This window comes from Schistocerca americana, chromosome 11 (genome assembly GCF_021461395.2).
Source record: "Schistocerca americana isolate TAMUIC-IGC-003095 chromosome 11, iqSchAmer2.1, whole genome shotgun sequence".
Lineage (NCBI taxonomy): Eukaryota > Metazoa > Arthropoda > Insecta > Orthoptera > Acrididae > Schistocerca > Schistocerca americana.
In genome coordinates this window covers 91,438,108-91,582,286 of record NC_060129.1, presented here as the reverse complement: position 1 = coordinate 91,582,286, position 144,179 = coordinate 91,438,108, and the positions used below count along the sequence as shown (strand labels likewise).

The window sequence follows — 144,179 nt, the reverse complement described above, 5'->3', positions numbered from 1 at the left end:
CATGGAGGGGAGTGAAACAGCGAAATCATCAATCCTTTCTTCAGCAAGCAAGACAACGACCACCAAGCAGCAGTGCCACAGTATCGGGTTGGAGATCTTGTGTATCTGAGCAATGTGGTGTTAAAGAAGAGTCAAATAAAAAAGTTAAGAAGTTTTGGAAAGGACTATATCCAATCTTGGAGGTGTTGCCGCCAGTCATTCTTAAGCCCCAACAGCGCTTTCGTTCAATTGTCGTTCATGTCAATCGTGTAAAGTAATTTCTGGGTAGATTTCCTGTAGAATTCCAAGATGACGAGGACAGACCGAGAGGCACATCTGTTCTTCTTAAACCCAGGAAACGAGAATCGCGATGTAACGGTCCAGAATTCGAGGCCAAGGCATCACCAAGTCCCGAGCGATCCTGTTCCAGAGACCTCTGCAATCTGCATAAACGTGTGTAGGTGTGCGTGTGCAATCCATATGTTTATTTCAGCCATGTGCTTACGTGAATATGTTGTGAAAATTTTGTACTGAAGCTATTACAACAGTGCACAAGTGAAACTAAACTTTTTATTCCACCGGTTACCACAAGAAACTCATTTAATTTATGTTCATTGTTAACTCTAGTATTTAGACTTAATTAACCATTGTTCATTTTTATTCTAATGTTTCCTATGATAGCGTATTCTACTTATGCTGTAGTCGTAGTACCACAGAGTGCAGGTGTTTTGTTTGAAGCACTATCAAACATGGTAGTTTCAACAAGTAATTCAAAACTTGTCCTCAAGTACAGTCTGAGTGAAATCCAGCAACAGTTCAGTTCTGTAGAGAAGCAAATTGATCTAATTCGTTCTGTTAAGGGTAATGATACCATTTTGGAAATGGGTACATCTTCGTATAATAACTGGGTCACAGCCGGAATGCAGGCAGAGTCTACATATACTAATTATGAACAAGAGTTTTACTGTTCTTTAAAGCCTTTGCCACACAAAACTTTAATTAGACATAAACGTGTCTGGTTTGATTTTGGAGGGAGTATTCTTCATACCATTATTGGGACTTTAACTAGTCGAGATCTACTGGAAGCTAAAAGCAAAGTATTAGCTCTTGCACAACAGTCCAGTACAAATTCAAGTAACATCTCTAATGAAATTACCGTATTAAAGAATATGCAAAGAACTATTACTAACTACACAGTTTTCATTGAACAGATTCTAAAGCATTTTATCTCACATTTCCACGTAGTTCCTAATGAAATGAAAGCAAAAATCCTAGAACTATTCCAAGGATTAAATTCTGTGAGTGCACACTAAAATTTAAAAGCACTTTTGTTAAGGATTACAGATAGTTTATCAAATGCTAGAACTGATGCCCTTAACTTAAGAACAGCCTTAGAAAGTAGTTGAAATGATTGTTTGAGCAGTGTACTACTGCATCCGGAACAATTTTTACACATCCTACTATCAATTGAGCGAGAGGTAGATGCAACCTATTCTATGATTTACCCTGTTAACTATTACAATTTATACAATTACTATAAGTAAACCAGCACACACTCTTTAAAGATTGAATATGAATTAACTGTTATTGCTTCTATACCCACTGCTAGATCGAAGAATAATTTTGAAATGTATAAGATTTATACTTACCCTGTGAAATGGAGACAGGCAGGGATTCAAGTAAGATATGTACTGAATAAATTATCTACTGATCAGCGTGCGTCGAAGATATTTTGTCAGTAAATGAAAATGATTTGCGTATGTGTAAACGTAGTCATAAGTTAATTTGCGCTGAATCAGAAGTATTCTTAGATAGTAGAGTGTATAGCTGTTAGAAAGATGTGTTTATGAATCATTCTCCAAGAGATGATTGCCCTAGAATTTTAACGCATCTTTATCATCCATTTCTTAAATGATGTTTGGAAGGTGTAATTGTCTCATTTAACTCCAACCTTGATGTTACATTTAAATGTAAAAATTATGATACAACTGAGCTACCGTTTACACTCAAATTGAATAATAGTGAATTAACCTTGAATGCGACACATTGTGATTTATCATGTGAACTATTTTATATGCCTAGTATATTGCCTACTACATTTCATTCAACTGGGCATTTGCCATTAATGAGAATGTTATCTGCTTATTACAATGATTCATACATATTATCATATGGAAAGCATTTCTTATCAAGGTTTTCCAATTGCAGTAATTTAGTTAAGGATATCCATGGAAATGCGATTTCTTCCAATAATGAGTTAAGCTTCATTGAAGCAGCAAACAGAATTAAGTCTTTCGATTCATTCAGTAATGTTAATGCATACTTGCTTGTCAGTATTGTGTTCTTATTGCTTCTATTAAATTGTTTTTTTGTCAACAGCATTTGTCATATATGAAATTGTCATCCTGAAGGCACGCTTGTCTGTACCGTACGTTACTGTGTCTCCAAATGAAATACATGTTGCAATACCTTGTGATGCCACAAATGGCGAAATAGATTGATAACGCCCAGGAAGTCGTTTTGAGCCACCTATGGTTGCTCTTCTGCTCTGGGGAGAGTGATGTATGGGTCAACCGGTTGCACGCAGACATACGGTACGTAACACGCGCTCGCCAGCCGACCTATCTGGAGTGCTGACAATGTGCTCGATCAGTAGACGTGCATCCGGCAGCAGTGCGACGCAGGGAGTAAGCCACTGGCCGCCATCCGCAGCGTGGCCTCAGGTGCATATATGTCTCTTTTTCTTAGCTCACCATGGAACCTTTCGATACGACCATAATTACGATGTCTGACACAGTGGTGATGGATGCACGTAGGATGCATGTTTTATGATCAGCATTTGTCAATAAAACTGTTTAAACTTACTTCTCGGCGTTCACATAGTGCCTCACCTAAAGGACCCACTGGTTACAAATCCTGACAAATATTTTGTATAATTATCACCCAGAGCAACAAGACAAACAAACCCTTATACACTGTTGATGCGTTACTAAGTGACATTTAACGATAATGATCACATTTCTGTAATAGATTTTCAGTACTTTGATGGCTTGAAACGGCATACTACTAATTATAAAACAAACGTGTTTCATGTTCAATTTCCAAATTATTGATGATAATAACTCACTGCTGAGAGAGCACTCTTATGTGAAGCCATTAACCATCGATAAATCATTATGTAACATTTTATTATTGCAGTAAATATAATATATCATTCCAAGAACGTCGTGTTTTTGTAAACATGCAGTGTGTGCGCATTAAGTCTTGTCAGGGGCCTGTATCGAAAGCTAACGATAGTCGATAGCCGATCATGCGGTCGTAGATGTTGCATGTGACGTCAAGATGACGTCACGTTTGTGGAAAGTGTGGTGAAACGAGCGTTAACCTGTTTGGAAACATAGCCATAGTAAATGAATGTTCATATCCTCAGTGCTTTGCTACTGAAAATTCGACTGGCTATTAGCAAAACTACTCTAGCAGCATTCCTAAACCTTGTCACTGGCGGAACGTTTTAGAAAATAATAGCGAATTGAGAATGGCTTGATAAAGTTAGTTGTAATGGGTTCCGTAATGTGAAAATTACCAACATAATATTACACGCAACTCAGGAAAACGGGCCATCTAAAATTTAATAAGAAAGGAGATCAGTCACAGACGAGCAGAGCTGCCTCGTGGGAGGCAATCACCTGTCGTTAAACCCTCCTGCTGTGATCGCTACGTTGCAGTTTTGCTGGCTGAGACTGCCTTTCAAATGCATCGCTTACTTCACGCTTACTTACTTCAACGTAGCCAAAGCCCGTCTTATCACTGGCGACCCAGCGTCCACGATCCGTGACCCGGAAAATCAGCGTCTTTATTTTTTCCTCAGAGTAAATCACTCACCAATGGAGTTCGGGAATGATTTTGATACAGACCCTGCGTCTGCGGGTGAAAGATTAGATTGTCGTTCTTCTTCGAAAGGAAAGAAGCTCTGAACGAGGATAAAATCGTAAAAAAAAACACATCTCCTGTATATGTATTACAATGGTATCAATTCTCGCCTCTTTCATTCTACGAAGGTCACTCCAAAAGAAATGCACACTATTTTTGTAAAAATACAGTTTTCATTCTGCATGTGTGAAAGTTCTACAGTGTGCATAAACATCCTTCCCGCTTGTGTTCAAACTTAGTTCCACCTGTTCCAGTGCGTAGCACCGTCACAGCGTGTCTTCAAGATGGCTGCTACACTTGACGTTCGTCAGAAGTGACGTGATGTCATAGAATTCCTGTGCTGTGAAAACGAGACAGTGGGAAACATCCACAAGAGGTTGAAAAAGGTGTACGGAGATGCTGCTGTCGATCGCAGTACAGTTAGTCGGTGGGCGAGCAGGTTGCGTAAAGAAAGCGGGCACGACAATATTGAGGATTGTCCTCACAGCGGAAGGCCTCGTACTGCACACACTCCAGACAATGTGCAGAGAGTTAACGAATTAGTGACTGCTGACAGACGCATCACAGTGAACCAATTGTCATGCTACGTTCGGATAGGGGAAGGAAGTGTTTGCAGAATACTGAAAGTTTTGGCGTTAAAAAAGGTATGTGTCAGGTGGCTTCCCAGGATGTTGACAGTGGCTCACAAAGAAACAAGGAAAACGGTATACAGCGAACTTTTGGAACAGTATGAGAATGGTGGAGATGAATTTTTTGGAAGAATTGTGACAGGTGATGAAACATGGCTCCATCATTTTTCACCAGAGACGAAGAGGAAATCAATGGAGTGGCATCATGCAAATTCACCCAAGGAAAAAAAAATCAAAACGACACCTTCTGCTGAAAGAGTTACAGCTACGGTGTTTATCGATTCCGAAGGACTCTTGCTTGTGCACATCATGCCAAGTGGAACCACCATACATTCTGATGTATATGTGACAACACTGAAGAAACTTCGAGCTCGACTGAGTCATGTTCGACCACATCGGCAAAAGCAGGATGTTTTGCTGTTGCACGACAATGCACGGCCACGTGTCAGTCAAAAAACCATGGAAGCGATCACAAAACTCGGATGAACAATACTGAAACACCCGCTTTACAGTCCTGACCTGGCCCCATGTGATTATCATCTCTTTGGGAAACTGAAAGACTCTCTTCGTGGAACAAGGTTTGAAGATGATGACTCCCTTGTGCACGCTGCCAAACAGTGGCTGCAACAGGTTGGTCCTGAATTTTACCGTGCGGGTATACAGGCACTGGTTCCAAGATGGCGTAAGGCAGTTGAGAGGGATGGAAATTATGTGGAGAAACGAAAATATTGTTCCTAAAGGATGTATCTACACACTGTAAAACTTTGAAACATGTAGAATAAAAGATGGATTTCAAAAAAAAAAATAGTGTGCATTTCTTTTGGAGTAACCCGCGTATTAAGTCCATTCATTTCGTAAAAATTAAATTCATATTACTTAAAAGTGGTATATAACAGTGATGTTGCATATTGTCTCTCGAACTTTCTCCATATATTGGAATGTTCAGCTTTTCATGTTACTAAATATACAATTCCTGCAAAATTATGAAAATCTTAATTTCTACAAGTATAATTTCATACAAACGAATTATGAGCGTGATCGGAAACTGATGATTACATGGATACAAGCGACAAGAGACTCAAAAATTTTAATAATGATTATATAACATATACTGAACTATTTAACAAACGTACATAAGCGAGCATACAGTGTTGAGTCCTGCCTGGTCGTCTAAGAAACCTGCTTTCTCGTATCACCAGACAACAATTACAGCAAATCGTATTACTGTGTTTTATTAAAAAAGGAAAAAATACAATACTTAACTTGATGTTACAGAGATGTGTGGCATGCAATGGGCGGCATGCAAAATAAGCAATGTTCTTTGGTAAAACAGTTCCCATGTCCGTGTTACATAGACTGCACGTGGAAAGTAACTATCGTCGATGCTGCTACAGACGCCGCTTATCTTGAAGCTACTGTCCATCTGGGCCGTGGCCAGTCGGGCGTGGCGTGCATAGTGGCCGCTGCTGTCGCGTTGTCGTCCTGGAGAGGGGTCGGCCAGCCTGCAGTTCGCTGACGTCTTTCTCACAAAGCTCTCTGCTCTGTCGTTCCCGACTGGCGTGCCGGCGCTTGACTTCAAGTCGACGAGCGATCTCGCGTCGCGCCCACCGCTGTCTGCTGCCGCTAAAGAAACCCTGAGAAACACAGGCAGCACCGTGTGGCGTGAAGCGCTGCCTGCGGCCTTGCTGCGGCGCCGGCTGCCGAGGAGGGAGGAGCAGGTGGAGGGCGTGAGACGCAGTGCCCTTAGGAGCGGTGTCCCTTACACATGATCTGCAAACAAAATCTGATGATCATAGAACAACATTAAGTGTATTTACGTAATTTGATTAGTTTAAGTAATATTTGAACAAACAGTGAGAAATCAGTTACACGTGGGGCAGAACGTGGCAAACAGGTTGTGAAAAGCAGCTACAAATGACACCATTAGCTGACAGTAAGCTATTAATCGAGCTTCTCTGACTGACACCTGCGTGGAACGGAAAGAAACTTCTTAGCATAGCAGGGGTCCACATGGCCGCTCTGAGAGGACCAATACACGGAATTTGCATTTGCGAGAAGTATTAAATCGCAAAAATAAAGTTAAGAGTGGGGCACAGACGACGGGAGAACACATATAGAAAGAAAAAACCGGAGGCCGCCGACATCTTCTCGGAAAGGAATGCTTTCAGAATGACAACGGGAGGTCTTTGACAAGCACGAAAAACATTGTCCCTGTGTTTCTTTTTTTCAGGATGGAAAACAGACCGGTGGAGAGCACCGCTATTTTTAACAAATACTCGCATATCACGTGATGAAGGAGTGGACAACACGAGATTCCATGTGAACAGCTCGTTTATGGGCGGACTCTGAGAGGACAGGAACGAAACATGAATGCTATAGGCCAGAAGGAAAGTAGTTTCCACCCTCCAATACGCTTCTCAAGCTTCATTCCTCCAAGAAACGACGCAAGTCGGCACCACAGTCAGCACTGGCCGCTACTACCTGTGATAGGGGATGAACACAGGGTACAGCGGGGGAGAACGAAGTAGGTATACAGAGCGGGAACCTGGGTAGGAGGAGGGGGCTCTTCAGACGAGGGCCACGTGTAGACGGAACACTTCCTGTTCTGTAAGCCTAAAAGAGTTTTTTACTGAACACTTCTGTTCACAGGGTTCGAAAATCTCGTAACATGTCCGGAGTCGAGATTACAGATTTCGACCCGAGTTAGTCACATTCTGCGGAACAATTAAGAGGGCAGAGCTGTACACGCCGCTAAGACAGAGCGAGTGGACATTGCCAATAGTTTAGCCTGACGAAAACTCAGGGTAGGTTTCCGACTGCTGACACAGCTGAGGCCAGAACAGCGTCGAGGTTCAGACGTCCGCACAGCGTCGACGCGCCGCCGCCATCAGACGCCACTGCCGGCCACAGCAGCCGCCGACAGAGCGCGCTGGATGTCGTGTTTCTCAGGCACTCAGTAAGGGAGTCACTAACGTGTGCGTGCACGGCAGTTCTACTGGAGATTCGAGTTGTGTTAAGTATTTTCCTTCCATTCACTTGCGTCCAAGCTATCCACGTATCGTGTGTGTCTTCATAGGGCTTAAAAGTCGAGAAAGGTATCGGTAAATATATGTTATTGCCCAGCTAAAATAGCATAGACAATAGGGCAATAATGAAGTATTGCGAGTGTAATATTTGGGAGGGTAAATTGTTTTGTGATCATTGTATTGTAAGTTACGTTAGGGGTTCTTTTCTCTGGTAGAAACGCATTTTAAAGGTTGTATGGGTTCATGTATCACGATTAAGTTCATTTGTAAATTCGTCAGGATCTTCCTAATTATGCAGGATTTTCCAATGTCACCAACTACACACTTTAACCCAATGTTTTTGCTGTTCTATAATAAAAAGATTTACTGCAGGTAACAGTTGTTTCTGTGTTCTACAGTAGAGGGTATCCTTTCCTCACTGAAATATTTTAGGGCATGTGTGATGTCTGTTATTCTGATGTTTAATCGTGAACCAGGACCTCCTTATCTTGCAGGGCCTGAGTTCACAGACACGTTAGTTCTGTCAGATACCTCCGTGTGTGGCAAGTGGCAGCGTCCGGGGAAGTACGTTACAACACAACACGTTTCCAGGCACTCTAGCACACTATATGTGAATCCGGTCAGGTAGGGCCTCAAGAGGCTGCCGTTGTATGCGGGATTACTGTGGAAGGTAACGACAGTGTACTGGTAGCTTTCCCAAAACGACAAATATGTTAAATCATCAAATCTTTTGCAGAAGTAGAGAAGCTACCGTTGATAGTATACCTCTGGATGCTTTTCAGCAGTTATTAGAAATTATTAGCAGAGTCTGACATTCTGGCGGTTTTCATCCCAAAGTACTATAACAGATAGCTACTGCAAGACGGTAGGTTGAAAATATGAATTAATACTGATTGTAAATGCTGTAACAAAAAGATTCAATGCATGTTGACATTGTTCCTATATATTATGCTTCACTTGCTGCACCTGCGATGCCGTCGAGCACCTGTGCTACAGTTCATGTCACCACACCAAGTCCACGAGGCATACCTCGTGGGAATAAATGCTTCACACGTAATAAAGATTGTTCTGACTCTATAAATGATCATTTAGCTCAGCTTTACCACAACACACAACTATGTATGCTTCTTCATTTACATACCAAGCTAGTATCGGATTTTCTTATCAATCAGATGGTTTCCTTCCCTGAAATCCTTGTCAATAATATAGTAGAAAATTTCGTACTCTTTCAGTCACTATAAGCAGGAGTTATACGAGGTTTACGCCACCCTATAAGGGGTGTTTTTGTAAGAGCGTGCAAAAATATAACAGGGCATAGAGAATGTTCCACTGAACAATTTGAGGTATTGAACCTGGGGTGGAGCAAGCCATCTTAGGGACGTATGGAAGCAAACCTGTCTACAGCTTTGTCCAGCATTACTGTTTTCCAGCTTATTTACAACTAATATTCGTACAAGTTTATACGTACTGTGCTCTTTATTGATATGTACATAGTTTATCTCTTGCAAGAAAACAAGAACGACGAAGCTGATTCAAATGGTTTAAATGGCTCTGAGCACTATGGGACTTAACATCTGAGGTCACCAGTCCCCTAGAACTTAGAACTACTTAAACCTAACTAACCTAAGGACATCACATACAGCCATGCCCGAGGCAGGATTCGAACCTGCGACCGTAGCGCTCGCGCGCTGAAGCGCCTAGAACCGCTCAGCCACACCGCCGGCACGAAGCTGATTACTAGGAAGTCATGATGCAGGTTTAGTTTACTTTACATGTCCATAAGCTGTCTCTGTTGTACCGTACTTGCATTGTCCCATGACAGAATGTGCGCCCGCAGAAGTTCCAGCTTGCCGCCGGGGTAGCCGAGCAGTTCTAGGCGCTACAGTCTGGAACCGCGCGACCGCTACAGTCGCAGGTTGGAATCCTGCCTCGTGCATGGATGTGTGTGATGTCCTTGGGTTACTTAGGTTTAAGTAGTTTTAAGTTCTAGGGGTCTGACGACCTCAGATGTTAAGTCCCATAGTGCTCAGAGCCATTTTTGAACAGAACATGCTATGAATCAACGACAGAACCATTCACTACTCAGTGCCATACAGAGACGTACTGACGTGCATTTCGTGTATGGGGAAGTAGGTTGCAATGCTCTCGCTGCTGAAACATTGTACACGGAACGATTCCCTAACAGGCATCATCCGTCACGACGACTGTTTATTTCTCTCGATCGACGAATACTGGAGACAGGTTAATTGGAAAGCAGCAGTGAGGGACCTGGAAACATGAGGATCATAGCAGAGATATTTTCCTGGTTGCGTCATAAGTTCGTTCCACAATGTTATGTTGCGTTGACGTTAATGGCCGTCAGTTTCAGCACATTTTGTAAGGTACGGTAGAAACGGTACGTTCATTCTGTGAACAACGGAATTTGCAGATAACAGTAACTAATATAAATAAAAAAGTACGCAGTAATGTGATTTTATTCGTATTATCTCCTTAAGCTGGCTATCCCGATCCCAGCTTCGCTACCTCTAATTGTTGTATGGAGCATTCTCTATGTCCTGTTAAATTTTTGCACGCTCGTACGGAAACACGCAGTATATTAGACTGAATACCTTATGGAGCTTCTGTCACTAAAGCAAAATAAATATACAAAGAATTGAAACATATTGTTCAACTGGTTTGGACTGGTCATACTAAGTCGCTATTTTAGGAGATAGGAAGAATAATGACAGTCATAATTCAGAAATAAAGAACTCCTATGATTATCTCACAAAGCGAAAGATTCAACAAAAGGGCTAAGGTAACAGCTGACACTAATCAGGAAATCTGGATTTTATTCATGTTGTGGCACAAATTTAAAGGTGTCACCAAGTTCTATGACATAACAGAGCAAGGTCAGCATACATGACAGGTTAGCACTGATATCATTTCATTTCAGTGCACCTTCAGTTTCTTCATAGTGTCTGACATACATTTCTTTTCAGAGCCTTAATGTAATTTATCTTTCAATCGCTGCTGAACCATGTTTTGGCATTAGATTCTGTTTCCTGCCAATTCACATAGGGTGATACATTACTATAACATTTTACGCCAGTAGAGAGAGAAAAATTTGAGCAACAAAGCAATGGAGATAATTGTTTCATAAATTATAAACGTGGAATATACAGGGTGGACCTAAAGTCTTCGTAAAATTATTATTACTTTTTTTTAAAAGACTATTAAACTTACAGATTTGTATTTTGTTACCAAAGAAAGAATAAATCACGAACGTTTTGTAATGAGGTCCAAAATCTTCAACTTGTGCACCGTTTTTTTGCTCGAAGAATGTCTAATCGATATTCGATTTCACGCCATACACTTGGCAACATTCCTAATGTAACACCATCAACAGCATATGTTAACCTTCTGCGATTTGACAAACTGATCTAGCATTTCGGCGTAGATGGTAGCTGTTACTTTTGTTTGGACAAAACAGATATGGCCAGTGACTTTGTTGTGGATTCAACCACGCCAACATTAATTTTAATGGAGTCCCTAACATGATCTAAGGCAATGTGTGGATTTTCAGAACCCTGTATCCTCAGACTATGGTTGTTAACTCAACTTCATATGTGGAAAGCAGCTTCATCCGAAAAAAAAGAATTTATGGAAATCATTGCTAGTGTCGATTCGGTCCAAAATCTTAGTTGCAAATGTTTCTCGACAAGTTCCATCGTCTGGTGTAAGGCGTGTCTTATATTGACCTTACATGCATAAAGGTATAATCTGTTGTATAGAATTGTTCGCACTGTGATGCTAGGAAAGTCTGATACATGGGATGTGCATCGAGTCGATCTGGAAGGGCTTCTCACTGACAGAGGGCTGCCCTGTTCACAGAAGATCCAATACACTGCTGTTCTGTTTAAACTTCATGTACTACTCAACAATACTCGTTTCCATCCGGTGCTTCTCTTCCGTATTGTTTTCGAGAATACTGCTGCTCAGTAACTGGATATTTCTTCTCGTGATAGCAATGAATACACTGTGCCTTGTCTTCATGTGGCGCCATTTCACTACAATAGCGATTGTAGTGCTCTCCACTCAGTTTCTGCTTGCAGTAAAGGTATGCAAACAATATATTATATTCTTTTACCACGAGCTACACATTTCTGTGTTCTATATTTTTCTAAAACAAATGTAGATAATTGTGGAAAGATTTCTGACCAAATATCTTTGTTAAATATAACAAATTTGTTTCTCGCTTTGACATTTCTCTGATAAAACCGTAAGTTTCATGTGTCACTTGTTGGTATACGTACATACAGTAATACAGAAACGTCAGTGCAACGTGTATTATGTGCAGGCAGGTCACTCACATCGGCACTTCGATATGCACAGTTCATGACAGGTGCGTGGAACATCGCCGTCATACGGGCCTACAACAGCCGCAAAAATCGGCCATAGCATAACATTGCTTAAACGAGGGGCAATGTATGAAATCTGACGAAACTGTGAAAGTTGCCATTCTTTTATTGGTTTTTGGCGCAGTGTCTATAAGGAGGCAATTGAAATCAGGCAAGCGGATAATTTGATTAATAGAGACAATGTGTTTCTTCATAGCAGGACGTGGAACCCTGTACTATACCATTCACATCTACGAGGTTACTTTGATAATCACAATAAAGTGCCTGGCAGAGGGTTCAATGAACCCCCTTCAAGCTGTCTCTCTACTGTTCCAGTCTCGAACGGCACGCGGTAAAAACGAGCGCTTAAATTTTTTCTGTGCGAGCCCTGATATCTCTTATTTTATCGTGTTGATCATTTCTCCCTACAGAATGTTTTCGCAATCAGAGGAGAAAACTGGTGATTGAAATTTAATGAGAAGATACTGTCGCAACGAAAAGCGTCTTTGTTTTAATCATTCCCACTCCAATTCACATCTCTCCACTATTTCACGACAGTACAAAACGAGCTGCCCTTCTTTGAATCTTTTCTATTTCATCCGTCAGTCCCACTCGATGCGGATCTCACACTGCACAGAAATACTCGAAAATAGGTCGGACAGACGTGGTGTCAGCAGTGTCTTCAGCAGGCCTGTTGCACCTTTTACGAGTTCTGCCAATGAATCAGAGTCTTTGGTTTACCCTACCCACAACATTATCTACGTGATCGTTCCAGTTTAGGTTATTTGTAATTGTAATCCCTAAATATTTAGTTGCATTTACAGCCTTTAGGATTGTGTGACTTATCGCGTAACCGAAATTTAGTGGATTTCTTTTTGTACTCATGTCAATAACTTCACACTTTTCTTGATTTAGGGTCGATTGACACTTTTCGCACTATACAGATATCTTATCTAAATCATTTTGGAATTCGTTTTGACCATCTAATGACTTTACAAGTCGGTAAATGACAGCATCATCTGCAGACAATCTAATAGGGCTAGAGGGATATACTGAGATTGACTCCTATGTCGTTAATATAGATCAGGAACTATAGGGGGCCTATAACACTTCCTTAGGGATCGCCGGATATTATTTCTGTTATACTCGAATTCCCGTCTAGTACTACGAACTGTGACTTTTCTGACAGGAAAACACGAATCCAGCGGCACAACTGAAGCGATGTTCCTTAGGCACCCAGTTTGGATAGAAGACGATTGTGAGGAAATGTGTCGAAGGCATTCTGAAAATCTAAAAATATGGAATCAATTTGATATCCCCTGTCTATAACACTCATTACTTCATGAGTATAGAGAGCTAGTTGTATTTCACAAGGCATATTTTCTTAATCCGTACTGACTGTATGTCAATAAATCGTTTTCTTCGAGGTAATTCATAATGTTCGAACACAGTACACGTTCAAATACCGTGCTGCAAATCGACGTTAGTGATATGGGCCTGTAATTCATCGGATTACTCGTAATTCCCTTTTTGGGTATTGGTGTGACGCATCAAAACAGAACATTCTTCGGTGCGGCCAGTCCGAATGCTCGAAAATCATGCGACATATAGTCGCCGCCGGTGTTCTGCTAAGGGAGGCGCCTGCTGGCCACTTTTCTAGGTCAGAAACAGTGATGGGAGGCCGTGTACGGTACGGATGCTCCCAGCACTCAGCCCTGATACGTATAATTTCCTGCCGCTTTCTACGTGCGAGATAGCTGCCATTTCAGTTCCCCCTGATTATTTCTACCCGTGAATATGTTTTAAATTACCAGTTTTTAGCAGCATTAATGATTTTCCGTCCATTTACACGCGTGTCTTTGGTGTAAAGTGGTTGGTTGGTTGGTTATGGTGGAGGAGAACAGACAGCGAGGTCATCGGTCTCATACGTATTAGGGAAGGACGGGGAAGGAAGTCGGCCGTGCCCTTCCAAAGGAACCATCCCGGCATTTGCATGGAGCGATTTAGGGAAATCACGGAAAACCTAAATCAGGATGGCCGGACGCGGGATTGGACCGTCGTCCTCCCGAATACGAGTCCAGTGTGCTAGCCACTGCGCCACCTCGCTCGGTATTGGTGTAAAGTGGTGTGGGTTCACTTTTTCGATGTTTCTTACTATCTGGTTTTTCAAGATATGTGCGAGGGTCATTCATTTATTAACGAGACACACCAAAGTCAAGAGTCGTCTTGTTGGCACTTCCCTGAATGATTTTAGAAATTCTGATGGAATGTTATCTACCCTTTCTATCTTATTTGATCGTAAGTCCTCCAAAGCTCTCTTAAATTCTGTTTCTGATACTGGATTCCGTGTCTCTTCTGAATCGATTTCTGTTTCTTCTTTTATCACATTAGAGAAATCTTCCCCATAACAGGGAGTTTCAGTGTATTGATTCCACCTATCCGCTCTCTCCTCTGTATTTAACAGTGGAATTAACGTGGCACTCTTTATGCTATCATTCTTGCTTTTAAGGTCACGGAAGGTTCTATTGAAATTCTCATTTTCTGTGTCAGTCCTTCCCACAGTCTTTTGTTTTTCAATTTCTTCGCATTTTTCAAGCATCCATTTCGTCTTAGCTTCCCTGCACTTCCTGTTTATTTCATTCCTCAGCGACTTGTATTTTTGGATTCCTGAATTTCTCTGAACATTGTTGTACTTGCTTCTTTCGTCGATCAACTGACGTATTTCATCTGTTACCCATGGTTTCTTCGCACTTACCTTCTTTGTACCTACATTTTTCTTTCGAACTCCTGTGATTGCGCTTCTTATAGACGTCCATCCCTGTTCAACCGTACTACCTACTGAGCTATTCCTTATTGCTGTATGTGGAAAGAACTTCAAGCGTGTCTCGTCATCCCTTAGTACTTCCGTATCCCTCTTCTTTGTGTGTTGGTTCTTGCTTACTAATATCTTGAACTTCAGCCTCCTCTTCGTCACTACTATACTGTGATTTAGTCTATATCTGTGCCTGGGTACGCCTTACAATCCAGTATCTAGCTGATATATTAACGTATCAACCAATCTTTTCCAAGTATACTGTCTCGTCTTGTGATTCTTAAACATAGTATTCACTATTACTAGCTGAAATTTAACACAGAACTCAGTTAGTCTCTCCACTCCCTCATTCCTTGCCCCAAATCCATATTCTCTTGTAACCTTTTCTTCTACTCCTTCCCCTACAACTGAATTCCAATCCTCCATGACTATTAGATTTTCATCGCGGTGTATGTACTGCACTACTCTTTCAGTATCTTCATATTTTTCTCTATTTCTTCATCTTAATCTTGCGATGTCGGCATGTATACAGCTCAACTATCGTTGTCAGTGTTCGTTTGCTATCGATTCCGATAATAACAACCCTATCACTGATCTGTTCACTGTAACACACTCTTTCCCATACCTTCCATAACGAATCCTACTCCTATTATAACATTCTCTGCTGTTGTTGGTATTATCCTATACTCATCTGGCCAAAAATCCTTGTCTTCTTTCCATTTCACTTCACTGAACTCTTCTTTATCTAGATTGAGTCTTTGCATTTCCCTTTTCAGATTTTCTACCTTCCTACGACATTCAAGCTTCGGACATTTCACGTCCAGCCTCGTAGAACGTTATCGTTTCTTTGTGATTATTCAGTATTTCTCTTAGTCACCTCTTCTTGGTAGTCTCCCCCCCCCCCCCCCGCCAGAGATCCAAATGGGGACTGTTCTGGAATGTTTTGCCAATGGAGAGATCATCGTGACACTTTTTCCATTACACTTCCTTGGAATTTTAGACATATTTTCACTTCCCACCTTTCAAATTTTTACAGTCATCTGTAACTATGACGCTGCTGTGAGTTGCAAATTAATGTCACACTATCTGTTATGAACTTCGTCATTATATACACACCATGGGGCGTGGGTCGATTACATTTGTTAAGAAGGTTCTTTCAAAGTGTTGTGCATCTGAATAATAAGCCGTATTCAACAGACTACTGCAGCCTACTCTTAGTGTGCTCCCTGCCGCCGTTGGATAAGCAGCTGCCAGCAGCAAGTTGTATACTCTTAGCTCACTTATTTGTTACATAGTTCAATTCTTAATTTCTTTGCGTGTTTTTGGGTACTTGCATAGTTTAACTCACAAATTTTGGGCGTATTATAGTATTTGAGAGTTGTAGCATCGCGTTTTAGTATGTGAGTAGTGTAAAATCGCGTAGTCTGCTTCTGCCGCCGAGCAGTGTGTCTGCAGTGCGCAAGTAGCAGCAAGTGGCTTATTTAGCGTTCATATAAGTGTAGTAGTTAAGTTGAAAATTTGTTTGAGTGTTCTCAGCGCACTTGTTTAGTTAAATCCGTTAAATCATTGTGTGGTTTCGTAATTAGCAGGGGCAGATCTGCATTTTAATATCTGTGAATTGTAAAGTCGCGTAGTCGTCTGTCATTTGTTTATTCCTTTCAGATAGTATTTGTACGTTACTGACAGTACAGTTAGCCTTCTGCCGCCAAGCAGTGTGTCAGTAGTGCGCATGTAGAAGCATTACTGCATTTACTAGGCAGTCTTGTATTTTAATAACCGTTTAAATTTTGTGTCGAATTGTCCGTGCTCTCAGTAGACTAGTTGAGACGTTCTTTGCACAACAGGGACTGCGACTACTGTGTTCGGATGCCAGTTGAGTTGGCATCCCTTTGCTTCCAGCTTCAGGCAGTGTTTGCTTCGATCACACAGCTTGAGGCTGTGGCCAATGGGCATTACTGTGGAGGTCCGGACGGGGATTTGTTGGGGACGGCCAGCTCGTCCCACACATCCCCCGACCGGACTACGACTGTGGCTGCCTGGGATACTGCCCACATTGAGGCTGACCCTCACCTATGGTAGATTGGGAGGTCGTATAGAGGTGTGGCAGGGGGCGAAAGACATTCCGGAGGGCTGAACGGAAGGCCTCTACAGTTCGTCTGACGAACCAGTTTCCGGCTCTGTCTCCAGCTGATACTGATCTTCGGCCGGACATACCAGCTTGTCCTGTTCCAGAGGTGCCCTCAGTCTGCAATATCGGGCCGGTCGCAGAGGGTGGGATTACTGGTAGTTGGTAGCTCCAACGTCAGGCGCGTAATGGGGCCCCTTAGGGATATGGCTGCAAGGGAGGTGAAGAAAACCAATGCGCACTCCGGGTGCATACCGGGGGGAGTCATTCCAGATGTGGAAAGGGTCCTTCCGGATGCCATGAAGGGAACAGGGTGCACCCATCTGAAGGTGGTCGCTCATGTCGGCACAATGATGTGTGTCGCTATGGATCGGAGGAAATCCTCTCTGGCTTCCAGGTGCTATCTGATTTGGTGAAGACTGCAAGTCTCGCTAGCGGGATGAGAGCTCACCATCTGCTGCATCGTCGACAGGACTGACTGCGGACCTTTGGTACAGAGCCGAGTGGAGGGTCTAAATCAGAGGCTGAGACGGTTCTGCGACCGTGTGGGCTGCTGATTCCTCGACTTACGCCATTGGGTGGTGGTGTTCCGGGTTCCGCTGGATAGGTCAGGAGTCCACTACACACAACAGGTGGCTACACAGGTAGCAGGGGTTGTGTGGCGCGGACTAGGCGGTTTTTTAGGTTAGATGGCCTCGGGCAAGTACAGAAAGGGCGACAGCCTCAAAGGGTGCAGGCAAAGTCAGGACATGTGGGGACCAAGCAGCAGTCAGTATTGTAATTGTAAACTGTCGAAGCTGTGTTGGTAAAGTACCGGAACTTCAAACGCTGATAGAAAGCACCAATGCTGATATCGTTATAGGTACGGAAAGCTGGCTGAAGCCAGAGATAAAGTCTGCCGAAATTTTTACAAAGGCACAGACGATGTTTGGAAAGGATAGATTGCATGAAACCGGTGGTGGCGTGATCTCCTTACCTTGCAGGACCTGGGTTCACTGGCACGTTAGTTCTGTCGGATATCTCCGTGTGTCGATAACTTTTCTCGAAGTATTTTACTACACTTGCACCTTCCAAAATCGAATAAAATGCAGAGTATGATGAGCTACTCTTGCCAAATAAAGAGACTCAAGCATAGCAAATTGTAATGCAAATTGAATTTTGTAAATAAAAAAATACAGCCTCGGCACTGTAACTGACACTATTGGATGACATGGCAAATCATCCTGCTGCATTACCTTTATTACTGAACGCTATTCTCCTTCTTATTCTCGTCCATTATCTGTCCTTTCCAATCGCCATGTAGGAAGATTAAAACTGTATGCCCAACCGAGACTCGAACTCTGGACCTTTGCCTTTTGCGGGCAAGTGCTCTACCAACTGAGCTACCGAAGCACGACTCAGGTGGGAGACGAGATACTGGCAGAAGTAAAGCTGTGAGTACCGGGCGTGAGTCGTGCTTCGGTAGCTCAGTTGGTAGAGCACTTGCCCGCGAAAGGCAAAGGTCCTGAGTTCGAGTCTCGGTCGGGCACACAGTTTTAATCTGCCAGGAAGTTTCATATCAGCGCACACTCCGCTGCAGAGTCAAAATCTCATTCTGTATACATCCCAATGGTGTTCTATAGGGTTCAGGTCAGGACTCTGTGCAGGCCACTCAATTACAGGGATGTTTCGTGGTGTAGTCACTCCGACACAGGTGCTCGATCGTTTTGAAAGGTGCAATCGCCATCCCGAAATTTCTCTTTAACAGTGGGAAGCAAGAAGGTACCTAAAATACCAATGTGGAAAAGTGCTATAATAGTGCCACGCAAAATAAGAAGGTGTGCAAACGCCATCCATGAAATACACGACCACACCATATCAGCACCACCTCCAAATTTTGCTGTTGGCACTACAGATGATGCAGATGTTCACCGGGGCATCCGCCCTACCCACACCCTGCCATCGGACCGCGACATTGTGTACCATGATTCGTCACTGCACACAACGTTTTTCCACTGTTCAATCATCCAATGTTTTGGCTCCTTACACCAAGCGAGGCGTCGTTTTTTATATACTGGCGTGATGTATGGCTTATGAGTAGCCACTCGACCATGAAATTCAAGTTTTCTCACCTCCCCCCTAACTGTCATAGTACTTGCAGTGGATCCTGATACAGTTTGGAATTTATGTGTGATGGTCTGGACCGATGTCTGCCTTTTACACATTACGACGCTCTTCAACTGTCGGCAGTCTCTGTCAGTCAACAGACGTGGTCGGCCTGTACGCTTTTGTGCTGAATGTGCCCCTTCACGTTTCCACGTCACTATCACATCGGAAAAGTGGACCTAGGGATAATTGGGAGTGAGGAAATCCCGCTTACAGACGTATGACATAAGTGACAGCCAATCACCCGACCACGTTCGAAGTCAATGAGTTTCGCAGAGCGCCCCATTCTGTTCTCTCACGATATCTATTGACTATTGAGGTCGCTGGTATGGAGTACCTGGCAGCAGGTGGCAGCACAATGCACCTAATATGAAAAAAGATTGGTTTTGTGGGTGTCGGGACACATATGATCACACAGTGTATGAAAGAACAGCGTATTGTCACAGCTGTCTTTTATACTCAGGTGATTCATGTGAAAAGGTTGTTGTCTTGATTGGCCCCACGGCGTTAATTAACAGACTTTGAATGCGGAATAATAGTATCAGCTAGAGTCATGGGACATTATATTTCGGATATCGTTAGGGGATTCAATATGGCGAGATCCAAATCGTCAAGACTGGGCCGAGAATACCAAATTTTAGGCATTATCTCTCACCACGGACAACGCAGTGGTCGCGGCCTTCACTTAACAACCAAGAACAACAGCGTTTGCCTAGAGTTGTCAGTATTATCAGACAAGCTAACCTGCGTGAAACGACTACAGAAATCATTGTGAGACGTACGATGGACGTATCTGTTAGGACAGTGGAGCAGAATTTAGCGTTAATGGGCTGTACCAGTAGACGACCGACGCAGGTACCTTTGCTAACAACTCCACATCGCCTGCACCGCCTCTCTTGGCGTCTTGACCTTAGACTTCTGGAAAACAGCGACCTGGTCAGATGAATCCAGATTTCAGTTGTTAAGAGCAAACCCCACGTAGCCATGGGCCCAGGTTGACAGCAAGGCGCTGTCCAAGTCGGGGACGGCTCCACAACGCTGTGGGTTGTGTTTGCATAGAGCGTATTGGCTCCTCTCGTCCAACTGAGCCGATCATTGCCTAGAAACTGCTATGTTGTGCTGCTTGGAGACCATTTGCAGCCATTCATGTTCAACTTCATGTTCCCAAACAGCAATGGAATTTTTATGGATCACGGTGTCCCATGTCACCGGGCCACAAAAGTTCACGATTGGTTTTAAGAATTTTCTGTACAGTTCGCGCGAATAGCTGCCCTCCCAGATCGGTCGACATGAATGGAAAAATATGGGACATAATCGAGACGTTACTTCGTCACAAAATCTTCCAATGGCAACATTTCCGCAGTCTGTAACGTATATCCAACTAATATATGTAACGTAGCTATAGCCAAAATTGCCTATGTTCGTCTGTGAAACTGGACTTGGTAAGCAACGTGAGCTATCAGTAAGCGGAATCTAACCTGCATATAAGACTGTGTGCGTGCTGTATGTCAGATTCACTGTCACTTCAGCCCTCTGCAGACCGTTACATGAAAACCTTAAAACTAACATTTGGATGAGCTATCTGACTGCGTATTTTAATATGAAAAACTACAGGAACAAATGAACCAGAAACAATACCCAAATTGGTTCAAAATGGTTCAAATGGCTCTGAGCACTATGGGACTCAACTGCTGAGGTCATAAGTCCCCTAGAACTTAAAACTATTTAAACCTAACTAACCTAAGGACAACACACACATCCATGCCCGAGGCAGGATTCGAACCTGCGACCGTAGCGGTCGCGCGGTTCCAGACTGTAGCGCCAGAACCGCTCGGCCACTAGCGGCCGGCAATACCCAAATTATCTGACTGCATTTTTGAACAAGAATTGAAAAGTGATGCAGAATCTGACTTGTGCAACGGAATGTACTGGATTCGAGTAAATGACATGTTGTGATGACACAGTGTCTCTGGATTGGCCCCAAGTTCTGCACTCACCTTTTTAGATGGCTGCCTTTTGCCATGTGGTTTACAGCAATGCACAGCAGTATGCAGCAGCAGCGGCTAAAGCTTATTGTTGCTAAGAGTAAATTTAATAAAAAGTAGTTTGCTCGGGCCCTGTAAACTACTAAATGACTTGTAAGAAGGGAATTAATCAATTAAGTCTATTGTAAATTTCAGAATCATCATGAACAAGTATTAATAATGACAATGACAAATGACATGTGTCAATAATGGCTGAGTGTCAGATTAAAAAATTATTTCAGTTTCAGAATTGCGTTAACATTAAGTAACCACAGCATATTATTTATATGTGGAGAATATTTACTATTATTTGGAAGATAAGGAGCCTTCTTTCACTGACAAGCGAAACATGGGATTATTGCAAACTCGGACTAACAATTACGAGTCTAACCTTGCAGTTGCTTTTGCGCTATGCTTGCGAATTTTACCTGGAATTCCGTCTCCAAGCGTAGTTAAGCCATCTAAATCGCTCCTGGCTGTATAAATGACATCAGGCCTCGAGTGTGGTGAGATCTGCCGTCACAGCCGTGAGGGCAGTGTGACACGTCTTCTGTCTCCGAGCTCTCGACCACCGCCACTGCTTCCACTCCCGCAGACACACCTCGTCTCACAACAATGCGCTCCCATCTTTCGCCCTCATATTCTTACTACCGATATCTGAGTGCTTACACAATGGAAAGAATAGCGTTGAGTTGGATATATTGTTTCATGTAGTGGAGAGTTCTGACACACTCTTTACAAGTCGGTGACGGCTGTAGAGGGAGCATGGTTCAGTATTTCGGCAGGGGCCTTCCAGCGACTTGTTGAGTCAATGCGACGTCGAGATGCTACGCGCCGGCGAGCAAATGGTGGTCTGACACGGTATTAAGAGGTATCTCAAGACTTTTGTCACCTCATTGTGTTAAATCGTGAAAAAGTGTACATTCTGTCCTAGTGACATATCACCTGTACACTGTAGATACAAAATATTGGATGTAGAACGTAAACCATTAAGAGGTTAAGCCTTAGGTCTGTTCAGTCTGGGCAACTTATACCTACAAATCAGACTGATGAGCTGTCTATGGCCCTTGTCATCGCCATACAGCCAATAATTCCACCTGCAGGTGTATCCTGATGGTATCACCAGTTCTTCATTCGAGCAGCTACTCCACTGGCCCCACAGGGCTGGGTGGAACCTTCTCCAGTCTTCCTGGCCTCATAGAAAAGATGAGGTGGTTCCAGAATTCGAACTCTCGTCCTCCCGCATTGAAGGCAATTACGATAACTATTCGGCTATGCTGGCGGAAAAAAAAAAAAAAAAAAAAAAAAAAAAAAAAAAAAAAAAAAAAATTGTAACTCGTCTACACTAAAGCAACTCATGTGCATGTTTTAAATGAAAACGCACTGAGGATTGAATATGCAGCAGGATTTTGGAACATGTATTGCATTCGAACATTATGAATTACCTCGAAGCAAAGAATCTATTGACACACAGTCAACAATGATTTACAAAACATCGTTCTTGTGAAACACAACTAGCTCTTTATTGACATGAAGAGTTGAGTGCTATACACAAGGGATTTGAGATTGATTCCCTATTTCTGGATTTCCGGAAGGCTTTTGACACTGTACCACACAAGCGACTCGTAGTGAAATTGCATGCTTATGGAGTATCGTCTCAGTTATGTGACTGGATTTGTGATTTCCTGTCAAAGAGGTCACCGTTCGTAGTAATTGACGGAAAGTCATCGAGTAAAACAGAAGTGATATCTGGCGTTCCCCAAGGTAGTGTTATAGACCCTTTGCCGTTCCTTATCTATATAGACAATTTGGGAGAGCAGGAATCCTAGGTTGTTTGCAGACGACGCTGTCGTTTATGGACTAATAAAGTCATCAGAAGATCAACACAAATCGCAAAACACTTTAGAAGAAATATCTGAATGCTTCGAAAATTGGCAGTTGGCCCTAAATAACGAAAAGTGGGATGTTATCCACATGAGTGCTAAAAGAAATCCGTTAATCTTCGGTTTCACGATAAATCAGTGAAATCTAAAGGCCGTAAATTCAGCTAAATATCTAGGAATTACAATTACGAAAAACTGAAATCGGAAGGATCACACAGAAAATATTGTAGGGAAGGCTAACCGAAGACTGCGTTTTATTGGCAGGACACTTAGAAAATGTAACAGAGCAACTAAGGAGACGGCCTACACTACGCTTGTCCGTCCCCTTTTAGAACACTGCTGCACGGCGTTGGATCCTTACCAGATAGGATTGACGGAGTACATCGAAACAATTGAAAGAAGGACAGCACGTTTTATATTGTCTCGAGATATGGGAGAGAGTGTCACTGAAATGATACAGGATTTGGGCTGGACATCATTGAAACAAGGGCATTTTTCTATGCGACCGAATATTCTAATGAAATTTCATTCACCTACTTTTCCTCCGAATGCGAAAATATTTTGTTCATACAGACCTACATAGGGAGAAACGATGATCACGACAAAATAAGGGAACTGAGAGCTCGTACAGAGAGATACAGGTGTTCGTTCGTTACACGTTATACGAGATTGGAATAATAGAGAATTGTGAAGGTGGCTCAATGAACCCTCTGCCAGGCACTTAAATGTGATTTGCAGAGAATCCATGTAGATTTATATGTTGTTGATACTCCCCAAGTGAAGGTCAATAGCTGAGCAGCTGAAGTATGAATTCCTCATTATCTATAGGTAATGATAGCTTAACTTTTACAAACGTTTGATACACACATTCACGGAGAGTCAAAGAAGCTGCTTAGCTTCCATCAATATGGATATCAGGAACTCAGCTGGCGGATCACTAACTTAATCACAATTATTTACTTGATTAATAGAAAAAGTATTAAATTATTCCCTGTACTTGTGTTATTTGAATTACCACCTCAGTTGCACCATTCTGCCTAGGGTGGGTTCCATTTCATGTCTATCTTTGTGAAATTTGTTTGACTGTCTTGTGTTCATAGGTCGCAGTTTCACTTTTGTCTGAATGGGAACGTCTACCCTTTTGACAACTTTATTTGGATGATGAAATGTGTGCATGATGAAATGAAGATGGTATCAATTTCATTTTTGATGTGTCATATATTCCATTTCCCATCCATGGACCATAGACCTTGCCATTGGCGCGGAGGTTTGCTTGCCTCAGCGATACAGATAGCTGTACCGTAGTTTCCACCACGATGGAGGGGTATCTGTTGAGAGGCCCGACAATCGTGAGGCTCCTGAAGACGGGCAGCAGCTTTTTCAGTAGTTGCACGGGCAACAGTCTGTATGATTGACTGACCTGGCCTTGTAACTGTTGTGGCGTAACAAGACAGCTACGCCACACTGAAGTAGCTGAAAGGCACGCGTAATCTCAAGTAGGCTAGATAGAGGTCTGAAACAGGATACGTAATAAGTGGTAACAAGAAAAGTACGTAGCTGTTTTAATACTTAACTTTTAATCGTCCTTGTTGTATACATCGTTCTTGATGAGACATTTCATACGATAACTATCAAACTATGTAAGGCTAATGCCGCCTTGCTAGGTCGTAGCCATGGACTTAGCTGAAGGCTATTCTAACTGTCTCTCGGCAAATGAGAGAAAGGCTTCGTCAGTGTAGTCGCTAGCAATGTCTTCCGTACAACTGGGGCGAGTGCTATTCCGTATCTCGAGATCTGCCTTGTGGTAGCGCTCGGTCTGCGATCACACAGTGGCGACACGCGGGTCCGACATGTACTAAGGGACCGTGGCCGATTTAAACTACCACCTAGCAAGTGTGGTGTCTGGCGGTGACACCACAGTAACATTAACCACAACGGCCTTGTTGCTCTGGCACTGCGAACGGCTGGAAGCAAGGGGAAACTACAGCCGTAATTTTTCCGAGGGCACCGCTTTACTGTATGGTTAAATGATTATGGCGCCCTCTTGGGTAAAGTATTCTGTAGGTAAAAAGTCCCCCGTTCGGATCTCTAGACAGGAACTACTTAGGAAGACATAATTATCAGGAGAAAGAAAACTGTCGTTCTGCAGATCGGAGCGTGGAATGTCAGATCCATTAATCGGGCTGGTAGGTTAGAAAATTTAAAAAGGGAAGTGGACAGGTTAATGCTGGATATAGTGGGAATTAGCGACGTTCTTTGGCAGGAGAAACAAAATTTCTGGTAAGGTGAATACGGGGTTATAGAGGTAATGCAGGAGTAGGATTAACAATGATTAAAAAAACAGGAGTGCGGGTAAGCAACTACGAAAAGCTTATAGAATTCATTATTGGAGCCAAGATATACACAAAGCCCTCGCAGTGGTTGAGAAGGGAGTGAGACAGGGTTATAGCCTATCCCAAATGTTATTCGATCTGCATATTGAACAAGCGGTACATTTTGTGCAGTTCATCACACAGCTGACTAGGGCACCCGTCCTGCCAGAGTTGCGGCACCTGCAGGCGCTCTGCCGATGTGACGCCTGGTGCAGGGAGATGCATAGACGACGGATCGAAGGCAAAAATTGAAAAAGGGAAAATGTGCTGCAGCACCCTGCAATGTCACCGTGAAGGTCTATTTTACCCCACACATCGTAATGTGTTGTGGAACTACAGTTTTGCAGCTCTGTTGGGACATGTGTTACTAACGGGTTTCTACAATTCGTTGTAAATAAACATAAACCTATTATATTGTTTCATATCATGCGCCAACGATATGGTGCAAATATTGTTACTAACGCCCTGCTATGAACACACTAGCTTTCAAACCATCTCTACTGCTGACACATGAGTAAATTTAGTCTGGGATCAGAACTAAGTGGTTTGAATATTGCTATTAATGTCAAATTATAACAGAGGTCGCCAATTAATGCATCGTCTGCAAACACGGAAGCAGTCTTAGATTTGAAGTGAAAATGCATTCTAACCATAGAGTTCATATGCCAGTAATATGGATGTGTATCAGTAGCTCACGCGCCCTCTTTGGTTCCAGCGAAGCTAAGAGTCCCTAGCTCCGCTGGTCAGCTGTAGGTGCCCTAGCACAGGGTATTTTGGGCACATGAAGGACAATTTTACATGGCCGATGGAAAATTTCGTGGGCAGAGTCATGGGCGCTGAGGTAGACCTATTATTGCTGTGTTTGCGGTTGTTGGACTTTGCAGAGTCTTCGATTGTAGATGACCATTGGAGCTGTGTGATTAATACATCAGGCCTTGGGCGGAAGGAAAATGATTTGGACTGCCCGATACTGCGATTCTTCTAATTAACTGTGGCACTTGATATGTGTCACCAAGTACTGGTTTCACATCGGAGTAACCCATCGCATTCTGGTTCCACCTCTATCTTTGTTCAGTTAATGTTCTCCTCTATGATTTTGCTGGCACCTTTACCTGGTCAATTTGTACAAAGTTTGGCAGTTATGTATTGCATGCAGTGGTGGAATTTCAGATACATTTCTGTGTGGTCAATTCATGGGCTGTGAGAGTAACTGATCTTCGGTGTTAACTGCAGATTTCCTTAGTTGTGATTGATGTGTGTTAGTATTCCGTGCTTCTCTTACAGACCTATGCTCTGGTTTACAATATGTTTTAGTGTGAGCCAACTGATGGACTGTTCTGAGGAAACTACTGATTTGGCTGCTTGTTATTTATTTTTGTTGTTGTGTACTAATTCCTACTATTCTTACCAGTGACTTAAGATCAAGTATAAATCTCCATTATTAAATAAAAATACGAATAGTACAGGCCTAAGCCAGGTTTTGTGACCAAGGTCATTACTTGTCTTATAGGGAAGTCTGGTTAAGTTCAAAATTGTACTAATCCACGTAACACTGTTTATCCATCGTCACTGATTCTTTGTTCTTATCGTAATTGAGGTATTTGGACATATTACGTTTCCTTTAATAGTAACCGTAGGCCAGTGTGTATTAATTGCATGGTGAGCTTATTTACTCTTCCTCGTGAGCCTCCTACAGGTATCGAGCGTAGTGTTAACTTTACTCTGTTTGTAACCTGTGGAACGCTGTTGGCTGTTGGGCACTACTCTCCCCAACAAGACTTCTGCTAAGTCGTTCCAGTTAGAGCAATTGGTTACTTAAGTTTATTTTCGTCTTCTTTTTATGTACTAGTTTCACACAATAGGTAGAAGTTTACGTGAAATTATATGTATGGTCACATTTGACCAACATATATGAAGTTCCTTTTCATACATTCATTTATTTACAGAGAGAAGTTAAGCAAGAGGGCCTTATCTGATGCCTCTTGACCAGCTAAAACGCACACATCAAGAAAAGTTTTGCATCAACTCGGTTCGGAGAGTTTCGGAATATGTACAGAATCTGGAATAGAGCTAAACATAAACATCATTTCCTCCCTTTTTATTGCTCATAAAAACCACACACTGCATGTTGAACCACCATAGAGCGAGACGTTCAGAGATGCTGATCCATATTGCTGTACACACCGGTACCTCTCATCCCAGTAGCACGTCCTCTTGCATTGATGCGTGCCTGTATTCGTCGTGGCACACTACCCACAAGTTCATCAAGGCACTGTTGCTCCAGATTGTCCCACTCCTCAATGGCGATTCGGCGTAGATGCCTCAGAGTGGTTCAAAGGTCACGTCGTCAATAAACCGCACTACCTATCCCAGGCATGAGCGATTGGGTTCATGTCTGGAGAACATGCTGGCCACTCTAGTCAAGCGATGTCGTTATGCTGAAGGAAAAAAATGGTTCAAATGGCTCTGAGCACTATGGATCATCTGAGGTCATCAGTCCCCTAGAACTTAGAACTAGTTAAACCTAACTAACCCAAGGACATCACACACATTCATGCCCAAGGGCCGGCCGCTGGTGGCCGAGCGGTTCTGGCGTTACAGTCTGGAACTGCGCGACCGCTACGGTCGCAGGTTCGAATCCTGCCTCGGGCATGGATGTGTGTGTTGTCCTTAGGTTAGTTAGGTTTAAGTAGTTCTAAGTTCTAGGGGACTTATGACCTCAGCAGTTGAGTCCCATAGTGCTCAGAGCCATTTGAACCATGCCCAAGGCAGGATTCGAACCTGCGACCGTAGCAGTCACGCGGTTCCGGACTGCGTGCCTAGAACCGCGAGACCACCGCGGCCAGCGCTGAAGGATATCGTTACAAGATGTGCACGATGGGAGCGCAAATTATGGTCCATGAAGACGAATGCCTCGCTAATATGCTGCCAATATAGTTTCACTATCGATCGGAGGATGGAATTCACGTATCATGCTGCCATTATGGCCCCTTTTATTTCTTTAAGTGGTCGTGATCTTACGGTTTCCACTTTGTGCAGCATACTACATGGAAGAACCAGTCAGTAATTGTTTTACCAAAGATGGTTTATTTTCATGTATGTGGACTCCTTCAATGAAAATTTCTGTGGGTGTATGCCTTATCATGAATTTTGGAAATTGTTGCATTGTGAACACATTTGCGTCTCCGCAAGACATGGATATAATCAGTGAGTGTGATTCTCTTGTAAATGCTTGTCCTTGGCAAGTAAGAAAATTCTTTATGTTTTTAAGAAGTGCTGTAATATCTTTATGGTATTGTAAGAGGAATGGTTTGTTTTGAGTAATCATTGTTATTTTTTCCACAGCTACTGTGATACTGTATTACAGTATTCTGAGACACAAACTAAGCCTCTGGGGTTTCCATGGGGATGACTGATGTTCCTGCTCAATACAACGTGCTCTTTTTGTGTTCAGACGACTGTCTTTGGACTTTCATCATAACTGTTTACTTAAAGTCATACTTGGCCATTATGGCGCCTTCCATGACCACCAGTGGCGTACGTCGGCCCCACATAATGCCACCCCAAAAGAGCAGGGAACTTCCATCTTGCTGCACTCGCTGGGCAGTGTATCTAATGCGTTCATCCTGACTGGGTCACCTCCAAACACATCTCTGACAGCTGTCTGACTGAAGGCATATACGACTGTTATCGGTGAAGAGAACGTGATGTCAGTCCTGAGGGATGCATTCACATATTGTTGGGCCCACCTGTACCACACTGCATGGTGTCGTGGTTGCAAAGATGGACCTCACCATCGACATCTGGAGTGAAGTTATGCATTATGCAGCCTATTCCACACAGTTTGAGTTTTAACACGACGTCCTGTGGCTGCACGAAAAGCATTATGCAACATGGTGGCGTTGCTGTCAGGGTTACTCCGAGCCATAATCCGTAGGTAGCGGTCATCCACTGCAGTAGTAGCCCTTGGGCGGCCTGAGCGAGGGATGACATCGACAGTTCCTCTCTCTCTTTATCTCCTCCATGTCTGAACAACACCACTGAGACATCTGGACACTTCCCTTCTTGAGAGCCCTTCCTGACAAACAATGCGAACGCAATCAGACCGCAGTACTGACCGTCTAGGCAGGGTTGAACTACGGACAACACTAGCCATGTACCTCCTTCTTGGTGGAATGACTGGAACTGATCAGCTGTCGGTCTCCCTCTGTCTACTAGGCGCTGCTCATACATGGCTGTTTACATCTTTGGGTGGGTATAGACAACTCTGAACAGTAAAATAGACTGTGTCTGTCATACAGTAGCCAAAGTCAACATCTATCTTCAGGAGTTCTGGGAACTGGGGTGATGCAAAACTGTTTTTCATGTATGTAATTGGCTTAGAATAACATGTAAACATAATCTTAAATTATTCTAGATGGGATACAGCTCTGAGCATTGTTTGATATATTGTTACATTGACTCTTAAGGCCAGATTAATAATATTTTACCTTTTATTTCTTTAAGTTGTCGTGATCTTATGGTTTCCACTTTGTGCAGCATGCCACATGGAAGATCCAGTTAGTGATTGTTTTACCAAAGATGATTTATTTTCATGTATGTGGACTCCTTCAATGAAAATTTCTGAGGGTGTATGCTTTATCAAGAATTTTGGAAATTGTTGCATTGTGAACACATTTGCATCTCCGAAGGCATGGATATAATTAGTGAGTGTGATTCTCTTGTAAATGGTTGTCCTTGGCAAGTAAGAAAATATGTTTTTAAGAAGTGCTGTAATATCTCTATGGTATTGTAAGAGGAATGGTTTGTTTTGAGTAATCATTGTTATTTTTTCCACAGCTACTGTGATACTGTATTACAGTATTCTGAGACACAAACAAAGCCTCTGGGGTTTCCTTGGGGATGATTGATGTTCCTGCTGTGATTTTACTAGAGCAGTGTTCTATTTACTTCAGAGGTGTGTATTGTAGTGCTAGTCTCGTGTTATCCTGTCTATCCAGTGTTGGAGGTTGAACTGCCTGGCGCGGTCCACTGGGGTTTTCCCCTTGTGATTCCTGGCCCCGCTGTCAGCACCTGCATCGAGTAGTGCAGTCGCCTCCTCCGTGCGGCCATGCTCGGCCGCGAAGTGCAGCGGCGTGTCCCCGTCCACGTTCCTGGCATTGGGGTCTGCAGAGGACGCCGCCAGCAGCCGCACCACGGCCGGCCGGCCGCCCCATGCAGCCCAGTGCAGCGGCGTGTTCTGGACCCAGTTCCCGGCACCCACCTCCGCGACAGCCCCCACCAGACAGCTCGCCGCTTCCACGTGACCCTCCCAGGCTGCCCAGTGCAGGGCAGTGTTCTTGTTCCCATCCGTCGCACCCACATCAGCCCCAGCTGCCAGCAGCATCTGCAGCTCTTGCACTGCCATCGTTAGCTGCCTTGATCAGCCTCCTGCCTTTCTCCGCTGCAGAGAGGGTCCTACATAAAACACAGAAATTCTCATAGTTTCCTTCAAACACACACTTCTAATGAAGAAGCGTATCAGAGTGGTACAACTGTAACCAATTCTAAAACTCATCTCTCTGACAACTGATAAATCTCCCTTCTGAGAAAGTTGTTTTATATTAACATACAGATGCACAGTTACGTCATCCTCTCAAATTCTTCATGCACTCTCCACAAAAAATTCCTACACTCCAACTCTCAAGATACAAAGTTATCACATTTTGTCACTTTAATTCGTGATCGTTAGTTTTTTGACCTTAGAATTCAGTCGTTATAGAAGTTGTTGCCTTCCACTTCGTTCAGCCATTACTAGGTCTCTGTGTGCAGCAGTCCTCTCTGACACTTGCAAATGTGACAAATAATGCTAATGACGTCTCCTGCTATTTAAAGAGAAGTTTCTGTTATTACAGGAACAAAAGTAAACCCAATTATCAACAAGTTTCTTGACACAAACTCGTCAAACAGAGAAAGCTACTGTTAACCAGGAAACCATTTAGTAGTTACGTTTCGGATACAGCAATGAGACCAAACTGGACTCCTCTACCCCTACACACAATCACACTCATTGACAGATGCACATGCACACAAGAACTAACACAAACAAACACACACACACACACACACACACACACACACACACACACAGAAACATACACATAGAGAGAGAGAGAGAGAGAGAGAGAGAGAGAGACAAAGAGAGAGAGAGAGAGAGAGAGAGAGAGAGAAAGAGAGAGAGAAACTTCCGTCTTATATTCCTCTGGCTGTGATGCGCCTTAAGGCGACAGCGATATCATGAGAGTAAATTAATGTACTTGTCTCGATATGACAACCGTTGGAAAGTAAATCTTGTTTCCTGGAAAGTGCTGCAGTATGTAATTTACATGCGACAATCTCGCTAGGACGGGTCTAAACGAAAATACCTACATGCTGATACAACGCACTGTGCGGAATGTGCTCAGAAGAAAAATTTAGTAACATATTTTGAAATTAAGAAGTAATTATTTCCATTATTCTGGTAAATGATGTATTAAAGTAATGAATCCAATATCCGCTGATCGATAAAATACATAATTCCTTTTTCTAGAAATATTTTGGGCAGACAGATTTGCAAATGTTGCTTATTCTATTGAAAATCATACAGTTGACATACTCAAAACTCATTTTATAGTTCTGATAACTGCATGAGATAATAATGGATCTTTTCTATATAGAGAGAAACAGACGTGAATCCTGAATGACTGTACAGGAACCAACAGCTCTGAAGCCCTTCTGACTCCCACAGTGCTTAACTTGGTGTGGTCCGGGTGAAGGCAGTGTATTTATGTTTGCCTCACACACATGTTTGAGTGTGTGTGTGTGTGTGTGTGCGTGTGTTTTGTGTGTGTGTGTGTATGTGTGTGTGTAGTCTGGTGAAGGTGTACCCACGGTGTGACACTGAATGTTTGAAGTAGTGCTACTTAGTTTTTAAATGCACAGATCACTGACAGACGTCAAAGTCACATCTCCAGATTCAAAAAACTCCTACAGATGAGATCCAGACTCTCAACTGTTTGGGCAATTTAATACGGAGCTGTTGAAGCTGCCTCACAAACAGGCGTTAATCTATCATTACTGGTACTTTAACGGTAATCATTTATAACATGACCAGAATTAGTGACGATTTAAGACACTTAATCTACTACGGTTTCTCATTACTACTGAATATTTTATGGAATCCCCACTATAATTACAGTTCGTTGCCTCATGAGTACACCCAGTGCATGATCCCCTCTCCTCCAATCCAACAGATTTTCTGGATGGACAAGATGGTGCAAGTCTATATTCTGTTAGATCAGTCGTATGTGGGCTTCTGTGCCACAAAGTTTTTCGCTGTTAAAAAATAATCCGCTACTCTGTACTCTAAATCTGTTGCTGAAGCAGCCACACACAACTTCTGCCGACTGATGAGTCTCTGCCTTTCATGTGTGTGGTTATTGGGGCTGGTAGTGGTACCACCCAGCATGGGCGTGCCTTAGCTGTGAACCGAGGACAGCCACCTCCTATGCTCGAGTGATCTCTGATGGGGTATGGGGTAGCAGGCAATTTGTTAAGTGGTGTTCCTAGCACTGATACAATGGATATGGTGGAGACCTGCAAACCATGCCCAAAATTGCATGCATGAAAATGAAAACTACACGTCATAAGCTTTCCTAGCATTTTCTCTCATATTTTTGACAAATATTACATAAACTTTGTTAGTAATAATGAGTCACTCCCAATTCTTTCAGTATTTAGCAGCAGTCCTTCCACTGCACAAAAACTTTCCTAACAGAACACAGCCAGTGGTGTGTCACTTTCTATGTAATGACAGCATCTTCAAGACTGCCTTTAGTGTCACAATGCTACAGTACATGCAGATGTAGGATCTCAAACCATGGGACTGACTGTGCTCCCATAAATCTAAAGTTTGCTCTCTGCATATGGATTACTGTACGTAGAATACTAACAGGAAATGGGGTAACTTATGATTCACTCTGAAATGTATGAATGACTTTATAAAAAATTTGTTATACTTAACGGACTTTTAGCTGAATGATTCTCAAAACAATGTTTTTCATTTATAATTTTGGCACATAATTTTTCCTCTCTAGTGTTGAAAAATAATGTTTCACCTCATGAAAGTAGCAGGAACACAAACCTACTATAAAAATATAATTCAGTTATAGTAAGTAGTTTTGAGAGGCACCCGGCCGGGGTGGCCGAGCGGGTCTAGGCGCTACAGTCTGGAACCACGCGACCGCTACGGTCGCAGGTTCGAATCCTGCCACGGGCATGGATATGTGTGATGTCCTTAGGTTAGATCGGTTTAAGTTGTTCTAAGTTCTAGGGGACTGATGACCTTAGAAGTTAAGTCCCATAGTGCTCAGAGCCATTTGAACCATTTGAGAGACAGTAAGTGCCATAAGCAATAATTGAAGTGAAATTAATCTAATGCACTAAGAAAGAAGAAGCCAATCACACTGAGAACAATGAACATGCACTGATGTGAAATGATGTCCTGGAAAACCACTGAGAAAAGTGGAACTTGCAAAGTAATGTAATGAACATTAGTGACAGTTTAAATTTTGTTTCACATCACGACCGCAAGTTAGATTTCCTGCTTAGCATGAACAGACACTTTAACAGATTTTTTAATCTTTCACTTTGAGAGACAGTTAATAGGATTTCTTTTCTTTAAAATAGTGATTTAGTGCATTGGTGATCAGTATATTTCGGTTTAGGAATGCACTTGAATTCCGTGTGTTTGTAAGTTGCTCTGTTGGGGAACATGTTTTTTCCACCATGCAGCTCCATTCATCGTTTGTATACTATTCAGAATTGCAGGCAAAGTAAACTTGGAGCGATAGGAAACTGTATAATTATCACAAATTACCTCCTTCCTGCTGGCTCTGAGTTTTGTGGTCAGCAAGGGATTATTTAGATTATTCCCTGAAAAAAAAAAACTGTGTCCAACTAATACTCGGGAACAGAATCTAGCTTGTGATTTATTAGATCCACATTGATCGAAGTGTATCTGCTAGATGCTTCATATGGAATGAGAATGCATTTGGACATAGCAGTAATTTCTTGTCTTTCGTGACGTTCAGTTCCATGGCTTGAGATCCAACATCTGCATGTCCTGTAGCATTGTAACACTAAAGATGGTCTTGAAGGTGCTGTCATTACACATGAAGGAATACACAACTGCCTGTGTTCTGTTGGAAATGTTGTGGACAGTGGAAATACTACTGCTAAACACTTTTACCAATGGTATAAGTCTTCATGAAAGTCACCACTTGTATCTTATAAGTAATTTTTGTGTCACAGCCGTCTACCCTTTCAAGCACTGACATACGGTTATGTTCCTAACTAACTCAAACCGTATTGTAAATTGTGGGAAAATACATAAGATCCGCAAGCATCCTCTCGTCTGTTACATTTATGGAGATGATATTTAGGCTAGTTTTATGAGCTGGAACTGTTTCGTAGTCAATTACTGGTCTTGCTGTTCAAATGTGTGCAGTTTTCTGCAAATTTTAGTTCCTGTTGAACTGCAAACTGATTTATGAGCATTTTCCTTACATATCTTCTTCATCTTGGAAACCTGAAGTTCTTGTCATATTACGAGATGTGATTTAAAATCAGAAGCATGTGATATTGCTGGCAGCAGCCATCCCATACTAATCTGGGTACAGTGGTGTCATAAGGTGCTGACTAACGATGACTGTGGATGCCTCGTTAATTATAACACTGTATATCATGTTAGTCACTCATCTGTTAAATCGCATTTTGCTCACAGTCATATTAAAAATTGTTTTTCACTCAGTCATATGCATTGTCAAACCCAACTATCATTTTCGCTGGATGTGATTTACAAGCTGAGGTCTGATATAAAATATATCTGTACATTCTGGCAATAGATCTGACATGTTCCTAGCTATACTACTACGAAAACTGCATTGAGCTCGATTCTTTATGAGAAGCAGTTTTAGTTGGTTGGTTGGTGTGGGGGAGTAAAGAGATCAAACTACGCTGTCATCTGTCCCTTTCCCAACATTCAAACAGTTCTCGGGTTAAAAACATTACCAAAACGATTTCGGGAAAGTAAAAGGCGAAAGGCTGACTCGAGACCACACTGAAGAAGAAAACAAGAAAGGTTAACAAAAGGGGAAAACGTAAACTAAAAGAAAAAACAGTGGATGGTATCAGGATAATATAGCAGATGGCCAGGACTTGGTGATCACAACAGGAATAAAGGATAAGCGAGCCACTCTGCAACACACTAAAACCTCCAGCCTTAAAGACAAGGCTAGACGAACTTGGACAGGGAAAATACGAACACTAAGGCTAAAAAACAGCAAAGAAAGAGTGAGGAAGAGTTACAATAAAGGTAGAAAAAGCCAGATGCTCACCATTAGATTGTGTGATAAAAAAAACCCTCACAAATAAAACGTAAAACGATGTCAACCGTTAAGACATTGACTCCCAAGACCGTTAACAGAGTGATGGGAAGGTTAAAAGTCCACTGCAGAGCGGCTAAACTAGGACAGTCCAGTGAGATGAGGACGGCAGTTAAGTGGGACCTACAGCAACACTGAGGTACGTCCTAGCGACGGAGGAGGTGTCTATGAGTCAGCCAGGTGCGGCTGATGTGGGGTTAGCAAAGGACAACAGACTCCCTGCGAGTGGCTTGCATGGATGATTATCACAGATTCGTATTCTCCTTGACAACACATAGTTTATTTGGTGTACTGACCATGTGTCATTCAGCATCCCAGATCCTGAAAACTTTACAGCATTGAACCAACTGGATATCAGTCTTCAGTGGGAAGATCTCCAGAGTTGGTTTACTGGTAGCATGTTTGGTCAGCCTGCCAGCAAGTTCACTGCCAGGATCCCAGCATGTCCTGGGGTCCTAATGTAGGTCACTGAATGTCAGCTGTCGCCAAGGGCACAAAGAGACTGCTGGATATTTAACAGCAAAGGGTGGTGAGGGAAGCACTGATTGAGAGCATGTAGGCTTCTTAAGGAGTCACTACAGATGACGAAGGACTCACCTGTGCAGGAATGGATATGCTGAAGTGTACGAGAGATAGCTACCAACTGTGCAGTGAAAACACTGAAGCAATCCAGCTAGGAGCTCTGTTCAGCATGTCCAACGTGAGCATAAGCGAAGCCAACAAGAGACATTGAGCCATCTGTGTAGACTGTTTCTGAGTCCTGGAACTCACCAAGAATAGAGAAAAACTGCCAGTGGAGGCCACAGGTGGAAATGAGCCTTTTGGGCTTTGCGATAGGTCCAGACGAAGCAGTGGCTGTGATATGGACCACGAAGAACACATAGAAAAGTGATAGAAGGGAAGTGTCGAGGTCAGTAAGAAGCAAACACAAACTGCAATTGGCATCCCCAATCTGCGCTGCTGTTGTCAGGGATGGATAGCCATATTAGGGAACGGAGATCATAATTTGAATGGTAAGGCGAATAATGAATAAGGGTAGTATAATTCGCAAGCAACTGCTGTCACATAATTCGCAATGGAGGAACACCAGCTTTTACAAGGACGCTGGTTTGGGAAGCTCCTGTCGCACAGTGCTGTATAGAGTCCAGCAGCTGGAATGCTGAGGGCAATGCAGTACCACACACCAGGCATCCATAGAAAAGAAGGGACTGCAAAGTGCTTTGCACAGCTGCTGCAGTGTAGGGCGACCAGCACCCCATTCGTTGTGGTGAAGGCATTGAATAACATTAACATGCTGCCAGCACATTTCCTTAAGCTGACGAAGATGGGGAAGCCAAGTTAAGCAAGTATCAAAGACCAGTCCTAAAAAGCAGAATGTCTCCACTATTTTAAGTAGTTGGTCATCAAGGTAAAGTTCCAGATGGAGATGGCAGTACAACAAAAACAGAAGGGCATGACACAAGTCTTGGCAGCTGAAAACTGAAACCTGTGAGTGAGGACTCACTGCTGCACCTTTTGTATGACTTCCAGCAGTCGACATTCAGCCACACCAACAGAAGAGGACCAAAGGGAAATACAAAAATCATCAGCATATAGGTGGGGATATATTGAGGACCATTAACGATGATTAATAAGACTGGAACGCTCAGGACAGAGCCGTGTCGGACCCCATTCTCTTGGATGTGAGGCGAACAGTGTGAGGCACCAGCTCGAGCTCTGAAATGCGTATAAAAATCAGGAGCGGGCCCCAAAGACACCACTCATGCAGAGTAGAGAGGATGTGGTGTCGCCAAGTGATACTGTACGCTTTCGTCGTACGAAAAAAAGGCGGGAATGAGGTGCTGACGCCGGGAAAAGACCATTCAGATGTCAGTCTCCAGGTAGAGTAAGTTTTCAGTGGTGGAGCGAACTCGCCAAAAAAAGCCCTGGGAGGGAGCCAGAAGACGCTGAGACTTGAAGAGCCAACACAATGGCCAGCTCACCATATATTCAAGCAGCTTGCACAGAACGTTGGCGAGGTTGATAGGACGATAACAGTCCAAATCTAGCAGGTTCTACCAGGCTTTAGCACTGGGATGATTATACTTTCCTGGTACTGCGATGGGGAGTCGCCATCGCTCAAGATTCAGTTGACGATGGCAAGGAAGTGGCGCTGATAATCCACTGACAGACGTTTAAGCTTTTGGGAATGGATGTGGTCTGCCCCAGGGATTGAGTCAAGAGAATTGGCAAGGGCACTGAGCAATTCCCACTCACTGAAGGGAGCACTATATGGCTGAGATTGGTGTGGAGTGAGAGATAGGAATTGTCGTTTCACCACTGTTTAATTCTCAGATGCAGAGGTGCGAAGATAATGATCCACAAGACATTCTGCAATTATGTGTGGATCGGCATATACAGCTCCATCTCGAAATTCCATGTATACCTGCAGGAGTCTCATATCCATAAAGGCATCTGAGCTTGGTCCAGACCTGGGAAGGAGAGGTTTTTGTGCAATGGTGGAGATGTATCGTTCCCAATACTCCCATCATTCAATGAGCTGACAGACCTGGACACGATGCTGTTTGAAGGTAATGACGTGCTCTTGCAATCCATGGCACTTATGATGTTGAAGGGCCCACCTACAGTCTCTAATGGCCACAGCGATTTTGATTGACCACCAAGGTACTGACTTCCACTGGGGCAACTTGAGGAACAAGGGATTCAAGATTGACCTTGGGCAACAATGGTAGTAATGGTGGTCCCATACAAAGGAGATTCAACAGTTATAGTGCACTTGAAAGCATCCCATTCAGCCTTGGTAAGAGCCCATATGGGCAAGTGTCCAGGCGATGCTGGGTAGGGACAGAAAGAGTGGAAAGTGGTCACTACCACACAAGTCGTCATGAGATCTCAAGTGGATATAAAGGAGCAGACCAGGACTACAAACCAAGGGATCAATGGTTCAGTATGTGTCATATGCCACACTAAAGAGAATGGGGGCACCCGTAATGAGGAGGCAAAAGCTGAGGTGAGTTAGTAGATCATTGAAAGCCTTACCACAGCAGCAATCTTGGTTCCACCCCAAACAAGATTAGGGGCATTAAAATCACCCAGAAGTAGGAAACGTGGGGGTGGGGGTGGGACTTGAGAAATTAGTGCAGCTAATACATGGTGCAAAACTTCATCGTCTGGAGGGACGTATATATTGCTGATGGTAATTTCCTGCATTGTCCTCACAGTTCCCAAAAGTGTTTCAAGGGGCATAGGTTCGCTACAGACATAGACATAGATGCAGACCCCACCTTGCAGTCTGTCACAGTCAGTACAATTTTTGTAGTACCCATGTCAGGCTCAAAGGGCTGGGGTCCACATCACAGGAAACCACGTTTCCTGAAAAGCAATGCAAAACGCAAATGTAATGCTTAAAAGTTGTCATAATTCAGCGAGGTGGGAGAAAAAACCGCCGCAGTTCCACTGGAATAATAGGTAGTCAGACATTTGGGAATGCATGAAGGGATCAAGGAGACAGTTTATGCCTCAGTGTCACCATGAGTGCTGGTATCCAGGACTGTTGCATCTGAAGCGTCAGCAAGATCTAGGACCTTGAGGGATTCTACGATCTCCACCTCGTCCTCAGACCTGGAACTGCTAGGGACTGGTGGTGTTGGGAGCACTGGTGAGCCATAGTAAGGTTAGCTTTGAAAAGCGCGCCACAGCACGTAGCGTGAAGCAGTCGCCCTCCTTTCTCTGGCGGTGGTGCTGTTGTCGCAATTGAAGGCTTCGGTGTCTCCCTCTAGAGGGAAAGGGGAAAAATGGGCTGTTCGCGTGGGTTTATGATGTGGCTGTATGGGCTCTTGTGGAGAGTTTGCAGTTGCGGCATGAAGAAGCGACTTCTCTGCCGTTGCCAGAGGGACAGCGCGCAGACCGCGGCATCAGCGTAAGCGACACGAGCAGTGGCTCCATGGTATGCTTCGTTAACTGCTCGTCGCGAAAGGAATCTTCCTGAGCGTGAGTCGCGAGGGGCCTAATTTGCAGTTCGGCCGTACGCTGTCGACCGGCGAGGAGGATCTGAAAATCGGCGCACCTTCCTGTGTCCGTTGAAATGGCTGGCAGCGGGCGGCTCGGCAGAGGTGTAGCGTTGGTTCACCCTGGGAGTCGTAACGCACCAGAAGTTGCGTATTGATTGTTACAGATTTTATGAAGTTTAATTGAATACAATGTACTTATTGTTGTTAATTATATCAACCGTATATTTTGGGGGTTTCCCGCCATTCATTCTCGTCTGCCCACCTGCGGGAAGGTGGTAATATTAGAAAGGGTAGTCCGTTTGTCCCCTTTTGAGGACGAAAGAGGGGGGGGGGGGCAGTCAGATTAAATCTGTGGTTCGGATTGCTTCTTTCCTCTCCCAGCTTACCTACGGGTTTGGTTCAAATGGCTCTGAGCACTATGAGACTGAACATCTGAGATCATCAGTCCACTAGAACATATAACTCCTTAAACCTAACTACCCTAAGGACATCACACATCCAAGCCCGAGGCAGGATTCAAACCTGCGACTGTAGCAGTCACGCGGTTCCGGACTGAAGCGCCTAGAACCGCCCGGCCACCGTGGCCGGCCACCTACGGGTTTGTTCGACTGTTAGCCTCTGCTATGTCTGTGAAAGTCTAAGGCACTAATGGTTGTACTGTTTAAAATGCAAGGCACTAAGAGTGATCCATTCTCTCGCCTGCCATAACTGGTATTACTGGACTCACATGTAAAAGGTACTCCTACAAAGAAAAAAAAAATTCCTTTTTCCTCATAGTAAGAACTAGTCAATTGGATAAGGAATTCCTGCTCATCTGGAAGCTCTAACTTATGTAAATTTGTGTTTATGTATTTATGGCTATAATCAAGCAAGGTTGTTAATGTATGCCGTAGTGGATTATTTTATATTGTTTATAGCCAGCAAGAACTGTGGTGTGTTTTTTCAATTCAGTACCTTTTAAGGCTTTTACTCAACGTGCTTACGTGTTTTATACAGTAAGTTGGTTATGAGTGTGTTTTCTTGCCATGCAAAAGTTTGCCATTTGATTACGGGTAGAAATTGTTGCCTTGAAAAGAGAATGTTGTAACGGTTCGCAAATCTCAACATGTGGTGCTGGAATTGCTGTGGGAAAAGATATGCCCAAATTACCAGCAGTTATAGCACCATATAGGGGGTAGGACGTATGGTTTTACATCACATCGATATACCATCACCTTGATTTTTTGGGAAATGAACCACCCTCAAAGGGCAAGATGTAGGCACCAGTAGCAACCCTATTGTTTTTCATTCCTGTATAGATATGCCGAATAAAGTGAACACCCCACTGCTCTAAATTGGTGTGGTGCTTGTCGTCAGATTGCAAGAGTAGGTCCTGATGGAAAATAATCCCCTCGACCATGTTGTGGGGGACCATGTTGATGGAGGATTACAGAAAGAGGAATATGACTCAGCAGGTCACAGGCGAGCAATGGCCAGGGCTGGGCTGACGATACTGTCTAATTAAGGACTGCCACATTTGTCATTTTCGATAATACAGCCACTTCGTCAAACTCGTCCTCCAGGTGGTTCTTGATAAAGAAAGTAGAGGCTTTATAGCCAGAAAGCAGTGCCCATCTATTCTTCTGCAGACTAAATACCTTGGCGAACAAGGTTCTCTCTTTTCCATACTCCTTTGTTCCTCCCATGGTGTAACTATGGAGGGGAAAATTCAGGATCATATCTGTCAACATTGTAGTTTACCCTGCCTTCTTAGAGATTGCTGGCGCCAGTCCCCAACAAGAGATGACTTGGTGCACTTTATTGCAGGTCATGCGCCCTGATGCCACACACTCTGATCAGAGGCTCTCTCCACAGGCGCCACCCAGCCACAGCAAAGGCCACCTGGCACGATGGCTGTGGCCAGGAGTCCTGATTCCCCAAGAAGATGGGCATGTACTCCTTGGCAAATGTGGGGAGTATGCAGCTCAGACATCAGCAGTGCGATCCCTGTGTTGTTAGGGGGCTAGGACCAAGAGGGTACCTGACAGCTGCCCAAGATGGATGGCTACCAAGCTGGATAGTAGATGCAGAGAAATTCTCTATGGTGAGGGGGATGAAAGAGGACAGTGGAGAATGGGATGTACCCTGGAAAGTGACCTCACCGAAACAGCTGAATTGTTGGCGGAGTTGAACAGCTGTGACAATAACAGGTGGTGAAGATCTAAATGTATAATGGATATCTGATGCAGCACGTAAGGTGTCCTTACCAAAATCGTCTGCACGTCTGTAGAATTTGGGAAGTTCGAGGTCCAACCTTAAAAGGGGACCAGAATTTATTAGGCTGAAAAGTGGGATACTCCATTCCATCGCCTCTTCCAATAAGCAGGAATACCTTGGGTCTACTCTAACCCCCAAATCGGCAGGGGGTGCAGGAGATTGCGTCTCTCAAGTTTTCGTAACTCTATAAATTGGTATAATTCCTTTTCTGTTCTGTTACGTACTTTACCAAGATTCCACCAATATACGAGGGCCGTTCAGAAAGTAACCTCCAGTTGATTTAAAAAAATACACCAAGTTAAATAAAAATATTTTAATATATACATCTTACAACTACATCTTTGCACTATTTTTCTACATAGTCTCCATAGTGATTGAGGCACTTATCGTATCTCTTCACAAGCTTTGAAATTCCTTCTCCATAAAAATCACCCGCTTGTGCCTGGAGCCAGCCTGTGACCGCATCTTTGAGCTCTTCGTCGTCATCAAACCGCTGTGACCCGAGCCATTTCTTCAAATGCATGAAGAGGTGATAATCACTTGGCGCCAGGCCTGGGCTGTAAGGTGGATGGTTGATAACGTCCCACTTGAAGGACTCAAGAAGGGCCGTTGTTCTGCGAGCAGAGTGAGGATGGGCGTTATCATGCAAAAAAACGATACCGGAAGTCAGCATACCACGGCGTTTGTTCTGTATAGCCCGTCGTAACTTTTTTATTGTTTCACAGTACACGTCTTGATTAATGGTCGTACCACGTTCCATGAATTCAACCAACAACACCCCTTTGGCATCCCAAAACACCTTTGCCATCAGTTTTCTGGCAGAAAAATCTTGCGAGGTTTTTCTTGGTTTGGTAGGCGAATTTGAATGTGCCCACATCTTTGATTGTTCTTTTGTCTCAGGGTTCACGTACTTAATCCAGGTTTCGTCACCGGTCACGATTCTGTTTAACAATGGTTCTCCTTCGTCCTCATAACGTGACAGAAAGTCTAATGCAGAGGCCATTCTTTGAATTTTGTGGTGGTCGGTAAGAATTTTGGGCACCCATCGTGCACAGAACTTACGGTAACCCAATCTTGCTGTCACTATCTCGTACAAGAGAGTCTTAGAAATCTGTGGAAAACCAGTAGACAGCTCTGACATTGAGAAACGTCGATTTTCACGAACTTTTGCATCAACTGTCTGAACGAGTTCGTCAGTCACCAATGATGGTCTACCACTCCTCTGTTCATCATAAACGTTTTCTCGTCCACTTTTAAATAAACGTACCCATTCGCGGGCAACTCCTTCACTCATAACTCTTGGTCCGTACATGGCACAAAGTTCACGATGAATAGCTGCTGCAGAATATCCTTTGGCTGTAAAACACCTTATGACAGCACGCACTTCACATTTGGCGGGGTTTTCTATTGCAGCACACATTTCAAACTGCCACAAAAACTAAACTAGCGCAGGTACGACGTTCACTCGACCACGGCTTGATGCCGACTGACCTATTGAGTGCGTGAACGCACAGATGGCGTCGCTACTCCCCCCACAACCCGCACTGTGACCAATCGGAGGTTACTTTCTGAACCGCCCTCGTATCGAAATAAAACTGACAGCTGAAAGTTTGAGCCAGGTGAGGTGGTTTGATAGGATGACCTACTAGTTAAGGCTACTGCTTGTTGCAAATGTTAAACAAGTATTTTACACCCATTATGGCGCAAATTTTCAGTTGTTACTAAATACTGAAACGTCAAAAATTAATTTGAAGAAAAAATGCAGGAAATCACATAAAAATTAAACTTCACTCTACAACATTCCGTAACCTTATTCTGCTGATGGATATTATTTTTACGTCTTTTCCTTCATAATGACCCATCATTTCCTTTTGATGACCATAACGAACTGGTACATAATTATTTATTCGCATTATAGTAGTATTTTAGTTACAATAATATACTACATACAATATATTTTAAAGCTTTTCCTCGACAGTATGTACACTGTGTTTAACAATATCGTATGTTTTGCGGTGTGCATGTTGGCTTGCCACCTCAAGCAGAGAGGTACCTGGCATTTCTACAGATTCTCGCTGTGGTCTGTCGCTTTAATAATTTTTTGGATACTTTCTTCTCGTTGGCTGTTAGCATGCACCTCTTCTTGTGTTACATCACCTGCATTACTTTTATGCAAGACATTTGGCAAATGCTTGTCAGTTTCCAGTTCGTGATGTAACTTAAGAATAAGTGTTCTGTCTTCCATGATTATGTATTACTGTGTGTGAATTGTATTGCATGGCGTACGAAACTTTTAAATGTAAATTGGATCCACAGTTCATGCATGCCCATGGCTGACTGTCCTGGTTCACCAAAGCACACAGTACTGGAATCTCTGTGGAGCAGGCGTTGTGTTTCCTTAAATTCACTTATGGACTTTGTACCAAAATATAAACTTTACAGTACTTCTTTCGCTCCCATATATTCCCTTGAATAATAAAGAAATTCTTATGTCACACAATACCTTACTGTATAACGCCTTAATTATATTAAGGAGGCATGTTGAATACGGTCATTGTTGCTAATTGTGGGCATGTATACGCATTGTTCACGTGCAAAATACATTGTCTTTGAGTTTAACAGTAAGTGCATTAGCAATGAAATCAGTATATGGCCCTGTCCATGCGCTACAAACATATGACACAGCTCTCTTGGAAGGCTTACTACGCTTCGCAGCAGGTGCATAAACACACTGCCTGTGTCCAGTGGCCTATGGAGGCACAGTGAGGCTAGGACACAGGAGCACGCTACTCAGAATGCTGCGTGCTTTTGGCACCACGTCAGTAGAAGCCTTGTGTGTGGTTCTGGGGTCTTGCCGCATTGACATCATTATCCACCACAGAGCGGCGGTGTGCTGGGTAAAGAGGGGTACACACTACAAGATTCCACTAATAATAGGGGAAAACATTGTAGACATGAGTCAATTAAATAACTGCCACCTTGACACCTGAAAAATGGACTGGGAGATGACCGACAAAGGCCATCGTGTTTCCTCCTTCTTCCACAATTTACAGGTACAGCTTCATCACAAGCATACGGATCCAAGCCGTGCCATTGTTCACATTGCGACTCGGCTTGAACGGAGTGGGCCTTAGCTAGAGTAGTACATGCACATGTGGGGCATATGGGTCTCCTGAACATGTGACATTGCATTCAACACCCTCACACATATAAGATCTGTAACAGAGCATAACGACATCAAAGAAATGCTACGAGAGCCAGACAAATAGTGTGCTCTAAGCAACGCAGCTGTTAAGGTTTCAAGAAAACTGCACGAAATCGACAGACGAGGGAACTCATATGGCAGATCTCAGACAAGCACATAGCAACCACAACACGATCCTTGGGAGGACACAAACTCAGACACACCACAGACATTGATGTAGGTGCGGGCACAGAAAATGACACAAGCACAGCAACAACATTAGACAAAGACTCATAAGAGGTTCAATACCTAAAACAGACAAAAAAAGATAACTATAAGAAAGGAGGCATCACATGTGATATTTTCATTTACCTGATATGCATTTTCAATACAACAGTTAAAAATGGGAAAGAAAACGACTAATTGAAGAACTGAGACACTCATTACATCTAAGGAATATGTTATATGGTGAGGCGAATCTTAAAGTTTAAGTTCTGTGGTTCCACTTCAGCCTATGACATTGCTTAAAGATAAAAACATCATGCTCAGAGACACACAAGATAACAGCACACATACGACATGAATATGGGTAACTACATCTAGCCATGGCAACACAAATAGTGCAATAGTATGCCCTAGATAAGATGTAATAAGTGTCACTACTCCATAGACAGTATAAACAAATACACTCGTAGTCACTCATGATGTATTTCATATAATAACGTTTCTGCCAAGGGCCTCCCACATGGAATGGCAAGCACACAAACCATAATTTATATGTTATATTTTGTTTTAACAGTAAAATAATATTTGGAGATCATTCCTTTCCTATGTTTCTATTTTCTGCTCTAAATTACTATCATTTTTTAATACTCTATTTCCTACAACTAATTTAATTTACTTTGAAATTCATTGTTATTACCCTCCTTTTATAGTTCAAAACTAATTTTACTAGTTATGTAGAACAATGCGGTATTATACATAAAATTGCATAATGCACGACATGCTTTTTAAAATGTCAGGTAGCAGGTCTTTAAATATGCAACAAATGTAATGCAATGTGCACTCACAGTTTTTCTTGAAGTCAACTTCCATTATCTGCTACCATCGACAATCGATTTGCATAAATATAAGTCAATATCAGGATCCATTTACGCATAAATTTCCCCATGCTGAGTAAAGATCTGTACCCACAACACTTGTGACACACTGTCAATTCCAGGGATTTGTTTACAGAAGACGTCGTACGCCACTACACACGACTGGACCTCACCACACGTGCAGCTGGATTGCCGGATTAACATGAGCAGCCATCTTGACCATTATGTAGTGACCACCGAAAATTTCTCCCATACTGGGTGTCGAATACGGACTTCTCGCTCATCACAAGCAGTCGCCTTTACTACTAGGCTGCCTCACCACACGACTGCACGTGTGACTTCCAGTTTCATTGAGGCTGATGTTCCAACAAATGATTTCCAACAACTACTGCCAGACGGTCTCATATTCGGCTCTCGTGGCAGACTGAACCTCTTTCTCTTACAGACGCCATTCATTCAATGGTGCTATTTCGGTTCATCCTGTGAAACGCAATTAGAGTGTCTGCAAAACAAACATGGAAATAAAACTGACAGCTGAAAGTTTGAGCCAAGTGAGGTCGTTTGATAGGATGACCTACTAGTTAAGGCTACAGTTTGTTGCAAATGTTAAACAGGTATTTTACGCCCAGTATGGCGCAAATTTGCAGTTGTTACTAAATACTGACATCTCAAAAAATAATTTGAAGAAAAAATACAGGAAATCACATAAAAATTAAACTTCATTCTACAACATTCCATAACTTTATTCTGCTAATGGATATTATTTTTACGTCTTTTCCTTCATAATGACCCATTATCATTTCCTTTTGACGACCATAACGAACTTGTAGATAATTATTTATTCTCATTAAAGTAATATTTTTAGTTACAATGCGTAAATGTAGCAATTTTATACAAATTTACTTTAGGAGATGGGAAACCATCACTGAAACGATAACTTTCACCTGACACACCTATTCATTCACTACATTTGGAGAGTAAAAGTTGTTTATAGTACCTTTGTCAAATAACTGTGGTCTGAACGGGTTGTAATTCACACTCTGTTCCCAGAGAAATATCTCGAGAAACACTATGATACATGCTTACACAAACATCAAAATTAACAAATAAAATGCCATTTCTTGACAATTATAACTTCTATTTTATCTAAAAATACAATAAAGTGAAATTCTGTTTTTCGATAAGATTACTTGGCTAACGTCCTCATAAGTGGTATGGTGAATGTGGAAATGGTGCATAGCGACAGTACTCACCGCAGGAAAGAGACGGAAGCATCGTCAAATGTGGAAGTGGGGCAGGTAGCTGTGTGCTTTGCAGCTGGAAGAGGAGCCCTGCTGCAGTTTTTGTGGCCCGTGTGCAGCTGACTGGTCGGGGTGACCTCGCTGTCTCCAGTGGCTGGAGTGCTGTGCAGAGACACAGGGTGTGGTCACTCAGTGCACACGGAGGACAGAGGGCAGCCTACTGCTGACAATGCTGCTGAGAATTTGTCCAGACACAACTAATAGAACACACACTTTCAACATCAGTAGGGGGTCCTCTGAGATTAAGGACTTACCCCTGTGCTAATCGGTTTAGCCCCCACACTAGTAGCATCGTTTAGCAAACAACAGGCTGAATAAATTAAAGTACAAATAAAAGGTACATGCTAAGGTCAACATTCACGTTGAACTGATATGACAACTAGTCATCAGCGTAGTTTAAATACATAGAAACAACATTCCCACAGAAATAAAAATGGAAATAATCTTTACATGTACAACTTGTACCATTATCATCAGATTGTATCGGTAGCTGTTAGGGACTTGGCTGTAGGATGCACAGCTGGTAAATTACAGAAGAGCAGATTCTGAACTGTGCACCAAAAGAAATTTAGAGAAGCAAGTGATACAGACGTGTGATACTGTGCAGCTATTCCCTTAATACATTTAACTGTCACCAAAATAGGCAAGTAAATATATTTGTTTCACATTGGCCAACGAGCACTCTCAATAAACTAGCGAACATTGAGCAATGAGTAAGATAAAAAAGGCAAACAGAAGCATTCTATACATACACTTATGCGTGATATGTAGTCAGGAGTTGTTATTCGAATGAAAATAGAAATTATGTTTAATTCTTATATTCTATATATACAGTTCTATCAGACTGTGATAAGAAGATTTCCTGTAGAACGAAGGAAAGAGTTGGATTTAATTTAAGGAGACATGGGTTACATAACACAGGAGACAATGCAATGTTGTGTAAATACGCATTAAATCATTATCAGTCATTAAATGTGAGTAAAGTAAGCTGTGGTTGCTACAAGTGAGGAGAAGATACAGGTCGATGAGTGGAAACTCTACCAGTGATGGAAGCATACATAGGGTGTTCGGAAATTCTCTTTACAAACTACTAGGACTTGTAGAGGGGGAGAGAACATAATATGTTGAACAGGAACACCGTCTGGAAATGTGCTGTATGCATTCTACGACAGTTTGAGTTCAGATGTTTAAATCATGCACTTCTGCTTCAGGAAGTGAATTAGGCATGATGTAGTACAGTTATTAGGTAACAGTCCGAAAGTAAACATAGCTAAGTATCCATTTATCAGTTCCACACATCTGTTTGCATTAACACTTAAACATTACCTTCTGCATGTACAGTATGCTAGCTGGATCTTTTGTTTTGGAGTAATGTGAACACGTAATATTTAAGTGATAATACAAACAAGGAGGCTTAGCTGATAAAGGAATCTTTCGTTGTGTTTCTTTCGAATTGTTATCTAATAACTGTACTGCATCACACCTAACTCAGCTGCTCAAGCAGAAGTGGATGAGTTAAACATCTGAACTGAAACCGTCGTAGGAGGGAAACGGTTTGTTTCTGGACATGGATTCCAGTACTCACTCCCCTCTACAAATCATATAAGTCTCTAAAGGACATTTCTGAACATACTGTACACACACACACACACACACACACACACACACACACACACACACACACACACAAAACATCTAAGCAAGTATGTATGAACTATTGGGCATTAGGATTTCATGGTGCATTTGTTAAGTGATACAGCATATAGAAAATGATAATGAGACAAAAGGTCTTATGAATACTCATATTGTGGGAGATGTATCAGTAACTGCAATGTATGGGCTAGGGAATGTCCTAACACTGTGAAGTTGTTTTGGTAGCCTTTAGAAACAGCATAGAGAACTACAAGCAAGGCTGGCAGGTTGGTAGACAACTGTCAGATGTTCCACCAAGAAGCACATACAGTGTTTTGACTAATAAAACCACCTATCCTAACGTGCTAGAGAATGGGAATGTCCAAATTACAGCACATATCCTTTGGAACAACGGAACACAAGGCGAAAGGAAATGGGAAGCGTTGTGTGGATCTGCGCATTTTGTGGATCTTTCTGGGTTGCAGAGACTGGTCTGTTGTCTCCTGAAGTGGCCACAGGCTGTTTGAGGAGTAATTACCTACAGCTTCCTGGAGACGTACTTGTGTCACGTCCTGCAACGGATGTCTTCCTCATGATTCGATTCAGCACCGCACCCTTCTTCTTGGATTCTAGCACACATCTTAAGACCTGTATCTAATAACACTCTACTACTTGGGAACCGTAGGTATATTTCAGAAATGAACATAGAAAGTGAAGGAGAAACATAGAAATCAAACTGCAGTAGTGATGTGGAAATAGCGATCGGTCTGACCGTCTTCTGTACAGCACCTATTTTTTTCCAAGGTTTAATTTTTATGTCATGACAACATCAGAGATGGAAAGTTTTAAATTCTTTTCTGATCTCTTTGAACTGCGCTGCGATTGTTGATCAACGCCATCCTTCCTTTATGCAGCATATATCGGTTGTAAGTATCTCATTGTGAACACCAGAAGAGACAGCAGACAACAATATATGTAATATTGAGTAAAGAGATTTTGGTGAATTGCACAGCACACAGAATAAAGCCTGTAGGTCGCTGTCCTGGCTGCTGACACTACACATCTTGTTGTCCACGGTACATCTTTTGTGAGCAGCACATCACTGTGTCCACCCCACTGCTGATACAGCTCCGCCCTCTTCACAGCAATATACAGCTTATTCAGATACTTTACACCAGAAACTATAAGGCTGTTGCACATATGCAGTTCAGCACAACTAATGACCGCAAATAATGATAAAACCATTTATAAATCTACGAATAATTAAGTTCTCCAATGATTTTTTTAACCTAACCTATCTGGTAATAAACCCACTTGGATCTAGTACTTCTTTAATTCTAACAGGTGTGAATGTTACTGAACTATCAGTTTAACAAGTAACAGCAGAATAATAATAAACACGAATTCGTTACAGACGAATGGAAATGGTAGAAAGCGAGCATGGGGAAGACCAGTTTTGATTCAATAGAAATGTTGCAAGACGTGAGGCAATACTGACCCTACAACGCATAAGATAGATTAACGGTAGGTGAACCTACGTTTCTAACATTAGCGGACATAGAGAAAGCTTTTGAGAATGTTGACTGGAATACTCTTTTTCAAATTTTGAAGGTGACAGGGGTCAAATCGAGGGAGCGAAAGGCTATTTACAAATAGTACAGAAACCAGATGGCAGCTATAACAATAGACAGGCTTGACAGGAAACCAGTGTTTGGGAAGGGACTGAGACAGGGCCGTAGCGTATCCCTGATGTTATTCAATCTATATATAGAACAAGCAGTAAAGGGAAAGAAAAGAAAAATTAAGAGTAGGAATTAAAATCCATGGAGATGAAATAAAGACTCTGAGGTTTGGCGACGACATTGCAATTCTGTCACAGACAGCAAAGGACCTGGAAGAGCAGATGAAAGAAAAGGAGAGTGTCTTGAAAGGAGGATATAAGATGGACATCAACAAAAGCAAAAGGCGGATAATGAAATGTAGTTCAATTAAATCAGGTGATGCTGAGGGAATTAGATCAGGAAATGACAAACTTAAAGTATTAGATGAGTTTTGCTATTTGGGGAGCAAAGTAGCTGATGATGGTCGAAGTAGAGGGCATATAAAATGTAGACCAGCAGTGGCAAGGAAAGCGTTTCTGAAGAAGAGATATTTGTTAACATCGAGTATAGGTTCAAGCGTCAGGAAGCCTTTTCTGAACGTATTTGTATGGAGTGTAGCCATGTATGGAAGTGAAAGATGGGTGATAAATAGTTTAGACAAGAAAAGAATAGAAGCTTTCGAAATGTGGTGCTACAGAAATATGCTGGAGATTAGATTGGTAGATCACATAACTAATGAGGATGTACTGAATAGAATTGGGGAGAAGAAGAATTTGTAGCACTTGACTAAAGGAAGGGATCCATTGGTTGGACATATTCTGAGGCATCAAACGATCACTGATTTAGTATTGCAGGGCAGCGTGGGGGGGGGGGGGGAGGTGTAAAAAATGTAGAGGGAGACCCAGACATGAATATATTAAGCTGGTTCAGAAGGATGTTGGTTGCAGTAAGTACTGGGAGATGAAAAAGCTTGCACAGGATAGAGTAGCATGGAGAGCTCCTTTGAACCAGTCTCTTGACTGAAGACCACAACAACAACATTAATCTAACACGAGAAATCAATGACAGCATCGTGAGATATCAGAAAATGTCTGTCAGTGATGGTGTATTTTGCAGTACAGATACACGTAAAGAAACTCAGGAGCTGGAAATAGACGCACACACACACAGAACTACATAGGAATGCACAATGTAGACATGTAGCTTGTCTTGTGTTTACCTGGTTTCTGCAGGTGGCTCAGATAGCAGCTTCAGCACTTCAATCAGATCTTCAGGCTGACAATGCAGTGTATCTGGCCAGCCCTTTGTCGCCATCACGTGTAAAATATGAGTCTTTATGAAGGCGGCGGCGGCCTTCTTAAGGCTGCTTCAGGAGTTCCGAATAGCGAGCACAGCTGTGGCCACCGCAGTCTCAACAGACAGCTGTGCAGCCAGCTGCTGCTCGCACTGTGCCTTCAGGCCTGACAAGCCGTACTTATCAGCCGCGACCAGCAGCTGGGGGGACATTCTGGCCAGCTGCGGGGCCTGCAGGGTATACATGTAGGCCACGAGGTGGCGCAGCAACTGGCCCCCCACGTCTGGTACTGTGGCCTCCAGCGTGCCGTGGCTGAAAACAGCGGCGAACACGGGACTCCTGGCGGCCAGGACGGCCCTGTGCGCTGCCAGACGGGTGTCGCCCGTCACCAGAGTCACCACGGCGCTGCCTCCAGCGTCCAGCAGGGCGCCCAGGTCCACAGCTGCAGCCTCTTTCCCCTCCTGGACCTGTTCTGCTGTGGGCGATTCCGAACCACAGCGTCACTGAGTAGACCTTCCCCCTTGCACAGCACCCTCCATGTGAGAACATGCTTGAGCCACAAGTGAATCTGCGTCAACCATCACTTCCTAACACTGAAAGAACTAGACTTCGCTATACCCCTTGTAGTACCATGTGGGTCATTTTTGGCCCACAGTAGAAAATCACCATTTTGTTCGTATTTGCGTGGTATTTTGAGTGTCTTCATGTTGACAATACGTCTCTAAAATGAACAGTACATGGTCAAATATAAATTTTCTCTAAGTAAACACTTTTTATTTTAAATGTTAGAGAATAAATTTCACAATCTTTCGTAAATTTGGTAAAGAAATGTTGTAATGTTTTTCTTTATAAAAAGATTGAAACTGAATCAAAACATTTTGTTTATGTGAGTATTAATAGTGCTTTTCCTTTAATAGATGAATAAGTACCAAATATTTGTGAAAGATTCTAAATAGCAGTAGGTGTCTAAAATGCTCTGCATTTTTGTAGTTTTTGCAATGAAGGAAATAAAACATAAGAACAAATAACTTCAGCCTATAATTATAAATATTTAAGTATATTTAAGAAAAAGGACGTGACAGACTTGCCTACTCTGGGATTCAGAAAGCCGACAACAGTTTTTGCTCGGCATCTTTTGCACACATACTTGTTGCACTTGACGTTTTATTTCCCTTTGTTGTTTTGTTGTCAGCAGGAAACCTGAATTTAAAAAGACCTTCTAACTCCTTATTGGCCATTGGCAGTATCGAGTGCCTGTAACGGGAGACTGACTTTTGTCCGAAGTGTGTAACAGGCAGTGAGGTCATCCGCTACTCTGAGGATAAGGTCCCGACGTGAAATCTTCTTAGAGGTAAGTAACTTAAAAATTGTGCGAGCGTTAATCATGGCGAGGTCAAGGAAAAGACACGTACAGGGCATCGTTGGGTAACAACTCAGTGATTGTAGTATCTAGCGATTTGGTCAAAAACATTATATAACTTCACAGTTTATGGAAGTTACCTCTCAATATTCTCATTCATCTGACATCCAGCATGCATGTTATTTTTTTTTTCTTTATTGTTACTTAAACACCCTTACATGAAAGGTAGGCCGGCAGCAGCCTATCTATGCCGCTCTTTGGTCACAGATAACACACATGTAGCATAACAAGAGACGAAAAAACAAAACGAACATGGCGGATAAAAAACGGTAGTCAGACATATTAAACTACATGAAGTCATTCACAGGCGCAATGTCCGAATAAAAAACGTTCAGCACTTGTTCACAAACAGAGAAGACAGAAATTACACATGTGAAACGGTGGAGCACTAACATAGACACACTTAAGCACTAACGCGAAGACACACACAAACACTAGCGACAATCTCCGGCGCATGAATATTCACTGTTCATGCACAAAGCCAGGGACCTACCAAAGGGAAAAGGTGTGGGTAGGACACAGAGGGGGAGGGTGTAGTTGCCAGTGACAGAGGAGAAGTGAGGGGGGAAAGAAAGGGAGGGTGGTATGGGATGCCCAGGGGAGAGGAGGGAGGGAGGAAGAGACGAGGAAGAGAAGGGAGAGAGGGTGCCCTGGGGAAAAACCACAGGTGGAGGAAGAGGAGGATTAAAATTGGTAGGAGGTAGATGGAGGGGATGAGGGCATCATCAGGGAGGGGGCGTTGGCAGAAGCCACCTTGGGGAACGGTATGGAGTGTGGAGAGATGGAGAGTGGGTGGGATGTAGGAGTACAGGCGCAGAAGTGGACAGGGGTGGGAAAGCATGGAAGAGACAAGTGGGTGAAGGGAATCGAGTCTCAGGAGATGTAGAGGATCTGTATCAATTCAAAAAAGGAGGAGGTGTGGGAACAGAATGAGGTCATACAGGATCCACATGGGGGAAGGTAGGCAGATGCAATAGGCAAGGCAGAGCATATGGTGTTCCACAATTTGAAGGGATTTGTAGAAGGTGGAAGAGTCAGAGATCCAGGTGGGATGGGCATAGCAGAGGATAAGGCGGATGAGGGATTTATAGGTGTAAAGGATGGTGGAGGGGTCCAGACCCCATGTGCGGCCAGAAAGGAGCTTAAGGAGGCAGAGTTGGGAGCGTGCCTTGGCTTGGATTGTCTGGAGATGGGGGATCCAGGAGAGGTGACGGTCAAGGGTGACGCCAAGGTACTTGAGGGTGGGGGTGAGGTTGGTAGGATGGCCGTAGATGGAGAGATAGAAATTCACAGAAGGAATGGGTGGTTTTGCGTACAGTGATCGCCTAGGTCTTTGAAGGATTGACCTTGAGCAACCACTGGTTACACCATGTGATGAACTGGTCAAGATGGAATTGGAGAATGTGTTAGCAGCATTGCAGGGAGGGGACGAGGGGAAGAAAGGCGGTGTCATCAGGGTACTGGAGAAGGTGGATGGGGGCTGAAGGTAGTGGCATGTCCGCTGTACATAGAAGGTAGAGAAGAGGGGAGAGGACAGAACCTTGCGGCACACCAGCAGAGGGGTAGAAAGTGTAGGAATCCGTATTATGGATGGTGACATAGGAAGGACATTGCAAAAGATAGGACTCGATCAGATGGACGTAGTTAATAGGAAGGGCGAAGGTTTGGAGCTTGAAGAGGAGACCGGAATACCATATACAGTCGTAAGCACGTTCAAGGTCGAGCGAGAGGAAGATGGCGGAGCGACGGGAGTTGAGTTGTTCAGAGGGGAAGTGAGTGAGGTGAAGGAGAAGGTCATCAGCAGCGAAGGAAAGCCACGTTGGGTAGTGAGAAGGAGGTGGTGCTGCCTGAGATGCTTGTGGATGCGTCAGGTGAGAATGGAATGCATGCTACTCAGGATACGGATATCTTCTAATTTTTCCTGTGGTAAGCTGCGAGAAGATGGTCCTCTGACTTGTAAGTGTGTTGATACCATGTGTCGTCTCCATTTCGTGCTGCAGGAAGAAAATCATTGAGTGTTCTCCAAAGACCACAAACTGAACTTGTTACTTTTCGTTTCAGCTCATCTGCCTGTTTCATGGAGGTGAAGAAGCTGTCAGTCGTGACAGTGTATGAGAACTGTTAGCAGCGCTCCAGACAGTAGTGTAGGAGGGGGCGAGGGGATTCTGCACTGTATAATATGTTGTCTCGAATGAAAAACAGCCCACAGTTGCAATAAATATGGACCATGGTATCTTCTATAGTAATATAGACTTGTCCAGAATTCATACACACAAATTAATGAAAAATGTCTTAGACCAGCAGCTGCATCAAGACCAATAAAATAGCTTCAAGAGACATAAGCCTGTTTCGAACATAAATAAAATTACATATGGCAACGTATGTCCTCCGCCACTACCTCTGTTATCCTGTCGCTGCCAAGATGAAAATAAGGAAGTGTAATATGTCACACGTTATTCTGTAGTTTTGCAATGTTACTCCGTGTAGGTCTGCATGTCGCCAGTCCATAGAAAACGGAAAGCCTAGCTGATATAAAGTATCATTCGACAACCGAATAATTTGTATTTAACTTTCTTTTTGGCCCTAAGTATAATATGCTCTAACAGCTCGTGAATAACGCCGAGGCGTGCCCAGAAACTATTTAGTGCCAGAAAACCGGTATTACCTGATATCAAACTGTGCATTAAATAGGTACGGGTCAAAAATGACCCACATCGTACTACTGGTATAATAGATAAATTTTTCGTACTTCTAGGTGAGTGAGCTAGGGGGGATGAAATTTTGGTAAGTTGTACAACCCCATAAATGATGAAAAGTCACGGGAGCGTTTGGTCGTGAGATGATTATAGAGGCGGGTAACGTGGGTCAAAAAGGACCCACATAGTACTCCTAGTAGGAATATTGTTCTTCACAAGTCAGCAAAACAATACGACATTCTTCCTGTGTCAAAATAATGAGTCACGTGAATACTCACATATCCTTAACGACACCATTTGATCCAGCACATCTTAGATTCCACCTTAAATGAAGTGGACAAAGTCATGACGAAACTTTATTACTAATGGTTTGTGACAAAACAACGACAAATCAGTGTCCGAGTACTTGTCGTGGATGGCCACGTACTCTAACACCTTGTTACTTATTTAGGAAATAAAATCGCTGGAGGAGTAAGGAGCGAGGAAAAAGTAAGAATCAGAAGAAAACCTAGAAAAAAGATGTTAGCCTCTAAAACTGACTGGTAACACACCAGAAAAATGCTTCTAAAAGCGTGTTTGTAGTGTTGCATCTTGTAAATGTGAGACCTGGACTCTATGATATCGGGAACTGAAAAACGGAATACTTTTGAAATGTGTTGTTAAAGGCACACCATGAAAAGTCAAAGGGACTAATAAGATAACAAACAACGAAATCAATAAAATAATGCTGGCTAGAAGGGGTTTGTTGAGTATCTGTTTAGGTGCAATGGACATATATATATCATCAGAAAAATACCAGAGGAAGTCCATGGTTGAAGTTCGAGAATCAAACTACGAGAGATGCCTGCTGCTACATCCACACAGAGGTGGCAAAATCATGGGATAGCGGTATGCACTTTCACATATGGCGGTAGTACGGCATACAAAAGGTATGAAGCGGCAGTTTATTGGCCGAGCTGTCGATTGTATTCAGGTGATTCACATGAAAAGGTTTCCTACTTTATTATAGCCGCACTACGGGTATTAATAAACTTTGAACGCTGATTAGAAGGAGAAGGTAGACAAATGGGACATTCCATTTCGGAAATCGTCAGACAATTCAACATTTGGATATCCACAGCGTCAAGAGTATACCAAGAGTACCTCTCAACACAAACAAGGCAGTGGCCGACGGCGTTCATTTAGGGGCCGAGAGTAGCCGCGTTTGTCACTGCTAAGAGGCAAGGAACACTACGCGAAATAACCGCAAAAATCAGTGTGAGACATACGATAAACGCATCTCTTAGGAGAGTGCAGCGAAATTACGTTAATGGGCTATGACAACAGGTGACCAACATGAGTGCATTTGCATAACGGCACGACTTTCCCTGTAGCCCCTCTCCTGTGCTCGTGATCACATTGGTTGGACCCTACACGACTGGAAGACGGTGGTCTGATTGTATGACGAAGTCATGGCCCAAGTTGTCAACAAGACACAGTGCAAGCTGGTGCTAGCTTCATACTGGTGTGGACTGTGTTTACATGGAGTGGACTGGGTCCTCTGGTCAAATTGAGCCGATCATTGACTGGTAATAGTAATGTTTGGCTGCGTGGAGACAATACACGATTGGGCTGTAACTATGAGATAAGTATTTGTTCGCTAAGTATCAAAAAATTTGATTACCACATGAAGCTACAACAATTCCAAAACTTTTCTGTGCCTAATGCAATTTATATATTTCCCCTCACTTTGCAAATTTGCCAATATCGTACATTCAACTTTATTTAGTATACTCTGCCAAAGAGGACGGTGTCTTCTGTAAGTACTGTCTGTTTTTCGCTATGACAAATTTGGTAAAGGTAGTAATCAAAATGTTACAGCCCTGGAAAACTCCAAGGTTCTGGTGTGGAAGCATGATCAATATTTCAACATCCAGGAGTGCAGTACTTACTATATAGCTACTCTAATCCATGGTCAAAATTTTGTTCACATGATGATGAACAAGGCAAAAGATATGAAACATCGCCAGGACTAAGGCTTGGTGGAGCGGGTGGGAAGGAAACAGAAAAGGGCTAGACCCTCTCATCGATGTGGTGATTATCTGTGGATGTCAGGAGATTGCATTAAGGCCCCCTTAATGACTTAGATCCTACTGAAGTTGACAAACAAGGTGACAAGTACATGGGCAACTTTCGTGCAATTATAAAGCATGTTTCAGAGGACAGGCCAACAGAACTATCCTTTAGCTGTTTATTCTCACTGTGGAGCTCATAATTTCTGCAAAATCCATCTGCTTTTCGTTACTGAGTATTCCAGTTGAAGCAAAAAATTTTCTTAGTTTCATTATTGTCCGTTCGAAAGGCAAATTAACTGTTTGTCACAATTTATAGTTACAATCTGACTATACCTCCTCTGCGTTTCCGAACAAAATACAGTTCTGTGGATTTGGCTCCACCTAAATCCCTGGAGCCGGAACTAAACATTGAAATGACCAACACTCGGTGAGAGCTGTTTTCCAAATCAGAACCCTACTTCTCGCCGCTGCATTGTCGTCATCGATGGCGTATAGACAATAGCATGAATCAGCCAACTCTCGTCGATGGGAACAGTCCACAGTGATCCCTGGGTTTCCTTAAATAGTTATTCTCCAGGAAGAACCGTGCTGTTCCGTTCTAACTCGTGACCATATGCGGGCACGTTCTTGCGATAAGGCCAGCGACCTCTTACTTTTGCCTGTCGAGATATCTATTGGTCTGTAGTTCTTAGTGCGCCTTCTGAAAATCTTGCGTGGCTGCTATGGACTGAATGAGCATTACATTCTGTGACATACATGGTACAACCGCAATTCATGTTGCCGCTGCCCGCCCTTCTCCCCCAAAAGTGCATGTAGGCCACAGCAGGCCCTGGAGGCCTCGACAGTGTTGGAGCATTCACCATTCTGGGGAAGGGGGGGGGGACTGGATCCACTTCTATTCATATGGGATGAGAGCGTCACGAATTGTGGCTGCCCACAGGAGGTCTTGGGTGGGGGAAATGGTAGATGGCGCAAAGAGAGTCGCATTAAAGGCGTCTGGAGTGCAAGGAGGAGTTATGGCACCCATTAGTGGTTTGGATCCATGATGGGCCCATACTTCATGGATATGCCAGCAGCAACAGCCTCTTCGCAGCAACTGGAATTTAAACATTGCCTGCCCAATCGAATGGAGAATAAAGGGAGGGTGTCCACAGCTGCACTGGATCCTGCAAAGAAAACCTACACCATCCATTGATACAAGAAGGTATGGGGCTGTTCTGATTCTAGGGAAAATGGTGATTTGTGAGGTTGACCATGTGGACTGATGAAACTAAATTGAACAGCAGGAATCAGAATTCTGTTGATGATAACTGGGGCCATTGTCAGTGACCAAGGCTTGTGGGACGCCTTTCAGGGCGAACAACCATGCAACAATCTGGATTGTCTTCACTGAGGTTGTGAATGGCATGAAAAACACAAAGCAGAACCCACTGCTCACATTCAAAGTCAGATGCCACACAGATCCAAGGAATGGGCCAAATGAAGACAGGACCAATGAGTCACCATAGGAGGCGATGGAAAATACTGACAGGGTGGCACAGCTTGCTTGTTTTGACATGTGAGGCACTCTTTCACCATTCTCACGTTAAGTGTCTCCATACCCTTCCAGTGGATGTATTGCTAGGAGAGTCAAAATGACTTCCCAATGACATAGGGTTCTGGGAATCAGGACGAGAACGTGGCCCATCGCGACCTTTATCAGCGCAATGTGATGCAAGGATAAAGGCTTTTGCTGCGTGCTACAGACGGCTTGGAGGTCTGGGTAAATGAGACATTACTTTGTCTGCAGGCCATCTTTCTGTTGTATAATGCAAAACCTCCTGGAGGACAAGGCCTGTCACTGTGTGTTATCCCACAAGGCGTGCATTACTTGGAAGATAGGTCTTTGATGATGGCAGTCTCACTGTCCTCATGAAAACAGACTTCTGGACCCTCATGAAATTCTGGGTTCTGGCTGACATGAAATCACGATAGGATATTGACATTGGTATGGGCGGCATTACGGTGATATTGGATACCATAGGCATATCCTGAGAGAAACAGAGCCCACAGTGGCAAGTTGCTGAATACTTGAAGAGACGCATTAGAGGCTTATGATCTGTCATGAGTGTGAAACGTCGGCTGTAGATATAGGCATGTAAGCGTTTGCTCCCAAATATGATGACCAAAGCCTCCTTTTCTATGTGGTTCCTCTATCCTGCTGTAAGTGTCTAGGATACAAATGCAGTGGGTCGCTCCACGCCATTCTCAATATGGGACAGAAGTGTGCCAGTCAGCATCAGCCACTAATACCAATGGTTTCTTTGGATTGTATGCCATGAGACAAGTCGGTCGAAGAAGGCCTTCTTCAGGTTTTGGAACACCTTATTACATTAGGATGGCCACTTCCAGGGAACTCTGTTACAGAGCGAGTGGTGCCAGAATCGCTGAAGCATGAGGCATGAATAGTCTATAGCAGCTTGGCTGACTTAGACTTTGGCTGGAATGCATCTATCGAGGCCAGTAATTTTTGGATGGCAGGCACACAATGTGGTGTAAGCCATATGCCTGATGTCCTGAAGATGTGTCCTAAATATTCGACCTGGTGGATGGAAAACATTTGCCAAGAAGGTAAGCTTCTGTGAATGGGGAGAAGAGCAACATCAGCTGTATACTTTCCAACAACCAGAAAATTGTCAAGGTAGCTCATGGTCCCTGAGACGTCCTTTAAGTGTTGCTCATCCCCCCCCCCCCCCCCTGTGAACCATGGACCTTGCTGATGGTGTGGAGGCTTGTGGGCCACAGCAATACAAATGGCCATACCGTAGGTGCAAACACAATGGAGGGGTATCTGTTGAGAGGCCAGACAATGTGTGGTTCCTGAAGAGGGGCAGCAGCCTTTTCAGTACTTGCAGGGGCAACAGTCTGGATGACTGACTGATCTGGCCTTGTAACACTAACCAAAACGGCCTTGCTGTGCTGGTACCATGAACAGCTGAAAGCAGTGGGAAACCAGAGCCGTAATTTTGCCTGAGGGCATGCAGCTTTACTGTATGGGTAACTGATGATGGCGTCCTCTTGGGTAAAATATTCCAGAGGTAAAATAGTCCCCCATTCAGATCTCCGAGCAGGGACTACTCAAGAGGACGTCGTTATCAGAAGAAAGAAAATTGGCGTTCTACAGATTGGAGCACACAATGTCAGATTAGAGAAATTAAACAGGGAAATGGATAGGTTAAACTTAGATATAGTGGGAATTAGTGAAGTTCGGTGGCAGGAGGATCAAAACTTTTGGTCAGGTGAATTCAGGGTTATAAATACAAAATCAAAGAGGGGTAATGCAGGAGTAGGTTTACTAATGAATAAAGAAAATAGGAGTGCAGGTATGCTACTACAAACAGCGTAGTGGAAGCATTAATGTGGCCAAGATAGACATGCAGCCCATGCCTACTATCGTAGTACAAGTTGATATGCCAACTAGCTCTGCAGATGATGGAGATATTGATGAAATGTATGATGAGATAAAAGAAATTATTCAAGTAGTGAAGGGAGACTAAAATTTAATAGTCACAGGTGAATGGAATTCGAGAATAGGAAAAGGGAGAGAAGGAAACATAGTAGCTGAATATGGATTGGGGATTAGAAATGAAAGAGGAAGCTGTGTGGTAGAATTTTGCACAGAGCATAACTTAATCATAGCTAACACTTGGTTCAAGAATCATAAAAGAAGGTTATATATATGGAATAATCCTGGAGATACTAGGAGGTATCAGATAGGTTATATAATGGCAAGACAGAGATTTAGGAACCAGGTTTTAAATTGTAATACATTTCCAGGGACGGATATGGACTCTGACCACAATCTATAGGTTATAAACTGTAGACTGAAACTGAAGAAACTGCAAAAAGGTGGGAATTTAAGGAGATGATACCTGGATAAACCGACTAAACCAGAGTTTGTACAGAGCTTCAGGGACGGCATAAGGGAATAATTGACGGGAATGGGGGAAAGAAATACAGTAAAAGAAGAATGGGCAGCTCTGAGGGACGAAGTAGTAAAGCCAGCAGAGAATCAAGTAGGTAAAAAGACGAGGGCTAGTAGAAATCCTTGGGCAACAGAAGACATATTAAATTTAATTGATGAAAGGAGAAAATATAAAAATGCAGTAAATGCAGCAGGCAAAAAGGAATATAAACGTCTCAAAAATGATATCGACAGGAAGCGCAAAATGGCTAAGCAGGGATGGCTAGAGGACAAATGTAAGGATGTAGAGGCTTATCTCACTAGCGTAAGATAGATACTGCCTACAGGAAAATTAAAGAGACCTTTGGAGAAAAGAGAGCCACTTGTATGAATACCAAGAGCTCAGATGGAAATCCAGTTCTAGGCAAAGAAGGGAAAGCAGAAAGGTGGAAGGAGTATATAGAGGGTCTATATAAGGGAGATGTACTTGAGGACAATATTATGTAAATGGAAGAGGATGTAGATGAAGATGGAATGAGAGGCACGATACCGCGTGAAGAGTTTGACAGAGTACTGAAAGACCTGCGATCGAAACAAGGCCCAAGGAGTAGACCACATTCCATTAGAAGTACTGACGGCCTTGGGAGAGCCAGTCCTTAAAAAACTCTACCATCTGGTGAGCAAGGTGTATGAGACAGGCTAAATACCCTCAGACTTCAAGAAGAATATAATAATTCCAATCTCAAAGAAAGCACTTGTTGACAGATGTGAAAATTACCGAACTATCAGTTTAATAAGTCACAGCTGCAAAATACTAACACGAATTCTTTACAGGCGAATGGTAAAACTGGTAGAAGCCGACCTCGGGGAAGATCAGTTTGGATTCCATAGAAATGTTGGAACACGTGAGGCAATACTGACCTTATGACTTATCTTAGAAGAGAGGCAAACCTACGTTTCTAGCATTTGTGTACTTAGAGAAAGCTTTTGACAATGTTAATTGGAATACTCTCTATCAAATTCTAAAGGTGGCAGGAGTAAAATACAGGGAGCGAAAGGCTATTTACAATTTGTACAGAAACCAGAAGGCAGTTATAAGAGTCGAGGGGCACAAAAGGGAAGCAGTTGTTGGGAAGGGAGTGAGACAGGTTTGTAGCCTCTTCGTGATGTTATTAAATCTTTATATTGAGCAAGCAGTAAAGGAAACAAAAGAAAAATTCGGAGTACGTATTAAAATCCATGGAGAAGAAATAAAAGCTTCGAGGTTCGCCGATGACATTGTATTTCTGCCAGAGACAGCAAAGGATTTGGAAGAGCAGTAGAACGGAATGGACAGTCTCTTGAAAGGAGGATATAAGATGAACAGCAACAAAAGAAAATCGAGGATAATGGAATTTAGTCGAATTAAGTCAGGTGATGCTGAGGGAATTAGATTAGGAAATGAGATGCTTAAAGTAGTAAAGGAGTTTTGCTATTTGGGGAGCAAGATAACTGATGATGGTCGAAGTAGAGAGGATATAAAATGTAGCCTGGCAATGGCAAGGAAAGCGTTTGTGAAGAAGAGAAATTTGTTAACATCGAGTATTGATATAAGTGTCAGGAAGTCGTTTCTGAAAGTATTTGTATGGATTGTAGCCATGTATGGAACTGAAACATGGACGATAAATAGTTTGGACAAGAAGAGAACAGAAGTTTTCGAAATGTATTGCTACAGAAGAATGCTGAACATGGGTAGATCACATAACTAAGGAGGAAGTGTTGAATAGAATTGGGGAGAAGAGGAGTTTGTGGCACAACTTGACAAGAAGAAAGGACCGGTTGGTGGGACATGTTCTGTGGCATCAGGGGATCACAAATTTTGCATTGGAGGGCAGTGTGGAGGGTAAAAATCGTAGTGGGAGACCAAGAGATGAATACACGAAGCAGATTCAGAAGGATGGAGGTTGCAGTAAGTACTGGCAGATGAAGAAGCTTGCACAGGGTAGAGTAGCATGGAGAGATGCATCAAACCAGTCTCAGGACTGAAGACCACAATAACAACATAGTGCCTTCAAAAAATCGATGTAATTTCGGCGATGCCAAACGGAAGCTATGTATATTGAGGCAATCCAAAAGGAGTGGCTATGATGGTTATGATTACAGTCTCCTGGGAGCCGTTACGCAGTGTGAGGTGGAGATAAGCATCATGAAGGTAATTTTTGGCAAATAAGCATAATGAAGGTCATTTTTGGCAAATTCTATAGATCCTGCGATATGTAATCAGTGTCCTGAAGCATGGGAGTGGTATATCTTACGACTACAGATTGGGCATTCACTGTGTCCTGGAAGTCACCACAAATGCAGCCAGCGCCTGATGGTTTCTCCACAGTAAATTTGGAAGGGCCCATTGGCTGTGTGTTACTGGGATGAAGACGCCCTCATCCTGAAGATGTTGCAAGTCCTGTTGATGCTTATCCTGGTATGCAAACTCGACCGTACAGACCTTAAATAATTTTGGAGCTGCAGTAGGTGTAAGGTATATATGTGACTGGAACCCCGGGATGCTCACTGGCAGAACACTGGTCCTAACTTAACCAAGATGGTGGTGTAGGAAGAGGCCCAGGGCTTGGACTGCATCAACGGTGGCGCAGAACTCAAGCCCCAAGGCATGGAATAAGTCTATGCTGGACAGATTTGAGACCTGAGGGGCCACAACCATCAGAATCCAAGCTGGAGCTACTGAGGCGCCACAGTAGCGTTTGCTATGGAAAAGTCCTCTAACAGATATGTAGTGTAACAGAAATGGTGTTGTTACTAAAACTATGTAACTTTGTTGTGAAGGGGTGCCTGGAGGAGACTTAATGGCTTGTGTAGCCCAGTCGATTACTGTAGCTGATGACCCAATGTCAGTCTGGAATTTGACTGGCTTGCGTTACAACTTTGCTTGTATAGAAAGCAACTGAGTAGACTTCAAGAGTATAGCCTGTACACCTAGTAACACAATTCACCTTGTGGAAATGGCATTGAGGACTTTTCCAGACTTGGGCTACAACCAATGCCGCATAGCTTCCAATTTGCGTTATGTGGCAAATGCCAGAGTTGGGTCTTCGATAAAAGCTGCTGCTGTGGCAGCCTGCTCATAAACTCGAATGATAGGAAGTCATGAGATGAGCAATGGATCTTTGAGGTTCAGAAGATTCTATTGGAGGTTTTCATCAGGAATGTCAGCTAAAATCTTGTCACAGATGAGAGGTGATGCACAAGGGATGCACTGTGGCACATGAGGACCAGCATTCCTGGGAGAGACCCCGGACCCTAGCTATTGATTTAGGAATGTGGATTCTGACAGCTAAAGAACTTGCATTGAGCCGCAGCAATGTGTATCTGAGCATTGAAGTTTTATACAGCTTTCATGTGTTCATGGCTGGACTATTGGTGCATGGTTTATGCACTGGCGAGGCCTTTCGATTTGAATTGACACTGTCCACCTTGAGGGGCTCCAGTTGGCCACAGATCGCTATAGGGCCAGTCCCATACCCAGCCTATGTGCTGAGGCTGGGGGGTCACCAGCAGCTCCACCTAGTTCATCAGGCATGCAAGTTCCTCACAGCTCCAACTTCACCCACACTCTATAATGTTGCTCATCCCCCTTATTTCGAACCGTTGAAGAGCCACAATGCCATTTGCGATCCACGTGCACCATGTGCTGGAGTCCCTCAGTGTGGAGCCAGTACTCCCCAAATCCAGGGTTTTACCTGCCTGCTGCCCTGGTTACTGGAGAGACCCAGAGTGATTTTACATTTGGGGCGTTACAAGAGAGATTACACTCCTACTTCTGCTTTTAATGACATATTTTCTGACATTTTACCTGGGCACCACAAAAATATAGCTGTTTTTATGCTTGTATCGCTACAGGGGGATCCTGTTGGTTGCTCTGTATTTTTGACAGATCTTGTCCTCAAGATCATACTGCATTAAGCGTTTACTGTCTTTTATGCAGAATTTTATGCGATCTTGCGGTCATTGGTGTAGGTGAGACGTTCTTCCAGTGATAAATTTCTTGTCTCATCCGATTTTCTAAGTTCCCTCCACTCTCTGAAACGTTTGTACTCAGCAGGGAAGCTAGTCCCTCCTCCATCTACGACGACTGGGGATTTAGGTGACCTTTTGCTGGGTACCAGGACACATCGGAATTACGAGGAACGAAAGGACAGATCCGGCAGCCAAGAGGATTGTCTCGATTCTCAAGTATTACAGTGTGCCATCCTCCTGTATGCTATCACATCGACGTTGAGCTTAAGACTCTTGCATCTGTGGGAGGGTGAGTGCTGGAGGAGACTTTGGTCCACAAAGAAAGCTCTGTTCTGGAGAAGAGATGTAGCGTAGGTGCATAGGAAACACGACAGAACCCACAAGACATGTGTTGCATTCCACTTGGTAATGTATGCAAGAGTTAAGAAGAATCAGGATACTTGTATAGAATTCTTAGACCTAGGAAAAGCGTTCTACAGCGTGATATGACTAGAAATACTCGGAAATTTGGGTATACAATAATATGTATAGGAACACAAAAGAAGCTGTAAGAACGGAAGACTATGAGAAAAGAGATGTCCTAAATGAGGGTGTAAGGTAGTGAAATGGTGTTTCTCCCCCACTGTCTAATCTGTAAATTTAGGAAACCGAAATGAAAATAAAAGACAAATGTAGGAGTTGGATTAACAGTCACGGTTATAAAATGCCTTGGGGAAGATTCGCTGAAAACATTACTGTCAGTGAAGATCAGGAAGAATTATAAGGTCTGTTGCAGGGAATGGGGAGTCAATTGAATGCAAATATGTACTTAGTGTGAACAAATGAAAGATTAACGTAATGAAGAATACCAGAAATGAGATTAGCGTTAAATTTAACGTCAAAGTCTGGGATCACAAAATAGATGAAGGAATTTTGCTTCCTTGAAAGCAAAATTACAGATGAAGGACAAAGTAAGGCGGATTTAAGAGGCAGACATGCAGAGGGAAAGATGGCTTTCCTCTGTCGAAGGTGTCTACTACAACCAAACATAAGGAAAATATTTCTAATATTTTACGTCCTAGTATGAATTTTCAACATGGAACGTGAGATAACCAGTTCTACTCTGAAGGTAAGAGGTTGGCACAGGGAGGAAGTTGCGACAGTGCATCAGACTAGGCAGAAGGTAAATGACACAAACTGAAGAGGTACATGAGATGCTCAAATGTCACTGACATTAGACTTGCCGTGTATATCCTGCAACAACTAACTCCCAATATTTTACATGAAAGTAATGAGTCACCTGTCTGTAACCACTGGGTAACTCAACCACACCATCCTGCCTTCAAAAATAAGCATCACATGATTTGGCAGTACATCATGTAAACAGCTGAAAACCTACTCTGGGGAAATAGACGGAATACATAGATTTCACTCATGTTTTAATGCAACACTTCACCACAGTATTTGTCTTATCAAAATGAAATACACCATCATATCAACTCTTTAGAAAAAGGTGCCCTACACAAAATTCCAGGGAACTCTAATTGGATGTTACAAATGTGTAGAACCTCAAATTATACAATCAAATGTATTGAATGCTTTGCAATTAGGAATAAAAATAATTTGGCTTTCAGAGGAATATTCCTATCTTTGTATTTGTGTATACCTTAGAGCGTTGACACAGAAATTGTTTTTCTGTAAATACCTTGTGTGATTTGGCTAAAGCCTTTGTGCTGTTCAGCATGCTATTAGCAATTATAAAATCAGTAACCCATCAGTTAACCGACTAAAACCTTGTCTCATCACAAGAAGTTTCTGTGGCATCAGGAAAAGGAGTTACATTTTTGTATAGCCTAGCGTCCCCTTATGCTTCGAATTTCTGGTAACAATCTGCACACAGCAGGTGTTAATTTGGTGTGAAATTAAATTAATGCTTACAGACGACACCAGCGTGGTTACTTAAAATTTATGATCTACAGACATCAATTACGCCCCATTCTTGAATGACATTTTGTTTACCATGTGGTTCCTTTGAAACAGTGTATATATCAACTACATACTGCTACGAAAATGTAGACCAACTTGTAGTTACTTTCTGTAACGTACTGTTACAGAAAGTAAATAGCAATAATTTGATGGACATTCACTCAGATGACAATCGCAATAGGGAACATTACATATCTCACACTGTGAAGAGGTAACTCGACGGGTTTTGGTTTATTATTGATATAGTAATGTTACTAACAAGAGAATCATAATGCTACTGGTATAGTTGTAGCATGTGCCACGTAACTGGTTCTTACAGGCATACCTGTCTTCCTAAAATAAGCATTATTTCCAAGAAAAGAGAAACTAGTATGTTGTTCAAAATAAATTGAAGGAGTGAGCGCTACAAGTTATCTATATAGATGAGAATACTTAACACTCCTTCAAAATTTACTGTTTGTGCCCATGTGAAGGTTCTATGGAACTCTGTTTTACATGAAAGTAAATGTTCAGCTGATACACAATGATGACATCCACTATTAATTTAAAGATTCTGCCACTGATGAAAGGACACGTTGGAAGCAAACATACCATAATTTTGAACCCATACCTCAATGAATTTAAACATATAAGAAACAGGGATATAACGTCAGCACAAGTATTACAATTTCTGATGGGTACCTCCTGAGATGATTACCATTATCAGATTCGTGTTTTTAATTGGTTATATAAACACTGTGAACGTGAGAAGGTTTTTCTGTAGTCAATATAAATTTATGGAAGGCGGTGTACAATGTACTACCGTAATCCTGGAAGACATGTCAAATACCTTTATACCACGACTACTTATGTGAAATAGATGCTGTTTAGCTTGGTCTGTTCATGTGTTATATTGATCTAGATGGGACCACTAAACCTTTATGAAAATAACTCAGAAAAAGGCTATGATTACCACTCTCAAGGTCTACCAACACGTATGTAACACATATGTAACCTGTATTCCAACTCATACCGACTATAAAAGCAAAAGTAATAATATAGAAACTCAGTGAAGTTAGAGATTTTACACATAATAATCAAATGATCCAAATCCGTTATTAAATCATCAAATAAGCCTAGCAATGATATAAGTTTGCACTCCATGAATTTCTTGAACCATGAAAAGTTTCTGGATGTAATGGAAAATAATGACACTTACTCGGATTGTCAGTTCCGAAGCGGTAGACTGTGGGTTCAGGATCGAATCCTGAAAAACAAATATATAAAATACTTAATGAAAATATTGAATATGTTTTTCATTACCTACTAAAACTGGTTATTCATTATCATATATAAATTTACATCAATTTATACAAGTAAAATCTTTACCTGTACTGGGATGAGAGTCGCTTTAGTCGGCAGCTGTGAGTACTGCGACAAAAATGCAGATGAACCAACTAACGCTTCTGCAGAACATGATGTAAGGACAATGCTGTCGGGCCAAATAAACAACTGCTGGAGAATCTGTAAATTTATGAGTAAATGTATCTCCACAATTCATTTACTTTCAACAAACTGGATTGAAAATCTAAATTAATATAATAACCTAATTTGGATTACGATGGTTAATGAGGAAACCACACTAGGAGGTTCGAAAAATCCAGTTTTGATAGTATAAATCGTTAAGCTAACTATCCAAGAATACTCTGTCAAAATTTCAAAGCGAAATTCGAATTCGTACAGAAGGAAATTCTTCCGATATAAGATTTATCAGGGGATGAATTACTGGAGAAATGTGTAGATGGCCACACACAAAATGCTAATGAAACTTTTAATTCCACTATTTGGTGATTAGCTCCCCAACACTTGCACTCCGGACAAAAAGTGGTTGATTTGGCGTCGTATTTAGCAGCTGGCTTATTCAATGAAGGAAATTCATCCCTTCTGATGGCCATGAACGAGGCAGGAAATGTAGGAGACACGTAAAGCTTCAGTTATGTCGAACAAATGGATAACCAGCGCGTATGCTGGCAGAATCGACGTAGTTCATTGAATCGAAGGAAAGTCGGAAAGCACGGAAAGCACTGCAGCAAGCGCTAAATGAAGCATGTGTGGAAGAAGAATGATTGCGATATGGCGCTGGAATCGCAGATCAGTTGGTAAGCATTTTACACTATTGTTGACTTCCTTGAATTGCCAGTTTCCAAGAACTGATTTCTCAAACGCGTTCATCTCCAAATGACTTTTTTCACATTTGCGTGCAGTCTAACTCAAAAAGTATTGAATCGATCATTATTAAATGTGATAGTATGATTGTGTATAAAACTACAAATTATATGCACCAACTTATGAGGAGATGTCATGATTTCACGGGTGTTTTTCTTCGCCTAAATGGAGAAAAAAACGTGAAATCGCAATAAATTGTTCCAACGCCTGCACAGTTTTTAATTTTCATTATTTTCACCTGCATTGAGGCTCATATTCTTAGAAAATAAATTAGTAATGTAAAATCAAATCCTTTCTGATTTCAGAGTAAAATCGGAATGGCTACACTGCACGTAATTGGAGAACTATACTCACAATCTTCAGCAGATATCGCAGAGCAACTTTGTTATTTTTGGCTGAAATTAATCAAAAAATTCACAAGAACTCACAGACTTCGAACATCGTCTGGCGACTAGACGTCACTTTTATAATACGTCTGTATGCGAGATTTCCACACTCCTACACATCCCTAGGTCCACTATTTGACATGTGATAGTGAGATGGAAACGTGAAGCGCCAAATACAGCACAAAAGCGTACAGGCCGACCTCGTCTGTTGACTGACAGAGACTGCCGACAGTTGGAGAAGGTCGTAATGTGAAACAAGCAGACATCTATCCAGACGATCAAACAGGAATTCCGAACTGCATCAGGATCCACTGTAACTACTATGAGAGTTAGGCGGGAGGTGAGAAAACTTGGATTTCACGGTCGAGCGGCTGCTCGTAAGCCACACATCACGCAGGTAAATGTCAAACAAAGCCGCGCTTGCTGTAAGGAGCGTAAACATTGGACGACTGAACAGTGGAAAAACGTTGCGTGGAGTGGCGAATCACGGTACACAATGTGGCCAGCCGATGGCAGGTGTGGTTATCGAGAATGTCCGGTGAACGTCATCTGCCAGCGTATGTAGTGCTAACAGTAAAATTCGGAGGCGGTGGTGTTATGGTGTGGTCGTGTTTTTCATGGAGGGACCTTGCACCCCTTGTTTTTTGCGTGGTACTATCACGGCACAGGCCTACATTGATATTTTAAGCATCTCATTGGTTCTCACTGTTGGAGAGCAATTCGGGGATGGCTATTGCATCTTTCAAAACGATCGAGCACCTGTTCATAATGCAGAGTCTAAGGCGGCAGTAGAAGACAATAACATCCCTGTAACGGACTGTCCTGCGCAGAGTCCTGATATTCCCACAACAGACGTATTGTGGAGTGCAGATTACACATCAGGGGCTTGAAAGCAATCACTGCCCCTGACACATAAGTTGTCATGCAAAGAAGATCGATAAACCAGGTCGGTTCTACTTGAACCCAACACACTGTTGTTCAGTACAGGCTACCCACTGTAAAACCATTTCGTACTCTCGATTAATAGGCTTCACAGTAAAGCCGGTTCTTAAGGCCAGCCACTACTATTAAAACACAACATGCCTATTATACTGAGCAGCCGATGTGGCATGGGCTGACGGAATACGATATTGTCCATATTCCCACTCCGATCGAGCTGGAGGGCTACAAGACAAGCACTGATGATGCTCATACAGTCATGTAGTTTCTATGTTTGCCATATTTCGGTGAAATGGGTCCAGAGCCTTACTGGGAGACCACAGGCATACACTACATGAACAAAAGTATCCGGACACCCCCATAAATATAAGTTTTTCATATTAGGTGCATTGTTTGCCACCTACTGCCAGGTACTCCATATGACCGACCTCAGTAGTCGTTAGACACCCTGAGATAGCGGAATGGGGCGCTCCGCGAAACTCAGACTTCGAATGACGCCAGGTCATTGGGTGTCATATGTCTGCACGCGAGATTTCCACAATCCTAAATATCACTAGGTCCACTGTTTCCAATGTGATACAGCACAAAGGCGTACAGGCCGATCTCGTCTATTTACTGACAGAGAGCGCCTACAGTTGAAGATGGTCGTAAACATGGGTTTCATGGTTGAGCGGCTGATCATAAGCCAAACATCACGCTGGTAAATGACTAACGACGGCTCACTTGGTGAAAGGAGCGTAAACGTTGGATGATTGACCAGTGGAAAAACGTTGTGTAGAGTGCCGACTCACAGAAGACAATGTGGAGATCCGATGCCATGGTGTGGGTATGGCAAATTCCTGGTGAACGTCATCTGCCGGCGTGTGTAGTGCCAACAGTACAATTCGGTGGTGTTATGGTGTGATCGTGTTTTCCATGGATGGGGCTGGCATCCCCAATTGTTTTGCGTGGCACTATCAAAGCACAGGCCAAAATTGATGTTTTAAGCACCTTCGTGCTTTTCACTGTTGAAGAGCAATTCGGGGATGGTGATTGCATCTTTCAAAAAGATCGAGTATCTGTTCATAATGGACTGCCAGTGGCGGAGTGGTTAGACGACAATAACAGCCCTGTAATGGACTGGCCTGCACAAAGTCCTGACCTGAATCCTACGGCATACCTTAGCTATGTTTTGGAACGCCGTGCCAGGCCTCACCGACTGACATCGATACCTCTCCTCAGTGCATCACTCTGTGGAGAATGGGCTGCCATTCCCCAAGAAACCTTCCAGCACCTGATTCAACGTATGCCTGCCAGTGTGGACGTTGACATCAAGGCTAAGGGTGGCCAACACCATATTGAATTCCAGCATTACCGATGGAGGGCGCCACAAACTTGAAAGTCATTTTCAGCAAGGTGTCCAGATACTTTTAATCACAGTTTACTTTATGCACAGGAGAATATCATCAATATCGCGACTGCCACATTCACTACAGTGCGAAATATCTTTGCAGAGAAGTCTGGTGCGCCCTCCCGAGTTCATTAGGCATCTACGGGGGGCAAAACCTTCGTCAGATGCAGCAGGTATCCTGGCGAGAAGAGGTCCAACGTCGGAAACTGGTGGCACATACCCGGGGCCTTTGATATGAACCCTCCTCCCGCATCGCTGTCAAGCTTTAATGACGTCCGACGTTCGAAAACAAAACTCAAGAGGTGGCATGTTGGGTCAGTTATCAATCCTGAGTGTCTCAAGCTGGGCCACGTCGCAAATACATCTTCCACACAGGGTGATTCACGAAGATATGTAAATATTTTAATATGTTATTCTACATGTAAAAATAAAGGAAAAAAGGTCATACAAACATAGGTACGCAAATGTTCAGTTACGGAGTTACGGGTAATAAAAGGTTTTACCTGAAATTTAGCAACTTCGCTAATATGGAGATATTGCACAACTGTAAGAGGTTAAAGTAAAGCACGATTTCCATTTATTTTGTTATTACTGGTGTGTTGAATCTAATAAAAGATGTCCCAGACGTGTATCTGCAGTAGATCGTCCAGAGAAGGAAAGGTTGTTATACAAGTAAATTTATTTACTTTTCATTAAGAATGTAGAAACGTGTGTGTCATTGTTGGCTACCCTTAGTGAGTTGTTTCAGACGTTCCCTAACCTTGAAACGAGTTAGTTTTATTTATGGAAAATGTGATGACAATGATACGGTTGAAATTAACGAATATCGCGTACGTCATTCAACTGGAAGGGTGCCGAATGGACGAATCATTAGTGGAGTATTTCGAATGTTACGGGAGGTAGCTTCTCTACCTAGCGTTCCTAATCAGTATGAGAGTTCGGTACGTGAAGGCGATGATGAGCATATTATGGATGCTGTTCCACGTAGCCTGGGTACAGTACACGGCGTATCTCTCAACTATTAGGCATATCACAGTGTAAGGTATGGTGTACACTGAAGTACAATAATGTGTGTCTCTACCATAAACAAATAGTGCATCACTTACATTCGGGAGATCCTGCCCTTCGCTTGGAGTTGTGCAACTGGTTAAAAACTAATCGGTAGTTACGCAAATACGTTTTATTTAGTGATGAGGCACAGTTTACTCGAGATGGTATAAACAATTTTTTCAACGAGCACATATGGTCTGAAGCAAACCCACAAGCAACAGTTCAACGCAATTTCCAGCAGCGTTTTAACATAAATTTGTGGTCTCGTACAATCAACACACACTTTATTGGACCATTCATTTCCCCAGGACGTCTAACTGGCGAGTCGTACTTACAATTCCTTCAAGAAGAAATGCCCCACTTGACCGGAGATATTCCGCTAGTTACGCGATTGCAAATGTATTTTCAACATGACGGCGTGCCTCCACATTTTACCGACGCAGTTATTCCACAATTAAATGAACATTTATCCCAGAGATGGATTGGTCGCGGTGTTACACGTCTGTGGCCACCCAGATTGCCCGATTTAACAACAATGGATTTTTGTGTATGGGGATGGGTGAAAGACATGGATTGTAAGGACGAAGTCAATACACGTGAGGTATTACTTGGTCGCATTATGAATGCAATAGACGAAATTAATAACAACCCTGCGAAACTGAAACGAGCAACAAAATCTGTTCATACACGTGCAGCTAAATGCACTGATCTCGGTGGAGACGTTTTTGAACATTTACTGTGATTATGATTGTATTGCGAAACTGTATGTACTTTGTACAAGTTTCTTAACAGTGAGCTTTGTTTTTTTCCTGTTTAACACGAATTCACGCGTGCTGTGGTATAAATAAAAGCAGATTATGTGACACATTCATACAGTTCCAGTTGACGCTTTTACCACAAATTTTCCAAAATTAAATTCTCTACAACTTCTGTTGAAAACTTTCTGAAATTGTCTGGAATTTAAAAAACCTATTGGGCGAAGCAGTTAACAAATTTAAAATTTTACGAAATTACGCCTTTGCTTCTCTGCATATTCTGGAAAACTGGAACATGTTTTACTATATTGATCAGACCAATAACAACAAAATAAATGGGAATCGTGCTTTACTTTAACCTCGTACAGTTTTGCGACGGCCTCATGTTAACGAAGTTGCTAAATTTCACGCAAAATTTTTACTAGCCGTAACCCCGCAACCAAACATTTGCATATCTTCGTGAATCCACCTGTATATTAGGACTGTATGGCAGTATTCCAGCAGATCTCTACTGCTTCAGTTGTCGAATCTGACAAGTTTGCATCAAAAGTAGCATGCGCTCGGAAACCTGTTTCTATCGCACACAACATGTAACAATAATTAGTGCGGCCAGTGGCGCCATTACTTACACTACGCCGTAAGAATCAGTAGCTGCTTAAATGCGTAGATGACGTGAACCGATACCGGAATGCACATCAAGAGCTGTTGCGCTAGAGGTCGTAGAAACATTTGAGAAAATTGTATTAAAACTCGGTTCTACCTCTAGCTACTCTCGTTTTCACAGATACCGATTTTAAGTAGGGTACCATTGAGAACAGGAGACCGTCAAGTCGAGGAAAGTGATACGCTCAGCACGCCGCACAGTGCTGGAAGAACCACAGAGACTTACCAGATGTGTGAGTTCTGCTCTGTGCCGCTGCAGCCAGTGTAGTGTGGGTTGTGGCGAAGACAGCCTTTTATCCATATCTTGGCCACTGCTGGACTGGGTTGACACCTCCCACCTACTCTGTCCACAGCCTGCCCTCTGCTCCAGAACCCCTCCCCCTCTCACCCCCTGCCCCTCCCTTCCACCGATCCCTCGTCAAACTTTCTCGGCGTCCTACGCAGCAAAGAGGCTACACGGAGCAATGACATCCAAAAGTTCTACAACAACTGGCTCACCATTTACAGTCAGCCCAGGAGCTCGCCGTTAACTTGCACGCCAGGGTAAGCTCCCGCGCTCTGCTCAGGATTCCAGACAGACCCGACTCTTCCAACAGAGCCCGTGTTGGCCGGTGACTGCTTCCGCCAGACCCAGGCGCCGGAGTGTCAACACGGTGCGTCCTCGCAGTACACGGAGCGCCGACCGACTGCTCGCGGTGCCCCGTGCGCTGCCTTCTTCCCCCTGTCACCGCCGCCTCTCCTCGGGAGCCGCGGCCGTCTCAATTAGAGGGCGCTAGCCAACCAGTACGTAACATCGACAGAAAAACTATCCAGCCAAGAGCATCGCAGGAAGTCTCGGCTCAGTAACGGCAACACCTGGACACCGAGAATGTATCAAAGTACACACGAAGGTTCACGTTCACGGTAACCTTAACGAATGGGCCTGAGCGACGGTACACGAAACACCACAAAAGCTGACTGAGCCGCTTCCAGCGTGAACTGCACCCTCCACACGTACCGGGCAGAACGCCTCGTTGGCTCTTCGGTGCACTCAGGGCCTCGCGTCACTTGACGAGGGAGCAGACATGTGATACGTCGGGCCAAACTGCACACCTCCAGCCGGCCGCTGCCCAGTTCCTGTGCTGTCTGGCACAGCTGAAGACCAGCTGTCTCGTGTGCTGCTGGCTACCAACGCTAAATGTCCGTTGCATACGGTTCTCTTATCAAAGTTCACTCGCAAACTTGTTGAAATGGCCAGGCATACAGTGAAAGCAGCAATTAATAATAGGTTTGATGTCTGGTGTCGTTAAGGAAGTGTGAGATTCCTCTTGCTTTTTACGATCTCTGCCCCCACTTCGCATTACATGGAGGTGTGCGTTAAGACACGTTGGGCCGTCCGCTTTGGTATACACTCAAATCAGCCAACTTTATTGAAGTTTTAGTCCTACCTTACAATCATTATACAACTTCCGTTGATTGTTTCCGATGAGGTCATCGGTCTTTTAATTCCTGTATAACTACAGCAATCTATATTCATTTCAACGTACCTGCTCTACTCAAGCCTCGGTCTCCTTCCACAATTATTACCCCCACTGCCCAAGTATCTTTACACAATGAAATTGACAATTCATTATTGCATCAAGACGTTTCCTATCAACTATTTTCTTCCTTTAGTCAAGTTGCGTCATAAATTTGCTTTTCCCCAATTCATTTAAGTACTTCCTCACTCAATCAAATGAAAGTATATGGTTCCAGAGATCTCTTCAAGTCTGAAACATCAGATATATGTAGACTGGAGAGATGAATGAATATTCATACCAAGGCCAGGATTTGAACCTGTGTGGCCTGCAGCCTAGGCAGATGTGCTGGTTAGTATGCAACCCTGCTACAGTGGCTTTGCAGAACAGTGTACACTATCCTTGCATGCCTCCCTGTTCAGTTCAAATTCCCGTTCCTACCAAGCGGCCTGAGGTGTGAATATGGATTTGGTTTGGGGAAGGAGGTGCTCTAGGGTAGTCTCTGGAGTTGTGCCAAGCCATTGTGCCAGGGTGGCGTAGTGGTTACTGCTTCTGCATAGCGCGCAGGAACCTCATTTCAAATCCTGCCTTGGTACAAATTTTCGTCTATCTCTTCTGTCTTCGTCAGCTGTTATTCACTCCATCATATTTTCAACATTTTTTAAATACAAGCATGGTGCAAAAGCTTATTTTAACTTCTTGTCTGATCTGCTAATCATCCACGATTAACTGCCAAACAAATACCCACACGTCAACCTCCCAAACACTTAAACTGATATTACACCTTAACAAACACCTCTTTTTCAGTATTGATTTTCTTGCTATTGTCAGTCTACACTCTACATCCTCAGCACTACAGTCTTCATCAGTTATTTTGCTATCCAGATAGTAAACTTCATCTACCACTTCTAGTGTCTCATTTCCTAATCTAGTTACGATGACACTGCCTCACGTAATTCTGTCACACTTAACTGTCGTTGTTTACTAATCTCGATGTTCACCTTATAATATATTATGAAGTGGCTATCCATATATTCCAAGTGCTCTTCCAAGTCCTTCGCAACCCTGATAATATTAGGATGTCGTAAGCATAGTTTAAAGTTTTTATTTTTTCACCCTGATCTTTAATTACCTTCCAAAATATCTCCTGGTTTTTCTTCAAAACTTGCTCGATGTACAGACTTAATAGAAGCGGTGACTGTTTACAATCATTTCTCTCTCCATTCTCGACACTTATAACCGCCTTCTTGTTGCTGTACTTAATGTGAATAACCTTTCACTACCTACAGTATCTGATCAAAACTATCCTGACATCTGGCTGAAAATGACTTACAAGTTCATGGCGCCCTCCTTCGGTAATACTGGAATTCATTATGGTGTTCGCCCACGCTTAGCCTTGATGACAGCATACACTCTCCCGAGCATACCTTCAGTTACTTGCTGGAAGGTTTCTTGGGGAACCACACCTCATCCTTCACAGACTGCTGCACCTCGGAGAGGGTTCGACGTCGGTATTATATTTAGGTCAAATGTATGTAACATTTAAAACTGCAGAACAGATCGCTAAATCAGTGAAATAACATTTCAGAACAAAGAGAAAACTTTGCTATAGACGCAAGTAGTGCTAGCACTTGTAGTGTGTACTTCTGACGCCCGATGGCTGTTGCCTGTTTACGCCTCTGCCCATCGGTACTGCAGGGACGACACGGGCAGGCGCCGAGTGTGGTGCTCTGCTGCAGGTGCCTGGGACGCTCCTCCGCCTCTAAGGTTGCTGACATCTGCTGCGGCCCGCACTGGCCAGCGCAATACTCGCCCGCCGGAAGGCTCAATCCTCAACTGAAGCACGTGTGTGGTGAAAACGATTCGCTCAGGCGAACAGATCGTCGTAAATGTTGAAGTATGCGTCTGTTGCAAATTCTTACTGTTCACTGAGGAGTTTGTCAGGTTCTCTGCATCTCGTCACAAAAATCTCCAGTTGTTCTACAATGTCTAATCGTTTACTTTTTGTGACTTCATGTAGAATTTGAAGCTGTTCGTCGATTTTACCAATATTATGACCCTCGTCTTGCATATGTAAGGCTAGCACTGTCTTATTACAGGCATACATGTGTTCTTTAGACCTTACATCAAAGTTCCTACCTGTCTGTCCGATATAGCTTTTTTCGCATTCATGACATTATATTTGGTAGAGCTCCGATTTACTACATTTATTACTTTTCCGTGGCCAGTTACGACACACTGGCCTTTTTAAATTAGCGGAACTCCTAAATGCAATTTTAACCCCGTTTCTTCGGAATATATGTTCGATTCTATCTGATGTTTTGCCTAGATATTTTATAAGACCGGGGTTTTACAGTTTATAGCTAGTTTGACAACGCATGAACCTCTGTTCAATGTATGCCACCTTTGGGTATGAACTATATGGCCTTTACATTCTTCCAATATCTTTCGAGGACTGTTTCTGGACTAATTACCCAACTTCTCTATAGAATGCCAGGTTTATGTTGTCCTATTACGGCTAAGCTTCTTCCGTACCCCTATTCGACGTTCAATGGTCTGATCGCAAGTTGTGTTCCTCCATGTGTGTCTGCGTTTCCTACGAGGTTCACTCCTAAACATTGCATTCTGTATTGTCTTCGCAAGCTCTGTGAAATTTTCTGTTGTATTTCGATTAATTCTTCTAGAACTTTATCTTTGTTTTCTTCGATTGCTGTGGGTCCACTTTTAGAGTTTTGTTCTCTGTCTTCTTTCTCTTTCTAGTGAGTGGCCTAATCTTTTCTTGTACTACGCAATGGCCAGACTCAATGAATCCTTTGCTTGTTACCACGTTCGGAATTTCTCTTCTATTTTTCTTTGTACATCTGCTTGATATATTTTGGATTCTTCCCTCATATTTTTAGCGTTTTACACGTTTTGAGCTTCCCTATTGGTTCTTGAAATTGAGTTGACATAATTTTAATTAAAATTTTTAGAGTAGCCTTCTCCACATTTGCTCGTGCGTTTGTGTTAACGTATGGGCCTCTGACTTGCTGTTTTCCTTCTCTTTGCCTAGTTGTGCACTGCAGTCTTATAATACAGTTTTAACATGCTTTGTTTGTCTTTTATTTGTTACTTCTTCCACATCTTCCCAAAAGTCTTGGGCAGCTTTCTGTTTCTTTTTGTGCTTTTGTTTATAATAAAACAATTTACTCGCATTTTCAAGCGCCTACCATAGCTAGCTGAACTGATTACTTCCGCCTGGAAACAACAGTATAAAATTACTTTCTCAGAAATATTAATTTTTACTGAGATCTCCTTTAATCTGCCTTACATCCGCAACATTCGTCTATTTGAGTGTTCCAGTGCTTCGTGCACCCAGCTAGGACGGCTATGAACGTACGTGTTACGCGACTGCCAAACGCCGTGTCCACATTGATGACTCCCCATGGTTTGCCTCCCCCCCCCCTCCCCCTACTTCACGGTAAGAGAACAAGTACTTGGCACCTCGTCTTAATCACTGTAAAAGCGGCCACCTGCTCGTAAAGGGTGGAAAGCGAAACTTTTGTACAGAATTCTGTTAATATCAGTTTATTTCCTTGAAAGGTTTCCAATACCTGTGGAGCACTGAGCGCTGTAGATACCAAATACAGGTGGTTCACGACTTCAGCATACGTTGCTGAGTTGACATCGCTCCCACGTCAGCATTTCTGAAGAAGAGAAGCCTTAAGGGGAACCTCGTTTACGACTCTTGGCCAGTAGGGGTGCGTAAAACACTCAGTACGCGTGGTCTAGGGGTAGCGTCCGTGGTTAGCAATCAAAAGATCCTCGGTCGCTAGTTCTAATCTCGCCACTGCTTAAATTTGGATGAAAATCGTCAGTACTGACGGTAGATGGAATCTGGCATAAGAAGTTACCCTCAGTCAGCCAACGGCCTTTTCAATGATTGCGGAGGAGCGGAGAGAGGTTCAGGGCACTCCTTTGCACTTGGCGTGGGAAACTGCCCCTAAAGACGGAAGAATGATCAACGGAATGAGGATGCAGAAAACAATGAAAACCACTTCATTAAAGCCACATAATGTGATCAACGGGACATTTGGAATATAACTGAAAAAGTGTCATGATGGTCTCTACACCGGTAAAAGTTTTTGGAATGATGCCCCTTTCATATCTTGGGAAAGCGACTGGCAAGGGCGAGGTGAAAACTAGAAAAAGATTGAACAACCAAAGAAAGGATAACGTTCTACATGTCGGGGCTCGGAAAGTCAAAAGTTTGAACGTGGTTGTGAAGCTAAAAATCAGAAAAGGAAATGCTGAGGAAAATCTAGGCATTGTGGAGTGAAACGGTAAAGATCAGGATTTTTTTCCGATGAGTGTAGGGTAGTATCAACAGCAGCAGAAAACGGTAGAACGGGAGTAGGTTCCGTGATAAATAGGAAGGTGGGACAGAGAGTGGCTTATTGTGAATAGGCCAACAACGATAGTTCAGGTAAACATGACGACACTGACAGCGAAAGATGAAGAGGTAATACAGGACGTGAAGGGAGACGAAAATCTAATAGCCAGGGGAACTGGATTGTGGTCATAGGGGAAGGAGTAGAAGAAATGGTTACAGAAGAATATGGTCTTGATAGTAAGAGTGAGAGAGAAGGAAGACTGATGGAATTCTGCAATAAATTTAAGCTAGTAATAGGGAATACTTCGTTCAAGAATCACAAGAGAAGGAGGTATACTTGGCAAGGGCCAGGTGATACAGAAGGATTCCACTTAGGTTATATCACGGCCAGGCAGAGATTCCGAAATCAGCTATAGGATTGTAAGATGTACCCAGGAGCAGATATGAATTCAGACCACAAAATTAGTGGTGATGAAGAGTAAAATGAAGTTTAAGACACTAATCAGGAAGAATGAATGCTCAAAGAAGTGGAATATGGAAGAACTAAAGAATGAAGACATACGCTTGAAGTTCTCCAAGGCCATAGATTCTGCGACAGGGAACAGTAGGCAGTTCAGTTGAAGAGGAATGGACATCTCTAGAACACCAATCACCGAAACCGGTAATAAAGACGTTAGTGCAAAGAAGATAACTGCGAAGAAACTATAGGTTCAGTAGATCGATGAAACAAGGCAACACACAAATTTTCAGGATTGTTCAGCAAAACAGTATTACAAGTGACTCAGGAATGAAATGAATAGTAAGTGCAGAGAAACAAATGTGAAGTGGCCGCAAAAAAAAAAAAGTTGAAGAAATCTGATAATAAATTATGGTCAGAAGGACCACCTCATCATATAGAAAACTCAAAGGTTGCTTCTGTAGAATTAAAAGCAAGGGATGTGACATTAGGAGTGCTATGGAAATTCCACTGTTAACTGCAGAAGAGAGGTAGGTTGAAAGAGGACGCTGAAGAACTCTATGAGGGGGAAAACTTGTTTGATGATGTGATAGAAGAAGATGACAGCAGTCGATATAGAAAAGGAAGGCCATCATGTATTAGAATGTATATTTAAAAGAGCTTTGTAAGACTTTAGGTCAAACAAGACAGATGGCATAGACAACATTCTATCAGAATTTCTATAATCAGTGAGGAACATCGGAACAAAACGACTATTCTCTTTGGTGTGTAGAATATGTGTGGTCTGGCGATATACCACCTGACATACGGACAAACATCATCCACACAATTCCGAAGATTGGAAGAGCTGATAAGTGTGAAAATTGTCGCACAATCAGCTTAGAAGCTCATGGAGCTAAGTTGCTGTAAAGTATTATATGCTGAAGAATGGAATGTTTCTGATGACGATCAGTTTGCCTCTAGAAAAGGTAAAGGCACTAGCGAGGCAGATCTGACGACTCGGTTAATAATGGATGCAAGGCAAAAGAAAAATGAAGACACGTTCATAGGTTGCATGGTGTGATAGCCCTTTAGCCCTTTATCCCCCATCAATGAATAAGGTTTTCATTTTTACCTGAAGGGCGTACTTTTGAAGATATAAGGACTGGAAAGTACGTCCTCTAGAATTTTCTAGAAAATTCCTGTACAATTGCTACTCGAGAACATCCCAGAACTTTCGAGGGTATTCAGGAGCATTCGAAAACATTGCAAAATATACCGAAATGTTTCACAGTGATCCGGGACTGCCAAGGGCAAGGTGATCGTGAGAAAAAATTGAACAACTAATGAAAGGATGATGTTCTACATATCGGGGCTTGGAATGTCAGAAGTCTGAATGTGTTTATTTGACGGCAGGTGAGATTTAAATCATGAAAACAGTTTGACAGAAGTATTTGAGATATCAACTTTGACGAAGAAAAATCATAGTCTCATACCAGCCCAACCAGCTGCTCACCACTGGAGCGCCATCAAAGCCTTGCCCCATAAATACATCCATATCAACGTTACAAGGTATGAGTTGAGCTATAAACGTTGTTATCGCACCCCCTTAAACCCTCCCCCACTTGCCTCTTCCCTTATATATGTCCACACTCGTATGTGAAGTCATGAACGTCTCATCTGTCAACGTCAGGGGGACGCCATAGCTCCGCCGTAGTAAACACTTCAGATAAGCGGTAAGCAGGTACGTGACTCGGCCTTATCGGAATTCCACTCTTTCGATATCTCACGAGATAATTCCCGTCCTGCGTGCTTTGGGAGGAGCGAAGGTTGCTCTGCACCCCGCCTGGTAAACTGTGTAGGTCAGAGCTGCGCGGTAGAAGGGGTGGGTGAGGGGGGGGGGGGGCGGGGCAGCTGCGTTCACAGCGGCACCGACGACGGTCGTCAGACGCTGTCGGCAGGGCTCGCCCGACAACATCGGCCGACAGCTTGGTCACGGTGCGTCTGATCTCCGTCAGCTTTTGGCACCGTCAAGGAGGTTAGGCTGGGTTAGAATCTATTCTGTGAAAGCAATAGTGCCATATCTTAGTCTCTTAGGATAGGGTGGATACCACGACTTCTCTTTGCATGGATACGAATGCTGCGCAGCGGCTTCTGCTATTAAAGAGATGCCGAATGGATCTGAATATGCTTTGCTGTCTCGTAAAGAATGTGGCGAGTTCTAAACACTCTTCCTTCAGTTATCAGAGTAACGACATAGGTTTTACGAATATACGACATGACGGGAGGAACGTTCTGAAACTTCCTGGCAGATTAAAACTGTGTGCCCGACCGAGACTCGAACTCGGGACCTTCGCCTTTCGCGGGCAAGTGCTCTACCATCTGAGCTACCGAAGCATGACTCACGCCCGGTCCTCACAGCTTTACTTCTGCCAGTACCTCGTCTCCTACCTTCCAAACTTTACAGAAGCTCACCTGCGAACCTTGCAGAACTAGCACTCCTGAAAGAAAGGATATTGCGGAGACATGGCTTAGCCACAGCCTGGGGGATGTTCTGCAAGGTTCGCAGGAGAGCTTCTGTAAAGTTTGGAAGGTAGGAGACGAGGTACTGGCAGAAGTAAAGCTGTGAGTACCGGGCGTGAGTCGTGCTTCGGTAGCTCAGATGGTAGAGCACTTGCCCGCGAAAGGCGAAGGTCCCGAGTTCGAGTCTCGGTCGGGCACACAGTTTTAATCTGCCAGGAAGTTTCATATCAGCGCACACTCCGCTGCAGAGTGAAAATCTCATTCTGGAAACATCCCCCAGGCTGTGGCTAAGCCATGTCTCCGCAATATCCTTTCTTTCAGGAGTGCTAGTTCTGCAAGGTTCGCAGGAGAGCTTCTGTAAAGTTTGGAAGGTAGGAGACGAGGTACTGGCAGAAGTAAAGCTGTGAGTACCGGGCGTGAGTCGTGCTTCGGTAGCTCAGATGGTTCAGTTCGGCGCTAGCGGCCGTGCGAAGCGGAGGTCCGATACTTCCGCCTGTGCGGCGCGTGCGAGTGTTTGTTTACTTGTGGACTTAGTCTGCGCGCGAGCTAGTAACAACGATCATGGCAAACAAGTACAGGAAAACTACATTACGGTTCAATTTCTGCAAAGACTACGAACGACCAAAGGCTTTAGCAGTGGAACGATTCATTCGAGAGGACGTCAAGATACCGCCAAACGATATTGTTGGAATTCACCTGTCCATCGTTAGTCCCACGGTGTATGTTAAGATGGTAAATGACGCGGCGTGTGAGAGAATTCTACAGGCGACAAAAGCAGGTCTCCGATTTTGCCATAGTGACGGGAATGTCGGCACGGTAACTGTAGAACATGCTGGTCTGGGTGTACGGACAATACGTGTGTTTGAGCTGCCATTTGAGCTCCCGGCTGACGAAGTTATCGAGGCTTTTAAGCCATACGGCACGGTACATGGTCACACAGCAGAACGCTGGACACAATTCGCCACGTACCCTGTTCTTAACGGAGTGCGACAGATCACTATTGATCTTCAGAAACATGTACCGTCCTATCTGACAATTGTTGGTTGTCGGGCGGTGGTGATTTACGATGGTCAACCATGTACATGTTCTGGCTGTGGCCAGGAGGGACACCTCAGGTCGAACTGTATGCAACGGCGGATTACGCAACTGCCTTCAGGTGTGCGGGAGCCGTCGCCAGCGATGACAGTACTACCGATCACCTATTCCAAGGCCCTCACTGCGTCCGCTGATGACCGAAAGGACACAGCCCCGGTGGAAGATCAAGATGGCACTCTCCGAAACCTTGTAGCAGACGTCGGGATGACAGAGGATGCTGCTCCATCGAGCTTACACTCTACGGCGACAACATCAGATGAGACCCAACTCCCACCCAGCGCACCGATAGTACAAGAAGCAGTTCCAGCCACTACGGATGCTGTTCCGTCTGGAACGCACTCTGAGACGACAGCATCAGTTTCGACCGAACTCCCGCCGAGTACAACGATGGGACTCGAAACACTTCCTGTTCCTACGGATGCTTTTCTGTCGGGCAGCCGTGATTCCTTACAATCTGAGGACACGGAAGGAAGATCACGCAAACAACGTTCCCCGAAAAGGAGGAAACGGCGTCGTCGCATGACATCTCCTAGGGATGACTCCCCTTGCCCCGACGACGATGTGCCTGTGGACCAAGACGACACAACAGCCTCTACGAAACAGGATGAGGCAATGGAAACTGTTCGATCAGACCCGCAGCGGTCTGTCACATTGCCGGTACCGGGACGTGGTGATGCTGAAGAGGAAGCACAACCAGTTGGCGCTCCAGGCGCAGATGATGTGGCAATGGACACGAATATATCACTGCCTGAAAAGATGTGGTATGACGATATTGAGGAGGCGCCGGACGTCATACAGAGGCAGCCGGCACTCACGAAGACAGCCTAATAATTGCTGAAGGTGAAGGGAGAGGGGCGAGAGGACGTCTTCTAACTCAGCCCCCAGCGCCGGTGCAGGGAGATGTTGTTGCGCCTCGACAGAGTGGGATTCAACGCCATGCGAACCGTATTGCGACATTAAATATCAATGACGTGCGTTCACCGGCCAAAATACACCTATTGAAGGAAACGGTTTGGGCATCTGATGTGGATATTGCTTTGCTGCAGGAAGTCCACATAGCTGCACTCCCATACATCGTAGGCTACCAATCCTATTCGTCACATGGAGATCACAATGGGAGTGGGGTGGCAGTTTACGTGCGAGATGGCTTCCCAGTGGAAAACGTGTGTTACCTTCCGTCGGCCAGGGGAATGGCTTTCACGACGTTTGGGACACGCATCATCAATTTTTATGCACCGTCGGGAAACAATCGGCGGCGGGAAAGGGCACGATTTTATGCAGAAGACATTGCCCCACTTTTCCATGGACGTTATGAATGTGTAATAATTGGTGGAGATTTCAACTGTGTTCTCAGTCAGAAAGACCAATGGCCGCAAGCAAACATCAGCCAGGAGTTGCGAATCGTTGTCAACGACCTTGCACTTAGTGACACGTGGGAATTACGACATGGAGATGCACCGGGATACACCTATGTGACCAGTCATTCGGCGAGCAGGTTAGATCGCATTTATATCTCGCGGGCTCATGCAAATGATGTCCAGGACGCGGAACGCTGGCCATTGGCATTTTCAGATCACAGCGCTTACATCTGTACGGTGCTTCTTCCCCGTAGAGAGGTGTGGAACAGTAAGGCCCCGTGGAAATTAAACATTCAACATCTACATGATCCTGAATGCCGTCACCGGATCCTTGAGACATGGACGATGTGCGAGCGAAGGGTTGGAAGGTATGCGACGAAGCTTCATTGGTGGCTGACTTGTGCTAAACCGGCGCTTCGCCGTACGTTCATCTCATATAGCAGGGAGATGGCAGAATGGCGCCGCCGTACGACCGACTTTTATTTTGCAGCACTGCGCGACCTGGACGATGGTCCACCGGGAAAGGACGTCTGGATCGAACGCAAAAGGATAAAAGCTAAACTAGTGGCTTTAGCTCGGAAACATCTTCAGGGAACCATGGTGCGCGCCAGATGTCACGATACGATAATGCACGAGATTCCTTCCATGCACCACGTCGTGAATGAACGAAAACACCGACGACGCGTTTTGGTACAGGAATTAATTACCCGCGAAGACCGAAGAGTGACGCGTCAAGCGGACATTGTCTCTGCATTCGTCGACAATTACCAACACATCTATCGGGAAGAAGCAGCCCCTGTCGATGACCTCGACCGTATAGCCACGTACGTCTCCCGTACACTGACGGTGGAAGCCGCGGGAACCTTACTGGAAGCCATTAGCTGTGAGGAAGTACATGATGCGATCGCAAAGGGTGCGTTGAATCGGTCCCCAGGCATTGATGGACTTCCTGCTGAATTTTATCGAGAATTTCGCAACGAAATGGCACCGCGATGGACGGAAATGTACAACGAGATGTTAAATTCCGATGCGCCTATTCCACCGGCTTTTATGGAAGGCCTCTTGGTGCCGGTACATAAACCGAAGCCAGGAATTACGGTCACACATTATCGCCCCATCACCCTGCTTAATGCCGACTATAAGATCTTTGCACGGTTGCTAGCGTCCCGATGTCGTATGTTAATTCGTAGCGTTCTCTCTCCAGAACAGACGACACCGGGTGGATCGGTGAATGTGCAAACAGCTACTGCCGAATGCCGTGATGTGATAGCGCTAGCGGAGGAGTGCCGGCTTAAAGCGGCGATGGTGGCGGTTGATTTTGACAGTGCTTTTGATAAGGTGCGTCACAACTATCTGTACGCTGTACTGGAACAAATGGGATTTCCAGGCCGTTTTACTGGTCTCATTAGAAGGATTTATGGGGGCGCACAATCCTTGGTACAGGTTAATGGGCGTATAGCAGGGCCCATTCAAATTCGACGATCCATTCGCCAGGGCTGCCCTCTTTCGATGCTGCTGTTCGCGATAGCGTTGGAACCATTAATTGGGAGGCTAACAAATTCTCTTTCTGGGATGGAACTGCGGGGCTACACCTTCAAATGTCGTGCCTATGCGGATGACCTCCTGCTGCTCGTTCGTTCTGAGGAAGAGGTGAAGACGGTCCTTGAACTGTTGTTGGACCACAGTGTGACGGCGGGTAGTGCAGTGAACATGAACAAATCGGCAGCAATGCCGGTTGGAAGGGGCCTTACGCCGGAAGAAATCAGTCCGTTTCCTTATGTGCAACGATTCCGCTATCTCGGCATAGACTTTACCTCATCTGTAAAACATACTGCGACAGTTAACTACCGACGTATTTTACAGACAACACGTACCATGGTCCGACAACATCTCCTACGGCGCCTTGATCCTTTGCAACGAGTCGAATATCTGAACACATATGTGGTTTCTCGAATGGTGCATATTTCGCAGATCCTGCCCCTACCACTCACGCTCGGACGTCGACTTCAATCAGCACTAGGCTATTTTGTGATGATTGGATCGCCCCTCAAGGTGCGATACGCAACGCTCACGCTCCCTACGGACAAGGGAGGACTCGGACTTACGAATGTTCACTGCCGAGCGACGGCGCTCCTTCTAGCCACAATGTATAAGCAATGGCGTAGCGGGCGTGATTCCCTTACATCCCGCCTACTGGATCTCCTAGTTCCAGCGTCCCTCACACCTCCGGTGGCGGTGGGCAACATTACGTCACATTTTGCGCATGTATCAACATTTATCGTGGAACTTAGTTATATCAGAGACGAGCTTCCGCGCACGAGACTACCATGCGCGAAGGATTTTTATGTTTGGCTGCTACGACGGATAAGTCGTAATGTCATTGAACTCAAACACCCCAAGTTGCATTGGCCGAAGATTTGGAGACATGTGCACCAAAAATTCCTTCCTACCTTCGTTCGGGCACTGTGGTTCTCTGTCACCTGTGGAAAGTTCAACACCAACCAACGACTCCATGCAATTGGACTAGTGGACACTCCACTGTGCCCGAAATGTCGCCAAGTGGATGACGACCATCACCGCTTAACTTGTATCGCGGTGGAGGAGGTATGGCTCCTAGGAAGACAGATGGTGGCTTGCTACCTCCGTGTGACCCCGCAACATATTACACCTGCTTCCTTCTTACATCCGGAGAGTGACTACTTTCCGGCGACTAAATCACACTCGATCATCTGGGTCAAAGGTTGGACGATCGCGTACCTCTATGGGGATGCTGCCAAGTCGCGACTCGACTTTTGGTATTTCTTGCAGCAAGCCCACAATGAGGTTCATAGATGGTCTCACTATCGGAAAACCTTTGCCAATTATCTTCAGGCAGTCTTCCTCTACCCCCCACGCAGTTGGGAGGTGCCGGGTGCAGTCGGTGTGCACATTTGACAGCTGATAATGAACCTCACGTTTCTCTCACCGCTCCATATATAATGCACAAACTATACCACGAAATGATCTACGTGTTCCTTTTAACAGAGTGATCTTTATGAAAAATAAATAAATAAATACATAAAAATAACACCCCTGTATCCCTGTTCCTTTACATTTGTAAAAAAAAAAAAAAAAAAAAAGAAAGATGGTAGAGCACTTGCCCGCGAAAGGCGAAGGTCCCGAGTTCGAGTCTCGGTCGGGCACACAGTTTTAATCTGCCAGGAAGTTTCATATCAGCGCACACTCCGCTGCAGAGTGAAAATCTCATTCTAGGAACGTTCTGTTACCTACTCGAGATAATTCGTGGTGACTTTGAAAAGCAAGCTGTAAACACTCTGTTTCGCCGTATTTATGGAAAATTGTGCAGACGTATCTCAATTAACCTCTAGTGTCTGTCATTTGCCACACAAGTGAAAGACAAGCATAAAGTGTAGCATAAGATACTCTGAAACGTTTAAAGCACTCACAAGTGGAAATACATACAGTATACAACATTTGCAAACCACTTCATAGTAGGAGAGTCACTATCCTACTGGCATAAAACGCCAGCAAACAGTAATAATAATTTGTGAATAACTAATAACAGCCTACAACAAAAGAGACCTAGTACCCTAGATATAATAGCATATAAGATACATCAGCCATTTCACTTAAACAAATTCGATGTTGAGGTCATTAGATTCAAACCCAGAATGGGGAAAGGAAATGGCGATGTTACTCGCCTTGGATAGATTCCAGCGTGCATATAAATTGCTGTCTCCTCTTCTGACTCCCTCCCAGCGAAAGAGAGTCAGCCAAAACTGATTTAGGGAAACTAAGGATAACCTTAATTTGGGTCTTCTAACGGTGATTTGTACCGCCGTCCTCCTGAATAAGCGTCCACTATCTTATCACTACGAGTTCTTGTTCCGTGAAACACCAATCGTGGGGATACAGCAAATTTTTCACGCAGACCTGTCGCACAAATCATTGAAACCAATGAACAGGAGGACTCCATCATCCTAGATTACTTAAAGGTATTCCACATTATAGCGCTAGCACGATCGTACGGAGTATCTTTGCAGATTCGTACGATCTCAATAAAATACTTCATTGAAGCTATACGAGGTCTGTTCTGATAACTCGAGAACTACCTCCACAAAATTTATTTACTCTCATCTTTTACTCATTGTGCATGGGCTCCTTCGCAATACTCTCCTCAACAACTGAGACATCGCTCCCCAATGTCGTTTCCGTTTCCGGAAGCAGTCTTGGTACGCCTCTTACAGTCTGCGAATTTTCTTTTATCTCGTCCGTCGTTGCAAATCTCGTACGATCTCAATAAAATACTTCATTGAAGCTATACGAGGTCTGTTCAGATAACTCGAGAACTACCTCCACAAAATTTATTTACTCTCATCTTTTACTCATTGTGCATGGGCTCCTTCGCAATACTCTCCTCAACAACTGAGACATCGCTCCCAATTGTCGTTTCCGTTTCCGGAAACAGTCTTGGTACGCCGCTTACAGTCTGCGAATTTTCTTTTATCTCGTCCGTCGTTGCAAATCTCGTACGATCTCAATAAAATACTTCATTGAAGCTATACGAGGTCTGTTCAAATAACTCGAGAACTGCCTCCACAAAATTTATTTACTCTCATCTTTTACTCATTGTGCATGGGCTCCTTCGCAATACTCTCCTCCACAACAGAGACATCGCTCCCCAATGTCGTTTCCGTTTCCGGAAACAGTCTTGGTACGCCTCTTACAGTCTGCGAATTTTCTTTTATCTCGTCCGTCGTTGCAAATCTCGTACGATCTCAATAAAATACTTCATTGAAGCTATACGAGGTCTGTTCAGATAACTCGAGAACTGCCTCCACAAAATTTATTTACTCTCATCTTTTACTCATTGTGCATGGGCTCCTTCGCAATACTCTCCTCAACAACTGAGACATCGCTCCCCAATGTCGTTTCCGTTTCCGGAAGCAGTCTTGGTACGCCTCTTACAGTCTGCGAATTTTCTTTTATCTCGTCCGTCGTTGCAAATCTCGTACGATCTCAATAAAATACTTCATTGAAGCTATACGAGGTCTGTTCAGATAACTCGAGAACTGCCTCCACAAAATTTATTTACTCTCATCTTTTACTCATTGTGCATGGGCTCCTTCGCAATACTCTCCTCAACAACTGAGACATCGCTCCCCAATGTCGTTTCCGTTTCCGGAAGCAGTCTTGGAACGCCTCTTACAGTCTGCGAATTTTCTTTTATCTCGTCCGTCGTTGCAAATCTCGTACGATCTCAATAAAATACTTCATTGAAGCTATACGAGGTCTGTTCAGATAACTCGAGAACTGCGTCCACAAAATTTATTTACTCTCATCTTTTACTCATTGTGCATGGGCTCCTTCGCAATACTCTCCTCAACAACTGAGACATCGCTCCCCAATGTCGTTTCCGTTTCCGGAAGCAGTCTTGGTACGCCTCTTACAGTCTGCGAATTTTCTTTTATCTCGTCCGTCGTTGCAAATCTCGTACGATCTCAATAAAATACTTCATTGAAGCTATACGAGGTCTGTTCAGATAACTCGAGAACTGCCTCCACAAAATTTATTTACTCTCATCTTTTACTCATTGTGCATGGGCTCCTTCGCAATACTCTCCTCAACAACTGAGACATCGCTCCCCAATGTCGTTTCCGTTTCCGGAAGCAGTCTTGGTACGCCTCTTACAGTCTGCGAATTTTCTTTTATCTCGTCCGTCGTTGCAAATCTCGTACGATCTCAATAAAATACTTCATTGAAGCTATACGAGGTCTGTTCAGATAACTCGAGAACTGCCTCCACAAAATTTATTTACTCTCATCTTTTACTCATTGTGCATGGGCTCCTTCGCAATACTCTCCTCAACAACTGAGACATCGCTCCCCAATGTCGTTTCCGTTTCCGGAAGCAGTCTTGGTACGCCTCTTACAGTCTGCGAATTTTCTTTTATCTCGTCCGTCGTTGCAAATCTCGTACGATCTCAATAAAATACTTCATTGAAGCTATACGAGGTCTGTTCAGATAACTCGAGAACTGCCTCCACAAAATTTATTTACTCTCATCTTTTACTCATTGTGCATGGGCTCCTTGTCAATACTCTCCTCAACAACTGAGACATCGCTCCCCAATGTCGTTTCCGTTTCCGGAAGCAGTCTTGGTACGCCTCTTACAGTCTGCGAATTTTCTTTTATCTCGTCCGTCGTTGCAAATCTCGTACGATCTCAATAAAATACTTCATTGAAGCTATACGAGGTCTGTTCAGATAACTCGAGAACTGCCACCACAAAATTTATTTACTCTCATCTTTTACTCATTGTGCATGGGCTCCTTCGCAATACTCTCCTCAACAACTGAGACATCGCTCCCCAATGTCGTTTCCGTTTCCGGAAGCAGTCTTGGTACGCCTCTTACAGTCTGCGAATTTTCTTTTATCTCGTCCGTCGTTGCAAATCTCGTACGATCTCAATAAAATACTTCATTGAAGCTATACGAGGTCTGTTCAGATAACTCGAGAACTGCCTCCACAAAATTTATTTACTCTCATCTTTTACTCATTGTGCATGGGCTCCTTCGCAATACTCTCCTCAACAACTGAGACATCGCTCCCCAATGTCGTTTCCGTTTCCGGAAGCAGTCTTGGTACGCCTCTTACAGTCTGCGAATTTTCTTTTATCTCGTCCGTCGTTGCAAATCTCGTACGATCTCAATAAAATACTTCATTGAAGCTATACGAGGTCTGTTCAGATAACTCGAGAACTGCCTCCACAAAATTTATTTACTCTCATCTTTTACTCATTGTGCATGGGCTCCTTCGCAATACTCTCCTCAACAACTGAGACATCGCTCCCCAATGTCGTTTCCGTTTCCGGAAGCAGTCTTGGTACGCCTCTTACAGTCTGCGAATTTTCTTTTATCTCGTCCGTCGTTGCAAATCTCGTACGATCTCAATAAAATACTTCATTGAAGCTATACGAGGTCTGTTCAGATAACTCGAGAACTACCTCCACAAAATTTATTTACTCTCATCTTTTACTCATTGTGCATGGGCTCCTTCGCAATACTCTCCTCAACAACTGAGACATCGCTCCCCAATGTCGTTTCCGTTTCCGGAAGCAGTCTTGGTACGCCTCTTACAGTCTGCGAATTTTCTTTTATCTCGTCCGTCGTTGCAAATCTCGTACGATCTCAATAAAATACTTCATTGAAGCTATACGAGGTCTGTTCAGATAACTCGAGAACTACCTCCACAAAATTTATTTACTCTCATCTTTTACTCATTGTGCATGGGCTCCTTCGCAATACTCTCCTCAACAACTGAGACATCGCTCCCCAATGTCGTTTCCGTTTCCGGAAGCAGTCTTGGTACGCCTCTTACAGTCTGCGAATTTTCTTTTATCTCGTCCGTCGTTGCAAATCTCGTACGATCTCAATAAAATACTTCATTGAAGCTATACGAGGTCTGTTCAGATAACTCGAGAACTGCGTCCACAAAATTTATTTACTCTCATCTTTTACTCATTGTGCATGGGCTCCTTCGCAATACTCTCCTCAACAACTGAGACATCGCTCCCCAATGTCGTTTCCGTTTCCGGAAGCAGTCTTGGTACGCCTCTTACAGTCTGCGAATTTTCTTTTATCTCGTCCGTCGTTGCAAATCTCGTACGATCTCAATAAAATACTTCATTGAAGCTATACGAGGTCTGTTCAGATAACTCGAGAACTACCTCCACAAAATTTATTTACTCTCATCTTTTACTCATTGTGCATGGGCTCCTTCGCAATACTCTCCTCAACAACTGAGACATCGCTCCCCAATGTCGTTTCCGTTTCCGGAAGCAGTCTTGGTACGCCTCTTACAGTCTGCGAATTTTCTTTTATCTCGTCCGTCGTTGCAAATCTCGTACGATCTCAATAAAATACTTCATTGAAGCTATACGAGGTCTGTTCAGATAACTCGAGAACTACCTCCACAAAATTTATTTACTCTCATCTTTTACTCATTGTGCATGGGCTCCTTCGCAATACTCTCCTCAACAACTGAGACATCGCTCCCCAATGTCGTTTCCGTTTCCGGAAGCAGTCTTGGTACGCCTCTTACAGTCTGCGAATTTTCTTTTATCTCGTCCGTCGTTGCAAATCTCGTACGATCTCAATAAAATACTTCATTGAAGCTATACGAGGTCTGTTCAGATAACTCGAGAACTGCCTCCACAAAATTTATTTACTCTCATCTTTTACTCATTGTGCATGGGCTCCTTCGCAATACTCTCCTCAACAACTGAGACATCGCTCCCCAATGTCGTTTCCGTTTCCGGAAGCAGTCTTGGTACGCCTCTTACAGTCTGCGAATTTTCTTTTATCTCGTCCGTCGTTGCAAATCTCGTACGATCTCAATAAAACACTTCATTGAAGCTATACGAGGTCTGTTCAGATAACTCGAGAACTGCCTCCACAAAATTTATTTACTCTCATCTTTTACTCATTGTGCATGGGCTCCTTCGCAATACTCTCCTCAACAACTGAGACATCGCTCCCCAATGTCGTTTCCGTTTCCGGAAGCAGTCTTGGTACGCCTCTTACAGTCTGCGAATTTTCTTTTATCTCGTCCGTCGTTGCAAATCTCGTACGATCTCAATAAAATACTTCATTGAAGCTATACGAGGTCTGTTCAGATAACTCGAGAACTACCTCCACAAAATTTATTTACTCTCATCTTTTACTCATTGTGCATGGGCTCCTTCGCAATACTCTCCTCAACAACTGAGACATCGCTCCCCAATGTCGTTTCCGTTTCCGGAAGCAGTCTTGGTACGCCTCTTACAGTCTGCGAATTTTCTTTTATCTCGTCCGTCGTTGCAAATCTCGTACGATCTCAATAAAATACTTCATTGAAGCTATACGAGGTCTGTTCAGATAACTCGAGAACTACCTCCACAAAATTTATTTACTCTCATCTTTTACTCATTGTGCATGGGCTCCTTCGCAATACTCTCCTCAACAACTGAGACATCGCTCCCCAATGTCGTTTCCGTTTCCGGAAGCAGTCTTGGTACGCCTCTTACAGTCTGCGAATTTTCTTTTATCTCGTCCGTCGTTGCAAATCTCGTACGATCTCAATAAAATACTTCATTGAAGCTATACGAGGTCTGTTCAGATAACTTGAGAACTGCGTCCACAAAATTTATTTACTCTCATCTTTTACTCATTGTGCATGGGCTCCTTCGCAATACTCTCCTCAACAACTGAGACATCGCTCCCCAATGTCGTTTCCGTTTCCGGAAGCAGTCTTGGTACGCCTCTTACAGTCTGCGAATTTTCTTTTATCTCGTCCGTCGTTGCAAATCTCGTACGATCTCAATAAAATACTTCATTGAAGCTATACGAGGTCTGTTCAGATAACTCGAGAACTACCTCCACAAAATTTATTTACTCTCATCTTTTACTCATTGTGCATGGGCTCCTTCGCAATACTCTCCTCAACAACTGAGACATCGCTCCCCAATGTCGTTTCCGTTTCCGGAAGCAGTCTTGGTACGCCTCTTACAGTCTGCGAATTTTCTTTTATCTCGTCCGTCGTTGCAAATCTCGTACGATCTCAATAAAATACTTCATTGAAGCTATACGAGGTCTGTTCAGATAACTCGAGAACTACCTCCACAAAATTTATTTACTCTCATCTTTTACTCATTGTGCATGGGCTCCTTCGCAATACTCTCCTCAACAACTGAGACATCGCTCCCCAATGTCGTTTCCGTTTCCGGAAGCAGTCTTGGTACGCCTCTTACAGTCTGCGAATTTTCTTTTATCTCGTCCGTCGTTGCAAATCTCGTACGATCTCAATAAAATACTTCATTGAAGCTATACGAGGTCTGTTCAGATAACTCGAGAACTACCTCCACAAAATTTATTTACTCTCATCTTTTACTCATTGTGCATGGGCTCCTTCGCAATACTCTCCTCAACAACTGAGACATCGCTCCCCAATGTCGTTTCCGTTTCCGGAAGCAGTCTTGGTACGCCTCTTACAGTCTGCGAATTTTCTTTTATCTCGTCCGTCGTTGCAAATCTCGTACGATCTCAATAAAATACTTCATTGAAGCTATACGAGGTCTGTTCAGATAACTCGAGAACTGCCTCCACAAAATTTATTTACTCTCATCTTTTACTCATTGTGCATGGGCTCCTTCGCAATACTCTCCTCAACAACTGAGACATCGCTCCCCAATGTCGTTTCCGTTTCCGGAAGCAGTCTTGGTACGCCTCTTACAGTCTGCGAATTTTCTTTTATCTCGTCCGTCGTTGCAAATCTCGTACGATCTCAATAAAATACTTCATTGAAGCTATACGAGGTCTGTTCAGATAACTCGAGAACTACCTCCACAAAATTTATTTACTCTCATCTTTTACTCATTGTGCATGGGCTCCTTCGCAATACTCTCCTCAACAACTGAGACATCGCTCCCCAATGTCGTTTCCGTTTCCGGAAGCAGTCTTGGTACGCCTCTTACAGTCTGCGAATTTTCTTTTATCTCGTCCGTCGTTGCAAATCTCGTACGATCTCAATAAAATACTTCATTGAAGCTATACGAGGTCTGTTCAGATAACTCGAGAACTACCTCCACAAAATTTATTTACTCTCATCTTTTACTCATTGTGCATGGGCTCCTTCGCAATACTCTCCTCAACAACTGAGACATCGCTCCCCAATGTCGTTTCCGTTTCCGGAAGCAGTCTTGGTACGCCTCTTACAGTCTGCGAATTTTCTTTTATCTCGTCCGTCGTTGCAAATCTCGTACGATCTCAATAAAATACTTCATTGAAGCTATACGAGGTCTGTTCAGATAACTCGAGAACTACCTCCACAAAATTTATTTACTCTCATCTTTTACTCATTGTGCATGGGCTCCTTCGCAATACTCTCCTCAACAACTGAGACATCGCTCCCCAATGTCGTTTCCGTTTCCGGAAGCAGTCTTGGTACGCCTCTTACAGTCTGCGAATTTTCTTTTATCTCGTCCGTCGTTGCAAATCTCGTACGATCTCAATAAAATACTTCATTGAAGCTATACGAGGTCTGTTCAGATAACTCGAGAACTGCCTCCACAAAATTTATTTACTCTCATCTTTTACTCATTGTGCATGGGCTCCTTCGCAATACTCTCCTCAACAACTGAGACATCGCTCCCCAATGTCGTTTCCGTTTCCGGAAGCAGTCTTGGTACGCCTCTTACAGTCTGCGAATTTTCTTTTATCTCGTCCGTCGTTGCAAATCTCGTACGATCTCAATAAAATACTTCATTGAAGCTATACGAGGTCTGTTCAGATAACTCGAGAACTACCTCCACAAAATTTATTTACTCTCATCTTTTACTCATTGTGCATGGGCTCCTTCGCAATACTCTCCTCAACAACTGAGACATCGCTCCCCAATGTCGTTTCCGTTTCCGGAAGCAGTCTTGGTACGCCTCTTACAGTCTGCGAATTTTCTTTTATCTCGTCCGTCGTTGCAAATCTTCGTCCTTTCAAAGGGATTTTCCGCTTCAGAAATAAACAAAATCCATAGTGTTTAGGTCTGAAGAGTGTGGAAGATGAGGCAACACGGTGATTTGGTTTTTTGTGCAACAATCACTCACCAATAGGGATCAACGTGGGGGTGCGTTGTCGTGAAGCATGAGCCATTAACTGTCGCACCACATTCCGGGCCGTTTCTTTATCACATTTTCTCACAGGCGTCGCAACACGTCCTAATAGTACCAGGGATTAACAGATTCTCCCTGTGGAACGAATGCATGATGAACTAATCCTTCAAAAGTCAAAGAAAACTATCAGCTTAGCTTTGACATTTGACCCCACCTGACGAGCTCTCTTTGGTCTTATAGAACTTTTCCCGACCCACTGTGAAGATCGAACCTTGGTCTCAACATCATAAACGTAAACCCACGTCACGTCAACAGCTATGATTGTCTTGAAGAATATCTCGTTTGTCCAATGGAAAGTCTCTTCAGAGGCTGCAAGGTGAAGAACTTTCTTGTCCTGACTCATGAGCCGTGGGACGATCTTGGCGGCCACACGAGGCATTCCAAGATGCTGCGTGAGGCTTTCATGACTTGATCCTTCTGAAATGCTACATTCTTCTGCAATCTCTCGGACAGTCAGTCTTCTATTGTCACGTACAATTTCGTTCACGCTCCTGACGTAAGCATTGTCTGTAGACGTCGAAGGGCCTCCTGAACAAGGGTCAAATTAACTTCCGTCAGGACGTTTTTAAACCGTGTGAGACACTCGTAACACCAAATACGGCTTAACTACTCATCACCGTGGGCTTCTTGCATCATTTGGTGTGTCTCTGTAAAGGTTTCCTTGAGTTTCACGCAAAATTTAATATAGACGCGTTGCTCATCTAACTCTGCCATCTCGAAATTCACTCACTGTGTGACGCAACTACATCACTGAACCATAACAGCAATGAAACTTCCGGCAGTTACACGTTTAACACAGACGTCTGCAGGGATGCTAACCAAATTCGTTGCAACACGCCAGAGGTGCGAAATCAGAAATGTTCTGAAAATTTTTTAACAGACTCCGTAGACTACAAAATGACAGAAACCTGAGTCCCAATATCTGTGCGTCGCAAGGCAATACAGAAGGACCCCCAGGTATGTTGACTTACATAAACGGTGGGTGAGACAATGCGGATTCTCAGTCCCCCAAATGCGTCGGATTTTGTTATTGACGAACTCAAAAAAATGAAGTGGACTTCGTCGCTAAACCTAACCGTGCATGCACATACTAATTCCCATTATGTCCCGCTGCCAATCGTGCAGTTCGAACGTCCTAACGCTAACCGTTCAGAGGTTATGACGATTTTCTTTCATACTGTCCAATAATTGTCACCCTAAACCTATATTTCTTTAGGTATCGACTGTACTCTTTCAGACGCTTTTTCTAGGTCAGGGAGTCCATTGAAAGTGTGCAGTTTCTCTTTAATTACTTTCCACTACTAAACTAAAAGCCATAATTCGCTCTGTGATACTTTTTATCCTTTCTTTAATAAAAAATTATGTAAAGAAACATGTTTTAATCAAGAGTTTGAAAATTGTCGTTGGATAAGCTACTCACAGCGGAAACCTCGAAGAAAAATATGCCAACTAACTAGTGTTTGTATCGGCTCACGCGAACACATAGAGCTCCATCCTCGGCTGTAAGGACCGCAATGAGCTGTGCAGCCTCTGCCTGACAGCAGAACACAGACCCCCAGCGTACAAGAGTCATGCGGAAGGATGAGCGGGAGAGGCGGAGTAGATTCGATGAAGGGTTGCGCGTGTTGCCACGGGATCGTTCACTCGCCGCGAGAATCTTACAGAGATCCTCAGCAGACAGCAGTGGCAGTCGCTACAAGACAGGCGCTTTGTACCATGGAGAGGGCTCCCGTTGGAAGATCGAGAGAGCGCGGTTAAAGAAGAGACGGGAAAGGCATCACTTCCTCCCACATGTAAATCCTGAAACCAGCAAAACCAGAAAATCAGATAAATCTGCGCTCATGCGAATGTTTATAGGAAGCCATTCTGTCTACACAACGTTCGCGAATGGAGCAGGCGAGGGGACTGAGGGCAAAGGAGGAAATCATACTGGTAGCAGAAATACCCTCCGCCCCACACCGTAAGCGACTCACGGATTGTAGATGTGGACATGGAAAGGGAGGCGCTGATCTTATTGAGGCTAGAGACAGGAACGACTGCGCATTCTTTGATAAAAACCAAAGAGTCTGCAGGGAAAGCACAAACGCATTTAATAGAAGGACCCTTATCAGGCATTTCAGACCTAGTAATGAGGGAAATACTGCGACTCACCTTACTGAATTGCTAGTATCACGTGGTTGCTTGAAATATTTATTTAAGTTTCATAAAAACACCTTTTAAATTCTCATTATTTTGAATCAATACACGTTCACAGCCAAGGTCTGTAATTCCTTAACATCTGTTAAAGTACCACAGTGCATATTTGCTGTCTGCAGAGAAAGAAGATACAACGTCAGTTACCAATGTAACAATGGAGAAAGTTCTGAAAAGTAAGAGAACCTCAGAAACCACAACCTTATCTGTAACTGAGGTTCTTTATCAACAAAGGAAATCCTTGCAGAGTGTCATTTTTAGATTCGCGTGAGCTGACAGTAGTAATCAAGTCTAGCGGTGCCAGCTAGCTTTATCAGGCAATCTACCAAGTATCTGAAATACGTCGAAGTACATTCATCACGTCACAATGACATGACTTCAAGTTCATATTAGCCACACCCTGTAGAGATTTAATTTCTTTGCTTTTGAAAGCTGCTATGGTCTTAAGTTCTTGTTTTTAGTAAACCAGGCTGAAAGACCAGAATAAGAAGCCGTTTTAAAACATATTAAAATCAAATGAAAACTAACAATCGTGAAGGTCAGGAAATCGTAAAATGAGTAGTCGTGGATGTGTCACTGTTAGTCGTTAAAGTTGATTTGGCTCACACACAAAATGGGAAGAAACGGGAAAAATAACAAGACGTGGACATAGTGGGATTCAACCTAGGACTCCCTCCACTATAAGCAATGGTACAAGATGCAGGAGGTAAGTTCCTATCACGTACAGGGTTGGCTTGAGTCGTGTGATGGGGTTGCGCACTCGCGGGAGTAGAGAGCAGGTGTGTGGGAATAATGGAGTGCAGTTGTGGTGTTGTGACGGCTGTGGTTACAGCACAGTGCTAGGGTAAAATGCCTGCCCTATCACTGTCTCCCACCAACTGCGAGGTTCGTGCAGTTGTCCGATTTTCGCACACTCGGAAGCACAGTCCTGCAGAGATTCATCGCTAGTTCTGCCACGCGTGCAGACACGACATTATGAGCGACAGTATGGTCAGAAGCTGGTGAAGGCAATTCGCTGAAGGACGGACCAGTATTCACGAAGGAGACCTCAGTGGTCGATAGCCGGCCACGTCCTGGTGACACCAGATCAGCTGGAAATCTGTGCGGCAAGCAATTTTACAGAACCGGCGTTTCAATTTTTCTGAACACTAGTTTCACAAGCTGCGACATCGTCGCGAAAAAACACAGTGACCCGTATATGTTAGAAGTTTCCTTTAATTTACTCCTATTGTCACAATCTTTTCTGTTTAACAGAGTACCTGTTTCGGTCTTTAATGACCATCATCAGATCTGTCTCATAAAATCAAAGTCCTAATGTACTGCAGCCATAGTGGCATCGTCAAATGTTACATGCGGAATCAGCACCAGCATCGTCATATACATATAAATCACATCACAAACGTGTGTATCGTGCCTGTGTTGTGATTTATATGTATTTGACGATGCTGGTGCTGATTCCGCATGTAACATTTGACGATGCCACTATGGCTGCAGTACATTAGGACGTTGATTTTATGAAACAGATCGGATGATGATCATTAAAGACCGAAACCGGTAATCTGTTAAACAAAACGATTGTGACCATAGACGTATATTAAAGGAAACTTTTCTGAACACTCTCGTCAATTCCCCAATCGTCTCGCTTGTTGATGCACGAAATTGTTTCCCACTGGCTTGTTCTCCGTAAAGTGTGTGGAAGACTGTGTCAAGGCAACTGTAAGATAAACACAAAACCAAACGTCAGGCTGGAGCGTTGATATTGCCACAGCGGTACGCAGATAAAGATGACTTGTCTCAACCATGTTGTCACTAGAGATAGAAATGAAATGATGGTATGACATCGTTGGCTAGGAAGCCTCTACGTGGGGATATTCGGAAGCAGAGTGCAAGTCTTATTTCAGTCGGTGCCCCATTGGGCGACTTGCGGCCGATGGTGAGGATAAAACGATGATGAAAGCAACACAACACCCAGTCGCAGAGAGAAGAAAATCTCCAATCCGGCCGGAAATCAAACCGGGGGCAGTGCATGGGAGGCAAGCACGTTACTACCGAGCTAAACAGAGGGACTATCAAGAAATGAAAGGTGCGTATCCCACACCACACCAGAAACCATACAAGAATCCATGCATTGGCAGCATCGTGGTTCACATGTGAAGACGAAATTGCCAGAAACTGTCTGTCAAAAACTCCTGTGCACTGTCTTCTGGGATCGGCGTGGTGTCCTTCTGTGCATGTTTTTACCGTGAGGGGAAACGTTAAATGTTGATCGATATTGTCAGGCATTGAAATATCTGAGAAGGTTGATCCAGAACAAGAGACAAGCGATGTTGACAAGAGGTACTAAGCTTGTGCCGACGCCACATGAAATGTGTCGAATGACTTCGGATGGGAGATCTTCGTCCATCCACCATGCAGCTCTCATCACACCGCCAGTGACTTTTATCTCGTCCACCAGGACGAAGTTCAGGTGCAGACTGGAGTGAGTCCGTGGCTCCGGATGTTTGCAGCTGAATCCTATTACCTGGGTGTACAACTGATGGTGCATCCTTAGGAAAACGCCTCATCAGTCGTGATGACTACGTTGAGATCTAACTAGTGAATCTGAAAGTATTCTTATAAATATATATAGCTTAGTGATGATTTGGTTTTCTATACGAGCAACAGAACTTACTTTCTGGACACCTCGTATTTCGGAAACACTGCCTATTTACCGTTTCTATTATCAGCAGACAGTAGATCATTATGGAGATGTGATGCAGGTGGTTAATTCGAACCAATATCGCAATCGCAGACTAGTCATTTGTTCTTCTAGAGAGGAATGTACATAACCATCATTTCTAAATTACAACAACAGTGTTTGAGATAGTCAAGCTATTCATTTAAATAAGGAAACTTAGTTTTGTCGTGGACCTCTTATATAATTAATGATGACGACGTTCAATCGAAAATAAAAGTGAATGGGTCGCTGTATACTGATAGTATTGCATCACAACTTGTATGCAGTGGTCAGAGAAGTGGTCCTTCACGAAATTATAGTTATAAACAAAATTTTTCCGTGTTGTTCGAAATTGTGAAGCGTATTAATAAAACACTAACTTATCATGACACTGTCACATACAATAAACTTGTAGATTAGACGTCCTGCACTGATACGTAGATGTTGATGTGTCTGACCACACTGAAGTTCCTAACCCAACCATCATGCTAGCTTTCATCCCTTTAAAAACAGCTAATCTCCATTTTAAGGAAGAATTCAGCCTAGAACTACAATTTTATTCAGAAAAATTTAGTGACTACTCACACGTTTGAAGAATTTACTCTTAACTCCCAAAACCTTTAGGCTGTATTTGAATCACAAGTACGTCTCGGAAATGTCTGAAATACTGACTGTAACAGGATGTGACACACCGAATGATGCCAAAGATAATTACTGATTTCTATCAGCATGAAACAGAACCGTCTTTACTTCCGCCTTAGCATAACTCAGACTAGAAAAAACAAACTGCAAGGTTTCCAATGAAACTGAAGTGAAACAATTGCCAGCCAGTCTTTGCAAATACGTTATTTGACTATTGAGTGTGTAAATTAAATTTAGGGAATCAATGAAGTCGTGTTCAGTAGAGTCCATGAGTTCCAAAGAAATTGGTATTAACTTACAATCAGATATCGCTACCATTGCATCTCTTCAAGGAGCCTGTGAGTAGATTGTTATTCAGAAAACTCAAGGGAAATGTTACCCTAACCTTCAAATTACGAGAAGAAATCCCATATAACCAGAAAGGGAAACCGTTATTGTGCCAGTGAATTCTAATGAGTATTTCTCTTGTATAAACATTTATTTTTTTATAAAATGTTAACAAACATTTTTATTTTTCTAAGCTGAGTGCCAACTATTTTATTATAAATATTAACTAACCTGAATTAAATTTATGCAGGAAGTAGTCTTGGCGTGTTTACATACTTCTGTGCATTTATATTATTGAAAATACAATTTGCTTGTTCCATTCCCACATTTATGTGTCGATAAGAAAAGAAAATTTAAAGCTGAAATATGAAATTATCGATGAGAACAAATTATTCATGTTTCTCATAAAATGGATCTACAGAACTTTTCAACTATGTTTTGCGAATGTATCTACGAAATCCGTCACGTGAAAATTGCGGCGTCAGTAACGAAAGTTGCTTTTCATGAACACCATTAAAATCACATTAAAAGTTCAGAACTCGAAAGTCTATGAAGCTGTATACTTCAGAACTTTGGTACTACTACATCTTCTCATAATAGAGACGGTTTTAAAATGTGGTTGCTATAGGGTAATTATAAGAGAAGTTATACTTTTGAATGTTTTGTGCCCTTAAGCACTGCGACATATAAACTTAGTGTTCATATCTAAGGCTACGCCGAACTTCACTCCTCTGAAGGGAGCACAGTATTTGCGCCTTTCCTGCGCTACCAGTGGGCCGCGCTGCCAGGCGTAACGGCGTCTCGCCGTCCCATTTTACGGTGAGCGTTCACAGCCCACGCGGCGAAGAAGCCGTTGTTCGCCTAGAGGCGTCTGGAACATGCCTGTTCTGGTGAAGCGTTACTAGCAATTAACATATCGCCGTTCCAGAAGAACAATGGCATAACTGTCAAAATGAATACTTTACAGGAGAGGGAGAAAACCAAACGACATTTTTTAAAAACTTCATAAAACAACAGTACAATTATCTACGGTATTGAAAGTTGGCCTAACTGTGACACTACGTATTCTCTACAAAATACACAAATTATTTCCTTCTAACAGGATCCTATTCACCCCCTTGGAACCCTTTAAGGAAATGTGTCATTGTCCTTCCGACATTGTTATCACAATTTAACAAATACGGCTAAAGAAGGTGTGTGGGAAAAAAAGAAATATATCTCTAAACTATAATTCTTTGTTCATTCTTACAGTTTCATTGTTTTATTATCATTTTTATTATTTGCATCTTATAACCGACATAAAATAATACAATAAGTGAAATGAAGAACTTCGAAATGCCATAAAAGCAACAAAATACATTTATGTGGATACAGAATCATAGAAGGCCTTGTAATATTTAGGAATGATGTTGCTGTTAACCAAATTGTCTAACTCTTGAATTTTGTTTCCTGAGAGGGCTCACTTATGTAGTATAAGCAGGTTTCAGATCCAGATTACTCCCATTTACATTCCCTGTTAAACGCGTGTTTGTAACTGTTCTTATACTGAAACCATCACTTCCATTTTCACATCGAAATAATTTAATTTCGGACACTTTTAAAATACTCCCGTCAGCGTCCTTGGCCATGTAAAGAGCTATCTCATCATGCAAAGCTTTCAAATGGTTCAAATGGCTCTGAGCACTATGGGACTTAACATCTGAGGTCATCAGTCCCCTAGACTTAGAACTACTTAAACGTAAGTAACCTAAGGACAACACACACATCCATGGCTGAGGCAGGATTCGAACCGGCGACCATAGAAGCAGCGCGGTCCCGGACTGAAGCGCATAGAACCGCCTGGCCACAACGGCCGGCTGCAAACCTTTCATGTCATTGAACTCTGAAAAACCCATTTCTCTGAGATGTAGCGTACTCCCATTCTCTTTTGCATTTCTGATGACTGATATGTACTGATGGGATACATAAATTGTCTCTGACTTCTTAGCACTCTTAACTGCTCTCTCAGTGATGCTGTGAACTCCGTCTCCCTCGTTCTGGGTGTGACCAGAATCCAGCCTTTGTGCTGCACACAAGTACGTTGCAATCATGTATCTGAAATAGAAGAGAATGACATTTTAATCAATCTGGTTTTTACAACAGAAACATTTTGTTACATGATTTCTGCGAATCACAGTCTGAGTTTACAGTACTTACTTGTCCTTCTGTTGCCCTCCACAATTGTTGGGGTAAAATACGACATCAACTCCAGGAAGGTTCCTGGATAACTCTTCAACATACTGTAAGACACGAGTTGCTACTTACACCACGCCTTTGACACCAATGCCCTCATGCAAGAAAAAAAAAAGTAGTTTTGTCGTTTCCACTCTCAGTGACCTGCAACAAACAACAAACATAAGTAGAACAGACTTCAAGAGTAATAACAGACAGTGAAAATATGTATGTATGGACACTTACTGTGAAATTGTAACAGTTGAGCCTCGACTTGTAGAAAAGGCAGATGCTTGTTCCGTTGGTACCGGTAAGACGGCTTGTAAATCATAAACAGCTAGTTGTATTTTCTTATATTGAGCCAACTCCTTATCCAAGTTTTTTCTATGCGACTCAATTCTTTTTCTTCCTGATGTTCTTGAAATGCTTCTTGCAGCTTTGCCATGTCTTCATCTGTAGCGTTTATGTAAGCTTCACATTGGTTTCACTAATCCTTCTTTGGAACAAAAAATCCGATGTTAAATTCGGTATTGAATATATGCGTGTAGGCGTCATAATTTGTAGCTGGCAGGTTAGTGGAAGATCGCTCTGAAGAGTAATTTCTGTGCATTTCTGCGATGGGTAAACCACCATCTGAATACTCTTGTTGTGTCACTTCTTTTACATAGTGACTCACAACATGGGGAACTGAGTTTATGTTATTCTTAACTGACTCCAAGATTTCTGGACCAAAATGGTTCAAATGGCTATGAGCACTGTGGGACTTAACATCTGCGGCGTAGAACTTAGGACATCACATACATCCATGCTCGAGGCAGGACTCGAACGTGCGACCGTAGTGGTCGCGTGGTTCAAGACTGAAGTGCCTAGAACCGCTCGGCCACAGCGGCCGGTTTTCTGGATCAGTCTTACACTGTTTTCCACATTGTCCCCTTTCGTCCACAGGTGCTACCCCAGTCCCAGTCCTTTTCACTTCGATAACGGTATGGATTGGCCTTTCAGTTATTCCAAAGCGTTTATCAGAAATGTTTTGCGCACACGAATCTTCTGCTCATCTTTCACCAATTAGAAAACGAAATTCGGCTTTCTAGTTTCTTGGGCAGTAATGCGACGATATTTGAGAACGAGCCTTTCAATGCAGTTTAGGAAATCCCATTGTCTTTGTAACGAACCCAGTGCCCAGTAATTCGTGAACAGCTGACATCTAAAGTCTTCTGTTACTTTCTTTGTACATGAGAGGATACAATTATCAGTATACGGGGCACCCATTTTTCGAGCCTTGATTATTTTACCCGAACGTGATGTATAACCTTTCCCACTGTTTCTCAATGTTTTGGCTTTACTCTGTCCCAGTTGCTACAATTTCGAATTCTTTTTTAGGCTTTGTAATGGCACATTTTTCCTTATGGACTGATTTTTCACTTGAATTAGACGATTCATCACTGCCTGATGGATGATAATTGTCACTTGAGCCAGACGACAAATCTGAAGTGATATCGAACGTGCTGCTCAGCAAAGGGGTTGTTACTGGCATTCTGTTCAGAACTGATTTTGTCGCGCTTGCCCTTACAACCACATACACATTTCAAGCTTCCAGCAATTGTGTTTCTAGGATTGATGTTTTGATGATGATGCCTGTGGCTCCACCTTGCTCACTGGCTTCTCTGTTAGTTCACAGTGAGGGCTTAATGGGTGTTGCTCTATACTACTCACCCGTGCTTGTAGTTCAATTATCATGGAAGAGTTTATTTCCCTTGTCCCTTTGTTATCCTCCGCTAGCCCTTGAAGAGCAAGTCGCTTAATCTTCTTTGCTGGGTCACTCATTTTACCCCTATAAAACGGAAATGAAATTGACGTAAGTGTATTTAAAAGCCGTTTTGTTCACATCAACAATGATGCGAAGAACAGTTATGACAAAAAAGATATTTAAAAGTTGAGGAAACAACAATGCTATGAACACTCACCAAACTGAAATACGCAACACACAATTACGACAATGTTCTTCACAACCCAAGTCACAACAATCGATATTTCCACAAAGAGCCATCTACTCTCTAGCGGCACCATGTATAACTACAGTTCTGAAGATCTTTCACTGCATGCGTTACCTTTTTCTGAAATTACTGGTGCAATAATCTCGATTGGTTGAATTTTGCAGTTGCGTCATTGTTCTCCCGGAACAGTGATATATTGAAGGGTTGCAAAACTGTGACCGGTTACTTTTTTATGATAATTTTTTTTTGTCTATAGGTGTTTCATGCTGGTTTACTTGTCTTCTAACGGAGAGACAAATTATGGATTTAATTGCTTGTCATTTGCCTGCGTTTCTGTAGCATAGATTTTGTATTCGGTGTCTGTCCACACAGATTTCGGTTGTAGGAACCTCTCAAGGCGAAAACTCGTATATTCCATAGAAAAGGCTTGGCCTTTGAAATAGTCTTGCCAGTCTTCATTATGCAGTAAAGTATTTTTCTACTTTCAAAAAACATTTAGCTCACTTTGTGCCGTTTCCAGAGAGACACCACAAAAAAATTAATCTCCTTTCGTCCCCCATTAAATTTATTTACAAAAATTGGAATATTTACAAGATTGCTAATGATCCCATTAAACTGCTTTTCAAAATTTACAAATTTTTCAATGCCACTGACGTTTTAGTGGGCTTTGTATCTTCTGTACATAGGCCACACAACAAAGAAATAATTTTAAGATCCCATCAGTTCGAATTTTCTTCAAAGCTTTTTCAATCGTTTCGTCAGTTTCCATTGCTGACCTTTCTTCTTTTCGCATCAAAGTTTAAAATTAGTTGGTCAAACTGGTGTCCGTGGTACTGTGCTTCTTCTTGAAGGTGTTTCACTAATGACGAAACATTCGGATGAACTTTTGATATTAATGTGTTTATTCTTCGTTTCCATTCTTCTGAGACGTTATTTTTGCGATGCCACCTTCCACTACCGTTCCAAATCTCTCTTGGCATGTGTCGCCACCTAGCCACTGGTCCACAAAATAGTTATAAGAGCCATGAAGCTTTTGGTTTTCAGAAGTGCTGTCCTGAATACACAGTCAACCATCATCCAGCTTTTCCAGAGGACGATGTGCTACAGCAGGATACATTTTTATTTGACACCTTATTTCCTCTCTCTCCTTACTGGATGCAAAGACACCACAACGCTGAACTTTTTTTTTGCAGAAAGCAAACTGTTAGCAGCTAGGACGATGGAAAATTTCCAAACCCATCATCAGAGATGTTGGCTAACATCTAGGCGAGTTGCGAAGTTTCAGAGGTGAATCTCCGCAACACATCGCATTCATATTTCTACCACAACCTGCGTCTCCGGTTTAGTTCCGAAACTGACAAACATGGGGTGCCACAATTGGCATTTTGAATTTTGCCGTTAGAATATTTCAAGCCGCAAATTTTAAATTGTTCGAAGCATAACTACAACATACCTGTTTCCTCGTAAAATTTTCGCATCTTATCGCTTAGGTAATACAATTTTTGTAATCATCGAAGTTGATTTGGCCCCAGTGCATGGTCTGTGGAGCACGGGGCTGGGAATTGCGCTGTGGCACTGTGCGTCAGGAGGGCCAAAGATGGCAGACTTTGTGAAAACTTAATGGCAGACGTTTCATATTTCGTATAGGAATTAATAGAAGCCAGCTGAATCATGATACCTCAAAAAGAAACATGTACATTACCATTATTTGCACAACGATTCTGATGGTGTAATTGGATTTTCAATATATTTACTAGTTTAAAGTTTAGTATCTGACAGTAAATTGTAAAAGTAACACCCAGCAACGAATTTCCAAAATCTAAACAGTTCATCCGATTTCGTCGATCTACGTGTCTTTAGAAAGCTATTAGTGTAAACCTAAACTGGTATGAATTACAGGCGTGTAACTTAAATAGTACACGAGTTATTGGAGGTGAAAGTGGCCGATTACTATCAATCAAGTCAGGCCGTAAGTACTCCACAGTTACATGAGAAAACGGTAGCAGCATGCTTATAAATATAGTTATTCATCTATGTCTTTGATTATATCCGATATATGCTATTCACGAAGAAATTGGTCAAATATTTACTGTGTTTTAGAAAGCACTGACACATCAGGTTACTGGCCTACCTTTTCTCCTATTCCTTTGATATATGTTTATCTAATTTGTTTATGTATCTAATAATGTGTGTTAGAGGGTGTTTATGGTCCAGCCTTAGGAATATTTATGTAATATCAAGCTATTTAAATGTAAATCAAGTACTTCGAATGTGTTTAATTATGTTTTTGTGGGTGCGTTCGGATGAAGACATGGCGCGAGCGCTCTAGCCAATCACAGCGCTCGTGAATGGCGATACTCGATGGAAGCCAGTTCGCGTGAAGGGTACTAGAGGACGCCACGGGACACGGAGGTGCTGGACACGACGGCCCGACAAACGGACAGTCGCGGCAGAGGCTTTGAAAGTGTGGAGCGGTCTGCGCGTGGTCGCGGCAGGTAGAAATACTTCGGAGTGTCGACTTGTGCATTTGTCAGATTTCCGTGGCTTCTACAGTGAAGACGTTGTGTGCGTTTAGAAGTGAAATCTCGCGAGCTATGTTGTTGTTCATAGCTAATTATGTGCAGTAAGAATCTATTGTTTCCCTGTTATTCAACTTATATTTTATTTAATTGCTGGACCATCGACACCAATAACTGTTTTGCAGAAATATACCGCATTTTCAAAAGTACTTCTACTATCGTACTCATCATTTAAAGTCGTTAAGATAGTACCTGCAGATTTTATTTAATTGTAATCTTTCAATCATAAAATTTGCAATTGCTGAGTGATAGGAACCTTCGACAATTCGATTCATGTGTATGTTCATATCGTATACTGTAGACTCAGCTGTATTAGGCGTGTAATGCGGCAACTACGTGTCCCAGCCCCTAGACAACGAAACCAGCCAAACCTTTAATATTGCAACGTTGAGTCTGAGGGTGCGTAGTTGAGGGCCACCGCTCATGTGCGTACTTATTTGAAAGCCCGCATCTTTGTTTGATACTAGGCAGTTGTGACACCCGAAGTGGAATTCACCTTTAGGTCAGGATCGCATTGACACCTGTCGTACACACGACGCCACATGTGCCTCAATCATAATTCTTGTAATCAAGGACAGTTCGAATCTCGCAGAGAAAGGTACACTGAAATACTTCAGAACTGTCCTACGGCTTTGACAAATGAATCAGCAGTAACGTAATTTATAAATCTTAAAGATATTGAACGTAATGGGAAACAAAAATTATATTTTTTTACGCAAAGGAGAAAGATGAACTACCTAATTTTTTGCGAGTCTGTCGTCAATTTTAGCGAGATTTATCTACAAACGGCGCACCTGGCAATCAGCACTCCTGGTAAAAGATAAGCTGATGTACGAGTCCCTGTTATCGGAATTCCCCACAGGTGATATCAGCCCAGCACTGCGGCGTTCCACGTCCTTCTGTAGCAGTGAGCGTCGAGCTGAGGGAGACGGAGCAGCCGAGAGGTCAGCGGCCGCACATCGTACTCTCCGCCACACGCGATATCTGGTACAGGTACTCTCGCATTATGAACATATGTCTGATGCTGCATCTCTTTTTACGATGGTTATTCACAGAAAAGCTTCTCAGACATGTGTGTACGTGATAGAATTAGCGACTTACACAGCTCAGTACGATACAAACGAACAAACACCGTCGGAAGATGCCTTGCAGGTGTAACGGTACCGACCGGCCGCCTTGTCATCCTCAGCCCTTAGGCATCACCTGATCTGGATACGGGAGGGTGGGGTTGGAACACTTGCACTGAGTGACTCTCGCACGGAGCCTGGGACTCTTGCTGGTCTAACCGGCCTCCCACAGGTACAGTAAGGCACTCTCAACAAGTCCAGCAGTTGAGCACAGCTATGTAAAGAACATATACAGCTAAGCTAGTAACAGGATGTTTCCTACGACTGCCCGTTTAGGACGAAATTTAAAATGACAAATTTATATTTTTTTAGAATTTTATTTGCACGTTAAACATAAACACAGAAAATGTCAATGACTAATACTTATATTGCTGTTCACTAAAGGATCGAATGTTTGTTACCACTTGTCTAGTATTGCTAATTCGAAGACAAGCTCGTAAGTTGAAGTCTGCCAGTGAGCCCCTGTGGTGCATTTCGTTCTCTTTACAATGTAAAGAAACAGCATGCACACGTAAGCCTACACAGCGACATAATCATAGCTACGGATTTGCAATCTTGTAAAAAAACTTCTTTGGGGAAACAGCAGTCAAGGAGACCACTTTCGCTTTAGAATTACTCACGCTAACGTCACGTCTGCTGTAGCAGAGTTTCCACACTGTTAACATAACCTCAAAATCAGAGAAACTGCACAATCCTTTGCAACTTCAAATAGAGCATTGTAACTTGATGTGACTGCAGATTCACTCGCTGAGTGTGCCTCCTGGAAACAAAAATGTATTTTTGTAGTGAAAGTGTTGGGAAAATAACTGAGACGTCCTTTCTCTACTCCCATATGCACTTTCTTCAATCATACTGCTTAGAACCGGTTCTTTTTTTTTTGCCTTCCAAGTGTCCTTAATGTTTTGCACTGAAACCTATTGTAATGTAGTTGTAAGCTTAATTTTTTGTCTTCTTCAGAGTTTTGAAACGTCTTTATAAAACACAAACTTTTCAGACACTGTCGCATATAATAAACTTATAGATTAGGCATCCTACACTGATACGTAGATGCTGATGTGTTTGACCTCTTTGAAGTTCCTAACTCAAACATCAGTCTAGCTTTCATGCCTTTAAAAACAGCTGCTCTCCGTTTTAAGAAAGAATTCAGCCTAAAAGTTGAATTTGATTTATACAAATTTAATGGCTACGCACACCATTGAAGAATTTACACTTGAATCCCATAACTGTTTGGCTGTATCCGAATTACAAGGACGTATGACAATTGTCTGAAATATTCACTGTGTAAGGGGCTGCGGCTCACCGAAACATGCCAAAAATAATTTCTCAGTACTATCACCATCGAACAGAACAATCTCTACTTCGGCCTTGGCATATCTCAGACTCGGAAAAATAAGTTGCAGGATTTACAGGAAAACTGAAGCGATACAATTGCCAGCCAGTGGAAGTGAGTTACTTTGCGTATTGACCGAGTAAATATAAATGTAGGGAATACATTGGACTCCTGATCAGCAGAGTCAGTAAGCTTGAAGGAAATTGGCATTAGCTTACTATCAGATATCACCAGCATTGCATCTACTCAAGAAGACTGTGAGTAGACTTTTATTCAGAAAATTCAAGGGAAAGTTTACCTTGATGTTGAAATTAAGACAAGAAGTCTCATATCACTAGAAAGGGAAGCTGTTACGGGGCAGGTGAATTTTAATGGGTATATGTCTTGTAGTAACACTTTTTTTTATAAAATTGTAAAATAGGTTTTTGTTTTTTGTAAGCTGAGGGCCAAGATTTTTATTTTTAATGTTCACCATCCTGAAGGAAATTTTTGCAGGAAGTAGTCTTGCGTGTTTGCATACTTCTGTGCATTTATATTATCGAAAATGTCATTTTCTTATTCCATCATCATATTCATGGGTCCAAATTAATAATACAAGTGTACACCAGATGTGGCTTCAATTTAAAGAAATAGTATCGGCAGCAATTGAGAGATTTATACCAAATAAATTAACAAACGACGGAGCTGATCCTCCGTGGTACACAAAACAGGTTAGAATACTCTTGGAGAAACAACGAAACAAACATACGCAAAATCCCTAAGATTCGCGATCCTTTACAGAAGCTCGAAATTTAGCGCGGACTTCAATGCGAGTTGCCTATAACAGTTTCCACAACGAAACTTAGTCTCGAAACCTGAAATCCAAAGAGATTCTGGTCGTATGTGAAGTATGTTAGCGGCAAGAAGCAATCAATGCCTTCTCTGCGCGTTATCAATGGAGATACTATCGAAGACAGTGCTGCCAAAGCAGAGTTACTAAACACACCCTTCCAAAACGCCTTCACAAAAGAAGACGAAGTAAATATTCCAGAATTAAATCGATAACAGCTGCCAGCATGAGTAACGTAGAAGTAAATATCCTCGGAGTAGTGAAGCAACTTAAATCACTTAATAAATGCAAGTCTTCCGGTCCAGACGGTATATTAATTAGGTTCCTTTCGGAGTATGCTAATGCATTAGCTCCATACTTAACAATCATATACAATCGTTCGCTCAACGAAAGATCCGTACCCAAAGACTGTAAAGTTGCACAGGTCACACCAATATTCAAGAAAGGTAGCAGAACTAATCCACTAAATTACAGGCCCATAACGTTAACGTCGATATGCAGCAGGATTTTAGAACATTATGAATTACCTCGAAGGAAACAGTCTATTGAGACACAGTCAACGTGGGTTTATAAACACAACTAGCTCTTTATTCGCATGAAGTGCTGAGTGCTTTTGATAAGGGATTTCAGATCGATTCCGTATTTCTGGATTTCCGGAAGCTTTTGACACTATACTACACAAGCGGCTATTAGCGAAATTGCGTACTTATGGAATATCGTCTCAGTTATGTGACTGGATTTGTGATTTCCTGTCAGAGACGTCACAGTTCGTAGTAATTGACAGAAAGTCATCGAGTGAAACAGATGTGATTTCTGGCGTTCACCAAGATAGTGTTATAGGCCTTTTGCTGTTCCTTATCTACACTCCTGGAAATTGAAATAAGAACACCGTGAATTCATTGTCCCAGGAAGGGGAAACTTTATTGACACATTCCTGGTGTCAGATACATCACATGATCACACTGACAGAACCACAGGCACATAGACACAGGCAACAGAGCATGCACAATGTCGGCACTAGTACAGTGTATATCCACCTTTCGCAGCAATGCAGGCTGCTATTCTCCCATGGAGACGATCATAGAGATGCTGGATGTAGTCCTGTGGAACGGCTTGCCATGCCATTTCCACCTGGCGCCTCAGTTGGACCAGCGTTCGTGCTGGACGTGCAGACCGCGTGAGACGACGCTTCATCCAGTCCCAAACATGCTCAATGGGGGACAGATCCGGAGATCTTGCTGGCCAGGGTAGTTGACTTACACCTTCTAGAGCACGTTGGGTAGCACGGGATACATGCGGACGTGCATTGTCCTGTTGGAACAGCAAGTTCCCTTGCCGGTCTAGGAATAGTAGAACGATGGGTTCGATGACGGTTTGGATGTACCGTGCACTATTCAGTGTCCCCTCGACGATCACCAGTGGTGTACGGCCAGTGTAGGAGATCGCTCCCCACACCATGATGCCGGGTGTTGGCCCTGCATGCCTCGGTCGTATGCAGTCCTGATTGTGGCGCTCACCTGCACGGCGCCAAACACGCATACGACCATCATTGGCACCAAGGCAGAAGCGACTCTCATCGCTGAAGACGACACGTCTCCATTCGTCCCTCCATTCACGCCTGTCGCGACACCACTGGAGGCGGGCTGCACGATGTTGGGGCTTGAGCGGAAGACGGCCTAACGGTGTGCGGGACCGTAACCCAGCTTCATGGAGACGGTTGCGAATGGTCCTCGCCGATACCCCAGGAGCAACAGTGTCCCTAATTTGCTGGGAAGTGGCGGCGCGGTCCCCTACGGCACTGCGTAGGATCCTACGGTCTTGGCGTGCATCCGAGCGTCGCTGCGGTCCGGTCCCAGGTCGACGGGCACGTGCACCTTCCGCCGACCACTGGCGACAACATTGATGTACTGTGGAGACCTCACGCCCCACGTGTTGAGCAATTCGGCGGTACGTCCACCCGGCCTCCCGCATGCCCACTATACGCCCTCGCTCAAAGTCCGTCAACTGCACATACGGTTCACGTCCACGCTGTCGCGGCATGCTACCAGTGTTAAAGACTGCGATGGAGCTCCGTATGCCACGGCAAACTGGCTGACACTGACGGCGGCGGTGCACAAATGCTGCGCAGCTAGCACCATTCGACGGCCAACACCGCGGATCCTGGTGTGTCCGCTGTGCCGTGCGTGTGATCATTGCTTGTACAGCCCTCTCGCAGTGTCCGGAGCAAGTATGGGGGGTCTGACACACCAGTGTCAATGTGTTCTTTTTTCCATTTCCAGGAGTGTATATAAACAATTTGGGAGACAATCTGAGTAGCCGTCTTCGGTTGTTTTCAGATGACGCTGTTGTTTATCAGAAGATCAAAACAAACTGAAAAACCGTGCGAAAAGTGGCAGTTGACCATAAACAACGAAAAGTGTGAGGTCATCCACATGAGTGCTAAAAGGAACTCGTTAAACTTAGGTTACACAATATATCAGTCTAATATAAAAGCCGTAAATTCATACTAAATACCTAGGTATTACAATTACAAACAACAAAATTGGAAGGAACACACAGAAAATGTTGTGTGGAATGCTAACCAAAGACTGCGTTTTATTGGCAGGACACTTAGAAAAAGTAACAGACCTACTAAGGAGACTGCCTACACTACGCTTGTCCGTCCTCTTTTAGAATACTGCTGTGCGGTGTGGGATCATTAACAGATAGGACTGACGGAATACATCGAAAAATTTGTATTATCGCCAAATATGGGACAGAATGTCACAGAAATGATACAGGATTTGGGCTGGAAATCAGTAAAAGACAGGCGTTTGTCGTTGGGACGGAATCTTCTCACGAAATTCCAATCACCAACTTTCCCCTCCGAATACGAATATATTTTGTTGACACCGACCTACATAGGGAGGAACGATCACAACGATAAAATTAGGGGAATCAGAGGTAGTACGGAAATATATAGGTGTTCATTCTTTCCGCGCGCTATACGAGATTGAAATAATAGAGAATTGTGAAGGTGGTTCAATGAAACATGTGCTGGGCACTTAAATGTGATTTGCAGAGTATCCATGTAGATATAGATGTAGATAATTAAAGAAAATTTAAAGCTGAAATTTAAAATAAACACTGAAACCAAATTATTAGTATTCCTCATTAGGTGAATGCACAGAACCGTTGGACTATGTCTCGTGAATGTACGTACAAAATCCTGCATGTGAATATTGTGGTGTTAGTAACAAAATTTGTTTCTCAAAAACACTATTAAAATCATATTAAAAGTTCAGAACTCGAAAACCAATGAAGCTGTATACTTCAGAAGTTACGTGTTACTACAACTTTACATAATACACGCCATTTTAAAATTCGGTTGCTATCGGGAGAGTGGAGGAGAAGTAAAATTTTTGAGTGGAGTGAGCGGGTACGCACCGCGCCGTGTAAACTGTGTGTTCATCTTTAAGGGTACGATAACTTCATTTTACTCACTCCTCTGAAGGCAGCACAATATTTAGCCGGCCGCAGTGATCGAGCAGTTTTAGGCGCTTCAGTTTGGAACCGCGCGACCGCTACGGTCGCAGGTTCGAATCCTGCTTCGGGCGTGGATGTGTGTGATGTCCTTACGTTAGTTAGGTTTAAGTAGTTCTAAGTTCTAGGGGACTGATGACCTCAGATGTTAAGTCCCAGAGTGCTCAGAGCCATTTGAACCATTTAGCACAGTATTTGCACTCCTCCTGCGCTACCAGTGGGCCGTCCCATTCTACGGCGAGCGCTCACAGCCCACGCGGCCAGCAAGCTTGAGCGGCCTTGCTCGTCCAGCCGCTCCTCAACAGGCCTGTTGTGGTCAAGTGTTACTAGAAATTAGTTTTAACGTATGTTCAAGGGTTGAAAAATTGTGACCGGTCACTTTTTTATGATAATTTATTTTGTCTTTACGAGTTTCACGCTCGTTCAGTCATATTGCAACGGACAGAGAAAGTATGGACTTAGTTGTTTGTCATTTGCACAGATTTTGTATTCGATGACCGCCCACACAGATTGTTGTATTGCACTGTATTGTATTTTAACCGGGAACCTAGAAACGACAGAGCGGCTCCGTCCCCGCCGCAGCCGCAGTGGTCCGCAACCCCACGACGACTACCGCAGTCCACTTCACCCCTCCGCCGGCCCACACCGAATCCAGGGTTACTGTGCGGTTCGCCCCCCGGTGGACCCCCCAGGGAACGTCTCACACCAGACGAGTGTAACCCCTATGTTTGCGTGGTAGAGTAACGGTGGTGTACGCGTACGTGGAGAACGTGTTTGTGCAGCAATCGCCGACATAGTGTAACTGAGGCAGACTAAGGGGAACCAGGCCGCATTCACCGAGGCAGATGGAAAACCGCCTAAGAACCATCCACAGACTGGCCGGTTCTCCGGACCTCGACACAAATCCGCCGGGCGGATTCGTGCCGGGGACCAGGCGATCCTTCCCGCCTGGAAATCCGTGCGTTAGACCGCAAGGTCAACCAGGCGGGCTACACAGATTGTTACTATCATTCCTCAATAAATTTCTTTCTTGGAAGACTACTCTTCCTGAATCTGTGTTCTAGAACAGGTGCCACAATTCTAGGTAAACTGACGAAAGTGCTGCGTCTGTTTCTTCTGCCCTCGTCTTTGCGCTGACAAAATTTTTTAGCACATTATTTGCTGTTTCACCTGGGACACAAACATGGCTACCTTTCCCTAATATTGTGTTATTCTTTGAGGATAGTGTTCTTCAGCATTTATTTTTTTAAAGTTCATACAATGCCAGTAAGTCACTTCTTGTTTGTTTGGATAGTACACTGTATGCCGATGTCTGTTATAAATCACCAAAAGTTTCACTATGGTGGTCTCGGTGGGCTCCATTATGCAAGCACTAAAACACGGAACACTACTTGCCAGTCAGAGGTCAGCTGCAGTACTGAACTTACGGAGGATGCCACGCACACTGAGAACTGTTGCAGGGACATGGAACTCTGAGCATGAAATTGGGTGTGGCATTCCTCAGAACACGTCCCAGGTAGCGGCGGGCAGGCTGGTGTATCCCTTCTTCTAGAACAGCCTGCAGTGTCCTCGGATCCGCGCAAATGTCTACGCATTCCCTCTCCGTACAACTTTCACTTCGTGCTTGTCTCACAAACAGGGATAATGAGGGCCACGTGGTCAGCACACGGCTCACCTGGCCGTTGTCAGTTTTCGTGGCCGGTGCCGCTACTCCCCATTCAAGCAGCTCCTCAGTTGCCCTCACAAAGGCTGAGTGCCCTCCACAGCATTTGCCAGACCTGGATGCATCCAAGTGTTAGCCAAGCCCGACACCGCTTCACTTCGGTAATCTGACGGGAACCTGTGTTACAACTACAGCAAACGCGTTGCCGTTGACCCCTGTACATTATATACACACCGAAAACTTAGTAGAAACTCTTCACAAAGAGGTATAAGATGATGCTATTTTTCTCAGCGTGTTAACCGGTTTAACAGAGACCACCAGCTGCATCCTCAGATAACGTTCTCGTCTACAAGGATCTGTAACATTTGGATGAAGGAAATGTGGAACAGATCTGACGTTTCCCTCTCATTTTTTTCCTAACAGAAAGCCTCTACTTAACTATGTAGCATTGCAACAACAGCATAATATCTACTATTAATAGAAGAAATATCATTTTATCCAGTTACTAAAACTGGGGAGCTAGAGATGATTGCACGAGGAGCTGCTCACATGGTAAAAATGGGAAATGGCAGAAAACGTGACGGTAGAAAAACGGAAGAGATAGTGCTCTGGAAATGTGTAGAACATATGTTCAGAGCACCATACATGGTCGGTTCGTTGATATGGGATATAAATTGACCAAACTACATGGTCATCAGTCTCTTTTTTCTCAAGCAAACAAGTCCCAAGGTAATACAATTAAAAGAAAATGAACTTTGGCAAAGTGAAAGGACATACAAGTAATGGGGAACCACACGAAAAGAGCAAATGAAAGAAGCGAACCTAGGGGAAAACGTACACTAAAAAAATGTTGAGGAAGGAAATAAAATCATATAGCAGATGGCCTAGTCTGGCTGATCACAAGAGTAGCAAAGGATGAGCCAGCCACTCTGCAACATACTTAAATCGCCAGCCTAGAAGTCAAGGCGAGATGAACACACACAGGGAGAAGACGAACACCAAGGCAAACAAAATGCAAGGAAAGAGTTACGAAGGGATAGAATGGAGGGAGGGTGGAGGCATGGGAGAGAAGGCCTGTCACCCACCCTTAGACTACATGATAAAAGCCCCCTCACGAATAAAACGTACAACTAAATCTGCCTTCCGGCATTGACGCCCAACACAATAGGTAGGGAGCTGGGAACGGCACTCCAACAAGATGTGGACGTCAGTCATGTGGGAGCCACAGCGACGCTGTGGTGGGTGCTCGCAGCGGAGGAGGTGACAGTGTGGTGGCCACCTGTGGCCAATGCAGAGCCGGCAAAGGGGGACAGAGTCACTGCGGGTGGCTCGCATGGATGACCGCCCCACATTCGTTGTCGCCAAGGAGTTTATTTGGCGTACTCGGGGTGTGCCATTCAGTATCCCAGTTAGCGAAAACTTTTCACTGGTAGCGGCGGAGGTAGGGGCCACGTTTTCGTGGTTGTAGTAGATTAATGCTGATAATATAGGTAGACAATAAAACGAAGTAGTCAATTCTATTTTAACAGTTTATTTTACAGTCTTTTTCAGGCTTTAGTTGTTGCAAAATGACGAAGAAGTACCGTTATATGTATAGTTGATGTGGCCTTGTTTTCGATTACTATGAGTGCAAAAAGTTGGAGTCGAGCTAGACCCACACAATTCCTTAAATGAGTTTTCATTATTTTCAGTTTTCTGAGTGATCATTTGACTGTTGCACAGGAGACAGGTATTGAGTAAAATAATAAAACTGCGGTAATCACTTTCGTAATGTCGCTTTCTCGCTTTCCATATTAGTTATGATTTTCTTATCCAAATCCGAGCCAATTCAGGTAGAACAAAGTGATATGTGTTAATAAATTGAAGATAAATAGGACACATATTATATTAAAATATGTACAGGTCACATTTTTGTAAAGAAGTTGTTTCATCCTCAGTGAGGGGAAATGATGGTGTCAGGAAATTAAATATCTGACAGACTGCTCTCATGCAAGTAAAACGTGTATTTAACTAAGATGTTATTGTATCCAGTGCATTTTTGAAAATAACAGCTTTAAATATTTCATCCCTGTTTCAAAACTGGTGCTCAGAAGCTGGTACATTCAAATGGTTTTCAACTTTCTTTTGCAGTTTTTCGTGAAAATTCGGATCAGTGTCATACCATTTTGTAGTTTCACTGTCTTTGCGCTTGAATGATTGAAAATCATTTCTAAAAAAATATCAATTTTGTTTTGACATCTGCTAAAGCTCTACTTGCCTCATCCAAATCGATATCGCATTTTTGTAAAATTTTGGAAGCGTAATTGATTTCATTCAATATTTGGTGAATGATTTCACAAGGGAATACGGACTCGAAACTTGGTTTGAATACTATCATGCTTCGGTATGGTCGTCTTTACCGGAACTTTTAAATACTGTCTCTGACAATTCCTTGATTATATTCAAAAATGAAATTTTATTGGAGATAGCGTATTAACTCCACTAGACAATTTGCTCAGATTTAATTTGTTTTCAGTGTGGTTTCTCATGCCCCAGTGAATTTAGACACTAGATCCCAACGCTAAAAGCTATTCCCAAAAGCTACGTGAGTTTTGCATTGCTGCGAAAAATGTCTGTATTTCCACACAACTGCTAACGGCGTCATTTACCACTAAATTCGAATTACGACTGGTGCAATGTACATACTTGACTATTGTTAATCTGCTTTTTTAAGCCATTATAAATACTACTCGTCACACTGGCCCCATCATAACCTCGTCCCAACACATTTAATATCAATATTTTTGGCATTAAAAAATAATTCTGTCATCTGCTTGTCTAAATCTGCCGTGTCATATTTGATGACTGCATAAAGACCTAGAAATAATTCTTTTACTTCTGTATGCACTGTTTATCCATTTTCCGATCTGGTTAGTACAGCATATCTGAGTACAATGCGTAGCTGATTTATCTTCGATGCATCCAGTGTAGTGTCCATTACGATGGCGAAATCGTTGATGCTCCAATTTGTTGTAGCAACTTATTTTGAGGTTCGTTCCCTAAGCACCGATCACTTCGTTTTGTGCTGCTATGGTATCCTTCCTCCTGAAAAGTTCTCTCGATGTCCTCTCAAAGCGAATGAATTCCTTGTTAGAGTCAGTGTGATTTCGAATAACCTTGTGAGAACCATTTTCCAAAATGATGCTTCTTTACAAATTTCAGTTTCAGTTTCCTTCTCGATGATATCATTATTTTCCAAAATTTGTACACGCCACATGCTTCCTTATGGCCACATGACAAACTGTTTCCTTTAATTCTATCTGGTAAGTACCTACAGTCCGGATTATCTGTTTACCTGTACACCTTACATTATTCCTTTGCAAGGCCAACAACCAGCAAGGTTGACAATAGGCATCATCTAGAATTGGGGAATTAACAGCCAAAATCAATTAACTGGTTCATACATAGATATTGAAACATAGTGGGATGTGAATAACACCTGTTGATCTGGTGGAGATCTTTAGGAAATGGTCCTTAAAGCCATAACGGTCCCATGTCAAGAATTAGACGTTTTTATTTGTCACTCAATGTTTTCTTCACGAAGTTTTCCACGACATGGGAAGCTTTATTTAGCCTTTTGAAGAGTGTACAGGTCGTCGGTTCTTTCCCTGTTTTCTGTGCCATGGAGATTCCATCAACATAATCGTTGACGTCTTCGTGGCTGGCGGTATTTTTAAATACAATTATTATCGGATCGTCCAATTGGCTTCTGGACACATACCACATTGAGTTACAATCCACAAAAATGATTGGAGCGGAAGTACTTGTAGAAGACTGAGTAAACGATTTGTCAGTTTTGGTCAAGGAACGTAGAATAAGAAAGTTATGCCACATAGGGTTAGCTTATTCCCATTGGTCAGCGACTTGTTACATCACCTGCAACCAGGCGGCAGCAGTGTTGGTTTGTAGTGTATGGTACATTATAACATAAATTTCTTCACGTCCCTTCTCTTTCCCTTTAACTTAAAGTTTTGCGCTGAACGGGTTCACAGCACTTTGCGTTAATGTTATATTACAAGTTCCCGAAAGAAATGCGTTAAATATTGAGAGCAATGATATATCACTATGCAAAACTAGTTTCCCGTTTACACTTAGGTATATTTCAGCATTACTTCGTATTCACAACTTTCTGCGGAGTTTTGATGTTCTAATATTTTCCTTCTAATTCGTCTTTCTACTACTTCTGATTTATTAGATTCACAGTACGCTCAAGTAACATTATGACGAGATGAGTCGTGCTGCAACGACGCCCATAAGACCGAAAACACTCTCACAACAGCACAGATATTGCCGGCATATTCGCGCTGACTGGCCAGCCACACCAGCTAACTTATAGTTATGTGAACAGCTGCAGCTAATTTATAGAAATGACGACCGACAGAGAAATAACAAAACAGCAATTGCTAACTGGTTTTAAGACAGTGAATCAAAATACTTTAAACTTCACAAACAGATAGTTCAACTGCCAGTTAAAAGCATATGTCAGTTGAGAAAAAGAGTAGATAAAGAAAGTGAAGTCACTGAGGGCAGTACTTACCGTCATTAACCCATCCGATAATCTTTTAACGCCCTCGATATCTGCATCCGATCGAAACAGCCCTACAGGTCGCCACTGGAGCTGTTACATACCACACTGATGACGGACCGATCACTAAAACAATCCACAAAACCATCAATGACCAAGATCCATATTTCCTGTTCTTCTTTTGTCAAATTCAGAGTGCATCTGTTTACAGTACTTAATCGGGATCTATGATGAACGATCATTCGCTTAGTGGAATTCCCTACACAAACTGTTAAGTTGCCATGCTTTTTGCCATATTATTGCTTGCGTGTTACAACGTGGACCTCGATGCCACGGAGGATTCTGGGACCATATGGAACAAAGCCTTCGCAGACATGGGGAGAAAAGGCTGGGGCTTTGCAGAGCGTGCAATTTCGCGTGAAATATCCACAGTTCTCGACGTTAGAAATGACGCATGGCAGCAACAATGTTCCTTAAAAATACACAGTAAGGACTTCATATCCGAACGTGATCACACACTGTACTGCGAAACCCACTCCTTGTTATTCCGCGCCACTCACTATTAATTCACAAAGATTGGCACCCACGGCAACTCCGAATTCAAACGACTACACCCGACCGGAGCCAGGGTCCAGTCTTAGTGGACAAGAAATACGCCCTCTTATGTTTATGCTATATAGGTCGGAGATATTGCTGTGTTCACAGCTCGTGCAGTTCGAGGTTTCTTAATCAGGGTCCATAAAATTGGAAGTCGAGAACACTTGACTCAGCTCAGATATTAGGAAGCTTTTTCGAACATCGTTCATGGATGCCGAGGGACCCTTCGTCTTGGAGGGTCCAGGGCACTGATCTGCTTAGACCTTTGATAGCTATGCGACTGCTGTCCACCTGTGGCTTCAGTCAGTATTGTTGCAACCGACATACAATGAACCTCATTTACCAAATATTGCTTGATACAATCCACCTGTATCTCACAGAATATGTAGGTTGAACACCATTAAAACCAAAACACTGCAGGAATGGCAAATAAACTGGTACTCCTGCCTAATATCGTAAATGGCCCCCGTGAGCATGCGTTGCGCCACAATATGACGTGGCATGAACTCGACTAATCTCTAGAGTACTGCTGGAGGGAAATGACGCCATGAATCCTGCAAGGCTGTCCATAAATCCGTAAGAGTGCGAGAGGCTGGAGGTCTCTTCTGAACAGCACGTTGCAATGCATCCCACATATGCTCAATAATGTTCTTGTCTGGCGAGTGTGGTGGCCAGCGGAAGTGTTTAAATTCAGAAGAGTGTTCCTGGAGGTACTGTGTAGCAATTGTGTATATGTGGTGTAGTATCTCATATCACTCCAACTTCACACAACCCACAACATTACAGAGCCTACTGCAGGGACTCGTAATATGTTATTCATGCCGAGAGGAAGCCGATATGGTGTTTGTGTACAGGCAAGCAGATGAAAACGGTCGAGGGACAGTATGTCTTACGCCCTCCAGATCTGTTGTATGCACAGTCCGCTATATCCCTGCACGTTGTCAGTCTGAAAGGACTCGTGATCACACAAACGCCCAAAATGGGTTTCAAACGTTGAGTGATGTGTTGGGTGTCTATGAGGGTACTCGTTTTGGTATAGCTGTGCGGCCTCTCGGCCACCTACATTTTCTTGGCGATGCACAAACACCATGTTGGCTTGTTCCTGACATGAATACCAGACCATTCTGCTGTTTATAGTACGCTGCGTCAATCACACGGCCCCAACACAAGCAACACACGGGACATGGTCAGACGAAGTGCCAGTCATCAGCGACAGCTATCATAGCAACGACACATTTCCAGACCCCTATTCATGGGGACATTTTTCTTCCATTTCTAGTCAGAAACCGTCTCAGTAGTTTGCCAGTTTCATTAATCTTCACCGTGTAGAGAGTGCTGTGTAAGGGCAAAGCTCTTCTGAGTTAGTCTGTGTTTCAGAATCGTCCACAATGGAAGCAGTGCATGAGGTCAGCTTGGCCGCCCTGCTGGACGCTGGGGACGGAGCCGTCGTGACTCTGGTGGCCGGCGACACGCGGCTGGTGGCGCACAGGGTCGTCCTGGCCGCCAGGAGCCCTGTGATTGCCGCCATGTTCCGCCACGGCACGCCGGAGGCCAGCAGTCACCAGCTCGCAGTCCCTGACATGGAGGGCCCAGTCCTGCAAGAGCTGCTGGGCTACCTCTACACCCTGCAGGCGCCCCAGCTGCCCTGCATGGCCCACCAGCTGCTGGCCGCCGCTGACAGATACGGAGTGTCCGTCCTGAAGGCAGAGTGTGAGCAGCAGGTGGCTGCACAGCTGTCTGTCGAGACTGCGGCGGCCACCGCTGTCCTCGCGATTAGGCACTCTGCTGACAGCCTGAAGCAGGCTGCCGTCGCCTACATTAAGGCCCACTTGGTCAGTGTGATGGCCACGCAGGCCTGGGCAGATGCAATGCATAGCCAGCCTGAAGATTTGATCGAAGTGTGTCGCCTTGGTATCTGATCCACCAGTGGAAGCCAGGTGAGCACAAGACAAGCCACTCATCTGTGTTGCTCAGTTTTAAGTATATGTGTATATCTGAGTCATAAATCTTTCCTACAAAGATTGCTTACCTGGGTCTATGATGTTAAATTTATCGTTAGCAATGGCCTGTCTCTGGTAATTTATGCAGCCTTCATTAAATTCTCATAACAGGTTAATCGAAAGTCTAAGATGAACTATGTTGATTAGCAGATAACTTAGCTAAAACAGGTCTTGGGAGATACTAATGATCTGTAGCTTCTTAAATTAGTTTTAAATTACTGCCAATCAATCCTTCTGTTATTTGCGTAAGTACAGGAAGATGTAAAGTAGGTTTGTTAGTTAATTGGTTACATGTTCTGTAAATCATTTGAATGATTCTTTTATTGAAATGATTTGAACGAGTTAGTTTACAGGCTGTGTATACATGACTAGTGCTAAGAGTAACGAGTGCATTGCTCCTGCTCATGCAGCTACAGTTAGAGAAATATTTTATGTCTTACATGCTAATAGTTTTGAAGTACAAATTCAACCATGGAATGGAGGGAGTTATCTTCTTGTTTTTGGCCCAATGGTATATGCTGTATTATATTTGTCTCAGTATGTGGTAGATATACCAATCTTGCCGTTTTTCGAATTCTGTTCACATATCTACCAATTCATAATTTTGATGCCAACCATACTAAGTACACATTAACTCTTGCAATGTTCTAGATGCTAGCATAGTACTGCAAACCTTTGACAGGAGATCATAAATTCCTTGCCTGTACTTTTGAGACCATTCTGATAAGGTTCCTTGTATTTCAACCACAACAACTGTAGTAGGTGAGGGTCTGTCATTCGCATTACTGTTGATTGTAGGTCAATTTATACATATAAGGATCTGAGTACATCATCCACTGGATGCTTGACATATTTCCTGATTGAAACTTCCTGCAGGAGAGCTTCTGTAAAGTTTGGAAGGTAGGAGATGAGGTACTGGCAGAAGTAAAACTGTGAGGACGGGGTGTGAGTCGTGCTTGGGTAGCTCAGTTGGTAGACCACTTGCCCACGAAAGGCAAAGGTCCCGAGTTCGAGTCTCGGTCCGGCACACAGTTTTAATCTGACAGGAAGTTTCATATCAGCGCACACTCCGCTGCCGGCCGCGGTGGTCTAGCGGTTCTAGGCGCGCAGTCCGGAACCGCGTGACTGCTGCGGTCGCAGGTTCGAATCCTGCCTCGGGCATGGATGTGTGTGATGTCCTTAGGTTAGTTAGGTTTAAGTAGTTCTAAGTTCTAGGGGACTGATGACCACAGATGTTAAGTCCCATAGTGCTCAGAGCCATTTGAACCCATTTGAACACTCCGCTGTAGAGTGAAAATTTCATTCTAGATATATTTCCTGATTATTTGCTAATGCTGTTCCAAAGGAGTAGATATTTTAACATACAGTTTAGATAAACCAAGAACTTTATAACAGGGAAGTAACTACAGCTAGTATTTAATAATTCTTGCACTGAAGTGGCTAAATAAGAGAGGAACTCCCCTTCTGGCATGTATAACTTCTCATGGGATCGCGATTAATTCCAATTTCAAACAGAAGTGGGCAGTAATATAGATTGTGATTCCAAAGCATCTCAGCCACCAAGTCCAGATACCACAGGAAAGGACGGAGCACAACCACATCACACTACTTGCAGCTGCACCAACTAATACAGCCAGTTATTCCCAAGTCCTCGCGTCAGCATGCTGCTCCCTGGCTCTCAGCAAACAGTGTGTTGTCACCACTCTGGACCTGCCTTGGCAACAATGCTCTCCTGATGACCTTACCAACCTTAGTCAAACTTGCTCATGGATACTGGAATCTGCAGACATAAATTCAATCTCTAATTACAGTATCAATTCCTTGCACAGTTGATTCCTTCTCTCAACGCAATAAGTACAAAATTCTGTAGTCAACGTAAGCATTTTCATCCAAAGTCCCTGCTATATGTGTGGACGGCACTAAGGAAATAAATGAGAATCATACATTCATATCGTTTTACTCCAGACACAATGGTAATATTACACTGTAGCCACTGATACGATACATACACAATTTGCAAACACAGACAGATGTATAGATCAATGACCATCTTTCAAGATTCAGTTTCAGCCTGTATCTTTTCCTCACTAGCTGAAGTCGCACCTGACTTCAACAGAGCTTGTTGTTGTTGTTGTAGTCTTCAGTCCAGAGACTGGTACTATGCAGCTCTCCATGCTACTCTATCCTGTGCAAGCTTCTTCATCTCACTGCAACCAACATACTTCTGAATCTGTTTCCTGTGTTCATCTCTTGGTCTCCATTTACGATTTTTACCCTCTGCACTGCCCTCCAATACTAAACTGGTGATCCCTTGACGCCTCAGAATATGTCGTACCAACCGATCCCTTCTTCTAGTCAAGTTGTGCCACAAATTTCTCTTCTCCCCAATTCTATTCAATACCTCCTCATTAGTAATGTGATCTACCCATCTGATTTTCAGCATCCTTCCGTAGCACCACATGTCGAAAGCTTCTATTCTCTTTTTGTCTAAACTATTTATCGTCCACGTTTCACTTCCATACATGGCTACACTCCATACAAATACTTTCACAAAAGACTTACTGACACTTAAAACTATACTCGATGTTAACAAATTGCCAGTCTAAATTTTATATCCTCTCTACTTCGACCATCATCAGTTATTTTGCTACCCATAGAGCAAAACTCATTTACTACTTTAAGTGTCTCATTTCCTAATCTAATTCCCGATTTAATTCGACTATTATCCTTGTTTTGCTTTTTTTATGTTCACCTTACATCCTCGTTTCATGACACTGTCCATTCCATTCAGCTGCTCTTCCAGGTCCATTGCTGTCTCTGACAGAATTACAGTGTCACTGGTGAACCACAAAGTTTTAATTTCTTCTCCATGGATTTTAGAACCTACTCCGAATTTTTCTTTTGTTTCCTTTACTGCTTGCTGGTCATAGTGCCACACGAAATACATCTGATTGTTATTGGCCTTCTGATTTGTGCATGATTTTTGTTATTATGTACTTAGAGCTTGCGCTCCAACAATTTTTGTATCACTCTAGGTACAATATCTATCTTTCATTCGTGCTTTGTTTGTACTATCTGTATTTTGATATGCTAAGCTACAAGGAGTTGAAACTCAGGACAATATGTATATAAACACATTAGTCCAGTACTAATGGAATATAAATTTTGTTTCGTGTATATTTGAAATACTTTCAGTTGTAGTACAGAATATATCGATTATTTAAATTTTATTTCTCAGCGTACAGTGGAATAGCTATATATAGGACTCATCTTTATGTTTCAGGCTGAGAAAAAATATCGTTGAGCTTGGTAACACGTTATCAGAAGAAACATGGCTGCAAGAACTGACTGCTGATAATCCGAAGATCATTGCAGACAAATCAGCGCATTTTGTCGGAAATAGTGTTGAAACAGATGTATTTCGTACCCAGGAGAAGAGATCGTACGCTACAAATATCTGCAACTTAGAGGAAAAGGAGTATCAAGACTTTGGCTGCAGTTCACGCAAGCAGAGCTTTTCGTCAGACAAGAAGCTCAACACTGATGGTGTTCAGTCAACAGCACATAACTGTACATTGTCTGATGAAGTATCTCTCAGCCATAGCAGCTTCAGCACTCATTGTGTGACGATGCCAGGGATTACTAAAAAGGAAGATCAATGTGGCAAAATCACTGATAAACTTCGTAGAAACCAGTCCCATGAAATAATGTGTGCTGATGAGAGACCACACAAATTCCTTTCTTCTACGAAATCCTTCACCACAACTGATAATCTCAGTCCACAAAGATCTGTCGTTAGCGAAAAATCAGTACCTGAATCTAATCTTCTCAAAACACCAACTTCACTACATGACAGTGAGGAAATCAAAAAATGTGAAGTTCATGTGGAATCCATTAATCAGTCTTGTAATCCGAAAACAAGCAAATTAACTCACACTGGCGAGAGTTCACACAAATGTGATGTCTGTGGAAAATCTTTTAGTAAGTCATTCCATCTCAAAACGAACACCGTAAGCCATACTGGCAAGAATCTACACAAATGTGATGTTTGTGGAAAATGCTTTACTAGGTCTGATAATCTGAAAGTCCATTTACGAACACGTACTGGATACAGACCACACAAATGTAAGGTTTGTGGAAAATCATTTACTCGCTCTTGTAGTCTTAAAAAGCATTGCTTAATCCATATAGGAAAGAAACCTTACCAATGTGATGTTTGTGGAAAATGTTTTACTCAGTCAGCCCATCTCCAATTGCACACATTAAGTCATACTGACCAGAAAGTGTACCTATGTGATGTTTGTGGGAAATCTTATGCACGGCCTAATGTTTTCAAGTCACATTTATTAATACATCATAAAGAGTGACAACATAAATGTGATTTTTTGTGAGAAATCATTTATGAGGACTAGTAAATTCAAAAAGGAAATTAGTGCATACTGTCGAAAAAACTCACAAATATCGTGTTTGTGGGAAAATGCTTTCCTACATCTGAAAATCTCAAAAAATATTTACTGACACATACCGTACAGCGAAAAGAAAAATGTGAAGTTTGTGGAAAATCATGTATTCTCTCTAGTTATCTCAATATGCAATCCTTAATACATATAGGTAAGAAAGCCTACAAATGTGATGTTTGTGGGAAATCTTTTACTCAACTAATCTCCAATCGCACATTATAATTCATACTGGCCAGAAACTGTATCAATGTGATGTTTGTGGGAAATCTTTGCTCGGTCAGATGTTTTAAAAGGGTTTTAATACATAGTAGAGACAGAGCACACAAATGTGAAATCTGTGAGAAATCATTTACTTAGCTTAATTATCTCAAAAAGCAGGCATTAGTTCATTCTGGCTAAAAACCACACAGATATCCTATTTGTGGGAAACCCTTTGCTGTGTATGATGCCCTCAAGAAGCAAACCTTAATACATAACATCAAGAAGCCATTCAAATGTGGAGTTGTGGGATATCATTTACCATGGCTAGCAGTCTCAGGACTCATGCCCTAGTACATATGGACGACAGATCACATACAATTTGTGGGACATCCTTAATTAAATCTATTGATTTGAAGTAGGGTATACTTATACATACCAGTAGGAAACCATCCAAAATCAGGAAACTGGATACGAAAGTGACATAGTTCAAATGGGAGACAGACCTCACATGAACCTGCCAGTAAGCTTATTTAGATCAGAGAGATTTTATAAATGAGTGTTAGTTGACATCCATAGCCCATAGATCAGTACTCATTTCAGGGAAATTAACTTTATTTTCTATGTAAACCTTATATCGATAATTGTAATTTTTGTGGCAGTGCCATTGTGTGTAGTGCAGAAGATTTAAGTATCTGGTTGTTTTGTAACAGATTTTATTGACTATGTTCGAAAAGTGACAGATTTGTATGTACTGAACAATGTTCACATTTCTGTATTTGTATCATGTTAAGTGTGGCAAAGTATATACCTTTCCACTTGTGTTAGCTTTTCTATTGGTTAACTAATAAAATTACATCTGAATTTGGCATAATGTATACAGACTCTCCAATTTACCTATATGCACAAAGTTTTCAATGTCTGATAACTATAGCTGTTTAATATACTCTATTAAAGAACGAAAGTTATTCAGTATTCAAATATGTCTTCCATTTTTACCAAAGCTGGAGTGGAACAATGTGAAGAAGATCGACCATGATATAAAAGGAGACCAGATAGAATAAAAGAGGATACTGTTCTTCTTGTGGCACAGTCGGCTAATGTATCAAATTTTAGTTTCTGAATTTTTAAGATATGATTATGACATTTTGAGATCAGTGATCTAACGTTATATGTCTTAGTGTTAAGGTTTTATGGATTTTTTTCAACTTTTACCTATTGATTTTCATAAATTTGTATTTATAGTTTCACCAGTTTGTTCCTAAAAGCTGCTTTGACATTGAGCCTTGTGGAATTATTGTTACAACAATTTGAGGTATCGTTGTTAGCATTAGTATGAGGGATCCAATGTTGCTGTCAATTTACTTTAAACCATTGAGCTACTGTTCTTTAATCATGGTGGTAAGAAGCATAAATAACTATTCCCTTTATATAAAAACAAAAGTAAGCATAATTTTGTGCTGGATACTTTTCATATAATTTGGAAATATTGGTACACTTTAAAACATGAGTTTGTAGTTTTGAATTTCTCGTAGTTTCTCAGTTGTAAAACAATTCTTTTTGTGTCAACTGGGAATGACATATGTCATCAAAGCTGGAAAATGGAAACGAAAATGAAGTGTTCCTTCTAACGATTTTCTCGTTATCTATGAATAATACATTGCTATTTGTCCATTGTATACATAAATCATTTACAACTGGCTCCTACTGTCTTCCTAAAAAGTGTTAACAATTCTTACTTACCATATTATATTTGCATATAATGTAACATACTGTAGTAATTTATATAAGACTGATAAAGGCGCTTCAGGGAACCTGAAAAACTGTTGAAAGAACCAAACAATTTTGATACCAAGACTGGAGTTTTTATTTTATTTCTCCTCCAATGACGCATTTCACCAAGGCATCTTCAGACTGGCCTACGAGAAAAAATACAACTTTTCATATAAATGCCAAGGCCTCGATCATCAAAATTCGACTAGCAAGGGAAAAAATAAGTTGTTACTGTCAAATATGGTGTTAAGCACATATGATGCCATGTATACAAATGTCCCAGCAGGAAACCACTGTGGTCAGGATTTTAAGAACGTAGTGCAGTGTTCTATAAGTTAAGAGCAAACTATACCAGAATATGCATAAAAAGTTCTCGGTTAACTTGCCACATCAAGTTTGAATAAAATCCCGAGCTTTCAATGACTATCTCCATCATCTTTGTCAGGGGTCCTGTCAGTTTTACCCCTGACGAAGATGACGGAGGTAGTCATCGAAAGTTCGGGATTTCATCCAATTTTGACATGGTAAGTAAATCAAGCACTTTTTATGTAGGATTCCGTCACAAAAGTCTTCATAGTTATACCATAATATGGCTAATAAAATGTTCAGAACCCAGGAAACAGTCTAGTGCACTAAGAGACCAAAGCACACTCAAATAAAATTTTAAAAAATAAGTAAAGGAGCTTACTGATATAGAAATTTAAAATATAGAGGACTGCATCTAAACCACATGAAAGCCTGAGGAGGTAGTTCCTCTTGTCAGATACTTAAAATAGTTCACATGGCGTCCAAATGAAACTCGTCAGCTCGAAAATTGTCAGGAAGTATTCAAAAGCAAATAACTGACTTCATCTGCAAGAAGTATGTATATCTGTGTATAGAGGCAGCAGATTGCCTTTTGAGATATGCGGCGCCATCTACATCCACTAAAACGGGATGAAGCCTGCATGGATGCATCACACAGTACAGGAGACGCAGCTGCTCATGCTTCCAGCTGCTTACACAGTACTCGGCATAGAAACACACAAAAAGTATATGGCTAGTACATGCAGCCCACAGCATATGGCACAAGAGGGTGATGGCTGGCGAAAGTATTTTCACAAAGAGGAACATGAGAAGTAGTAGACCCATATAAGAGAATTTGCTTCAAATCGGAGATAAAATATTTATACAAATGGGTCATAATAAACTAGTAAAATAAGGTTGTAAAGAATCGAAAAGTATAAAACTATGTACTGGTGTGACACAAACGAGTAAGACAAGCCAGAGGGACCCTAGAGAACTAATTATGTAAAAGAATCATTTCATACACTTTCATCCTCATCAGTCTGTTGTGACCTACCTATGCTAGCCGTTTGATCTCTAATGTTGTTACCACTGATTGCTCCACCACACTGGTCTGTAGTGGAAAAAGAAATACTGGTCCCCAAAACTACAGTGGTTTATCGGTAAAACCAGTTGACACTATAGTAGTTAGCTCAGTCAATAGGTAATTTTTGTTGTGTATCATCTACGTACTATAGATGTGTCAGTTGGTACGCACCCATACACATATTTGATATTGTTATGATGTGTGCTCGGCTTCATGACCTCTCTGTACCTTGATACACACATACATATGACTCTACAGATTTTCCTGCAAGTTCAGCCTAACATACCATAGGAAAACTTGTGATTCATGTAATCCATCAGTTTATAGTTAATCACAGCTTGAGTAAACACAGTATAGCGATGCGAGCTTTTCTTCTACCAAGCCAAGATGCCTTTAAAGAACTGTTAAAAAAGAAGTGTGGATAACGAAGAACAATTGATGAACAGGGAAGGGCAATCACACAAATTCGTTTTGAGAATACATTTAATGTCAGCTGCATCTGTCTCTGTTCCTGTGTCCTTATCAACACAGTACATCTGAAAATGAGTTCCAGTGAACATCTTGATCATTCAAGATACTCAGCAGCTTATAGTACCATAGCTATTGCTTACTCATTTCGAGAGAACCACAATACCATATCCAAGGTAACTTTACATTCCAGAATGAGATTTTCACTCTGCAGCGGAGTGTGCGCTGATATGAAACTTCCTGGCAGATTAAAACTGTGTGCCCGACCGAAACTCGAACTCGGGACCTTTGCCTTTCGCGGGCAAGTGCTCTACCAACTGAGCTACCAAAGCACGACTCACGCCCAGTACTCACAGCTTGCCCGCGAAAGGCAAAGGTCCCGAGTTCGAGTCTCGGTCGGGCACACAGTTTTAATCTGCCAGGAAGTTTCATAACTTTACATTCTTCAGGCCTTTAGTACTTTTGTGTAATGGTGTTTATTTTGAAAATTATTGTGTATTTTCTTCAAGTTCCAGTTTTTAATCTGCATACAATACTCACTTCAACTCCAGACCATTATTTTTCTGACTAATTTATCACCATCATGAGTGCTATCAATAAACTCGTAGACGCATTCTTTTTAACTTCATGACTTCTTTCTGCAGTAAACCTGTGCACACACTTCAGTTTACATGAACAATACAGGCCATACACACAACAGTGAGAGTGTAATATTGAAATGTGTGCTTTTGTGTCGGTAATTTCATTTCTTCACTCCATATGCGTCTTCTGGTGAACACACTTCTACATTTCTATAATGTATAATGTGGTTTGATCGCAAAGACTCAGTTGTCCAGACAAATATGGCTGGTCTGTTACAAGCTGTGATACGCACTTAATATCAATGCCTTGTTGCCTTCATGTCAGTGGACTTGCGACATTTCTTCATTTTCGTTTTATTTTCCATTTCTGTAGACTTGACAGTCTTATTTCTTTCTGTGGTTCCTGTAAACTCTATCGTTTCTTCTTCTCAAATTTATTTGATAAAGTGACATTTCTGTATAACCAGTCTGTGAATACATTGAAATTTGGACTTCTACACTGATTGTTCTCACAAATGCAAAACGATTCATTTTGTGTGTGTCATGTTTCCTACGGCCTTTACTTTGTACACCTGCTGTAATATGGATTTAAAATAGTTCCCATCACTTATGTCATAGTTGAAGAAACAATGCATATCACATTTTTGATGATGATTTTACCTTCTGATGTCGACATATCTTTCTTAAAGTGTTGCACATCTTTGTGCAATCCACAAATGCAAAATACAAGCTGTTATGAAGTGACATAATTGTGATGTATTGCATGAACTATATTTTGGTAGCAGCAATATTTAAAAATTACTTGAAATAACTGTGGATTTATTTGTATGTGGGCAATAGCTTATTTTTTACATACTCAAAGAAACATACAAACAAACTGAAATGTAATGATGTGTTTAAGTGCTAATAAAATTGTTTGAGAGTGCAATTTGCTAAGTTAGCTGTTTTATTGTGGTCGCTTACAGACTTGTACAAGAGGTTTCATATCATGCAGGAGTATCCTGAGGTGTATTTAAGGTCTAATGTTCCATGACGCAACAACTGACAGAAATCAAACTTAAACGTAAGTTGTTGGTGACAACAGGCTTTATTAACTTTGACCTCTGTTGGTGCTTGTGTCAGTATTGTTCGTCATTACACCCTGGACAATGTGATAAACAATTTAGGTAACTTGGGATATTAAGCCTGAAACAAGCCTGAAGGTGTACCTGCATGGTTCAAAACCAGTTGTACTAGTATCTGATGGACTACAACATAACAGCGAATGTGGCAGATTGAACTCTCAGTCAATTTTAGCAGCATTTCAACACATCAGTATATTCTAACTTGTTTTAGTGTTCTTTTCAGTATTTATGATCATTTTATCTGTTGATATCCTACTCAGGTTGTTTGCAATAAAATTTTTTGCACTGTTGCACAATTGACACTGTATGGTTCATCTTTCTTCATTATGAAGCATACTGTTCACTACTATTTCCTTCAGTGAATTATTACACAAATTAACATTTTAAGAATCACCATGCGACCCACTGTTAAACCCTTGACCTTCCAAATCACTGATTTCACTGCCACCAGCATTGAGAATTTTCTCAGTACCGATTAATACAAAACGAACGTATTTCAACAAGAATGGCACTGCCACCCTCATGCCAGGAAAGAGTGACTCTTGAGTTATTTTCAAGTGATAAAGAAATAACTGTATTGCTGCAGCAATTTCTGAGAAGCTATATTGTGGTAATGGCTCACAAGATGCCATCAGAATATTACATGGCTCACACCTGGTAAAAAAGCATTCAGGCATGGAACTACTGTGAAAGGAAAATTTATCTGTGTGAGTGCAACTGTAAAATTTTGAATTTCTGATAGGTGGAACACAGCGTCACACATGGTAATCATGGTTGTAAGGAGTAATCTTCAACGAAAGTAAAATAAGGGTAACACAGTGTAGTTACCATCAATAAAGCTGTACTGAGAAAGTTAGAAAACAAAATAGAAAACATAGTAGATCTAGTTTACTATTTGGTAGCCATTTAATGGATGATGGGTGAAACGAAGGGGGTATCAATTCAGGTTAACTATTGTAAAAAAATCATTTCCAAAAATGAAAAATCTTTAACTTCAAACCTAAATTTACGTAGAAACTCTTTTCTTAAATACTTTCTCAGGGCTGTTGTCTTGTACAGAAAAGAAATGTGGATCACATTCAGAGAAAAGAGAATTTTTTTTTGAAATTTGGTGTTATGGAAGTTAACTAAAAGTTTAACAGTAAATTGAATAACTATTGAGGAGCCAGTAATCTGATTGGAAAGAATAATTTTTCGACACAGCAAGACTAAAAGGAAGGCTCTATTGATAATACATATAACGACACTTCAAGGAATCACCAGTTTTCGGATGGGGCAAGAACTTGTGTGCAAAAGTTGTCAAGGGAGACCAGGCTTCGAACTCAGTAAGTAGGTATGCTCTGTCGTATGTAAATTGCAATGGTTTTCCAGACGTGAAGATACTCACATGAATTAAGGTAACATGGAGACTTGCATCAAAACAGTCCTTAGACTGTGGGCCATACAAGAATAAAGGCCTATACTCAAATTATGTAAATGTGGTGCAGTCTACAGCGTAGCTCATCGATACACCTGTAAACATAAGTCAATACATATCACATCTGCAGTATACATATGGTGAGGCAACGGTTACTTCCATGCACCACATAAAATTTTCTAGCACATGATCACTTTATTCTTTTTCACAAGATAAATAATGTGATGTTACTCACCTGAGACATTCTGTTGTCAAGCCCCATTATAAGGAAGGCAATAGGAGATGTCAATAATTACTACATTTATATGTAGTACTGCAGAAACTTTTGAGAAGCTGTGTTGTTGCAATGGCTCACAAGATGCCATCAGAACATAATATAGCTCACACATGGCAACAAATTATTCAGTCATGGAACTGGTAATAAGAAAAGATATCTGTGGCAGAGGAACTAGAAAATCTTGAATTTCTGTAGGGTGGAACTTTGCATCACACATATTAATCATAGTTATAAAAAGTAACCCTCAACAAAAGTAAAATAAAAGTAAAATTTCTGACATGATGACATAGTCTAGGATAGTATCTCACCTGAGCAACAATAATATCCTCAGAAAATGATAGTCTTGATTTCAGAAGTATTTTCCTAAGGAGAATGCCATTTACATATTCATGCATCATTTTCTAGAAGTAATAAAACATAAAATAATGTCGGTTGGTATTTTTTTGCACGCTAATCTAAGGAATATAACGTGCAAATCACAGTATTCTCCTAAACAAATTGAAGTTTTGTAGACAGATGTTACAACCAACAACGTATATTGCCATATCTAACCAAAAACTGCAAATGTTGTACTTAGTAATTCAATCAGTGCAGTCTGGGAACATTGTTCTGAATAGGGGGAAATCACGAAGGGGCATCCGAAGCCTCAGTCTTAGGTCCACTATTGTCCCTCTTATAGGTAAACTATGTCCAGTCTAACACACAACAAGCAGGATTATTCCTTTTGCGGAAGTAACTAGCACAGCATTTAATCAAATCATGCATACAGAAACAGAAGAAATAGTCTACAAGGTTCTTAAAAGTATCATTGATAAGTTTTCTGCAAATGCTCTCACTCTAATCTTTAAAAAAAGGAAAACCTATTTAACTCTGTAGACCCAGCAGTCTTAACCAATAATAACTGTAATGCATGATAAATAAATAATAAATGGAGTAGAAACCCCAAAATTCTCAAGTGTCTATACTGTGGAGAATTTGAACTGGATAAAGTACATTTTGGAAGTGCTAAAACAACACAGATTAGCCACATTTATGCTTTGGATAATTGCCAATCTTTGACACAAACAAATCAGTAAGTTTACAACTTTAGCATATTTTCATTAAGTAATCTGTTATGGAATAATGTTCCATGGGAAACTCACCTTTATGAAACAAAATCTTCATTGCTCAAAAACAGGCTCTAAGAATAATATTTGGTGCTCACCCACAATCATTTTGTAGACATTTATTTCAGGACTTGGCCATTCTGACCACTGCTTCAATATTATTAACTTGTTGTAAATAATCTACTGCAATTCAGGAGTAACAATAATGTACATAATTATAATACCAGGAGGAAGAAGACATTCATTACTTTACATTACGATTATCTCTAGCACAAAGGCAAGTGCACAATGTAGCAACTAAAATTTTTGATAACTTTACAAACTGAGAAAGATTCTCCTTCAAAATTCCTTCTGCTCCATAGAAGAATTTCTAATATAGCAGTGTGTAACAGGTGGTGGGTAGGAATTTCTGTTATTGGAATGTGTAGCAGGTGGTGGGTAGGAAATACATCTGCATATTTAAATAATGATGATAATACTATCTTAGAAATGTTCAATATGTAAGCAAATATACAAATTAATGTGAGCTCTGAATTAAAAATGATTCATTTCACATCATAAAGATTTATCATGCAAAATGATCCATGAAACATGAAGCTAACCATCTAGATAATCTGCTTATTAATATGCAGGATTTACTATTATACACAGATACTAAATTCTGTTGAAGCTGTGAAAATTATTCACAAGTAGCGACCAGTAATGTATGTCTATGTTGAGACACCACAATAGTATCCTATGACAACCCCAAAAACTTCCTATGTATTACTGATAACTGTATCCCTAAAGTAGGCCATGAAATTAGCCATTGCACACAGACAGTAAAATACAATGCTGGACTTCAATTTATAATATGTCTTCATATAGACAAACTTTCTTACTATTATTGAAAACCATATCAAAATCCTTACAGTAGTTCCTGAGATTAGCCTTCAAATACAGACAGACAATAGAGAATGCAGTAATGGATTTTAAGTTATGGTATGAGTAGACGACATGAACTTTTTTGTCTGTTATTGCAACCTTAAAAGGTAGTGAATTTTAGTTTTTAGGTGAGCATAATGTTACACAGTTTTATACGTTCAGTCTTATACTCCTTCAAGACATCTTCATTCTCATTCCCATTTGGTGTCCACTACATCTCAAGAAATTCATTTCACAGCTGTTAGTGTTATTGCATCTTCTGCATTAATTGTCCAGGCTTCACTAATATAGTACAGCACAGGTCATCATAAGGTAAAGAGGTATTCTTATGTGCCAGTGGACTAGGGAAGATAACATTATCAACACCGCCAATTATTTTGTTTACATGTGACTTCCACCAAGGAAAGTTTATAGCCTATATAACTGTTCATTCTGTCTAAAACTTTACGTTTCAAACTGCTCTCACTCTGCACACCTTCTTTAAACCAAACTCCAAGATAAGAGAAGAAAAGGAATTATCAAAATAGGACAGAAATAGGTAGATATGATGTACAGACCCTATGAAATTGCTCTGCACATCTCTATGCCTAGTACAAAAGTATTTAACACAAACAAAGAAGGATGCCCCCAGCCATGCAATCCATGGTGCTTATATTTCTAACCATGTAAACACTTAAAGGTGTTGCTGTATTCCACAGCCACTTACAATGTGCACACATTATGGGAATGGGAATCGCAAGCATGTAATCAAATTCAGGTGTTTTTGGATGAATTGGTGAGTCTTTTATAAGTGTCACTGAAAGATGTGGTCATGTTACAGTTTAGATCAAGATTTTAACTCTGCCAGTAACAGAATCAGAACCCAAGTAATTTGGACTGACGGCAATAGAGATAAGAATCATATGAAATCGTTATATGTGCTTTATCAAAAAATCACCTTGACTCACTAATCAGAGAAACATCTTGTGAAGATAATATTTTACACCTACTGCTGACAATCAGCCCAAACTTTTCGACTTATTTAGCATAGAACAGGAAATCAGTGTTTATAAGGCAGTTACATTATCAGTGACTGCAGCTGTAATAGAAACACAAACCCATTATGTTGTTTAACCTATTCTAGTAACTTTAGATGAGACACCATTATTTGTCTGATCCATTGCTATTACAGTCCTTCTCCCTCATCTTTCACTTCCTGTTCTAGCAGGTGCTATTACCGTACTACTTACTTACCAAAATTGAATACGTTATTCCTTGACTCTGAAGGTGGAAGTGACCCCATTCTGTATCAACATGTATTCTGATTCTTTGGACAACCAGTCGATTACATTTTAATTTTACCACAATTTGGTGTTATTTTAGAAATTATGTGTCAAGGTAGTGGAAAAACTGAATCATTTGGAACTTTGGAGATTTTGTGGTATGTTATCAATTGGACTAATATGATTTATTATGTGATTATACCACGTATTCACAGTGGGAGTGGATATTGATGCATTAGCATATTCTACATCAGCAACAATAATTATTGCCATATCAACAGGAACTAAGAAATTCAGATGATTAGAACACTATGCAAAAAAAGTTCAAATTTAACCCACCAATATTGTGAGTCCTATGGTTCATTTTCTTATTTACAAGTGGAGGATTAACAGGTTTAGTATTAGCAAATTCCTCCCTTAATATTGAACTACAAAATACTCATTTTGTAGTTCCACACTTCCACTATGTATCAATTATAAGAACAGTATTTGCAATTATAGGAAGTGTCACTTAAATGACACCCTTTATTTACAGTATTAACTATTAATAATAGATGATTAAATATCCACTTCACAACTGTACTTATTCAACTATACCCTACTTTCTTTCCTGAGCACTCCCTATCATTAGCAGTGATACCACGATAATACAATGCTTACCCAGATGTATGTACATCATGAAATGTAGTGTCAAGCATTGGATCAACTCTCACAATTGTTGGAATCAATATGTTTGTTATAATTACATAAAACAGAATGGTTGTAAGTCCACCTATCATAATATAAGTAGATCAATCGACTAATTACAAAGCAACCTTGGAACACAGTTTTTCAGAACTACCAGTAATTTCTAGAGTTTAATATGGCAGATTAGTGCAGAAGATTTTAGCTCTGCAACAGGCCTGCCGTTTGCTGGAAATAATTGGCGGCAAAGCGACAGAATTTATCGTCTTAAGACAGATCTTCACCAATTATGGCACAATTACCATTGTTCCATCGCCATATTATATTTGTACTATTATTAATTACAGTAATTGTATACTATGCTTTTAGTTACATACTAGCTATTGCCTATACAAGCTGAAATACACTTTATGTGCAAGTAATTGAAACCATTTGAACAGCATTACCAGCACTACTCTTTATTCCATTACCTTCATAATGACTTATACCTACTTGATGAGTCAGTAGGTACAATAACTACAATCAAAGCAACTCGATCTACAAAGATACTGGAGTTATGAATATTCATATTTTGTAGATTTAGAACTTGATGCTTATACAACTTCAGAAGTACATCCAGAAGAGATGGATTTCGATTACTAGATGTTAACAATCCAATATTTTTAACTATAAATGTTGAAGTATCAGTATTAACAACAGTGTCAAATGTCCTACACTCATGATCAATACCAGAATTAGGAATTAATATTCACACTACACATGTCGGCTGAATCAAGGAACATTAACAATAAATCAGCTTGGGTTATTCTTTGCTCACAAATTTGTTTGGCAAACCATACATTTATATCAATTGTAATTGCAAGAGATTCAGTAAATTTACTTATCAAATTATTATTTAAGATAATATAAGGAGTTTGTTAAAAAATCACTGCAGAGTAAGTGAACACTTAGTACACCTAGGAACATGAGATGGCTCAAAGTAGGTAAAGGCCTTTTAATAAAAAGAATAGGGAAATTAAAGGCTACTTCAGATGGGGAATTTCTAATCTGAATCTTTCAATTATCGCCAATCATACGATTCTCTCTGTTTATTATAGATGCATTATTTGACGAAATAAACTTTTTATTTTTTGTACCAAATCTTACTGAAAGAGAAAAAGGGGTAACTGAAAGGAAGAACCTAATCTGTAAAAGATAACAAATTTATTCTCCACAATTCATCCAGTTGTCACATCTCCAATTTCTCATGAAAATGAACTAGAACAATCTTAGTATTACTATTAATCCCTTCACTATTTGGCTTACACTATCACAAATCAACATTGCCTGAAATAACATAACCTTGATGACAATGAAGTCCCATACTCCTTGACAGAGCATAGGGGATGCAATGCTGAACTACGCAAGGTCCTAGCAGAGGTGGTTTGCCATTACCTTCCTCTGACCATAATGGGGATGAACGAATTATGATGATGAAGATGGCACAGAAACACCCAGTCATCTCAAGGCAGGCGAAAATCCCTGACCCCACTGGACATCGAACCTGGGACCCTGTGCTTGGGAAGCTAGAATGCTACCATGAGAACACGAGCTGTGGACAACATAACCTTACAGAAGGAATATAAAACTCATTAG

The 144,179-nt window shown here is 42.4% G+C and overlaps 2 protein-coding genes across 2 annotated transcripts; one reads left to right on the top strand and one right to left on the bottom strand.

Moving 5' to 3' along the window:
- Positions 1-52,219: 52,219 nt before the first annotated feature.
- On the bottom strand, positions 52,220-108,517 carry LOC124553289. Its single transcript, XM_047127170.1, has 4 exons — positions 108,407-108,517; positions 106,679-106,761; positions 106,347-106,576; positions 52,220-52,620 (listed from the first exon to the last, which is right to left on the bottom strand). Exons 1-4 carry the CDS (start codon positions 108,515-108,517, stop codon positions 52,220-52,222), a joined length of 825 nt encoding a protein of 274 aa, XP_046983126.1.
- Positions 108,518-126,286: 17,769 nt separating this feature from the next.
- LOC124553287 (speckle-type POZ protein-like) lies at positions 126,287-126,817 on the top strand. The gene has a single exon (XM_047127169.1). It carries the CDS (start codon positions 126,287-126,289, stop codon positions 126,815-126,817), a length of 531 nt encoding a protein of 176 aa, XP_046983125.1.
- Positions 126,818-144,179: the final 17,362 nt, after the last annotated feature.

Bases quoted from the DNA above. Each gene is read 5' to 3' on its own strand.
- LOC124553289 (XM_047127170.1), bottom strand. From the start codon at position 108,517: ATGAGTGACCCAGCAAAGAAGATTAAGCGACTTGCTCTTCAAGGGCTA. The intron at 106,762-108,406 runs GTGAGTAGTATA...CGTGTCTTACAG, and splicing joins TAATTGAACTACAAGCACGG to TATGTTGAAGAGTTATCCAG. The intron at 52,621-106,346 runs GTTTGCAGCCGG...AATCGCCCACAG, and splicing joins AGAGTTCAATGACATGAAAG to CAGAACAGGTCCAGGAGGGG.
- LOC124553287 (XM_047127169.1), top strand. From the start codon at position 126,287: ATGGAAGCAGTGCATGAGGTCAGCTTGGCCGCCCTGCTGGACGCTGGG.